Here is a 115,161-nt window from a genome sequence, read left to right on the forward strand (position 1 = left end):
TTGATCTCTGATCGATATCATGATGAACCAGCAGTCCAAAAGAATGAAGATGAAACATGCCATTCACCTCCTGACAGAGAGGTGACGAATTGGAAGTGGCAAGAGAGATACACATTTCTCACTTGGTAAATGTGGGAATGTGTCTGACCTGTGATGTAGAGATGTATTAAGAGATCTGTTTGTTGTTTGATCCATTCAAGCAAGGGAGAATGGCAAGAGGGACAGATTACTTGAAAAAACTAGAAATAATCCGAGGGAATCACCAATTAGAAATAGGGAATCTGGGGGCTTCACTTTTTTTTTTTAGGTTTTTGCAAAGCAAATGGGGTTAAGTGGCTTGCCCAAGGCCACACAGCTAGGTGATTATTAAGATTATTAAATGTCAGACTGGGATTTGAACTCAGATATTCCTGACTCCAGGGCTGGTGCTCTATCCACTGCACCACCTAGCTGCCCCCATAGGGCTTCACTTTTCTTGACTGCTATATATCACACTTTTTTTTTGCAAGGCAATGGGGTTAAGTGACTTACCCAAAGTCACGCAGCTAAGTAATTATTAAGTGTCTAAGGCTGCATTTGAACTCAGGTCCTCATGACTCCAGGGCTAGTGCTGCATCCACTGTGCCACCTAGCTGCCCCATATGTCACAGTCTTGACCAACATATTGCTTTCCTTCAGTGAAACTCTCCCCCCCCCCCATTTTTTTTAGGTTTTTGCAAGGCAAACGGAGTTACGTGGCTTGCCCAAGGCCACACAACTAGGTAATTATTAAGTGTCTGAAACCGCATTTAAACCCAGGTACTCCTGACTCCAGGGCCGGTGCTTTATCCACTAGGCCACCTAGCCACCCCTCTCCCCCCCATTTTTTTGAAGTTTTTTTTTCCTGTTTACATGTCTCCTGCCTTGTACCTTAGACGCTGATTTTCTGAATCCAAATGCAAGACTTTACTTTTATCCATATTTCCTTCTATTAGCTTCAGCCCAATGCTCTAGCCTGTCAAAATTTTGGGTCCTGACATCTAGTGTGTTAGCTATCCCTCCCAGCTTAATATCATCTATAAATTTAATAGGCATATTATGTTTTTATCTAAGACACTGATAAAAATATTAGCAAAATCCACTGGAGACCTCCTGCTCAGTGGACATTAAACCATTTAACAGTCACTCTTTGCTCCAGTCATCTAACCATTTTTTTTAAAATTCACATCTTATTTTTCTAATTAATAGCATTTATTTTCTCTTCTGCCCCCACAATGAAAAAAACAAGCAAACCAAAACCCCTGTAATACATATGGATAGTCAAAAAACAATTCATCATCATTTGTCCTCTGGTATCAGAATTGGTCAAGTCACATAATCTCTCTAACCCTCAGTTTCCCCAATCTGCAAAATGATGGTGTTAGATGAGAAAATCTCATCCCAGACCTGATGAGTGGAAAGTTACCTGTGGAGACTCTGTTCTTTGGAGTGTGATCAGAGGAAGTGCTAACTAAGGCATTAATGTCTGTCAAGCTACAGTGTTCATGGCTCTGCTAATTAGCTCACATAGTTAAAGCTTAATTGAGCTCAGCTAATTAAAATGGTGTAGAGGCCAAAAGGGTTTGTAGGATAGCAGATTCCTAAGTAAGGAGAACTGAGGCCCGTGTATCTACAAGGTTAAACCACCTCAAGGGCGGCCTTTGACAAGGCCACAGCCTGGCTCATTCCCACATGCTGATGGAGTTAAGTCACTGGACGTGGACAGAACATTTCTGTGACTGGTCATGAAGAGACTTTGGCCAAATGGCTTTCTCCAAATTTTGACACAGTCTAACGGTGAACTAGCTCTTTACTTCAGCCTCAGTGTCCTCATCTGTAAAATGGGGAACACTAATGTGTTACCTCCTTTTGGGGATTGTTTTAAAGCATTTTGTAAACCTGAAAGCGCTGAAGAAATGTGTATTATCATTATAATGGTAATTTCTGAGGCAGTGTTGCCTGTGTATACAGAGCTGGTCATAGAGTCAGACTCCTATGAACACCACACAATGGCTGTGTTTTCCTCTTTGGGGCCTAGGGAATGCTCATAAGACTCCCAGGTGCAGACTAGGTACCAACATGCTTTGGGAGAGGGAATTCCCCTCACCAATGAAGTCACAGGCCTTAGGGAACTGGGATTATAACATAGCTTGAGGGTGGCAGTTACTTCTTTAAGTCTATTACTGAATCCTGTTTCAGATGCTCATAAACTTCAGTTTATCATTTTTATTTTTCAATTAAGCATATTAAAAAAATTAATCTATTCCCTCCCAGATCCCTTCTCCATTCCTTCCCTGTAACTAAGGCAGCTGATGGAGCAGTGGTTAGAGTACTGGGCCTGGGTTAAGAAAGGTCTGAATTCAAACCACCCAGCCTTAGATACTTTAAAATAATAATATTTCATTTTTTTTCTAATTACATATAAAGATAATTTTCACCATTTATTTTTTCTAAGATTTTGAGTTTCAATTTTTTTTAATCCCTCCTGCTCCACCCCCTCCCCAAGATGGCAAGCAGTCTCACACTCTTAGTAGCAATGTGATGGCAAGTCACTTACCCTTGGTTTGCCTCAGTTTCCTCAATTGTAAGATAGGGATAATAAGAGTACCTACCTCCCAGGATGATTGTGAGGATCAAATGACATAATGAATGTAAAGTATTTGGCCACATAAATATTTATTCTCTTCCTAGGCCAATACACGGCAGCATAGTCCCTCATTAGCTATGTCCAAGTGTCTGTCTTCCACAGGAGGTAAACTGTACATTGCACTGATCAGCATTTTTCTCTGTAATGTGATTGTCATGATCTGAATCGTTCCTGTTCTGCTCACTTCTCTCCACATTCCTTTACAAAAGACCTCCCAGTTTCCTCAGAAACTGTCTGTTTCATCATTTCTGATGGCACTAGCTTGTTCCATCCCATTCCTCTCCTTAGGCCTTCCCAAGAGGAAGGCACACCCAGTTTTTGACTGCCATTAAAAGAGCTGCTATAGAAATTTTTGTACACATACTTTCCCTCCTTTCTATGATTTCTTGGGGGTCATAGGTCTAGAAATGGTTTAGCTGGGTCAAAGTCAATGCACAATTTGGTTACTTTCTGAACAACTTAGCTGTTTGACCTTAGGCAAGTCATTGAACTCTCTAAGCTTCATTGTTTTCATCTGTAGACTGGAGAAAATAATTCCTCCTCATAGGCATAGTGTGTGGAGCAAATGAGATCATGTGTAGAAATAGTTTTACAGACCTTAACATTTTCATTAAGGGGTGGCTAGGTGGCACAGTGGATAGAGCACCAGCCCTGGAGTCAGGAGGACCTGAGTTCAAACCAGCCCCAGGCACTTCATAATGACCTAGCTGTGTGGCCTTGGGCAAGCCACTTGACCCCATAAAAACCTAAAAAAACCATTTCATTAAAATGCCAGCCTTATTGTCAGTGAACAGACTGGATATTGTGGTGGCAATGTTAGCACAATTTATACCTTTGTGAGGAGTTAAGGATAAGGATTATTCAATTCCACTCAACTCAGTACAATTGCAGAAATGTTTTGTAAGTCATCATTTTGTCTGCCTCTCCTTCTCCCAAGGAACAAAAAGGATGTGGAGAGAGGAGAGAATGCCTCTTCAGTCCCCAAGTCCCTACAGTAACTTCTTGGTAAGTATCTCAGTAAAAGTATCTACTAAGTGTTTCCTAAGTATCTCAGTAAAAGCTAATTGATTTTAATTGCTTATCAATTTTATTGAGCAGATTATCAACTGATTAATGGAAGATACTAATACTGGTGATGGATCCTCTGAGATTAGGGCTTGTGCCTGTAAGATTAGGATTCATCCTCAACTTCTTGGGTTACCCCAAACCCCTGAAGAGATGCATTTGGATTGGGATTGGGAGAGCCCCAAGAGTAGACACACACACATACACAAATTGTATAGCTGTGACCTTGGGTAACTCAATCAATAATTGTTTATTAGGCTCCCACTAATGGAAGACTAGTGTTTCCCAGGACACTGAGATACAAAGATAAATGGAAGATGTCCCTGTCTTCAAGGAACTTAAATTGTTTAGAGAGGGAGAAATGATCACTTTTCTGAAACCCCAGTTTTGCTTAACTATGAAATAGCTATAATAATAACTTATATTTCCTTCCTCACAGGGCCACTGTAAGGGAATTGCTTTGTAAGCCATAAGCCCTATAGATATTAGAGTTGGTATCTTTTCCATCGTCCACCCTGTTCCCAGGCCTATGCCTGAACAAAGCAGGAACTCAACAAAGATCTGATGATTAAAAAGGAATGACTATAACAATATGAGTTCACATTTTATTCAGACTTTCTAGGCAAAGAGCAGGGGGATCGTTCTTCCTGAGTTGATTTCATCGGCACCATCCCCTTGAGAGTGAGGCAGTATTATTTCCCTCGTAGAGTCTCAGATGCCAGACTGGCTAAGTCAAATCTGAGTGAAGATCCCTTCAACAGTCCCATCACCAACATCTACACAGTGTTTTAGGATTTACAGAGTATGAGCTGGTTAAATAGTTAAAGGCATTCTCAAGAGAAGAAACAATTATATGAAAACAATGTTCCAAATCACTGGTGATTGGAAAAATGAAAATTAAACAACTCCAAGATCTTACCCCGAGCCCTATCAGATTAGCAAAGATGGCAAACAAAGAAAAGAAATGAAAAGAAAAGGAACATAACAAGCATTGTATGGGTTGCATGAAAATAGTCACATGGATCCATCGTTATTTGGAACCATGCCCTCAGATCACTAAATTGGGCCTGTCCTTTGACCCAGCTGTTGTACAACTTAGACCAATACCCCAGAAGATAACAAGGAAAAGGGGCTGTATGGGTAAACACTTTTTGTGGTAGCAAAACACAGGAAGCAAAGGGGGTGTCCATCAGTTGGGGAATGACTGAACAAAACATAGTATATGAATTAATTACTATTGGTGTGTGAGGAATGATAAAAGACAGATTCAGAGAAACTAGGAGGTGTCAGCTGACCTGATGAAGAGAGGGGAGCAGAACCAGGAGAACAGTGAAGATAGGGAGAGATTCTCAAGGAAGACAACTGTGAAACTCATAGAATTGGGATCAGTGTGATGACTGATGCCAGTTCCAGAACACTAAGGATGAAGGGTGTCTCCTGCCTCTTGATAGAGAAGAGATGAATTAGATGTGCAGAAAGAGGCCAACACAGACTCTCCAAATTTGGAATAATTTTCCTTGGAAGCTTATCAACTGACCAGTCAGTAAGCATTGATAAAATACCTATTATTTATTCCTCTATCCATCTATCCATCCATCCATCCATTCATCCATTGATTCATTCATTCATGAAAATTTCTTAAGTACCTCCTCCCCTGACCAGGTGATTCCAAGATAGAAATAAAGCAGCCTTTGTTCTGGATGAATTTACATCCTGTCTTTTACATTGTGACTTTTCTTGCATGCAGTCTACATTTCCCAATTTGAGACAACTTCTCTATGTTTCTAGTTCATTATCGGCCTCTGAAAATACAGTTAAACCACTGGTGGATGTCTACCCTCTTCTCCCACAAAGGGGTCTTTAGCTCTTAGATTTGTACTTATGAACTCCAGGTCATTCCTGATGAAGGTCGACCTCTAAAGAGGAGGGGTTGGGCCCTTTTGTTCACAATCTGTGGTTCTTTAGACCCCAAACTCCCACCCCAGAACTTTGGGGGAATCGTTTAAATATTAGATTTGGTTCATTTCTAAGGTTTCCCCAACAAGAGGGAGTAAAAAGGTTGTCAACTTCCTCCTCTCCTTTGATCTTGGTCCCATTCTGGGCAGGAAGAACAAGATGGGATCTGCTCCACCCACCTGCTGAGCTGGGAGTCACCAACTACAACCCTTCTGGTGAAATGAAGGCCCATTAGGACTTCCATCTGCCCTGCTCCTGCCTCCTCTGCTCCCCTGGGCCTTACCTTCTGCATTCCTATTAGGCTGTCCAGACTCCTGGGCACTGCCAACTGACCTCTTGATGTAGCTTAAGGGCCCCTGAGTCCTGCCCTAACCCCCCCATACACCTTTAGGATCTGTGGGTGTGGGAGCCTCTGCATCGCCCCCCCCCCCCCAAGCTAAACTGCTTTATACCGGGCCTTTTTTCTAGTGCGAGGGGGTGGCAAGCCCTGTCCTGCTCCTTCTATTTATATTCTTCAGCACATAGTGTCTAATGCAATGTGAAACCATTCATTTCCTCATTCATTGCTGGCTATTTCTTCTTGCTTACACAGTCTCTCTCTCTCTCTCTCTCTCTCTCTCACACACACACACACACACACACACACACACACACACACACACACACACACACACACACACACTCTCTCTCACCCACCCTCCAAACACATCCATACATACATACACCCCAAACACACACACACACACATTCACATACTCTCAAGACATACACACACTCACACACATACACACTCACAATTACACACATTCACATACACACACTCAATCACACTTATTCATACTCACAGTCACATACATTCACACACTCATAATCACACACATTCTTGCTCACACACATAACTCACACTCAGTTTCACACACTCATAATCAGTCACACCCACTGATAATCACACACATTCACATGCACTAACACACACTCACAATCACACATACACACATACTCACAATCACACAAAACTCACTCACACACTTTCACACACTTACAATCAGTCACACACACTCACACACATTCACATGCACTCACACACACTCACACATACTCACATAACTCACACATGCTTGCACACACAGTCACACACTCACAATCACACACATTCACATGCACTCTTTCATACACATATACACACTCACAATCATACATACACACACACTCACATTCTCTCATACACACACATACTCACACCCCCAAACACATACTATACACATATTCTCAAGACACATACACACACTCACCATCATACTCTCATACACACTCACACAACTCTCACACATATACTCACAATCACACACACTCACACACTCATACACTCACACAGACTCACAAGTGCACATTGTCAGAGACTTAAACAAGTAGTAGCAGCCTAGTGACTGTGATTCCCTCCTTGGAGGTCGCCACTTGAACCATCCCGCCACGAGCTGGCTGAAGGAACTTTTGGCATTCTCCTCAGCCCTCAGGAGCCCCCCTGCAGGTCCTCTGCCAGGCCAGACTGGCTCTTCCTCTCTTGGTGGCCATCTTTCCAAGGTTGGAGTCATCCATCCCAGGTCTGTGGCTCAGTCGCCTATGCTCAGAGAAAGAAGCACAAAGCAGGAAAAGGGAGCCAGGCTTGGGAGGCCCAGGCTCAGCTCTCCTGGCCAAACACCAGTTCTAACTATTTTGAGGCCCAATTGAGGACTAAGGCCCTTCCATTACCAGTCACCAAGAAATGAGAGAGAGAGAAAGAGGAAGAGAAGAGAATAAGATTAAGAGAGAAGAGAGATCGAGAAAAGAGAGTTTTAGAGAGAAAAGAGAAAGTTTCTCTGATAGAGTGAATAGAGATGGAGAGAGAAGAAAGAGATTGAGAGAAAAAAGTGAGGAGAAAGACTGACAGATTAAGAGAGAGGGAGAGGGAGAAGGGGGGAGAGAGAGAGAATGAGAATATCTATCTGCCTCTTGAATCAGAGAAAGGAAGGACAAGTCAATGGGTGGAATTTCTCCTTTTGAAAGCTATTTAATGGCAGACTGGCTTCTTGGTCTCTGACCTCCCTCTGAAGCTCCCCCGCTGCCCCTGCAGCCATGGGGGGCCCCCAAGGACCACCTTGGTTTTACTCTCAAAGTGCTGAGTCCTTCAGAACAGAGAGCCCTAGAAGTGCCAAAGGTTCAGCAAATGTGAGGGGTCTTCAGTTTGCACCCCATTTTTCAGATGAGGAAGCTGGGCTTTGGTAAATCAGGAACCCAAGCCAACCTTTTCAAGGAGCCCTTTGCTCTTCCGGTCCCCAGGGACTCCCCCAAGCGGTGGCTGTTTGCTTTCTCCTCCACACACTCCCACAAGGGAGGGTGAAATGGGCTCCCAGTCCTGAGCTGAGTGGGTGACCCATGGCAGAGTCATGGGGGGGGGTCCCTGTTCTTCCCCCAGGAGGCATCAGCCCAAAGGCTTCTCCAGGGCTGCTCCCAGGCTGGGCTGGAATCCCGGGGCCCTGGTGGACCCCAGCAGAGCAGGCTGCGTGGTGGTATGACCCAGTTGGCACATGGCAGCCTCCTACCTCTGTCTCGGGGTGCCCGCTCCCCCGCGGAGGCCAGCTGCGGGCTGCCTGCATCTTCAAGCTGGCCTCCCAAAAGTCCTGGAGGAGGGCCCTGGGATTTGAACCCAGATCTTCTGCCAAGTGCAGAGATCCTGCGGGAGCCTTGGGAAGGGGTTCTTTCATGCTGGTTAGAGCCTGCCCCCCCCAGGGGCTCCGGGGGGGATCCTGCTGAGCCCAGGAAACAGTACACAGCAGGCGCTTAATAAGTGTTCGCCCCCAGCCCCAGCCAGCAGCGTTTCGGGGTGGGGGCCGGAGGAGACGGGGCGGCTCCAGAGGCCTGGGGCAAGGGAGCGGGGAGGGGCCAGGAGGAGCGCGCTGATGTGGGGGCCCCGCCCCGCCGCCTCACCCCGCCCCCCGGCCACTCGGGCCCCCTCCCTGCGGGGCCGCAGCAGCTCCCGGGGCGCGGCGGAGCCGAGGGGTCCCCAGGTAATGGCCGCGGGGTCTGGCGGAGGGCGGGGGGGCTGGGGTGCAGCCGCCTCTGCGGGTCCCCACTCTTGGGCTGACCCAGATGGGGGCGAGGGAGGGGAAGTTGATCTGAGCCCCCTCCCGCTTCTCCCCCCTCTCTCTCTCCTCCCCCCCTCCCCTTCTGCGGATTTCCCCTCTTCTGCTCGCTTTAGTCCCATCTAAAATGACTCAGTTTCCCACCTGTTCCTTCCCTCTTCCGGCAGCCTGCATTATCCGCTCCAAGGCCCCTCCTAGCTCCGACATTTTCTGCTCTAAGGTCTAGCAACAAACCTGGATCCCATCGTCTTCATGTATTAAGCACCTGCTGTCTACCGGGACCCAAAGAAGGGCTCAAACCAACTCCTGCCCTCCAGGAGCTCCCAGCCTCCTGGGGAAGGGACGACAACAAAGCAGCTGGGGGGGGCGGGGGGGGGGGGGGGGGCTTCCGTATATGTATGCATATGTCTATGCAAATGTATTTAGGATTTTATATTATCCCGGTGACATGTAAAAACGATTTTTTAACTTTTGTTTTTAAGACTGAATTCCAAAATCTGTCCCTCCCTCCCGACCCCCACCTCCCATTGGAAAGGCCAGCAATTTGATATAGGTTATATGTGTGTAATCCTGCAAAACACATTTCCATATTAGTCATGTTGTGAAAGAAAACAGACCAAAATACGCTCAAGAAAAATTAAGTTAAAAAAAGGCTGCTTCGATGTGTATCGGACTGGGGACAGGCTGCATTCCTCATCCTCAATCCTTCGGAGCTGGCAGATCGTCTAACAATGTCCCCGATACTTTGTATACCTTGTATCAGCTCTGTATACTTTGTATCATCTTTGTGTACTTTGTATCAGCTCCTGGGAGTCCTCCAGCTTTTTCTGAGAGCATCCTGCTCATCATTTCTTATAGCACCTTGATGAGACCCTCCCTCTCCTGGCTTCAGGCTTTCTCTCCCTCCTGGCTCCTCCAGCTTCTTTCAAGTTCCATCTTTTCTTGTTTGTTTGTTTGGTTTTTTGCAAGGCAATGGGGTTAAGTGGCTTGCCCAAGGCCACACAGCTAGGTCATTATGAAGTGTCTGAGGTTGCAATGGAACTCAGGTCCTCCTGACACTAGGGCTGGTGCTCTATCCACTGTGCCACCTAACAGTCCCCAAGTCCCATCTTTTCTGCAAGAAGCCCCCAACTGGAAAAAGTGAGACATTAATGCATTTGTTATTGGTTCATTATTATTCCATCACAATTACATAGTACAATTTGTTCAACCATTCCTCAATGGATGAACATCCCCTCAAATCCCATTTATTTGCCACCAGAAAAGAGCTGCTATATATATTTTTGAACACTGAGGTCCTTTTCCTTTCTTTAAATCTCTTTTAGGATACAGATCTAGTAGTGGTAATATGGGTGATTTTACATAGTTCCAAATTGCTTGTAAGAGAGGTTGAATCAATTCACAACTCCACCAACAGGACATTGTTGTCTCATTTCCCCCCCACATTCCCCAGGAGGGGCTTCTTGCAGAAGATGGGATTTGAAGGAAAACAGGAGGCAGAGATGAAGAGGAGAGAAAGCCTGAAGTTAGGAGGAGGGTCTTGTTCAAGTAACAGTAGGGAGGTCAGTGTGTGGGTAAAACTGGAGTCCACCTTGTAAAGGGCTTTTGTTTTTGTTTTTTGTAAAGCAATGGGGTTAAGTGACTTGTCCAAGTCACACAGCTAGGTAATTATTAAGTGTGAGGCTGGATTTGAACTCAGGTCCTCCTAGCTCCAGGGCTGGTGTTCTATCCACTGTGCCACCTAGCTGTAAAGGACTTTGATAACCTGAGTGGAGGAAGAAATGGAGTGAGTCCAGGAAGCCAGACCCCCTCCCCCCCCAAGCAGTGATTGTTATCATCCAGATATGAGGTGAGAAAGTGACTGTCTCTGTCCCTCTAAAACAGATCACCAGCCACAAGTCCCTGCAGGCCACGATGCCTACAGATGTGGAACCCTCAGTTCTTGCCAAGACCCTCCACCTTATTTTCCTTTCAACCTTCTGGGGGATGCAGATTTGGGTGACTTTCATTTCAGGTAGGTCTCAGGGGAGGGCTTTATCCAGTCCTGTGGTAGACATTTATCCAGCCCTTCATTTGGACTCAGTAGGGAAGGAGAGATTTGATTCATTAAGCATGTATTAAATTCATTGTCCCAATCTTGGAAAATCTGCCCTCGATGTCTTTCCTTCCTCACCATCTGCTCATTGCTCAGTGCCTTGCAAACCTGTTTCTGATCTGGCCTTTCAGTGGAAACCTCTCTCTCCAATGATCCAGTGAACCCTTAGGTTCTCTCTTGGAATCCCGGTTTGACTTCATCCTGGATGGACAAGGGCCTTAATAAATAAATCTCTAGATTTGGAAGGAATTTTGTTGAGTCGATCCACTTCATTTTACATCAAAGGGACTGAGGCCTAGACAGGATGACAGGATCACAGTTGCCAGGAACTTCCAGAGGCCTTGCAGTCCACTTCATTGGGTAGGTGAGGATCCAGAGGCATAAGGAAGATCCCCCCAGCCGGATTGGCGAAGCCCATGGACCCCTTTCTCAGAATCATGTTTTAGGATTTAGTATTGATAAAATACTTAGTATTACAAAGGAAACTAATTATAGTGAAATGGTTATCTAAGTAGTAAAAAAAAACACAACTAAGCAATTACAGGTCCCAACTTAAGGACCTCTGAGAATGTATCTGGGGGGCTATTTCAGCTCTGATATTGTACATTTTAAGGAGGAAGGTTGACATCCAGGCCTTTTCTCTGCTCTAATCAGACCACATGTGGAATATTTTGTTCACTTCCGGATATTCTGTTTCAAGAGGACAAACTGAAGTAAGTCCAGAGAAGGGACCATGCCTTAGGGCATTAGGGATGTTTAGCTTAGGAGAAAGTTCAGGGATGGAGCATGATGCCTGCCTGCCAGTGTGAAGGGACGACTCTTCCAAGAGGGCTTAGATTTGTTCCACCTGGACCCAGGGGTAGAACTAGGATCCAAGGGGCAGATTTAGCATCAGTGTAAGGAAGCATCTCACTGGGAAACATGAAAGGGCCATGTGGTTGCCTTAATTTATTAACATTTCTTATAAACATCTGGGATGTAATTGAGTGGTCCAACTCTCCCATCAGGACAGATTTTTCAGTGATTTGTACTGTTAGTTATCTGAGAGATTGTGACTTGCTCATTGTCCCACAGAGGCTTAAAGTCTTTTGACTTCCGATAAATGTCTTACATCTGTTTTATGAATGAGGAACTAAGGCTCAGAGGAGTTAGGTGATCTACGTAAGGTCATACAGTTTGTATGTATCAAAGGCAGACTTGCATCAAGCCACAAGATGAGACTATTCCAGGGACATCCAGTTTACTCCCAGATGTCAGTAAAAAATCCCTCTGACTGTGGCAGGCAGTGAGGTGGTCTTTCATTGAGTTTGTCCAACAGTGTCCAAGGTCTGGACTATGATCTTTGGAGGGTCAGTGAGTGGGAATTGGAGGAGTGGGAAGGAGTGAGCCATCTCTGGCTATTTTCCAGGACAGATACCCATCAGTGAAGAGCCTAGACTGGCTTAGATTCTGTCAGGTTCTTAGTTTCTGACCCACCAGACTCCTGAGAGACACAGGGTGGGCACAGGTAGGCACGATTCACAGATGGAATATATTCAAGAAATAGTCAAGAGTCAGGGAGAACCACAGGTGATAGATGGATAACAGATGGGTAATCTCAGGACCCCAGTGATTCACACAAAGTAGAAAAAACTCTCAAGCACTGGGTGCCCCCCCCCCCGGAAGGATTCTGGGAAACTACAGACAAAAGTCACATCTGAGCTTTGAAAGGTGCGAGAAGTTTGGATCCCACCAATGTGGAAATTTACCTGAGTATGCATCTTTGTTCCAAGGTTTGCTTTGTTGTTGAGTTTTATTTTTAAACTGAGGGAGAGAAAATAATTTCTTGTTAATTGAAAAAAAGATGAACATTTTTATAAATACAGAAGATTTGGATGGGGAGCAACTTTCCTTAGTCAAATTTAAGTTCCTTGAGGGCAAAGTTACTTTTTAGATGTTTTCCCAGAGCTTAACATAGCCTATGAATGAATGAATGAATGAATTCTGTTCATCCCTCCCCTTTTGAACCTAAGTACTGGACTTTCCATTTCTCCTAAGCAAATTTCTACTTGATGATGTTAAAATGAATTCATTGCCTGGCTTTCTCACCACTCTCCCCTTTTCTGTCCCTGCAGGCTTTGTGATGGGTGGAAACCTCACCCGTCACACCTTGGGCTTCATCCAGAGCCGCCTTTTCCCTTATTATTTCCACATTGGTTCTGCTTGCTCCTTCTTCAACCTGACCATCTTTGCCATGTGCCACCCCAGGGAGCTGCTCAATGATGAAGAGACCACCCAGGTAGATGCCTCTTGGACCCCTCCCCCCACTTCTGAGCTTGTGCCTTGCCCCTGCCTTGCCCAGGTTGGCCACCCCCCACCCCGAGGTCTCCGGACAGCTCAGAAGAGGTCTGCAAGCATGTAGATATTTCTCAAATACTGTGGACTGTGAGTCACCCTAAAGTAAGAATAATAGCTAGCATTCCAGGTGTGGAGTGGGCGGGAAGTCAGTGGGTTAGGGTTAGTTCAGCTTAATTCAACAATATGTTAAGCTGTCTCTGCGCGCTGGCACTGTGCTAAGTACTGGAAATCACAGAAGATTGCTCAGAGCTCACCTTGTCTGGCCCCTTCTTTTTACAGAGAGGGAAACTGAGGCTCTGGGACTTAAGTGACTTATCTAAGGACACAAAGATAGCAAACAACAGATCCAGGATTCAAATCTCAGCCCTGTGGTTCCAAGCTTATCACTCTTCTCCTTGTATCACAGTGCCTTCTTCAAAATGGCAATAATAAACCACTGCCTGGCCTTCCTCCCAGAGATGCTCTGAGTCCTGAAGGCTTGTATCAGATCAGAAAGAAAAGGCCCAAACACCCCCTACCCTTCAGAAGCTGGACATAACCAATTATGTCTACGTCGTCTCTCCCCTGAGAATGCAAGCTAACCTTTGCATTCTCAAAGGAGAGACAACATAGACATAATTGGTTATGTCCAGCATATGATGATGATCATGATGATGATGACGATGACGATGAAGGCCTCCAGGGGCAGAAGTAAGAAGGACTAAGGACCAGCTCTGAACCTTTCCTGTGGCCACTGCTTCACAAACAAATAGTGCCTTCTCTTTTTGTCTTCAGTGCTTAGCACAGTCTGGTATACAGTTGGTGCTTAATAAATATCTGTTTACAGACTGGCAAATCCATGGGTTGTTCTCACATCTGGATGCTACCTGGCCATGGGTTTCTGCATTGCTCAGCAGGGGATCCCATCCCTCTCCTCCCCTCCCCTATAGTACAGGTTGGAGAGAATTCACATTCTAGCGGGGGAAAGAGCCCTGCTAGTTATACGAGGGAGGCTTCTTGAGCCTCATTTTCCTCCTTTGTAAAATGGGACAGTAATGCTTGCACCTAAATTGGCAGCTCTTTGTAAACCTCCTTGATCCTAAAAATCTGAGGCTCCACACTTTTTGGTTCATCCCCCATGGCAGCTCATCGTTTTCTTCGTGTGTGTCATTGTGTCCGCATTGAATGCCCAGTGGTTCGGCCAGATGACCTCAGACATCATGGCTGACATGCACCTCCTGGAGCAGAGTTATGGACTGGGTCAGGACATCGGCTTCTTCTCCCGCAAGTCCTACACACGGCTGCGCGAGTCCAACTCCAAGTACAGACAGTTGTCCAGCCAGCTCTTCCGCTATCGCCTCCTCTCTTCTCTCTGCAACCTGGGCTGCCTGGCATGTAACGGCTTCAGCCTCTGCCACATGGCTACTCACCTCTCCACCTTGTGACTGGAGGGCTGCGCAGGCCAGACTCAGCCGTGATTCTCAGGAATTAGGAGAGTGGGGGGAGGGACCTGAACCAGGTGGTACAGTAGTGGCCAAGGATGAAGGAATTCAAATTCTCTCTCAGATACTAGCCTTTGTCCCTGGGCAACTAACAAATGAAGAATAAATGAATGACTGCCAAGTTTGTTCAGCGATAAAATGAGGAATTTGGTCTCTTTCCGCTCGACATCTATGATTCTCTCATCTCAGACTTTTTTTAGAGGCTGAGGTTGGATTCCAGTGCCAAGGAGGGGATCTTTGGAATTGAGGTCAGAACTTTGTTTCCTCTTTACTTTCTTTCCAGAGTTGGTTCTGATTCTGTGGGTCAGTTCATAAATGGATGAAAGAATAACTCCTTAAAAGACTAAATGAAGGAATAGGGAGATGAAGAGGTGGATGGATAGATGAATGGATGATAGATAAATGAGTGGATGAATCAATGGATGAGTAAATGGAGAGATGAGTGGATGAATGGATGGATGGATGAGTAAATGGATAGGTGGATGAGTGAATAGTTGAAAGATGGAGATGGGCAGATGGATGAATGGATGAGTGATAGGTGGGTGGGTGAATGGATAAAAGGATAGATGAGTGGGATTGAATAAATGGGATAGATGGATGAGTGCATGGATGGATAAATGGATGAGTGAGTGAGTGGTTGGGTGGATGGATGAATAAAAGGATGCATACACAATAATGATGTGTACGCCTAGTCATGATAGTTTAGTTTTCAGTGGTTAAAGGAAGCTTTTCCTCTGGATGGTACACCTCTGGAAGTCCTCTTGCTATTACCCCCACTAATGATCATACCATATTACAGACCTTAAAGACAGGGCCAACATGGCACAGTGGACTCCTCTGAACCAAATCCCTATCCAGAAACTTATTACCTAGGTGACCCTCTGCCTCAGTTTCCTCATCAATAAAAGGAGAGGGCTGGACTGTGTGACCAGCTCTCAATGTAAGACGTAGCCATGTTGTGTTGCCTTGAGTGAGGAACTCCTTCCAGGTCTGTTTTTCTTCCCTGTAAAAACAGAGTGGTCCCCTTCCAGGTTATCTCAGGCCAGGGATGTGAGCTGTCAGGACCTGGCTGGCATGGCTGCCACATCCACATAATTACAAGATAGGGTCGGGCCAACTTTTACATTTTTTCCCAACAGAGTGTCACTCGAAGGGCCCCATCCTTCTTTTGTGGGCTGCATAAATGGTATTTCTTCAGCCTTCTTGCCCTACCTACCAAGCTTACCAAAGGAAGGAAATGATCACTTATTAAGGGCCAGCCTTGTGCTAGGCCCTGGGCCACGCACTTTACCCATCCTCCAGCAACCCTCCCCATCCAGTCCCATAGCCCACAGGGTCTTGGGTCCCAGAAGATGTTTTCTGGCTAGTCTGTTAGCCACCATCCCTGTATGCTCCAGCTGGGGTGAATAACCCGAACATGACTGTTCTGTTAGGAGTTGGCAATGCCCGTTGGCTCCTTGGGCTCCCCTGGGGCTGAGGGGGATCCCTTGGATCACGAGTCCCAGTGCTGACCTCTCCCTGGAGAGCTATGACAGTGCAGAGAGCTCCAGACCTGTGGTCTGAACCCCTGAATTCAAATCTGTTGAGTTACCAGCCATCTGACCCTTGGCAAGTCACTCCATCCATTGGTCTCAGTTTCCTCATTTCTAGAAAGGGAAAAACAACAGGACCCACCTCCCGGGGTTGCTGTGAAGATCAAATGAGATAATCCTCTTCATGTTCACAAGAGGAAACTGAGGTCCAGGCAGGCTGGTTAGCCCAAGGTCACCAGATTGGCGAGGGACACCCTTGACCAGTACCTTAAGTCACAGCCCTAGCTCCACCCCCCCCATCCCCCCCCCAGGCTGGCTCCCTGAAAGGTGGGGCGGGATGATGGGGAAATCGCAGTCAGGGTTAAAATAAGGCATCGAAGTCTTTTCCAAGATGATCCTCATTCTGGCCACAGCTCAGGGTGGCTATAGGGAAAGGCCCTTATAACAGTCGAGGTGAATGGGGGCACAGGGGATTCGCTCCCCTCTGAGGCAGCGGTTGGCGTTAAGGTTCCCAGGGAAGAAGGCCCCTGGTCAGAAAAGGGGATGTAGCACGATTAGGATGTTGTCATTATTTTGTTCCTTCTGGCAACCTAACGTACTTCAGGGTTTCTGGTTTCAAGTGGGACTTGGTTCTGTTTTGTTTTCTTGGAGACGGTTACCAAGTTGGCAATAAAACAATCGGAAAAATGATAAGCATACTTCTTAAAAGTAATTTCCCAAGAGCCTCTCCAAAGGGGGGCTGCATGGACAGTAGCCTGGGCGGCCTGGAAGGCAGGAGCCATGGGGGGGGAGGCACCGGCCCCTAGTCTGGGACACCTTCCCCTCTGCCTGCTGCCCTCCCACTGCGGCCTGGGGGCAGGGAGCCCCCACCTCCACCTCTTCCATCAGCTTCCATCAGGTTGAGACATCTGTCATCTAGGACCAAGGGGAGCCTGGGCTCAGGGTGCCAGGCTGGAGGCCCGGGCTCCTGTCACTTCAGCCGATGTACTTTTCTGCCCCGGAGGAAGTTCTTGCAAAAAGGAGATTGTTTGACCAAGATCAGAAAGGCTGGAGTCCACGCTTTGACGAAGTACCTGAGAGGAAGGACAAGGGGCGGCCTCTTGGTTAGCTCCCAGCCTCCCTGGACCAGGTCTCTTCCCAAGGGGGGAAGTTCCAGGACTCCATGGAGACATGTTGGGTGCCCCCTGGCATCTCCTTGGGCCCTGACCCCTCAAAGGCATTCAGAACTGGGGGAGCCTGGGCAGGATCTCCCCATTATTCACCTGCTGGTATGTCACCTCATAGAATTCCCACCTGTCCCTCATTCCCTGGGGACCCCTGGGAAAACGGAAGACAAAAAAATTCAAGGAAATGGCTGGTAGTATTCTCACTGGGAGATAGGCAATGCCTCCTGATCCTCAGGGTCAGGTTGGCTGCCTTTGCCCTCTGACCCCGGGACCTAGGGAACAGCTTTCACTCTGAACTTTCCATTGGTCAAGGGAAGTGACTTTCTTGGGGTCCCCCCCAGTCCTCTCAGCAGTCCTGTCAGGAGGGCAGAGGGTATGGGTTTGAATCCTAACTGCCTGCAGTGAGGGTAGGGGACTGAGCCCCCTGGCCTCTCCTCCAGACCCCAGCCCAAAGTCCAAGGATCCCTGTTTTCAACTAAAGAAGCAGAGGCTGGGCCTTGGTCAGCTGAACCAGGTTCGAGCCAGGCCCCCGCAGCCACTCTCCTGCTTTGGCGGGGTGGTGGTCTGAGAGCCAAGAGCCAGGTGAGACCAACCCCCAGCTCACCCTGCCCCAGGGGGAGCAGGGGGGAAAGTAAGGCCCGACCTGTCCAAGGGGTGAAGCCTCGAAACCCCCACTTCCCCAGCGGGATGACAGCAGAAACTGGTTTTCCTCTGAAGCTTGGCTTCTGTCCCTGAGCGTGAGAGCTGCCCACCCATCCACCCACGTTAGTGGGGGGAAACCCCTGACCCCTGAGGCTCTGCAGGTAGTCTCATTATCTTGGCTGTGGGCTTACAGAGAGGGGGGAGGGGAAGGGTCCTGGACCCTTGAAGGACAGTGGTTTAAAGAGCCTAGAGGGTCTATGTGATGGAGCAGGTGAGTGTTGCGCCAGAACCCAAAGGGCACAGTCATGCCTTGGCTCCTGGTCAGCGCAAGGGCCCCCATCCAGCAGGGAGAACACGGAGGCTCAGGGACCAGGTACGAGGGAAAGTCTCGGCCCACTGTGACTCCCACTGCAGAGGCCTCCAGTGCCCACCCTTGCTCCAGAATGGCCATTCTGTATTCACTCAGGTGCGGTGCCCTCTGTGTCTCGGCATCTGGAGCAGCGTGGGGGGATTCCTAAAGCACCGCATTCTCAGTCTGGGGACTCAGGGGCTGAGGCTCATGGACCCCAAGCTGGAAGGGGCTCCCGAGGCCTCGTGTCCAGCCCCTCACCGAGCAGAACATGCGGGCAATAGTGGGTTGAGGCCCAGACATAGGAGGAAGTGACTAGGAAGCATCAGGAAAATGTCTGAACCAGAACAGACGGGGGCTGCTGGTGCCCTGCCGTGGGGGCCTGCAGACGCCTGGAGAAACCAAGGAGGGGCCGGGCCCACCGGGGGCCACAAGAGCTTCCTGACCTGGAGGACTCTGGGCACTGCTCTCGGGGCTCCACACAGTCCAGGGCCACAGCTGAACAGGTGCCCCCCGAGGCCATGCTCACTCCTGTGAACGAACCTTCCCAGTCCCCCAGGCCCTGGGCTTGACCTCGTCTGGGCTAGACCGGGGATCCCCCGCTTCCCCCCAAGGGGCTTACCTGGGATGCTGCAGGGCCTCTAGCAAGGTGCTCTGTGGGTTCACCTGGTACACCTGCTCCTGGGCTTCATCTTCAAAGTAGACCTGGGGATGGGCAGAGAAGGGAGGATGTAATGGGAAGCCCTCCCACCCAGGTGCTGAGCAGAGAGGCTGCCGAAGCCCCTGCTACAACAGCCCCTGCCCAGGGCCTCCCTTTGACCGGAGGAAACGATGAGGGCAACTGGGCGGCTCCTTGTGGAGGACCCCACGCCTCACCTCCAGACGATCCGGAAGATATTTGCGTTCCAGGTCCCAGGGGGGCAGCTCCTCAAACATAACCAGCAGGTGGTCGATGAACCTGCAGGGCCAAGGAGGGCTCTGGGTGAGCCTCGCACACTTACCCTCCCTTCTCATGGGGGTGAGGGCCAAGGGGGCCCAAATGACAGAGGCCTTTGGATGCTGAGGCTCCGGCCTCCCTGGGGGGTTCCCAGAGCAAAGGCCTGGACATAGGAGACAACATTCCAGAGTGACCCCCCCCCCCCACTTGTCCAGATCTCCAAGCTGGCCCCTGGCCGGGGTGGGGGGGAAGAGGTTACCTGGAGTCCTCGTGAAAAGCCGAAATGAAGTCTGTCTGTCCGTGCTCGGGGTACAGGAGCAGTGTGGGCCAGCTCAGCCGGCCCTGGTCATCCAGAGACACGCGGGCACCCACAGCGTTCTCAGAGCCCAGGCCGCCAGGGGGTGCCATCGGCTCCTCATCCTCATCCTCGGTGGAGGTGGCAGACATCACCTGAATATTTCTTGCCTAGTTTGCAAACAAGACCATCCCAGTAACCTTCGGGCTGGGCCAGCCCAGCCACACGCCGGCTTCTAGGGATTGTCCCTTCTGCAGGGAGTCGCCTCCACTTCCCAGCTGCAGGGGCCATTCCCCCCCAACTTCCCCCGTGGGTTCTGTCTGGAGCCTGCAGAGACCCAGGGACACTGAGGAGCTGACACTATGACTATCCCCATTTTACAGATGGGGAAACCGAGGCTGAGGAAGGTGATGCACCCCGGAGCCTCCTCCAGAGAACAGACGCTCCCAGGGGCAGGCCGTGGTCTTCTCAAGCACATGGTCACTCCCCACAAGCAGTGGAGACTTTGGGTGATTTTAGGACAGAAACCATGTCTGCTCATAAGAATGATGAAGACCAAGAAGAGCAAGACGACTGCGACCTGGGCCCTGGCTGATGCCATGCTCATGTTGAGGCAGCTCCTCTCTCTGGGCCTCAGCTTCACCCTCTGTAAAGTGAGGAAGCAGGACCAGAAGGATCCTCAGCTTCTCTCCAACTCCAAGTCTATGACCCCAGGGCCTCTGGGGGCCTCAGTTTCTTCTTCCCTAAAACGGTCCTTGCACGATGCTCCCCTCAAAGGCTCAAGGTCAGTCCAGCTCCCTTGTTTTATAGAAGAGGAAACTGAGGCTCAGAGAGGGAAGCAGGTTGCCCAAGATCACAAAGGCAATGAGTGGCAGTGATGTGTCCGAATTTGAACTCAGGTCCTCAGACTTAAATCTTGCTCTTTAGTGGGTTCCCCCCGGCTCTATCGGGCATCATTACTATTGAATGGGGCCTGAAGGTAGTCTTGCTGCTGTTCACTTATTTCAATTGAGGCTGACTCTTCGAGAACCCTTTGGGGGGTCTTCTTGACAGAGACACTGGAAGGTCTGCCATTTCCTTCTCTAGTTCATTTGACAGATGAGGAAACTGAGGCTGAGTGGAGTGACCTGGCCAGGGTCCCACAGCCACTAAGAGTCTGAGGCTGGATCTGAACTCAGGAAGATGAGTCTCCTGATTGCAGGCCGGGCCCCCAGCTGCTCTATGGTTAGTTTTACCAGCCCCCCCCCCCCCCCCCCGGGGCTGCTCTGGGTGTGTTTTTTTTTTAATTCTTACAGGTTTGTGATTTCCTTGGCTCAGGAGCCTTCCCAGTGGAGACAGCCCTGGTCTTGGCGTGTGGCCAGACCCTTGACCCCTTCCTCATGCCGCATCTTGGGCTCCACTTTCCCATGGCTGGTGGGGTGACACAGGAGCCCAGCCCTCCCCGAAGAACAGGAGGGGCCCTCCCAGATGCGGGCACTCCCCAAGCCCCAGGCACTCACCTGGACCGCATGGAGCAGCGCCTCCTTCTGGGCCTCGTCCTTCCTCTCTTTCAGTTTTGCCTTCCTGACATCACGCTGCTCAACTCGCTAAAAGGTAAACCACAAGAGCATCAGTCCCCACACTCCCCACCATCCCTCTGGGCCCCACCTTCTCCATGGCGTTAGGAACGATCAGCTGCGAGGATGGTGAGAACTCGGTCAGCAGAAGGCTGAGGGGCATCCCCTTGGGTTGGCCGCCATGGCCTCTGTGGCCCCTCCACCCACAGGTGGTCTGCAGCACATGCCCCAACCCCATGCTTCTCTACCACCCTACTGCTCTCTACTGTGTGTCACAGCCTCTCCAGCCTGAGAATTCCCACCCTCTTCTACCCTGTTGGATTGAGGGTCAAGTGAGGCGCTATTTGTAAAAGGGTCTTTGTGACTGCTGCTCTCCTCCCCTTGGACCTGGCTCTTCTAGACGGTGTGTCCCAGGAACATGCTGTGTCACCGCAGTAAGACTTCCAGACTTGGGCCTGAAGCCATAACGATAACCGTGAGCATCTGTAGCAGCCTCAGGGCCACACAGCGTCTCACAGATGCTCTCTGGGCCGACTCTCTATAGCCCAGGAGTGGTGTCACAACGCCAACAATGATGATGATGATGATGGACCACCCACCATCCAATACTATCCACAATAAGCCCTTTATAATCACTTCATCTGAGCCTCAGGCTGCCGGGGGTCAGGGCCGCTATTATCCCCATTTCACAGATGGATGCAGGGAGCATTTATAAATGGGCTGTGTCTAAAGTACAGGCAGGGTGTAGACAGGACAGTGGGGATCCCTGGAGACATTTAACCGAGGGAGGGCACCAGCACCAAAGGGGGGATTCAACCCAGGACCCTGGATTGGTTTTTGAATATTTTTCTTTTTGGGCGGCCCAACCCATCTCTGCCAGCCCCAAAGCAGGATCTGCCTGGCTGTATCAGAAGCTGGGCCGGGGACAGGCGCTGGCTACCCACGCAGCGACCAACCTTCAGCTTATCTGCCTTGGCTCTTGTTTCCAGAAGCTTCTTCTCCTTGGCGTCCAGCTTCAGGCCCTCATCACACCAGCTCATTGCCTCCGAGAAGTTCTTCAGTTCTAGATGACAGATGGCACCTGTGGGGACCCAGGGGCTTTAGAACCCACGATCCGACTAATGACAAAGGGCTTCCTCCTCAGGATCAGTAAGAGACCACAACTGAGAAGGACCCAGGAGCAATGAGTCCAGACAGGCCTGCAACCCCGGTGTGGCCCCCTGGATGGTCAGCGGGCTGTGGGGTCCACATTAGGGGTAGAACCAAGCCATCCTTAGAGGTCCCTTCAAGGTCTACCTTCCACTGTTCCTCACGACCTTCTACCTTCTATCACCTCAAGACTGGGAGATCCTAGAGGATGGGGTCCATGTCCCCATCATCTCGGAGACTTCCCACCCATTCCTGAAGACACTTCTGAGCCCACAGGTGGGGCAGTGGTTGGAGCTCCAGGCTTGAAGTCCTGAAACCTGAGCTTGGATCCTGCCTTGGACACTTCCTCCTTAAGTTTCCTCATCTGTAAAACTGGGATCATAATAGCCCCGATTTCATAGGGTTTCACAGGGTTAAGTGTATAAATGTTTGTTTTGTAAATCACAAAACTCTGAGTAAATATGATCTCTATCTATTGTAAAAAAAAATAGCTTGTCAAACCGATCTGTCCTCATTGTCTGTGAGCATATGACAGCCATGCCCCTCTTTTGTCAGAGACGCAAGGGGTCAGAGAGGAAGACCTCCCTAGCTCAGGATTCTGGTCACCAGCGTTGGATGCCCGGGGCCCTAAGAGGCCTGGGCTTCCGCTGCCAGGAGGGCAGGACCATCCAGGTTTCTGCATTTGTATCCCCAAAGCTTGGTCCACAGAATGCTTTAAATGTTTTCATTCATCCATTTGGATAGGTCTATCTGTCTGTCTGTCTATTGATCTCTGTCTCTCTGTCTATCTGCCTATCGCTATCTGTCTGTCTGTTCAGTTCTCATCCATCTCAGAGTTTAATAAATGTCTGCTGACTTGAACTGTTTGTGGAAGGCAGAAGGCACTGGGGAGATGACTCTCAGAGGCTGCTTGCCAAGGCCAGTCACTTCTCCCTCTGGGCCTCGGCTTTTTCAACTGTAAAATGGGAGCGCAGTCCCTCGAGTACTCCCCATGAGGCTGCTGAGAGGCCAGAGAAAGCAGTAGTCTAAGGCCTGATGATTGTGACCATGAGCTCCCAGCAAATACCACCTGGGTGACAGATGAAGACTCCTCTGTCATTTGTCTCTGTCCAAGGAACCAAGGTCCAGAAGACGCCGCCAGGGTGTCCAGCCTTCCCCCAATGCATCCAGGCCTTTCCTGGTCCCCCACTTTCTAGCCATCAGCTGCTGGCTCCCTGTACTGCCTTGAAAGTGAGAAAAACCCAGCCAAAACCCTCTTCTTGTCCTCTTTAACAGGCAGTCCTATCCTCACTGCTTCCAGAAACAGAGAACAGACAACACAACTGAAGCCACACACTTCAAACCACCCCTGGGGGTGGTGGAAAATGAACATCGGATGAAAAAATGAAAACTTTCAAAGAACCTTTAAGCCTATCAAAGAAAAGGTGCAACTTAAGTATAAAAATAATTAGACACATTTCTGTGCAGGAAAGTCTTAGGCTGACAAAGAGGAGGAAGCCCAGGAAAGCTCAATTGGCCTGCAAAGTGAGGTCCCTTGTCTTTTAATGAACACAAATGGCGGATGTGATAAATCTTGCCTTTTGATCAAATGATGCAAAACAACAAAGGCACATGTGGTGTTGGTGCATCTGTAATTACCTTTAGAAGATGAGTTTTCAACTTAAGCAGAAAATTCTAAGTAAGAAGGGTTGGTTTACACTTTAAGGAATCTTTTAAAAAATGCCTCTCTTGCTATTAACAGGATCAGAGATTTTGAGCCAGCAGGAATCTCGGAGGCTCTGGAGCCTGACCTTTGCCCATATGACAGAAGAGGAAACTGAGGCCCAGGGAGACTGAGGGACTTGCCCAAGGGAGCGGGTGACGTGGGCACATTTGACCTCAGATCTTTTCACTGCCTTGGCCTCCTTTCTACTGCCCCACAGGGCCTTCCTAGCCTCTAACCACGGGACTCGAAGTCTTTGTGGTCCAACCCTTCCCGCCGGGGTCTGTGGCAAGAGCTTCCGACACCCCTAAGCTCTCCAGGCCCCTACAAGGTGCCTAACTGAACATGGCAGGCAGTGAGGACAGAGTCCTCCTCCTGGAGCTTCAAGACCTGGTTTTAATCCCACCTCTGATGTTTACCACCTGGGTGACCTTGCATGAGTCATTTCTGGTGTTGGAGCTTTAGTTTCCTCCCCTGTAAAATCAAAAGCTTACACTCAAGGGTCCCTGAGCCCCCTTTCAGCTCAGTTATGAGCCTCTCAATGACTATGAATCTTACAAAACCAAGGTCCCCCTTCAGTGTCCCAGATCCCTAAAAGACTCTGTGTGTGTGTGTGTGGGGGGGGAGCAGGGGTCTCCTGCCAATGCACAGGAAGGAGGCTCACCTCTGACGATGGCTTTGAGATGGTTCGGTTTGAGCTTCCTGGCTGCAGTGACGTCATTCAGAGCTGAGCGCAGGTTGCCTAATAAATTAAAAAGAAGAGGACATCTCTCAGTCACCAGACATTCTGCTTGGATTTCTAAAGCAAACACAGCAAAGGATGAGGAGCTGGGCCCCAGAGTTCAGACAAAGCAGCTGCTTTCCGGGGTTGGGCACTGACAGCAGTGAGAAAGGCCTCAGAAATGGCTCCATCTCACTTCATTCTCACAATAACTGGGTAGGAGAGGCTATTCAGGATTGAAGGTTACAGGTAGGGGAAGTAAGGCACCAAACAGCTAAGGGCCTTGCTCAGAGAATCTGCATCACCCTAGTCAATCTCCCTCAGAAGGGACCAACACCATCACCTCTGGCACCTCGGGCAAATCACCTCCCTAGGCATCAGTTTCTCCATTTTTAAAAAGAGGCCTTTGGAGTAGATGGTCTCTTTCAGCTTTAATCAAGGATCCTTGGACTCCCAGTAAAGAGATCTGGGCCCTCCTGGGCATGGGCCAGATGGCACTGAGGCCCCTGCAAGCTGGTAGACACCTCCCTCTGATCGCTTGTGTGACCACATTAGCCCCAAGTTCCTGCTGAGGAGCAGCCGTGAGCTGCTCTCCCCACTACGACCTTCAGACACGGCTCACCCAGGTAGAACTGAGCTGCGGCACGGTTGGTCAGAAGCACGGCATTGAGAGTGGGGTCTGAGCATTTCTTCCTCAGCCCTTCTGTGTAAGATGCCACTGCTCTCTTGTAGTCTTTGTCCTTGAAGTAATCATTGCCCTCATCCTTGTAGGTCTTGGCTTGTTCTGTGAAAGGAGAACAGAGCACTTTAAAACTTCTCTTAGGTTTTTCCTTCCTATCCCATGGGTTTCTTTTTTTCCCCCTTTTCTAATTCCTCATACACAAAAATGACTAATATGTACACGTTAAACACAAATGTACCTGCACGACTTTTACCAGACGGTTTGCCTCTCAGGGGGTGGGAGTGGGAAGGGAGAATGGCAGAAAAATGTGTAACTCAGAAATATGCAAGTAGATGAATGGTGAAAAACTTTCTTAATTTGTCATTGGAAAAATAAAATTAAAGAAAAGGACAGAGGTTTGTATCCATCATCCCTCCTTAAAGGCTTTGGTGGTGACATGGACTCTCAAAGGGAACAGGCCTCAGCACCAGTTCTGGCAGGTTTCACTCACAATTTATTTATTAAGCTCCTACTGCATGCCAAAGAAAATCCCAACTTTTTTTTTTTAGGTTTTTGCAAGGCAGTGGGGCTAAGTGGCTTGTCCAAGGCCACATAGGTAGGTAATTATTAAGTGTCTGAGGCAGGATTTGAACTTAGGTACTCCTGACTCCAGGGCCAGAAGTCTATCCACTGTGCCACCTAGCTGCCCCTCAACTTTGTTTTTATTTTTATTTATTTGTTTGTTTATTTATTGGTTTTTTGCAAGGCAAATGGGGTTAAGTGGCTTGCCCAAGGCCACACAACTAGGTAATTATTAAGTGTCTGTGACTGGATTTGAACCCAGGTACTTCTGACTCCAGGGCCGGTGCTTTATCCACTGCGCCACCTAGCTGCCCCTCAACTTTGTTTTTAAATCAATTCCAGACACCCCCAACAATCAAGCAAGAAGCATTAATTAAGCGCCCACTGTGTGCCAGTCATGAGGCTAGGATGAGGAAACAAAAAGGACAAATGGCCCCAGTCCTGACCCAGATCACAGTCTTCTAGGGGGGAGGGAGGGAAGGGTATAATAGTAATCAGTCAACCAACTAACAAACGTTGATTCAGAGGCTTAATAAGACAAAGAAGGAGATGCTCTTAGCCCCCTCTCTAGGCCCACTCCTAGTAAGCCACAACTTCCTGAAGATGGGCAAAATGCTGATGCTGGTAACAGCAAGGCAGGGCGTTTGTCACCTCCATTTCTATGTGCACTTTCGGGTTATAAAACAGTTTCATCTATCACAGAATCACAGATTACAAGCTGGAAGGGCCCGTCCTCAGTCATCCGCTAGGATCATCCACTTAATCATCCAGCACGGAGGGATAAGCCGCCAAACCCATCTGCCCACAATGTCAGGAGTCCCTCTCAAACACCTTGGTAAGGCAGGTGCTATCAGTCCTATAGTTGCCTCGGCCGCAGGGCATAAAAGCCGTGTGGCCCATCCGTGACGCCCGCCCCTCTGCCAGCCACCACACAGCCTGCACCTTCGAGAGGTCTCTCGTCATCAAAAATAAGGGACTGCAGACAGGCCAAGTCGGGATTCTCTTGGGGATTGATTTCCGCTGGCGCTTCCTTCATGAACATCGGGATCTTATCCAACTCCTGGAAGACATTGAATTAGGGGGAAACACACTCAAGTTTAAAGTCAGTTTTAAAGTGCAGAGACACCGCAAAGTCAGTCTGGGTTTGTTTTGTTTGCTTTTGCAAGGCAGTGGGGTTCCGTGGCTTGCCCAAGGCCACCCGGCTCGGTCATTATGAAGTGTCTGAGGCCGCCTTTGAACTCAGGTCCTCCTGACTCCAGGGCCGGGGCGCTATCCACTGCCCCACCTGGCCGCCCTCAAGGTCAGTTCCTCTACACGGCTGCCCAAGCTGTCAGCGGGGGCGGCCGGGGTCCCGGAGGGGGCGAGGGCCCGTCAAAAGGAGCAGCTCCCAGTTCAGGGGGGCGGCCCCGGGGGGCTCCTGCCAGCCTCGCGGCCTCCCCGGGGGGCCGCCGGGAGGCCGAGCACAGCTCTTCTCCCACGGGGCACCAAGGCGCCCCCAGGCCTCGGAGGCGCCTCCCGGCCGGTCCAGTCGGGGATACATTGTTGCGCAGACTCGGCCCGGCCCGGCTTCCCTTCTTCCCCAGAGCCGGCGGGGCCCGGCCCCGGCCCCGGCCCCGGCCCCGGCCCCGGCCCCGCCTGGAGAGCGCCGTCATTTTTATGGAGTTCCTCCCCCTCCCCGTGCCTCATTTTACCCTTCCGTCCAAAGGAGCGGCCGAGAGCAGGCGGAGCGGTAAGACAGAAGGGTAAACTGAGGCCGGGCCGCACCTGCTCCCACGTGTCCTCGCGCAGGCGGCCCCGGTACGGCTGGCTGCGGAACTTGTCCAGGAAGGCGTCCATGGCGTCCTCCTCCTCCTCCGGCCCCGGCCGCGGGCCCTGGCCCGTCTCCTCGGGCCGGGGCGCCGAGCTCGGCCCCCGCGCCTCCATCAGGGCTCGGTCCGCGCGGGCCTGCCCCACTTCCGCCCTCACTCGGCCGGTCCGGCCCGGCTTCCGGCCCCGCTTCCGGCGGCGGAGGGCCCCGTGGCCTCCGCTCTTGGGTTCCGCCCGCAGAGCGGCCTGGGCTTGGGCCGGGAGGAGGAAGGCGGGAGGTGGGAGGAGGGAGGAGGGGAGAGGGAGGCGGGAGGCGGGAGGAGGGGAAGAGGGAGGAGGGGAGAGGGAGGCGGGAGGAGGGAGGAGGGGAGGAGGGGAGGAGGGAGGCGGGAGGCGGGAGGGGAGGAGGGAGGCGGGAGGAGGGGAGAGGGAGGCGGGAGGCGGGAGGAGGGAGGAGGGAGGAGGGGAGGAGGGGAGAGGGAGGCGGGAGGAGGGAGGAGGGGAGGAGGGGAGGAGGGGAGAGGGAGGCGGGAGGAGGGGAGGAGGGAGGAGGGGAGGAGGGGAGAGGGAGGGGGGAGGAGGGGAGGAGGGAGGAGGGGAGAGGGAGGCGGGAGGAGGGGAGGAGGGAGGTGGGGAGGAGGGAGGAGGGGAGGTGGGAGGCGGCCCCAGGGTGTTGGAGGCTTCAGGACTGGAAGCCGCAGAGCAAGGGCCCGGGCCTCGGTTTCCCCTGCTGTAAAAATGAGGATTTTGGACCAGAGGGCTCGTAGGGTCCCTTCTGTGGACTCCCGTGGCCAGCCAGTCCTACAGCAGGGAAACTGAGGCACGGAGCGCTGAGGGCGCCGCGTGTGGGGGGGTTCCCCACCAAGGCCCTCCGCCATCGGCCCCCCTTTCCCACGGGCTCTCACTGATTTCAACAGTTAATGCCCTTCCCTCCTTTTTTTTTTTAGGTTTTTGCAAGGCAGTGGGGTTAAGCGGCTTGCCCAAGACCACGCGGCTAGGTAATTATTAATTGTTTGAGGGCAGATTTGAACTCAGGTCCTCCTGACTCCAGGGCCGGTGCTCTGTCCGCTGCACCACCCAGCCGCCTCTTTATTTTTTAAAAGAAAGATTTTATGTACTTTGAGTTTTACACCTTCCCCCCATTCTCGCCCCCCCCCCCGTCAGTCAGTTACATTGTTTCCATGTGGAAGGCGCCAGAGATCTTTGCTGCCCCTCCCCCAATAACTCCGCTCACTCGGGTGGGGTTTAATATCTCCTTTTATGCGTCCGTATTTCTTTCCCCAGGACTTTGTAGGGCTGCGGCCGCGGCTGTGGGGGCCAGCGCATGCCCCCGGCGGTGCCAGAAGAGGCCGACGCTAACTCGCCACCCCAGCTCGGGTAGGCCGCCCTGGCGGCTGGGCCACCGCCGGGGCCTACTTTAAAGTCTTCTTCCAGAGCCTCAGCGCGTGCAAGACCCAGTTGGTCCGGTGATGGGAGACGGGGAGGTTCTCCTTGCTGGAGTTCCATCGGTGGTTGGTGGCCGGGTCACAGACCCAGGCTTCCCCCCGGGGAAGGGGCCAGGAGTTGCGCCAACAACTGGCTAAAATGTGGTCCTGGGCCTGGGCCGCAAAGATGCACACTGAAGCTTCCGAGTCGTGCCTGAGAGCCTCCAGGTCTGATGGCCAAGAGGAGAGGGAGAGAGAGAGGGGTGTTACCCAAGTCAGGCCACAGACTCCCTTCATACTTTCTAGGTCCTAAGTTGTCAGGTGGCTTCCCGGCCTTGACCTCTGACCCATTAGTCTCTTCTTGTCTCAAATGATTTTTTTGTCCTTCCTTCTTGAAGAAGACTATAACCTCGGGGAGGTGATGCCGCAACATGTGCTTGAATTGGATTTGAGTGAGCTGGGATCAGTCACCAGCCTCAGTTTCTCCTCCGGAACCATCTGGATCCAGTAGTCAGAAATCAGAACGACTGGAGATGGCCCTGGATGTCAGGCAATCATGGTGAAGTGACTTGCCCAAGGTCACACAGTTTACACAGAGCGAGTGTCTGCCGATAGATTTGAGCTCAGGCCCTCTTGCTCCAGAATTGGTGTTCTACCCACTGCACCACCTAGCTGCCCTCCTTGTCTCAGCCTACTCCCCAAATACAGTTTTTTCATTCCATTCATTAGTACTGTCAAGTAATTCCTTATCAGTATACAGCTCACACCTGTCCATTAAAGGAAAGACTAATAGAGACTATCCTGAGTACCCACGCCGAGGTTGGCAGCGAGATCACAGAATTGTTCATTTCAATGGGACCTCGGACCCAGTCTAGTCCAACCCAGATTTTAAAGAGAATCTTTACCACAAGACCTAGGACAAGTAGTCCAACCTTTTGAAGACCTCCAGAGGTACCTGTTCCACTTCTCAAAACTTTCCCTAACATCTCCCTCTCCGGGACATCTCCCCATTGCTTCTACCAAACAGTACAAATCGGAGCCCCTCCTACATGAGTGCCATTCCGTTCTCGAAACCTGAGATCATGTCTTTCATGAATTTGCCTGTCTCTAGTCTAAACATCCTTGGTTCCTTCAACCCTGAGTAAGGCAAGGGAGAGGAAAGGGAACTCTCAGGAGAATAGTGATGGTCATTGCGAGGGAAGGGGAGGTGCCTAAAGGTTTTGCTTCCATCTTTTAACAGGCAGATGGCAATTCTGGAAACTCAACCCCATGTTGCCAAAGAAAGTGGTAGACCAGATGGCTATGCTTATCGAGCCAGAAGAGGTTGTGGAGAAAGAAAGTAGGAGAAGAGAAAGAGAAGGGGAGAGAGAGAGAGAGAGAGAGAGAGAGAGAGAGAGAGAGAGAGAGAGAGAGAGAGAGAGAGAGAGAGAGAATACAGAAAGCAAGAGAGGAGAAAGAAAATGAAAGATAATGAGAGAAAGAAAATGAAAGATAATGAGAGAAAGGAAGAAGAGAATGAGAGAAGGGAGAGAATGAGAAGGTGATAAAGAGAATGAAAGAGGAAAAAAGGACAGAATGAGAGGACAGAATTGAAAGAAGAAAGAATGAAAGAAAATAGAGGAGAAAGAAAATAGCGAGAGAGAGAGAGAGACAGAGAGACAGAGAGACAGACAGAGAGAGAAGGGTAAGGGGGAAGGCATTTAACTTACCTGTCTTTACTTCATTTAGGATATCTTCAGTCAGCATGCCTTCCATGCAGGGTACCAGGGACCCTACAAGCACAATTCCAAAGGGTGACTCAGCTGACCTCTTAATCTCTCCTCTCCCTGTCCCTCAAACAAACTTCTGGATCACAGCCCACATCTCGGCTCAACATCATCCACTTCATCCCAACTCCCAACCATGGAAATGTCAAAATACAGGCAAAGGGAGAGAATCTCCAGGGTTTTAAAGATTCCCTTTCATCTGTTAACAACAACAAAAGACAATATCTTCTCTTATGCCAAATCTCCCATAGAGGTGCAAGGGCCTGAGTTTCCAGAGAGCCAGATGAGTGGCAATCAATCTCTACATGAATTTGAGTGAAGCACATTACTTCTATGGACTTCAATGTCTTCTTCTGTCAAATGGGATGATAATTACTTGTTCTATTTATGCCTCTGGAACAGCGTGAGGATCAGTGAGAAGAGAAATGTAAAACGAAAGCTCTTTGAAAACCCTTAAGCACTACTACTCCCATAGGTCTGCAACGTGGAGTCTTAAAGAGACTCCCAGAGAGATGAGAATGTAGGTGACTTTCAGGGTCACATAGCCAGGATGGGTCAGAGGTCATTTACTTGACCTAGCTCTCCCTGGCTCCCAGGTCAACTCTCTAATTAAAGATACTAAACTGGGATTATTATTTATTATTATTATTATTATCATCATGGTTTTGCCTCTGAGGAATTGGTCTGTTTGGCACTCACCCTTCCAGGGATTATAGATCTCAAGTCAGAGGGGATCTCTGAGGCCATTGATTCTAAACCCTCATGTAAAAGATGAGACCAGGGACAAATAGTAAGTGTCTGAGGTGAGATATTTCCCAGTGACCTCTGGGGGAGCTAGGGCAGGAGAAGGACTATGTCCATTTGGAGACAAATTGTAGCTTATAGGGGAGAATGGAAAGTAATGCATTTTGATCTAATACAGGGTTCTCCACCTTGATCTCCTTCTTGAGACTTGTCTCATGGTGGACCCCATTCAATCCCCAGTGCACTCACCTCCAGCCCCACCACATGGGACTCCAAGACAAGGTTAGGCTTTACCTATAAACGTGACCGCACTCCTCCGGAGGGCAGCCCGAGGGCTTTTGGTATACTCCAGGCTCTGGCTCAGGAACACTAGGGCACTGTCACGGTGGGTGTTCACCTAGGCCAAAAGCCCCCACAATGTCCCATCTGCCAACTGAGAAATGGCTCCATTGAATTCTTTGTTTTTACCCACCCCCAAACCAGATTAAAAAAAAACATTTATGACTCTCAACTCTAACATCTGGAAGAGTGTTGAGCCTAGGTTATCCTCTCTGATGTTCAATAACATCAAAGCAACAGAGACCAAGGAAGCTCTGTTATTTAGCCAGATCTCAGGCCTCTGCTCTGCAGAATAGGGACAAGCATCTCAGTATAGTGAGAAAGAGCCCAGAATATGAGAATCTGAATCTTGACTCCCTTATATATTGGAAATATAGTTAGTGAGTATGCTCTCTGACCCACCATTTCCCCATCAACACAAGGGTGTAACACCTGATCTCTTGTTTTCACAAGGTTGTTGAGACAATAAATAATGGTTTAAGTGAACTAATGGCTGTATTTTTAAAAGAACTTTAAAATGTAATAGATATGTGGATTGCCAGATTCCACCAGATTCCATTTAACTCAAAAGTCCAAGTCATTGTGGTGGACCCTTTGTTGTGAATTTGTGGGAAGACATGAATAAGAGTTTCATGGGATGGGGGTGCAATCAGCATCATTGGAGAGAGTTCCACGATTCCATTGGAATGTTGAAGGTTGTAACCTGCCTTGGGGAGGTTTGAGGTGACCTATTTCAACAATCATTCCATGCTTCACATCACACAGTGACATATTATGAGTTGATATTATGGGAAGGAACAGATGCAAGGCCTGCTCAGAACTGACTGGTGGAAGGGGACTATCTATTGCCAGATCAGTGGAGCATCTAATCAACTGAAGGACAGACAGAGAGCCTTGAAAGAAAGAATGTTAAAGTTTGGGATATCTGAACTGGGGGTATGCTCAGCCGTTATATTAGCTATCATTTACATGGCACATCAAGGTTTGCAAAGGGTTATCTCATTAGATCCTTAGGACACCCAGTGAGGCAGTTGCTATTATTAATCACTATTCTATGGCAGAGATTAGATGACTTGCTTAGGATTACATAAGGGTCTGAAGTCACAGTTGAACTCAGGTTTTCCTGACTACAAATCCAGTGCTCTCCATCTACTTCTGTATCAGAACAGAGAATGTCAGACCTGAAAGAACCTTGAAAGAGAGAATGTCAGAGGTAAGAGGAATCTTAGAACATAGTATATTATGTTATATTGTGGAGAAAGAAAGTAGGAGAAGGGAAAGAGAAGGGTAGAGAGAGAGAGAGGGAGAGAGATACATATATATATGTAACATAGCATATTACAACTGGAAGGAACCCACAGTTTTCTTCTAATTTTCCCTAGTTATAAGAAAATCAGTGTCATTTAGATTGAGATCTATCACTGAATCAACAGAACTTATCAGCTGATTGAATGAAGCAGAATCCAGCAGCATATACTATTATTCTGACCCCAAAGTCAGGAACCTGCAGACCTTGGGCCCAAGGGAGGCACTAGACTTTGTCTAGATCAGACATTTTGGGAGCACTGAAAGCTTATAGGTCTCCAGTCTGAACTGTCTCTGAGATGCTGAAACAATATAAGAAAACCACAAGAGGGGCAGCTAGGTGGCACAGTGGATAGAGCACCAGCCCTGGAGTCAGGAGGACTTAATAATTACCTAGCTGTATGGCCTTGGGCAAGCCACTTAACCCCATTGCCTCGCAAAACAAAAATCACAAGAAAGTAGTAGCAGGACCAGACCATATACAAGATTTTGCCCCAAAATAAAATCTGAAGTCATAAAATTGATTGGGAGAATAAGCAAGCAAATAAATAACCCCATCATTAAAAAAAAAAAACTATTATGGTTACAGATTATGTTCAAAAGGCAATCTAAATGAAAAGCATGACTTCAGAGCATTTATGAGCAAAATCTCAAATTAAAACACAGCTTGGTTTGTGCCCAAATAGAATTGAATTCCTGAGGGGATGAAGCAAGAATCTTAAAAAGAGGGTTTTTTTAAATTTATAAATTAATTGAAAGCATTAGGAGAAAAATTAGAAAATAAATGAGAACTATGGAAGAAAGAATTAGAAAGGGAATTGAAAACATAGTACAGGGGTGGCTAGGTGGTACAGTGGATAGAGCACCAGTCCTAGAGTCAGGAGGACCTGAGTTCAAATCTGACCTCAGACACTTATTACCTAGATGTGTGGCCTTGGGCAAATCACTTAACCCCATTGCCTTGAAAAATAAATAAACAAACAAACAAATAAATAAATAAAAGCATAGTACAACAGGCACAAAACATTGTCCAAGAAACAAACTCCCTAAATAGTGGAATGGACCAAATAGAACTCAATGACTCCATGAAACAATATGTAATGTTAAAATAAATTCAAAATACTGACAAAAAGGGAGGGAAAGAAATCCCTTTGCAAAAACAACTGACTTGGAAATAGATCAAATCAAAAAAATGCAAGAATTGTTAAACTATCTGAAAGCCATAACCAAAACAAAAGAACCTACACATCAAATTTCAAGAAATCACACAAGAAAACTGCCCAGATCTCTTAGAATCCATCATCAACTTCTAAAAGAAACTCCCAAATGAAAACTGTCAAGAATGTTCTAGTCAAAATCCAGAGTTATCAGGTCAAATAAAAAATACTGCAAGCAATCAGAAAGAAAGAATTCAAGTACTGAGGGAGCCACAGTCTGGATCACACATAATTTAGCAGCCACCACTATGAAAAAGTGGAGAGCTTGGAATATGATTTTCTAAAGGCAAAAGATGTAAACTTATAGGCCAAGAATAGTTCACCTGGCAAAAGTCATACAAGGAGAAAAAACAGAATCTTCAATGAAGTAGAGGTCTTGCAAGCATTCCTGACAAAAATACTAGAGTTGTATAGAAATTTTGAACTCCAAAAATAAATGTCAAAGGGAAACATTAAACGGTAAAAATAACTGAATTCTCATAAGGAACTAAGTAAGGATTATTTGTTTATGTATGGGGAGATTATATATGTGTCCGTTTTGAACCCTGTCATTATCAGGGGTCACAGAAAGAATTTAGAGGGTAGGCCTGGGAGTGGTTCTGTTATGTCTTGGTAATATTAAAAGAAGTATGGGTAGACTTAGGAAAAGAGGAATATGCTAAGGGGGAAGGGAAAGGAAGGTTAAAGGAAATTATTTCACATAATTGGAAATGCATGTATTTATATGTGTATATAAATATACATATATGTCTATATATTGGTACATATAGTTTTATGTGTGTGAATGTATTTGGACATGGCCAATGTGGAAATCTGTTTTGCATTTTACATATATATTGATAGATAGATATACACACATATACATATATATATATATATATTTATAACAGAAGTTGTTTCTCTTTTATTCTCAATAGAGGAATGGGGATGAAAGGATAAGTGGTAAATTTTTGCTAATTGAAAAAATTAAGATTTAATTACTTAATTTAAGTAAGACTTTTTAAAATGAGATAGTTGAATTAAAAGCTTTTCAAGGTCTTTTCTAGACTGTAGTATTTTTTATCCTCTTTTCTCGACAGGGCCTCAAGTTCCTGTTCTAGAAAATGAAAGAGCTAACCTGGCCCTTTTTGACACTTTTCCCTCTCTGCCCTCACTTAGCACAATGTTTGACCTTCTCTTATGCACTTACCATGTAATATTGAGCATTATTGTTGGACTTTTTTGTATACTGTGCCTTTTGAAGCTTTCAACAGTTGTAAATAAGACTTTTAGAATACCTTGTAATTATATATATATATATATATTAATATTTTATTGGTATTGTTGCATTACTATGAGCTATGGAATCCCATGGTTTCTGAAGAGACACTTAAAAATGCTTATTCTCTTCTTTTCCCAGAGGGCAATGGGGAGGCTCATGATACACCATGTGATCCAGTTATAACACTTAACAAAGAAGGAACTTGGCCAGATAGGGCTTTATTGGGTATTTCATTCTATAAAAGCATGGTTGTCCCTGCCTGGTTTTATTTCTTATTTCTCTTCTGTATGTACTCCTTCTTCCAATCATACTAGCCTACCTAAGATTCTTGCAGATCTAGAACCAGGCAGGACCTCAAGGTCATCCTTTATAGATGAGGCAACTGAGACTCAAAAGAGAAGTAACTTGCTCTCTGAGCCTGAAGTCCCATTTATTTCTCACCTCTGTGTCTTTGTACAGATGTTCTCTCATGTCTAGAGGAATGCATTTCCTTTTCTCCTCTGCCTCATATAATCTTTGCCTTCCTATAAGGCACAGTGCAGATGCCTGATCCCCACCTCTCATTAATAGCCCTCTTTCTCTATTGAAATTATTTTGCATCATTTTGTATATATTATTTAATTTTTTGTGTCTATATTGTTTCTTTCAAATAAAATGGAAATTTATTGAAAGTAGGGCCTTTCACCTTGATATTCCAGCACTCTGCATAGAGCTTGGCAACCTAAGAGTTAATAGGTGCTTACGGGGTTGCAGTGCACTCCTTGCCCAGGTGGGAAGCATGTGCCTAGAACTCACCAAGTACTTGCAGATCTTGGTCACGGTCTGCAGACTGATGTCCCATGGCTTGTTGCTAAACATCATTTTTGGCAGGACCCAAGCCATGTGGTAGCAGCAATAGGACAAGGTCTTCTTACATTTCTGCAGGTGTATTGGAAGGGGGGAATCAAGAGAATAATAACCCATATTTTTATGGGATACTTTACTGAAGTATCTTTTGAGGTAGCAAGGAAGGTCATGTATCTTTATCCTCCATTTTACAAATGAGAAAACAAAAGCAAAGAGAAGGCAGGTGGCTCCTCCAAAGGCATTCAACTAGTGAATGGCAAGGTCAAGACCTTGTATTCCATGGCCCTGCTGAACCCAAACTGAGACCAGATTCAGAGCAACATGAGTCAGAGTGCAATTTTTCCCATCCAGTAGCTCCATTTCATGGATAGGTTTTCCTTTAGTAGGAAGGACCACATAGAGGTGCATGTGTACAGTACTTCCGACCTGGAGATTTTCTGTGTTTTAGAGCAGGTTTGTACTGAGATACACCTTTATTCCCAGTCCCCAGCAGCTTTGCTTAAAATGGGGAACACTTTCATCTCCCCATTCCTCTCAACAGATAACCTTTCTCAGGGCCCCAGACACTGTTTAAATTGAACAATGAACACACTCACCTTCCCCACGATGGGGTTCCCCTCCTGAAGCTGCAGGATCAGGGGTACCAGGCAGTTCACCAACTGCTGCTCTGTGAGAGGCATGCAGGGGGTTCGCAGTAGCCGGACCACCTTACCAAAAAGGGTGATGGCCGTCAAACGCACCTCTTCCCTGTTCTGAAGTAGGAACCACTGAGTCATGGGGTGACTGAGTTGGGATATATGTATATGGGTTGGGGTACAAGGAAACCTTAGAATAGAGAATGTCAAAGCTCAAAAGGATTTTAGAGATTTCAAGTCACACCTATTCATTTGACTAATAAGGAAACTGAGGCCCACAAATGGATCATGACTAGTCCAAGGTCACCCAGATAGTTAGCAATAGAGCTGCAGGCTTCCTGGTCTCCATTCCAAGGTTCTTTTCAGTACTCTCTGATGCTTCTCTACAAATGTGGCTTCCCTCCCATCGTACTTCAGTATCTCACTACATCTTCCATAGCAAGCTTGTGATCCTGTCTAAGCAGACAAGACTACAGGGAATTGTGCTTGGAGATCTCTAAAGAAATGACTCAAAGGCTTCTTTCCTTTGTTTCACAAAGTTCAGAGGTGTACAGGGATAGATTTCAGTCAGATATGAAGATCAATTAATTGGAAATTGTAGCCTCCCCCAAGCTGAATGGCCTATGTTTAAAGGAAGGGAATTTCCCCAATACTGGGGATCTTTAAGAGAAGGCTGGACTACTTGCTAGTTTTCCTTGCTTTTCTTTCCTTCTTTTCTTTCCTTCCATCTTTCTTTCCTTCTTCCTTCCTTCCTTCCTTCCCTTCCATCCTCTCTCCCTCCCTCCTCCCTTCCTTCCTTCTTTTCTTCCTTCCTTCCATTCCATTCATCCATTTCATCTATCCCATCCATCTCCTCCATCCCATTCATTCATCCATCCATCCTTCCATACATTCATCTACCCATCCCATCCATCTACCCATCCCATCCATCTCCTCTCTCCCACCTTTCATCCATCTATCTATCCTTCCACCCATCCACCCATCCACCTATCCATCCATCTATTCATCCATCTATCCATCCACCCAGTCAGCCATTCATCCCCAGAGGTGGTGCGTTATCCACTGTGTCACCTAGCTGCCTCATCAATTATATTTTAGAACTGATTTTTGTTTAAGTATTCATCTTGGGGTGGCTAGGTGGTGCAGTGGATAGAGCACCGGTCCTGGAGTCAGGAGGACCCTGAGTTCAAATCCAGCCTCAGACACTTTCTAATTACCTAGCTGTGTGGCCTTGGGCAAGCCACTTAACCCCATTGCCTTGTTAAAAAAAAAAAGCATTCATCTTACATGACTTATGAGGTTACCTCCAACTTGGGAAATTTTGTAACAGTAGCCCCTAGGAAACTACCCCAGAAGAGCTTCTCAGCCAGACTCAAAATGCACTCTGTATTCACATCCACTCAAAAAAGGGTTCACAAGATCCCATTGACATATAGACCTTTTTCTCTAGTCAGTGGGGACACAATCAACTCTAAACAAAGTTATTGTCTGAATAGCATGATAAGAAATGGGGCATGCTATCCATAAATGAAGACAAGCCCTACATAAATATACACACAGTATGTGTGGTGGTGTGAGCAAGGATAGGGCTTACATATTACAGCATTTCAAGATTTCTTCAGGTAGTTAGGGATCCCCAAATACAAAGAGGGTTGGGCCTGGAGTAGGAAAACCTGAGTTCAGATGTAGCCTCAGACACTTGCTAGCTCTGTGATCCTAGGCAAGTCACTTTATCTCATCTGCCTTGTTTTCCTCAACTGTAAAATAAGACCTACTTCCTCCAGTTGTACTGAGGGTCCAATGAAATTTTGTCAGTCACTCAACACAGGTTCTGACATGCAATAGGAGCTCAATAATTGCTTGATCTCTTTCTCTTCAGGCTTCATAACCCTGAACATACACCTTATCCTCACCAAGTTATCAAAGTTAGGAACTACATATGTTAATTTTTCTGAGAAGCCACCTGAGGCTTGGAGTCATTAAGAGACTTGTTCAGAGTTTGGGAGCACACCACCTTAAAGATCAGGTCTCTCCTGACTCCTGATTTCCCCTTGCATGTGGTCCCTGGTTCTGCCATATTCTCCCTCTTCACTTTTGCTTTCCAAAATCCTTAACTTTCTTCAAGGTTCATCTCAGAGGCTGCTTCCAATGGGAAACCTTTTCTGTTGCCCCTCATATCAGAGTACTCTCACTCTCCTCCTCAAATCATAATGTCTACACAAAATTGTTTTCCATTGTATCTCCTAGCCCCAACCCCACAAGACGAATACAAGCTGTTTGTGGGTAGGGAATATGTGCTGTTTTGTCATTGCTTCAATAAATGCTTGGATTGTGTTGGGTTGTGATGTGTTGGGTTGGGTGGTGTTGTACTGAATTGATTCTGGGATCCCCAGCACAGGAGAGGAAAGGAGTTAGAGAAATAGAAGAGAAGCCTGGGGTTGAGAGATCACTTCCAGGCCCTAGCCCAGCACCCTATGGAGAGTAGACATTCATAAGAAATGTCTATTGACTTGCCCCAAACAAAGACTTTCTGCTGTGGTCTCTTGAGCCAGTTCCATGGTCCCGGGTGGCGCCCCTGACTCCACCCATCCTTCCCTTCCCCTTTTTGCCCTTACATCGTTGAAGTGAGGCTGGAGAACCTGCAGGATTTCCAGGTAAATGGTGATGTCCTTTGACTTCTTGTCCTGACACTTGAGGATGGTCTTGACGTTGCTGACTGCCTCCACTGCCAACAAGCCATCCACCCACTGTAGGCCCTTCATCATGGAGGGCAGGAGAGCCTGGATTTTGGCACTCTGTGGAGAAGGGGAGGAGTGAGCCCTTGTCTATGAGTCAGTGGACTATTCTCTCAAAATGTCCCGTTTTCCTTCTGCACATAGCTAATTCCTACCCTAACTGGGTGACCTTGGAAAGCCATGTCTTCTCTCTGGGCCTCAGTTTCCTCATTTGTAAAATGAAAGGATAAACTAGATATCTCTGAGATTACCTCCAGATCTATATCCAGCCCACCCTGTTCCTTGCCCTCCTGAATTTCTATGAAGCATACACTAGGTAGGGCTTGCCCAACCCTTAGGGTGGATGGTCTCATGGGGATCTTGTATTTGTGCCAACTCTCCAATCAAACTATGAGCTCCCTGAGGGCAGGGACCCTCCCTGACACTTGTCTGTGTCCCCAGAACCAAGCCCAAAGTCGCACACATAATTGGTCTGTGTTTTGTCTTGAGGTTGTTGCTGATGATGGAAACTTAATCTCTTTGGTCTTCAGATTCCTCCCCTGGAAAAGAGAAATTCAAGGTCTTTGTCTGGATCCAGTCCCAAGATGTAACTTGATGTATCATGAATAAGTCAAAGACCCTTAAGGGGATTGGTTCCTAGGGGAGATGGGCTACTTACTAATTTTACAAATGGAGACATTGAAATTCTGAATAGGGACAGTAACTGGACCCCCAGGTCATGAGAAGTTGGACTCAGGAACAAAAAAACTTGGGAATTCCCCTGCCCACATGTCACCCCCCTGCCCTCTGAATCGCTGATGGTGACCATCTTCCCCCTCCTCCCTCAGTTCTCTCACCTTTTCTGACCTGTGGGCCAGAATGACCAGGCCCCTGATACAGAGCACCTTCATGATAGGGTCTTCGTTGCTCAGGCCCTCAGACATTCGACCCAGGGAGTACTCCTCTGGAATCCTCTTTACCTGCTCCAGGCGAAGGAGCTAAGGAAATAATTGAACATTGCCCCTGGGGCTGGTGACAGGAAGGGAGAGGGGAGGAAAAAGGAGAGGGAAAGAGAGGGGGCAGAAGGAGAGGGGAGAGGGAAGGGGGAGGGAGAGATAGAGACACAGAGGCAAGGGGAGGAAGAGGGAAAGGAAGGAGATGGAGGGAGGGAGACAGACAGAAAGAGAGAGAGGGAGGTGGGGAAGGAAGGAGAAGCAAAAAAGGGGGAGGTGAAGAGGGGGGCAAGGGGAAGAAACAAGAAGGCCCTCTGACCATTCATTAGCATCACCAAAAAGCTGAATGATGATGAAGAAAGAAGAGGAAGAAAGGAGGAGAAGAACAAAAAGAAGATGAAAGAAAAAGAAAGAAAGAAAGAAAGAAAGAAAGAAAGAAAGAAAGAAAGAAAGAAAGAAAGAAAGAAAGAAAGAAAGAACACAACATCCCTGCAAGATAGCAAGTGTGGGTATTTTTTTAATTCTCATTTTACAGATGAAAAGACTGAGAAAAATAAAGTGACTCATCCAGGCTCACCCACTAGTCAGTATTGAAACTAAGTCACTCACCCAGCATCATTAACTCAAAAAGCAGGACCCTTCTGACTGCCTCTTATATTTCTAGAAGCCCATGACCCTGAGCACAAGCCTATGTCCAGAATGGAACCATTTCCTGCTTGGCTCTTTTTTCCCTTTGGTAGAGGGCTTTGTGAGACCTTGAAAGAGCCAAGTCAGAGTTTTTCTAGAAGCAGTCAATACATATTCATTATTTATTAAAATGTTGCCTACTGTAACTAAGGTACTGCCTGAATACTAAAGAGCTGAGGAACCAATGATTTGCTTGCTTTAGTCATCAGCAAGTTTCTACTCTTACTGTTCCCTGTAAATAAGTGACTCATTTGTCCGGTGGTCAAGTGAACTCAGTTAAGGATGGGTACTTGGTAATAACCACTTGGGCAAGTCACCTAATCCTGACTGCCTCCCATCCAGGGCCAACTCCAGTCATTCTGATTTGTATCTGGCCACTGGATCCAAATGACTCCAGAGAAGAAAAGTGAGGCTGGTGACTTAGCACAGCCCCCCTCCCAGTTCAATTCATGTGCTTGTCATGGCATCACTTCCCTGATGTCATGGTCTTCTTCATGAATGGACAAACATTATCAGTTAATCATGGACTTGATCAGTGACACAGGAGAAATGCTGATTATAACTGGTGATTGATATTGGGGGCATTGGTCCTCAGAGGGAGAGATGTAACCAGTCACACTCTGGGGATCTGACTTCTTTTTCATATTCATATATATATTATTATATGTGTGGGGATTGAGAGAGTAAATACAGAGCTAATAGAGACTACGGATTTTCTGAGGTCCCTTCCCTTTCTGATAGTCAGTGGATTGAATAAACATAGATCTTGGTTATTATTGCTTCACCTATTTCTTCATTTCCAACTGCATTCCTCAAAGGTGATGTTTCTGAATAAGTGATTTAGATATGTATTCACCCCAAGGCTTAATTCTGTGGTTCATACAGGCAACTGGTTTTAAGATGAGGACACTGATGCTTCAGTAAATCAAAGTAAATCAAATCACTTTCCCAGACATTCTCATCTTATCGCTCACTTGATCTTTCCATCCCTTGTCTCTTCTGCCTTTCTGGCTAAACACCCTGAGAAAGGTCACACTAGGTACCTCCACTTTCCCTCCTCTCACAGTCTTTTTTTAAAGGTTTTTGCAAGGCAAATGGGGTTAAGTGGCTTGCCCAAGGCCACACAGCTAGGTGATTATGAAGTGTCTGAGACCAGATTTGAACCCAGGTACTCATGACTCCAGGGTTGGTACTCTATCCACTGCCCCACCTAGCTGCCCCTTTCACACTCTTTTTTTTTGGCAGGCAAGGGGGGTTAATTGATTTGCCACACAGTTAGTATCAAGTGCCTGAGACCAAATTTGAACTCAGGTCCTCCTGATTCCAGGACTGGTGCTCTGTCCACTAAGTCATCTAGCTTCTCCTCTGCCTTCTTAAGCACTTACAGCTTGGCTTCCATCCTCATTGTTCCACCCAAAAGCCTCTGTCCAAAGGGACAAAGGATCTCTCAGTTGTCAGACCCAACGGTCATTCTCCTTGGCCTCTTGACATGACACTGTTGAGCACTCTCCTCCTGGATCCTTTCTTCTGAGCCTTTCTACTCTCTCTTGGTTCTCAGCCTCCTTTGTTGGATCTTCATCCAGGTCATGCCCTTTATGAGTGTCCCATAGAATTCTGTCCTGGGCCCTCTCCTCTTCTCCCTCCATATTGCTTTATTTGGTGATCTCCTCAATTACTGTGGATTCAGTTCTCACCACCTATCCTGGTTCAGTCTCTCTGCTGATGTCCAATATCCCATCTCTGACTGCCTTTCAGACATCTCAAACTGGAAGTTTCACAGATATCTTAAACTTAGCATGTTCAAAACTGAACTCATCATCTTTCCCCCGAAATCTTCTCCCATTCCCTCTTTCTGTCAAGCTCTCAGTTCCCCAGGCTCACAACCAGGATCCCTCTCCCCTTACCCCACATAGTCAATTAGTTGCAATGGCTTGCTAATTCTTTCTCTGCAATATTTCTCTGATACTGAGACCACCCTGGTGCAAGCTCTCATCCCCTTACCTCTACTGGGGAGGGGGTCCACCTGTCCCAAGTACCTCTCCACTCCTTTCCATGGCCCACTATTTTCCTAATGCTCAAATTTGATCATGTCACATGTCCCTCTACTCAAAGAACTCCAGTGGTTCCCAATAGCCACCAGGATAAAATACAAAATGTTCTGTTTGTCATTCAAAACTTTCCATAGTCCAGTCATGCCAACCTTTACAGTCTTCTTATTCCTTAATATGAACTCTTTGATCTAGTGACACCAGCCTTGCCTATTCTCTGATACAAGAGACCACCCTGGTGCAAGCTCTGTTCACCTTACATCCACTGGGGGAGTGGTCTACTTGCCCCAAGTCTCTTCCCACTCCTTTCCATACTCTCTAATGTACTCTTTGATCTAATGACACCAGCCTCTTGCCTATTCTACCACCAAGACTCTCCAACTGAGCTCTAGGTATTCTCTCTGGCTGTCTCTCCTCCATATCTCTAAAGCTCTCCCTCCTCCACTCCAATTGCTGACCTCCCTAGCTTCCTTTAAGTCCCAATTAAAATCCCACTTTTAGGCCACCTACCCCAACCCCTCTTCATTTTGGTAACTTCCCTCTGTTAATTTTTTCCTAGTAATCTTGCATATAGATTGCTTTGTATATACTTGTTTTATTGATGTCTTCCCTATTAGATTGCAAGCTCCTTGAGGGCAGAAACCATCTGTTGCCTCTTTTTTTTGTTTCCAGCCCTTGGCATAGCACTGACTTAAAACTGCTTAATGGCTGATCAGTGGCATGCCTGTGGAAGGATCATGGCAAGAATTGTTCTCTCCATTTTTGAAAGACGGAAAATGAGACCCAGATAGGGAAGGTTGACCAAAGTCACACAACCAGTTCGAAATAGAGTCCAAACTAGAATCCAGGTCTCATGAATTGAGCATCAGGTAACTAAATGGCACCATAGTGGATAGGTAGATGTATCAATGATAGAGGAATGAGAGATGGTAGAGGGATATATGAATAGATAGATGGATGGTTAGACGGGTAGATGATGGGTGGATAAATACTTTCAAAGAAACAGAAGTACATGGATAGATGGTAGATGGACAAATAAAGAGATGATAGAGAAATTGTTATAGAAATAGATATAAACACATATCAGAATTCAGACTAGTGGACACACTATGGGGATGGAGCTCCATTGGCTGGGCCCCTTTTTACATGGAAAACTCATAGGACTCTATTAGAGCAAAGAATTATATTTATCATGATATAAACTCTATATGAAACATATTTTGCATATTAGGAAGCTCAGCACATATAAAACTCAAACCATATGACTATAACTATCAATAAACTATATTTCTTATGTATGTATGTACACACACACATACTGGGTGCTGGGAGGAGAGTCAAAGAGGATCTGAGTTCAAATTTGATCACAGCTATTTGCTAGCTGTGAGACCTTGGGCAGATCATTTAACAGCTGTCTGCCTTGGTTTCCCTAAATTATGAAATAAGGATAGTAATAACACCTACTTCTTGTTGTGATGGGGATAAAATAAGGTACCACAGTGCTTGGCATATCACAGGTGTTTATTAAATGCTTGGTCCCTCTCTTTCCTCTCATTTTTTTAATTTAAGGCAATGGAGTTAAGTGACTTGCCCAAGGTCACACAACTAGGTAATTATTAAATGTCTGAGTCCGGATTTGAACTCAGATACTCCTGACTCCAGAGACAGTGCTCTATCCACTGACCCACCTAGCTGCCCCCTCCTCTCATTTTGCTTAAAAAAGGAAGGAAGGAATAAGAAAAAGGATAGAAGGAAGAGAGGGGAGCAAGGAAGGAAAAAGTAGGGAAGGAAGGGGGGAGAGGGGAGAGGAGGGAGGAAGGACTTTGGGCAAATCACGTTCTTTTCTGGGCCTCTGTCCTCTATAAAATGGACTGGATGACCCAAATAGCATTTTATAATCTCTTGAGGATTTTATAAACCTTAAAGCCCTATATAAACTCAGTTATTAAGTCTTATGACTTCCTTAAAATGTAGCAATTATTAAGTACCTACTATGTATTTATTCCAAAGTTTAGATAAGATACAGTCCCTGCCTCCACGGAACTCATGGTCTGAAGAGGAGGAAAGTATATAGTACAGTTTGGACATTACCATTATGTGACAAGTGATAAGAATGTGTCAGTGGAGAGTGACCCCAAACAAACCACAAAAATAATCACATGTCTCCCAAGTATCAAAGACGGGAGTTGGAAGGTGCCAAAAAAGGAATCTGAGAAATATGAGGGAGGAAATGTTTTCATCTACATTTTTAGGGAATTTCCAGGTAAGGAAACTCCCTCTACCAATGTCAGTCAGCATCTCCTGTATAACCAATAGACTTGCCTAGCCCAGTGGGAGGTACTGATTTGCTACTTGGTTAATCACATGGCTAGTGGCTATCAGTGGCAGAATTTGAACCTGATTTCTTGGCTTCAAGGCTGTCTTTCTCTCGCTCCACTAAGTGAGGCTGACTCTCATACAGATGTGGGTGTATAAGTAGGTGGGTAGATGGGTGGATGGATGGATGGATTAGTAGCTGGATAGGTGGGCAGGCAGATTGCTAGCTAGCTAGCTACATGAAAGATGATAGATGGATGGATGGATGAATGGATGAATGAATGAGGGGAGGAGAGATAAATAGAGGAATATATGAGATATATATATATATACATCATATATAATATGACATATGGAGGAATATAAGATAGATGGAGGAAGGTATGGATGGATAGGTAGATGGATGGAAAGATAGATAATGGATAGATGAGAGAATAAGAGGAGAGAAATAGAGGGATATATGATAGATAGGTGGAAGAATGTATAGATGGATAAATAGATGATGAATAGATGGATGGACAGATGGATGTGGAAGGGAAGGGAGATAGAGGAATATATGGATAGAAGGATGGATGGATGGATGGATAAGGAGCTGGATAGGTGGGTAAGCAGATAGCTAGCTAGCTAACTACATGAAAGATGATGGATGGATGGATGAATGGATTAGGGGAGGACAGCTAAATAGAGGAATATATGATATATAATATATATATTATATCATATATAATATGACATAGAGGAATATAAGATAGATGGAGGAATGTATGGATGGATAGGTAGATGGATGGAAAGATAGCTAGATGAGAGAAAAAGGGGAGAGAAATAGAGGGATATGTGGATAGAAAGGTGGTGGAATGTATAGATGAGTAAATAGATGATGAATAGATGAATAGACAGATGGATGTGGAAGGAAAGGGAGATAGGGGAATATATGGATAGAAGGCTGTATGGATGGATGGATAGGCAGATGGATGGATGAATAGATATATAAATGGATGAGCAGCTATAGGTAGATAGATATTGAGATGTGTTAATGATTGATAGATGTATGGATAGATGGATAGGTAGATGGATGTATCAATGATAGAGGAATGATCTAACCCTCATACGGTTATATGAATACAGATGGATAGTTACATGGATGATGGGTGGAAAGATACACAGAAACAAAGGCAGGTGGATAGATGGTAGATGGATGAATGGATAGACAGATAAAGAGATTATAGAGAGATTAATGCAGAAATAAATAAAGATATTCACATATCAGAATTCTGGTTAGTGGGCACACTATGGGTAGGTAGCTCCATTGCTGGGTCCTGTTTTACATAGAAAGTTCACAGAACTCTATATGGAGCAAGAATAATTACATTTATCACTATAAACTCTATATGACACATATATGTATATTTTGAGGAAGCTCACACATATAACACTCAACTGTGTGACTATAACTATCAATAAACTCTATATTTCACATGTGTGTAGAGAAGCACCCACTCACACATACACAATACACACATACACACACACACACACACACACACCCAAAGGGGAGACAATGTGGAAAAATTATTCTCTGGCCAGTCTGATTTTGGGGCCCAAGAGACCTGAATTCAAGTCCTGCCTATATATAGACTTGCTGCATGACCCTGGACAAGTCACTTCATTTCTTAGGGCTCCAGGAAGTGACTTCTGTCAGATTCAGAAAAGGGCTGGATCTGCACTTGGGAAGGACAGCTTCTCCCTGGAGAATTCCTGACTCCATTGACATCAGAGGTTCAGCCCTGTCCCTGGATACAGCTATAGCTCTATTTAAAGCCTCATTCAGATTGCTATTCTCAGAGGTCAGCCTTCCCCAGTGCTCTGGGTGGGGAGGCCTTCAAGGTCCACCCTGAACGTATAGCCCCATCATGGGGTGGTTTCAGTCCTACATTGGACTGTGAATTCCTTGAGGACAGGGTCTGGTCGTCTGCCTTTCTTTGAATCTTTTGCACTTAACTCAGTGCTTTGTATATAGTAGGTGCTTAATAAATACCTGGTGACTGGCTCATGGCCCAGGCCCGGGTTTACCTCCACAAAGAAGGCAGTGGCAGTGATCTTGTGTTTCTCATCCCCTCTTTCCAGGAGTGGAATCAGCAGATAAAGCACCCGACAGAGTTCTTGACAGGAATAATGCACCATGGCCCTGGAGGGTTAAAGTGGAGAACATAGAACCAGGGATCTGCCTCAGTGGGTGGGAAGGGTTGAAATTAGGTCAGGCCCTTCATCATTAACAGATGATTTCCTGATTTGTAAAATGGGGGTGGACTCAATGATCATTATTCTTCTATCTCAAAGTCTGAATATGCCACAATTTTATGACCCAGTGGTTCTCCATCCATCATCTTTCACCAATCAACCAAGGGTCTAGATACAACTCAAATGCCCACTGTCATATGAATATGGACCTTCAGATGTGATTTGATTCTCCAACTTCCATCACTGAGAATCTCAGAGGTAGAATGGACTCTGGGGTTCCATAGAAGAATCACCCTGGGCTCTCTTCTACTCCTGGGGTGGGAAAAGGAGTCAGAGGTCCTGGCTTGGCCATTTACTACATCGGTGGCCCTTATAGAATCCTTTGACTTCACTGGGGCTCATCTGGAAAATGAGTGGAGCTCCAACCTCTACAATCTCTTCCAGGATATGAACCCATGATTCTACATTAATGCTCCTGACAAAAAAAGCCAGACATTGGCTTGTGTCTTACATTCCTTAGGAAGCGTTAATGAAGTCTTTTTTAAACATGTTTTTTGAATTATTTATTTATTTATTGAGGTGTTAAATGGGGTTAAATGACTTGCCTAAGGTCACACAGCTAGGTAATCATTGTCTGCGGTCACATTTGAACTCAGTCCTCCTGACTCCAGGGCGGGGCTCTATCCACTGTGCCACCTAGCTGCCCCTAATGAAGTCTTTAAGTGAAGGGATGAAGGGAATTGGTGGATGTTTCTGCTCATCATTTGGGTTGGATCAGACCCTTTCTTTGCATCCTTAGGGGGATGGGGGAAGAGTCTATAATTCTGACTCAGTAGTACAGCCTAGAGTCAAGCACATACCCTACCTCTCAGCCCAGGGCACGATCCCCTGAACCACTCTGCAGTTGATCCTTTAAGGAGTGTCTTTTTTGGGGGGGTTGGGGGAGTGTCTCAATGTCCACATTCACACAAGGCAAGGTCCTAGGCACTCAGGATGCACAAGAACATGATTTCTGTCTTGTAGAATAATTCTGCCAACCCAGCTACTCCATACCACCTTGGGATAGTTCTCATTGTGATTACAAAGACATTTTTTCTTTTCATTTACCCCAAAGTTGCCTCTTTGAAAGTCATCCCCTGCGACTAGCAATGGGGTCAAGCAGAATCAATCTAATCCTGCTTCTGTTTGAAAATCCTTCAGTCTAGCAGCAAGATTTCATGAGCCCTCTTCTCCATTGCCAGGGACTGAGGTGAGTGAGCAATGGAGAACAAAAAACAGAGCAAATAACATCCTCATAGAACTTATATATTCAGATACTAAAGACAGTTTGCATGTCTTCCTCAGGCTAAATATTCCTTCTTTCTTTCAACTATCTCTGGTGGCACAGGCCTCAGTCCTCTACTGACCCTGGGTGGCCACCTGTAGAAAGAAGGCCACTGGCTCCTGGCTTATGATCTGTAGTATGGACAGTGGGGTAGTGGTTGAGGTCTAGGAGTCAACAGATCTGAGATATATGACCTCTCATAGACTGCTTCACCTCACTGAAACTCAGTTTCCTCCTGTTTAAACAAGGGATAAAAATACTTAGGAAAATACAAGGACTATTGTTAAGGAAGAGCCTTGTGTGCTGGAAAATGCTATAGGAAGGTTCAATTCAGAGTCTGAGCTCTCCCTCCCAGTCCTTTAGGGCCCCCACCTGGGCCAAAGAGGGGCTTACCTGGCCAGCAGAGACACGCCCCGGTGGTGATGCTCAGCCTGGCCCATGAGCTCCCAGCCTCCTTGGCTCTCCAGCAGGGTAGCTTCATAAGAACAACCCATTTTCAACAAGAGGGTCTTGACCACTTTCACCACCCACCTGGTGGGATATCAGAAAGTTGGCATCAAACCTATCCTATACCCTGTCCTGAGGAAGTTGGGGCTGTCTATCCCCCCAAAATACCCTCATTCCCACCCAATCACCTTGACCATGGTCCTGGGACGCAGCATGCCAGTGAAGGGCACTGCAGGTCCCTTCATCTACCTGCAACTTAGTACACATGCTGTGTTAGGTACTATAAGTCTCCATTAGGGGGTGTTAGTGCATTAAAAACAAGGTTTTGAAAAAAAAGTTAGCCTTGGAAACTCAAGAATAAACAGAAGCAAAATTAATTATCCTTTTGAGACCTTCCTTTATCTACCTTCTAACATCCTTTTGTTGGACCATCTATACTTAATGGAGAAGAACACTGAGATCTGTCTTTACAGAGAGGCTGTGCCCTAAAGTCCTTGGGCTGGTGGCAAAGCAATGCCCTTTAGGCTAGCCCACACCCAGTTTTCTGGCTCCTGTATCACCTGAGATGAAACACTGGATGGTAGAATACTGGACTTGGAATTAGAAAGATCCGAGTCCAGATCTTACATCTGGAGTTACCTAGATGCTTGCTCATGAGCAAAGCATTTCCCCTTTCCTAAGTCTCAGGGTTGGACTTCATAGCAACCAAGGTTCCTTATAGTTTATATCTATAGTAAGCTTCCCTATTTGACTTTGGTCTCCAGAGAATTGAGTTTGAGTCCCGCCACAAACTAGCTGTGTGACCTAAAGCTAATCACTTCCCCTTTTCTGAGAATATTTTCTTATCTGTAAAATGAAAAGTTTATCAGTGGAGGCTCATGAGCTATCTATCTATCTATCTATCTATCTATCTATCTATATATATATGTTTGGGGTATTTTTGCAAGGCAATGGGGTTAAGTGACTTGCCCAAGGCTAGGTAATTATTAAGTGTCTGAAGCAGGATTTGAACTCAGGTACTCCTGACTCCAGCGCTGCTGCTCCATACACTGCGCCACCTAGCTGCCCCAAGCTATATACATCAAGACTAACCCTAGTACCCAATTTAGCAGTATCTTCTTAAGACCTAACCAGTGTGCATATTAATGGGATGTTACACTTATATTATATACTTAACCAGGACTATTGTGGAAAAAATATTTTGTAAAACTGGCATATGCTTTTAAAAATGTGAATGACTTAAACTGAAGCTTCTAGAGAAAAATGAATCATAAATAGCTGTGCTCTAGATTAAAAAGCTCGTCAAATTTCAGGGCTAGATGGGACCTTGGAGAACATCTAGTTCAACCACCCATCATTGGAGGAACCCTGCTTCCCCTTGCCAATTCCCTTCAGGTACTTTAACTAAAATGAATGGGGACAGAATTTCCAGGAAATTATCTTATATTAACCATGCTAACTGACCACTCATACAACTCCCCTCCTACCACTGCTATCCATACACTGCTAAGAAAAGGTGGTGACTCAGGATGGAAAAGTGGATAGAGCACCAGCCCTGGAGTCAGGAGGACCTGAGTTCAAATCCAGCCTCAGACATTTAATAATTACCTAGCCGTGTGGCCTTGGGCAAGTCACTTAACCCCATTGCCTAGCAAAAACCTAAAAAAAAGGTGGTGACTGATTCTGACTTAAGGGTGAGAGGCAGCTAAGTTAAATGGGAATAATTGTTAAAAGCTGACATTAAAGAAGTCTTAAGTATTTTATATAGCAACCTCATAGGTTCGATTCTCTGCTTACTACCTATGCAAGAGTGGGTAAATCCCTTCTCTCTGGACTATAACTTTCTTATCCAAAATAATCTTAGGTAGTCTCTAAGATATTTTCCCATTCTAAATCTTGTGATCAGTTCTTGTCTCCACCCTCCTGTCCCAATAACTTGGCTTTACCCTAAGGAATACTTGTTTTCTAAACTTATGTTCATGGTAAGGTAGTGAAGAATGAGCAGATTCACTAACTGTGCCTCTGTTTACCCTTGAATTGCCAAATCTAATGGATGATTTGTTGGAACTCAGGGTTAGTAACAGGAGTAGCAATTACCGAACAGGGACAAAGATGGAGCTTTGGCCATCCCTGAAGTTTCGGTTGTTACCAGGTAAGTTCAGGCCAATATGGTAATGGACCTGGACCAACAGGGCAAGGAGCAACTGGGGATAGATGCGTCTCACTCGGCTCACACAGCTGTTCACAGAGAGGAGCTCGCACAGACCACTGGCTGCCTAGAGTAGGGAGGGGGAGAGAGGAGATGGGAAGAAATGGGAAGGTCAAGGTTATCTTTCATAGCTCACTAAGATTCCTCTGCAGTCAGGCATGGGCCACTCTTCCCTCTCTGGGTAGATAGCTCCCCTCCCTCACTCCCCTTGTGAATCACCTGTCCTTCTTTGGAGGGAGACCAGGGGACTGAACAAAAGCTTAATGGCTTCAGTCTTTCTTTACCAGGTCAAAGTGTGGGCCCTTAATCAAGGTGAAAAAGGAGAGTGAAAAAGTTGTCATGAAGCTACATTAAAAAAACCAACCAAGATCTTAATAACTGGTCCCATCGTTTCTTGGCAAATAGAGGCCCTCTGGGGAGGGTCCACCTATCCACAATATTTATCTGAGGAAAGCAAGGATGAGCCCAACCTCCAGAGACTCTGGATTTGTCTCTCATTTAAGGGCCTAGAAGAAGAGGAAAGTCACAAGGTTCTGAATTTTCTACTCTCTTTGTCCAAAAACTAAGCACACTGGGGGCAGTTAGGTGGCATAGTGGATAGAAGCACCAGCCCTGGAGTCAGGGGGACCTGAGTTCAAATGTGACATCAGACACAATAATTACCTAGCTGTGTTTGGGCAAGTCACTTAACCCCACTGCCTTGCAAAAGTGAGAGAGAGAGAGAGAGAGAGAGAGCATGAGAGCACACTGGACTGAATATGCATGAAAGCAACACTGGTTGATACGATTCCAATGAATTGCTCAAGGCTGTTAGACAAGTCAGGTGGAGTAAATGAAGGAAAAGTCCATAGATAGGTTTGAGCACATTTCATTCAGTAGGGAAATGGGAGGGAAAGGTCAGAATTTAGGGAGGGTGGCATAAGAGAGAGATTAGCTCTAAGCAAAGCAACCTAACTAATGATGCACAAAAATATTTAAAAGTTCGTTAGAGGTGAGAAAGAATGGGAAGCTGATGGAGAATGGCTGAACAAGTTAGGACATAAACGTGCTATTCGTGTGCCATAAGAAATGCAGAGGAAGGATGGTTTCAGAGAAACTTGGAAAGATTTGCATAACTGATGAAGAATGAAGGGTAAAGAACCAGAAGAACAATTTATACAATGTCAAGAAGTATGGCCAATGCAGTTTTAAAAGACTTAGGACCTCTCGTCAATGCAATGACCAACCAAGATTTCACAGGATAAATGATGGAAAAACTCCCCACCTCCTAAGAGAGAGAGAGGGGAAGAACTTACAGTGCAGAATGAGACAAATATTGGGTTTTTAGGTTTTTGCAAGGCAAATGGGGCTACGTAGCTTGCCCAAGGCCACACAGCTAGGTCATTATTAAGTGTCTGAGGCCGGATTTGAACCCAGGTAACTCCTGACTCCAGAGCCACTGCTCTATCCACTGCACCACCTAGGCACCCCAAGACAAATATTTTTATTTTGACATGGTCAATGTGGAAATGTCTTGACTATCTGCTCTTTGTAGTGGAGTTTTCTTTAGTTCTCAAGTTGGAGGGGTGGGAGAGGGTGAGAAGGCAGATTTTTGCTGAATGAAAAAAAAATTAAAAATATAATTTTAAAAAAATGAACAAGTCATAAATGAACTCACAAAGAAACAAACCCCAGGACCAGATGGATTTCCAAGCAAATTCTACTAAACATTTAAAGGTTTAATTCCAATTCTACATGGAATGAAGCTGCTGGGAGAAATATCAACAATTTGAGATATGCAGAAGATATCACTTTGAGGCAGAAAGTGAAGGAATTAAGTCTCTTGATGAAGGTGAAAGAGGAGATTTGGCATAAAGTTTTACATTAAAAAAACTCAGATCTTGGCAACTGGTCCCATCACTTCCTGGAAAATAGAGGGAGAAGAAATGGAAGCAGTGTCAGATTTTATATTCTTGGGCTCAAAGATCAGTGCAGATGGAATTTGTATCATGAAATTGAAAGACTCCTGCTACTCGAAAAAAAAAAAAACTATGGCAAGTATGGACAGCATACTAAAAAACAGAGACATCACCTTGCTGTCAAAGGGGATCAAAGCCATCTTTGGTTTTTCCAGGAGTAAGGTAACTGCTGTGAAAACTGGATTATAAGGATAATGAGTGCCACAGAATCGAGAGTTTTAAATTGTGCTTCTGGAAAAGACTTTTGAAGAGTTCCTTGGACATCAAGGAGGTCAAATTAGCCAATTTGTAAAAAAAAAAAAAATACCAAATACTGAAGTTGAAGCCTTAATACTTTGGCCATATAATGAAAATATTTTGGCCACATCGTTGGAAAAGAAAATGATAATGGGAAAGATTGAAGGCAAAAGAAAAAAGGGCAACAAAGGATGAAATGGATAGATAGTGTCTTGGAAGCAATGGGAGACAGTGGAGGAGAGAAGGTTCTGGTGTGTTATGGTCCAGGGGGTCACAAAGAATCAGACACAACTGAATTCAACAATAACAAAACAACAGTCATTTGAGGGAAGAAAAACCTGTTTGAGAAAGAAAATCAGAGACCAATATCCCTAATGAATATTGATGAAAATATTTAAATAAGTATTAGCAAGGAGACTACAGCAACGTATCACAAGGATTATACACTTTAACTAGGTAGAATTATACCAGTTTGATATTAGGAAAATTATAAACTTAACTGATCATATTAATAATAAAACAATGAAAATTATATTTATAGATGCAGAAAAAGATTTTGACAAGATCCAACACCCATTTTTTATTAAAAAAAAGGAGAAAGCATAGAAATAAATGAATATTTCCTTAAAAATGATAAAGAACATCTATCTAAAAGAGTATCTGTCTAAAACCAAGAACTAAAATTATCGGCAATGGAAATAAGCTAAAGGTCCTTCCAATAAGATCAGGACAAAGTAAAGGATGTCCATTATTATTATTATTATTATTACTCTTCAGAATAATCCCAGAAACAGTCTCTTTAGATATAAGAAAAAAAAGAAAAATGAAGAAAAAAAAGCATAGAAAAAGAGGCAGCAAAAGTATCCTTTTTTGTGGATGGCAAGATGATTTACTTAGAGAAATCAATCAAAAAAATTAGGTGAACCAATTTCACTAAAATTTCAGGATATAAAATAAACTTCCACAAATCATCAGCATTTCTGCCAGTGTGAAGCAATAGAAAGAGAAATTCCAATTAAAAATTATTACAGATAATACAAAATACCTGGAAGTTTACCTTTGTGAACACCATTATAAAACACTCCTTATTCAAATACAGAACTGAATAATTGAAGAAATATTAATTGCTCTGGATAGGCCAAGTCAACATAATAAAAATTATAATACTTTCTGAATTTATTTACTTACTCATGGCTATACCAATCAAATTACTGAAAGTTTACATTATAGAACTAGACAAAATAACAGAATTCATCTGGAAGAACAGAAGGTCAGGAATTATAAAAGAATTATGAAACAAATTAGGCAGGAAGGGAGCTTAGCAGTATCAGATCCTAAACTACACTATAAATTATTATGTCAAAACAATTTGGCACTACAGAGGAAATAAAGAGGTTGATCAGTGGAATGGATTAGGTGCACGATATATAGAAGTAAATGAGTATAGTAACCTAATGTTTGATAAGCCCAAAGATCTCAGCTATTGGACAAGAACTCACTACTTAACAAAAATCATTTGGAACACTGGAAAGCAAAAGGCTAGCAGAAACTAGGTATAGACCAACACTTCATACCATATACCAAGACAATCTATAAAAGGTATATATTTAGATATAAAGGCTGACATCATAAATAAATTAGAGGCTCATGGAAGAAATTACCACTCTGTTTAACACCAAACCAAAAAGATAGAGAAGTCCACAAAAGGTAAAAATGGACTATTTTGATTACATAAAATGCAAAGGTTTTTTTTTTTTAATAAACAAAATCAATACCCCTAAAGTCAGAAGAGGAGCAGGAAATGGTGGGAAGGGGGCATTTTTGATATAAATCTCATTTCATATATAATATATAAACTTGTATCTACATATATTCATATATCTATGGAACTGATTCAAATTTTTAAGAACAGGAGCTGTTCCCTAGTTGAAAAGTAATCAAATGATATGAATAGATAATCTTCAGAGGAAGAGATCCAAGCTATTAAGAGCCATATGAAAGAACATGCTCTAAATCAATGAATAACTAGAGAAATGCAAATTAAAATAACTCTGAGGTACCACTTCACATGAATCAGATTGGCAACACTGACAAAAAAGGAGTGATATCTACTGGAAGGACTGTGAGAAAATAGGTACATTTATATAGTATTACTAGGCATAAATTCCTATGATAAGTCATAGCTAGCTAACATTTATATAGCACTTTTGAAAAAATTTTCAAAGCACTTTAGAAATATTATCTCATTTGATCCTCAAACAACCTTCAAAGGCATCTGCCATTTTTCAAGTTAAAAAACAATAGATAATGATTTGCCCAAGATCACATAGCTAAAAAATATCTAAGGTAGCTTTTGAACTCAGGATATGCCAAAGTTCTGGGTGGGGAGGGGAGAGATAAATCTGGCCAAATTTTGGAAGAGGGAACCTGAGGAAACTTGCTACCGATAGAATCAGCTACGGTTAGAGATGTAGGGAGAATAGATACAGGCTGTGGAAGGGAGAGTGACAAGTTCAAACTTCATTCAAATCTTTGAAAAAATGATTGTCCATGACAGAGTATAAGACTGAGTCCTGGGTCCCTGTACTAGAGACTACATCATGAAATGCTTTTGATTTGAAGCAGTTGTCATCTCTGTCTGAGCCCCCACACTGATGGGGGCTCAGGGGATAAGTTTTTTAAGTGAGTAAAGACTTATAAAGGACCTTGAACCCTCTGTGACTTTGTCTGAGGCTTTGACCCATCATATCTACGTAGCAGTATTTAGTTTCTTGGAGTCAGAGGGACAGGTGCTAATTACTATCCAATACCTGTATGACTTTGAGCGAATGTTTTGATCCTATCTTGATCTCAGTTTTCTTGTCAAATGAGGAGTTTGAATTAGAAGGCTCCTAAAATGTCCACCAGGTGGTAAAAAATGGATGTAGTGATGATGGAATTAACCAATTAACAAGTAAAATGTTAAAAAAAAAACAAAAGGAAATAATGAACAAAAGAATATCGGAATGAATTAAAAATGAATGAAACAATGGATTGTAAATTTACATGATGTTAGCACTAGAAAAGATCTTAGAATGGAGTTCCTAAACAAAGAATATTAGAACTGGAAGGGCTCTTAGAGAGCGTGTAGTTTGCAGTGGTCAATGTGGCTTGCCCAAGGTCACATGGAATTAGTGATAGCTAGGACTAGAAAACAGGTCTTCTGACTTCAAGTAAATGAAAGAAGAGATGAAGCAGTTGAGGAATGAGTACACAGAGTTCTTACCGCCAAGGGTACAATGGAGGCCCGGCCCTTCTTGGTGATGGGCTTCTCTTTCAGACTGGTCAGGAGCAGCTCCAGAAGGTCTCGGATATCACAGCTGGGTTTCCGAAGAATTAGCTGCCTCCACATCTCTGCCCCATTGCTATGAGGTACAAAATCAAATCATGGAGGGGATGTAAACCCATCCATTTGCCAATGGATTCCAGGTGGATGGGAATGAAATGGGATAAAAAGAGAAGTGGAACTCATTGGAGATCCTGGGTAGATCTAGTCCAGTATAAATTGGAATGGACTCCTTTGGCAGTCAGGTAGTAAGTGAGCTCCCCATCACTGAAGGTGTTCAAGAAGCATCTGGGTAGTTATTTCTCAGAAAGAGGATACATACATAAGACGGGGAGTTGGATCAAGTGCATCCTCATGTCTCTTCAAACTCTAAAATTCCAAAAGTGTGGTTCTAGGACCCATGCTTTGTCAGTAATCTTCCCAAAAATTGTTTAAACACAGTCTACTCTCATTTTTAGCCAGTCTCATTCCTGGCTGGTTACGACCATTACACTGGGGAAGGCGGGGGGTAAAACTGGCACTGACTTGGTCCTTGCCATTAAAGATATGAATATTTCATGAGTTATTATCAAGGATCATGTCATCATAATTCACATCTACATGGTACTATTTAGCTCCTTGAAATTGGAGGGACAGGTTCTAATAGCTAGTTCTGCCACTCAGTATCTGCATGACTCTAAGCAAATGATTTAATCCCATCTGGGCCTCAGTTTTCCTGTCAAATGAGGAGGTTGAATTAGATGACTCTCAAAGTCTCCACCAGATGCAAATCCTATGATGTGATGCACTTCTCATGACAATATTTGAGAGTCAGAGCTTATTTCTTATTTGACAAGTGAGGCAAGTGAGGCTGAGGAGGTAGAAAGTTCTTTTAGATAAAGAGGCTCTGTCCCAACAGTTTTGACTGGTACCTGTCCAGTGGAAGGGGGCACATGAGCAGAGCGATGACCACCTCAGTCATGAAGGAACTGGCCAGGAGAGAGATGGGCAAGAGGGCAACTTCTCGGGCTCGTGGCTCGTGGATGGCACTTAAATGGACATAGATGCCATTCATGATGTCTGGTATCTGGAGGAAAATGGGATGTAGAAGTAGACAAGAGGGGGGGAAATAGAAGAGAGAGAGGAGAAAGGAAAAGAAGAGAAAGGAGAAAATGTAGAAGAGGAAAGGAAAAGAGAGGAGAGGAGATAAAACAGAGAATTAGAAAAGAAAAGAAGGCAAAGAGAATAAAAGACAGGAAGAAAATAGATGAGGAGACAAGAGAAGAGAAAGGGGGGAAATGGAAGAAAGAAGAGAGAAGGCAGAAAAAACAGAAAAGAGGAAGAGAAATGTATGGAGGAGATGAGAGGAAAAGTAAAGAAGGGTAGAAGTATAGATGACAGAGGAGGATAGGAGAGGAGGAAGAAGAGGCAAGAAGGGAGAAGAGACAGAGGAGAGAATGGGTAGAAAGGGAAGAGAGGGTAGAAATGAGGAAGGAAGAAGAGAAATCAAGTGGAAGAAAGGAGAGCAATTAAGTGAGAAGAGCAATGGAAATGGACAGAGGGGATGAGAGAAGGAAGGAAGAGAAAGACAGAAGGGAAGAGAGCAAAAAGAAGAGAAAAAGGGAAAATGAGAGAAACAGAAGGGAAGAGAGAGGAGAGAAGGGAGGACAGTAGAGACAAAAAAGAAGCAGGTGAGGCATAAAAGATAAGGGGATATGGGTGAAGGGGAATGAAGAAAGAGGGATGGGAAGAACACATGGGGAGAAATGAGAGGCAAGGGAGACACAGAAAAGAAGTGGAGAGAGAAAAGGAAAGGAAGAGGAGATTGGGAGGAGGCAAGGGGAGAAACCAAGGAAGAGGGGAAAGGATAGACAATGAAGGTCAAGTAGAGAAGAAAAAGAAAGAAGAAAAGAGAAAGTAAGAGAGAGAGAGAGAGAGAGAGAGAGAGAGAGAGAGAGAGAGAGAGAGAGAAGAAGGAGGAGGAGGAGGAGAATAATGACAGGGAAAAGGAGGAACATGGGAAAGAGAATGATCAGTAAGGACAGAAGAGAAAGGGAAGAAATCAGAACAAAGAGTGAGAGTGAGAGAGGAGAAAAGCAGAGGCAAGAGGAGTAAAGGTTTCTGCTTAGTCTCCTTCTCCAGGTACAGAATCTCAGCCCCAGCCTGAGAGTGATGACTCTCCTCCATGGTCCACCCCAGTGTGGCTGTTGCTCAAGGGGAAAGAGCAAAGGGAAGAGAGGGCCCCCCCTGGGGCTCTGCTGTCTTCCAAATGTGTAGTCAACCTTCTCATCTCCCCTTTGGATACCCAAGATAGCTATGTAGGGCTCAAATCACCCAAAGATGGGATGAAGGGAGGGAAGGGGGAAGTTGGGGTTCCCTGCACTTGGGACGGCCTCCCTGCCTCTAATACTTTCTCTAGCAGCCTTCTTACCACCTCCAATACCCTGTGTCTATACCACTCCAGAACTGAGCTTAGGGTAACTTCAGAAGCTAATTGCATCATTTCTGCTGTCTCCTTTGCAGGGGTCTCCTGGCCATCCCTTAGGCCTTCCAAGGTTGCCAGGAGCAGATCTTTCAATTCTTGAGATCCAAGATAGTCTCCAAATTCCTGAAAAGCACAGACCCATATCCAGAAGGTTAGCCTTAATTTCACTTGATTCAGGTGGAAAGAATAAGACCCAAGAGTGCATGTTGGAAAGAGGCAGGTTGCCCACCACAATATTTGTCATACTTTAGGAACCAAAAAGAGAGAGAAATTCAGGGCAGGAGCAGCCATGTAGATGAATGGAGGGATGTCTAAAAACTACTAGCTGAGTGACATACTCCTGTGATGAAACTGGGACACAAAGGGAAGAAAATCAGAAACAGATGCCTGAGGATGGTTGGGGACAGACTATTGAAGGTCCATGTGAGCAACCAAGGAGTTCAGTACTTTCTTGCCAAGCGCATGGAGACCAGGAACATGGAATATAGTTAAGTGATTTGTTTCCCTTAACTCTGAGACCAAGTATACTTAATGATATCCTTCCTCCTAACCTTTGGAAACATTTGCATCCAGGGTATCAAAGAAGGACAGAATGGGAGAGTAGCTGAACACTCAATCAGGGAGAGTAGCTGAACACTCCACCCTATCAAGAGTGGCCAAACATGATGCTCCTTATCTTACTATCCTACTTAGCATTAATGTTTATGCATTTTTATATATAACTTCATCTACCCATGGTAAGTGATTGAATTTTTTTTTTTTTTGGATAATGGAGAGGGGAATTAAGACCGATAGTTCTTTTTAAATGTTTATCACAAAAAAATGTTTATCACATTTTTCAATGAACAAAAATCTATTTTTTCTCCTCCCCCTCTCCTCTATCTTACCCTCACTTTCTCTCTTGCTCTTCCCCTCCCAATGAAAAAGTGAGAAAAACAAAATTCTTGTAACAAGTATGTTTTGTTGGGAGTTATTTTCAAAACTTAATCTATTTTCCTGGACTTTAAATATAAGATCCGAGGGTTGAGTGGGTTCAGTTAATAATGAGCTAGCTGCTATGGAGTTGGGAGGCAGGTAGTTGGTTTTGCATGGTTCAGATGAAAGAATGGGAAAGAGTGAGCTTCAAGTGGCTTGTACTCCAAACAATTGCTTTAAGACATAACCCTTAGTGTTAGCAGTATCCTCAGTAGGACCCAGACTGTCCTTTATAGAATTATTCAAAAGTAGATCTCCCTGTCATTGGGAAGGGTCCAGCAGTGCCTAGATGATCATCCCCAACTGACTCCTAGGTTACCTCTTGACCCTACCCCTATTTAGAGATTTTTCACCTACCTCCACTTTCCAGTTTCTTTTTATGTCCCCATTAGAATGTAAGTTTCTTGAAGGCAAGGACTATTATTCATTTTGTTGTATCTATATTCTCACAGTTTAGCACAGTGATTGCCATACAATAAATGCTTCTTAGATGCTCTATCTATTGCTAGGAGTGTTGCATAGGGAGTTCTTGCTTAAAGTCGCTTTTGAAGTCCATTGTTATAGGGGACAGGCCACCATCAAGGAGTTTTTACTGAGCCCCTATGTGCTTGAAGAAGGTAGTTGAGCTGCGACTTGAAAGGAGCTGGGGAAGCCAAGTGTGGAGGGGGAATATTCCCTGAATGGGCAAGGAATCTTCATTTTTGCTTCTGCAATCCTCTAGGAGGGTAATCTAGCCTGAATACAACCAACCCCCCTGTCTCTCTCATCCCACCCATTAAAAGGTATGCCCCTAAGGCATAGCTGAGAGTCCCCAGCCCTTCAATATTGTGGAGAGGTCTTATTGTGTATGTGGAGATCAATAATTCAGAAAGATTGGTTATACCTGGAGAATAATCTTAGGGAGGGATACTGAATCAGGGAGGAAGCAAAGACACATATTCCTTAGATATCAGTATTCTGGAGGCAAAGTCCTTGTTGCCCATACTAAGTCTCTGGATCAATAGAATGTAATCCCCTTGAGGACAGGTGCTTTTCCATTGAATAGTACACAGCAAACATTTAATAAGCGCTGTTGAAAAATTGCTCAATCAACCAAATCCCCCCTCCCCCTTGCCTGTAGTTACCGCGATTACTCTCAAGATGTTTTGGCAAGGGCTGATGGGGTTGTAGGGGCCTAAAAATCGCTTGTTACTCTCGTACAGCTCAAGATGGTTGGTCTCTTCCTTATCTAAGTATCCTGGAAGAAAAAGGAGAGATAATGCTTTCCCCCCAAAATGGAAGCCCAACCCATCCCAGCTCAGCTGGTCTACCTTCATAGAAACCTGATCCCCTTATAAAAACCCAGGTTACGATTTGGGGTGCAGAAGCCTTGGAATCAGAGTCATCCCTGCTGCCATCTTTCCTAGAAACCTTCAAGATGCTGTCCGACAGTTTAGAGTTGAGAAGGATCTTAAAGATTATCTCTCTCATTCAGAACCCTCATTTTACAGATGATGAAACTGAGACAGAGTTGCTAGGGAGTGGCAGAATTGCACTGTTAGTTATTGCATTCCTTTAGTGGAAGCATTGGACTAAACCAGCCTTTGAGAACCTTATCCACTTCTAGCTCCAATATTCTATTGTCTTAATTCTATTCTAAAGTTCTGTCCAACCCTAGCATTCTAAATTTTCTCTTGATGTGTTCTCTTCCCTTCCATCTCTGACCCTTGATGTGCTAGCATTCTGTGTTCCAGTATCCATAAGGTTCAACAATTTAAAGTTCAAGGAACCTAATGCTATTTGTGGATAAAGGGGGATAAAGGTGGTTCCCTTGCTCTCTCTCCCTCCATGTCACTGGTCCCATCACATACTCTTCTGTAGCTCCAGGATGGTATAAAGGACTATGATGCCATCCAGGGCTTCATGGCCAATGTTTTCATCTGGGTCACAGACTCGAAGAATCAACCTTCCGAGCAGAAGACCAAACTTGGGGAAGCCAAAAGTTGCCTGTTAAAAAGGATCACAGACCAGAGTTAGGTCTCAGGTACCAAGAGGTTCAATCTGCCCATTTCACAAATGAAGAAATTGAGGATGAGAGAGATTCAGTGACTTGTTCAGGATTACATGTAAGCTCACAAGAGTCAGAAGCATGATATGAAACCAGGACTGCCTGACCTTGTTGCCTCTCTCACTTAATTAGCAAACACTTATTGGTCCTGTCCCTGCCCCTTGAAGGATGGGCTAGGCTTGTCTCTGCACATTGAAGAATGGGCTAGTCCTTGCTCTGAGGGATCTGAACACAACAGTTCATCAAGAATTTCCCCCCTTCCAACTCATCCTTGGCATGTCTGACATAGATCTGGCTATGTTGTTGTTCTCAAAATCCTGCAATGTTTGTCCATTGCCTATAGAAAGGTCAAACTTTCTAACACTTGGGGCCCATCACAATGTACTACCACCTGCCTTGTATCAAACAACCTCCAATGTTCTACACTAGGACAAGCACTGGGTGATGTAGTGGACAGAGTCCTGGACCTGGAATCAGTTAGATGTGCAATCCAAATGTGACCTCAGCCACTTACCAGCTGTGTGGCCCTGGGCAAGTCATTTTAACTTGTGTTTGCCTCACTTCATCATTTGTAAAATGGGAAGAATAGTAGCATCTACATTACAGGGTTGTTTCGAGGATCAATGAGATAATATTTGTTAACAGTGCCTAGCCATATTGGGGACGTAATATGTGCAAGGAGCCACTAGATGGTGCTGTGGTAGATAGAGCGCTGACCTGGAGTTCAAGTCCAGCCTCAGACACTTACTAGCTGTGTGACCCTGGACAAATCACTTAACCCTGTTTACCTCAGTTTCCTCACCTGTAAAAAGAACTAGAGAAAGAAATGGCAAACCCCTCAAGTACCTTTGTTAAGAATATTCCAAATGATCTCAAGAAGAGTCGGACATGACTGAAATGACTGAACAAAAGCCAAATAAATGCTTGTTCCATTCATCCAGTCAGGCAGTCAAATTGACCAATCTCCCCTAAGCTTTCTCAGCTCTAGTCTTTGCTCATATCCTAGGGATGGAATTCTTCCTTCCCTTTCTTGTTATATTTAATTTTAGCCTTTAAAGTCTAACTGAGGTACCATCTTTTCCAGGAAGCTGCTTCTCATTCCCCACTTTGGAATGAAGAATGATCTTCTCCTGCGACCTCACCTAATGCTTCCCTACTCCTCTAACTAGGTCTTATATTCCTTTTTGTATGTGTCTCCTCTCCTTCCATAGAACTGTATGCTCCATGAGAACAGGGACAAAAATACACATCTTCCTATCATGGCTAATGGTGTGCTGCTCAATATACTGCCAACCTTTTTTAAACAAGTGGATGGTGAACTGCTTAGAGTGAAGACATATTTGGACACAAAAACAGATATAGACACCTGTACAGGTATGTGTGCAGGGAGACAGTGTGAGACCTCAGGAGGCCTCAAGTCTATTTCTGGTTAATGCCCCTCTATGAGGCTCAGTTTCTCCTCTATCACAAATCAGGATTAGATTAGATAATCTCATCAGTCACTTCTAGCTCTCACCTCCCAAATCCACACACATTCACACACATCCAGCTGACATACTCAGACATGTGTGGATACTAATGGAGACACACAGACCATCCTGTGAGACTGGCACCCTCAAAATAGTTCCCTCAGTTGTGCTTGAAGGTCACCGTTCCCTTAGGTTCCAAAGGGAAGCTTGAGACCTGTTCTACAAAGTTGGTAAAGAAAGGTTGAGTCTGGAGCGTGCAGTTTAGCAGGAAGACATTGCTGTTCACCGCTCTGGCTCTCTCATGCGCCTTTGCAGATGTCATCCAGGATCCCAGGGACTGTGGAGAGAAGAACGTGTCAAGAGTCCCAGCCTTGGGTGGCCCCTGCCCCCAGCTCTGCCCTGACTCGGTGTGTGACCTAGGCCAGCTTCCTCGCTCTGGCTTTTGTGTTTTCCATGGGGTGGGTGACCCTATAAGTCCTTCCTAGCTCTGAGGTGCTATTAGTCTCTGTTTCTGTAGCTTCTGGGCATGGACTTTCGCAACTAGTGGCCAAGGGTTGTAAGGGGCTGAAGGGGTTAGAATGGAGAATGTTAAAGCAAGAAGAAATCCTCAAATGCAGAGTGTTAATGAATAGAACACTAAAGCTAGAGAGTTCCTTAGAATGAAGAATGCATAAAATGTACATTAGAGCAGAAAATGTTAGAGCTGGAAGGAAACTTGGGATTCAGAATGAGAGAGTTAGAAAAACCTTAGAGCATAGAATATATAAAATGTACATTAGAACAGAACAGAGATGGGAGGGAACTTAGAACACTGAATGTCAGAACAGAGGGAACTAGAGCATAGACTATCAAGGATGGGAAGAAAGTTAAAACATAAGATGTCAGAGTGGGGAAGGAACTGAGAACATGGAACTCAGAACTGAGAGGGAACCAAGGACATCACCTATCAGAGCTGAGAAGGAAACCAGAACAGAGATTGTCATAACTGGGAAGGATCTTGTAATACTTAATGTGAGAGCTTGTAGGGATCTTAGATCATGCAATGTCAAAGTTTGGAGAGGTCTTTAGGACACAGAATGTTAGAGCTGCATTAGAACATAGAACACAGAATATTAGTGCTCTGAAAGACCTTAGAGCAAAGGATGTGTACAATTATACTAGAACACAGAGAACAGAATGTTAGTTAGAGTTAAAAGGATCTTAGAATATAGAATGCATTGATCCAGACAATGTCTGAGCTAGAGATAGGAAGAAAAAAAGTAAATTGGGATAGAGAAAGTAGGAAAAAATTGGGAAGAGGGAATGAGGTTGAAGAGGGTGAAGGGATGAGGGAGACACCAATGGTAGAAAGAAAGATTTAGATAATGGAGATGATGAGAAGCAAAGAGGGAATAACTTGAGAATGAAGGGGCTTGAGAATAGGAAAATGAGGGTGGAGAAGAAGAGCAAATATGATAAGACCATGACCTATCCTGCCCCCTAGTGGCAAAGTGTGACCTTGACAAACTTCTTCCATTCTCTGGATCTTAGCTGCCTCATTTGTAAAATGGGGACATTTCTACCTAATCTGTCTGTTTTACAAAGCTACTATGGAGAATGAATAGAGTTTTAAAAAAAAAACCTTTGTTAAGTTATTAAACCCACCATCTTGGACAGAAGTTGCTAGGGGACAAAGAACTGGACCCAGAATTGAAAAGAAGTTGGATTCAAGGATCATAGATCTCCTATTGGTAGAGTCCTTCCTTGGTCTCCATTCTGGGAATGGACCTAAACTTTTCATGAACCATTTGCCTCTTAGATGTGCTTCTGAGTCTACTGACTTCTCCCTTCCCCTTTTATGCATGATCTTCTCCAAACTCTTTGAGTGCCGGGAACCATTTTTCTTTTCACTTGATTTTGTACCTATGATGCTTACTACAGTGTCAGACAATAAGGAGGTGTTTAATAAATGCTTAGTGCCTTCTTCACCGGCCTAGAGCTCAAAGGAGGGTCAGAAATCATCTAGTTCCTCCTCCTCATTTTACAGTTGCAGAAATTTTATCGGAGAGATTGAGTCATTTGTCCAAGGTCACACAAGTAGTAAGTGACTGAGACTGTATTTGAATCCAGCCTCTGTACTATCCCTTCAATAGATTCTAAATTATTCCCTAAACACCAAAGTCCATCTTTGGGGAATCAATATTCCCTCAGTGATACTGTATGGTTTAAATGATCAAACACTGCCATCTTAGAAGAACCATAGGGGCATAGATTGGAAGTCAAGGGAGTCAACACCCTTATTTGACTTGTCAAAGGTACTGCATATAGTGAGTAGAAGACTATGTAGTTGAACATAGGGCCTTCTGATTCCAAATCCATGACCTTCCCACAGTGAGATTGGGTAAAAAGGACAATGATGGGCATAGGAATGGGGATGGAAATAGGAATGGAGGATGGAGTAACAGAGATAGATAAGGAGGAAGGAGAGAAGGGAGAGATGAAAGAAAGGGATAAGGAGCTGAGGATGGAAAAGAAAGGGTAGGGAAGAAGTTGGAGGGACAGGAAGAAGAAAGGGTCATTTCTAATGACCTCAAGATGTTGTGATTTTGCTCATGTCTCTAGTCCCAACCCTACCTTCTAAATCTCATGCCCAGACCCATCTCCATTAGTACTTCACTCTGGTCCTTCCATTATCTCTAATTCATCCTATATCAGGGCCAGAACCTTCTCGAACCCCCATGCTGACCTCCAAAAGGCTAGATAGTCCGTCTGGGGAAGGATCTTCTAAGAAGAGAGAGTTCAGCAATGTCTGAAGGGCATCCAGTGTCCGAGAATACAACATCTGAGGGAGGAGAGGAAAAGAGAAGGGAGGCAATTAGGAGTTCTGAAGAGTATGAGAGGACCTCTCACAAACGATGGGCTGTTTTGGGGTTGGGGATCGAGGAGTTGCCTTTTAGACCTTTCTGTGAGCCAAGAGGAAGAGAATCATAGAACTTCACAGGTGAAATGCCTCCTAAAGTTAGTCAGTCAAAAATTATTTATCAAGCATCTATTATGTTAAAGTCAGTCAATAAATATTAAGCACAATACTGTATTAAGCACTACTACATGGAAAGACAAAATAAACAAGCAAACAACAACACAAACAAAAACCCAGACCCTAACCTCAAGGAGCTCACAGTGTAAAAGGGGAGAAAACAAGCCAACAACTATGTGTCAACAAGTCATATGGAGGATAAATTATAGAAAAGCATTAGTATTAAGGGAGAATTAGGAAAGATTTCTTAGATTAAATTTACGTGAGACTAGAGAAGCCAGGAGGAAGAGATGAGGAAGAAGATCACCCCAGAGATTCTACCAGGAGGGAGGTACAGCCTGAGAAAATGCCCAGAGAGAGGCTAGAGATGGAACAGTATGAAAGCCAGTGTCACTGGATCAGTGGGCATAAATGGGAAAGGGTGTTAAGGGACTGCTGATAAAAAAGGTAGGAGGAAATCAGGTCATAGAGGGTTTTTGAAGCCACAGAAGATTTTTCTCTCTGATCCTAAAGACAATAAGAAACCATAGTTTACTGACTATGGAGTGACTTGCCCATCTGAGGGCACTTTGACATGATAACTTTGCTGAATGGAAGATGGAATGGAGTGGAGTGGGGAAGAGACTTGAGTCTGCAGGTTATTGCAATAGTCCAGGCACAAGGTGATGAAATCTTGCATCAGGGTGCCAGTATGAGAGGAGAAGAGACAGGATGTGACACCTGACTGAATGTGCGTGGGATTTAGAGGGAGAAATGGAGTATGACTACTTCTTTCAAGCTTAGGTGCCAGTTAACAGTATTAGGGAAATCTGGAAGCAGGAAAAGTTTTAGGGGAAAACTTTAGAGTTCAGTTTTGGGCATCTTGAATTTAAGTTATTTATGGAACATTCAGCTGAGTAATAATATCCAGTTACATAAGTAAACATTAATGATGTGAGTTCTTTGAGACCAGAGATGGTGTTTATGCTTCTTTTGGTAGCCCTAGCTCTTAGTACACTGGCTTAGCATACTTTGTCTGGATCATCCTAGTAAAGGCTTACTGATTATTGGATCAGTCCCCAAATATCTATTAAGCATGCAATTAAGTATAAGGCACTACCCTAAGAGTTAGGGATTAAAAAGGGGGGGGAGGAACAAAAATATCAGCAAAAGGAATGTCCTCAGAGAGTTTATATTCTAATGGAGAAGACAACACATAAAGGAAAGCTAAAATGTGGGGAAGGTAGCCAGTGTGGGCACATGATGGAGAAATGCAGAAGAGTTCAATTTGATGGAATGCTAGAGAGATAACTGGCCTGAGTACCCTTCTTCAAGGATGGTAGTAGAAAAAACCTTCCACCATCCAATCCAAGGAAGGGATCTAGGGCCAGAGGGTACTTCTGAGGTGTGAGTTCCAGAACTGATTGACTTTCCAGGTTATCTGGCTAGCTGCAGAAAAGATTGTAGATTGGTCAGCCCCTTTCCAGATTCATACTAATGCACTGGATCCTCTTCTTATGTTGAATGAACAAAGGAAGAAGGGAGATGAATGATGTATCCAGCATTCCCATTGATTTTCTGAAAGCAGGCCAATCAGTCATAGTATAAAAACAATTAAAGTCATCAATAACTGACCAGATATCGATAGCTTAACCATCCAGTTAATGACTTTGGGGAAGAGGGGGTGGGAACAATCTCTTCTGCCTTCAAGGTCAATAGTTCTCTCATCTTTTAATGCAAAATTCCTCCTAAGGGCCCTGCTTCTACCATTAGAACTTCATTTCTTTGGCTACTATCAGGAGAGGGGAATTTGGATGGCTAGTTGTAGAAGAGATGAGGGAAAGATGCCTAGGAAGAGGGAGAGGGGCACTAAGAGGAAATAGAAAGCTGCCAAAGGCCACTCTCCCATCTTCACATGACCTCTTTCTGGGCCCTATCAGATTATTCACTATCAAGTGGATGGGGGAAGGAAGGAAGGAAGGGAGAGGAAAATGTGGAATTCAAAAATCTTTAAAAAATTAATGTTGAAAACTATCTTTGCATGTAGTTGGAAAAATAAATAAATTCATACAAAATATTAAACTCTCAGGTGTCTCTTTAGTACAATCACTTACAGTGAATTTGATGACCTTCAAAAAAATCTGCCCAAATTAATGCAACAGAAAATAGAGGATTTAAATAATCCTATTTTAGGAAAAGAAATTGAAAAAAGTCATAAAGGAATTCCCAAAGAGGGGAAAAAACTCCATTAGACCAGCTGGATTTATAAGCATATGTTACTAAACATTTGAAAAACAATTCCAATTTCATAGAAACTACTTGCTAAATAAATAGGTAATGTTTGGGTCCTACTGAATTCCTTCTATAACACAAGTATGATTTCAACATCTAAACTAGAAAGAGTTAAACTAATATACCTAATAAATATTGATGCAAAAATTTTTAATAAAATATCAGCAAGGAATCCACAATACAACTACGATCAGACTGGATTTACACCAGGAATGTCAGATTGGTTCTCTATTAAGAAAACTATTAATATATACTTTATCATATTAACAAAAAAGCAACAAAATCATATTATTCTATCAAGAGATGAAAAAGCTTTTGATAAGATGTGATACCTATTCCTGTTTAAAATAATTAAAAAGCAAGAAAAAATGATGCTTTAAAAATGTTAATGTATCTATCTAAAATCAAGAACCAACATTATCTTTAACGGGAATATGCTACAAGTCCTGCCAATAAGATGAGTAGCAAATCAAGGATGTCCGTTTTCAACACTACTATTCAATATACCTCCTAGAAATGCTAATTATAGCAATCAGACGAGGAAAAATAAATTGAAGGAATAAGTATAAACAAAGAGAAAACAAAATAATCCCTTTTGTATATTATATGATAGCTTCCTTAAGAGAACTTTAGAGAGTCAACCAAAGAACTAATTAAAATAATTATTTCAGTAAAGTTGTAGGATATGAAATAAAACAAGACAAATCATTAATATTTCTTTATATTATCAACAAAACCAGTAGGAACACATAGAAAGGACAAATAATGTTTAAATGGCAGAGACACTATAAAGCACTTTGGATCACCTAGCTGGTACAGTGGATAAAGCTCTGCATCTAGAGTCAGGAAGATCTGAGTTCAAATGTGACCTCAAACACATACTAAACTGTGTGATTCTGGGAAAATCATTTAACCCTATTTGCCTCAGTTTCTCATTTCTCAAATGAGCTGAAGAAGGAAATGGCAAACTACTGTTTCTTTGCCAAGAAAACTCCCATTGGGGTCACAAAGAGTTGGACATGATTAAAAATACTAAACAATATAACATTTGGAGATGAAACAAACCAGAACCAAGACCAAAACCAGAACCTCAAATTTAGAAACCAACAAGGATTTGTTGGGTTTGCCAGCAAGAAGACTCCACCTGCATCAGTAGAGACTCCCCAAAGGAACAAAGCACAAAGTTTATATAATTTAGGAAGGAGGTAAATTGGGTTTGGACTACCTCAAGATTGGACAGAAAGTTTCTTCTTCAGATTAGTTATCTCCTATAACTCCTACCCCAATAGTTAGGACTATCCTTGCTTTAGCAGTCAAGAAGGTCACAGACACATTAGTTGTTCATCACTTTTTTTTTTTTTTAGGTTTTTTGCAAGGCCATGGGGTTAAGTGGCTTGCCCAAGGCCATACAGCTAGGTAATATTAAGTGTCTGAGGTCAGATTTGAACTCAGGTACTCCTGACTCCAGGGCCAGTGCTCTATCCACTTGTGCCACCTAGGCGCCCCAACACATTAGTTGTTGCAATACAAACAGTCAAGGGCAAGAAGAAGGAACTGCAGACAAAATGGAATTGCTTTGGTTTTATTGGCTACTAACAATTCTCTTCCTTGAAACAACTGATAGTCTCACAATTTTGTTTTTTATTAATTCCCAAATCAGGATCAGTCCAAGCAGAAATAAGTAGCTTATTGATAACAGGTCTATAACACATGCAAAACTAAAATAACAATAGGATGATTAATGAAATCTAATATAAAGGTATTAAGTTTCTTCAGGTTTAGTAAGCCCTTCCTATTCATCTTTCAAGCATATGTGGAAGGATCCAGGGCAGATTTGTGTAGGTATTTCCTTGACCAAACTCAAGTTTCTGGTCACTTGTAGAGAATCTCTAGGTAATGCAACTAAAGTCTGCTAATAATAGTGATAAGCTTTAGTATAATTTAGTAAAAACCCAATAAAATATAATCAGATTGACCTTCCAGTAATTAGTTCATATGGTCAAAACCATTTTAGATCTTATGGAAATGACCTTATAACTAAGAGAGTTCTAGAAAGAACATCAAAATAGGCAACACAATAAAGACACCTCGTACTTGTATTCTTTTATAACAATTCAGAGGAGCTGGGGTATTGCATCAAGATTCATTACATACATATATAGGTATATTATATATATATGTATATATATATGTATATATATATATATGTATATGTTACAGCTTTACCTTCTATGGTTAAAGAGATTTGTTATGAATAGAAAAAGGAAGGGCATGATTATAACACCAAGGCTGTTCCTCTAGGTTTAAGCCTAAAGGAACAGAATGATTTAGCATAAGCATAGTAGGATAAAACATTCTTAGTTCTATGTGATTTCAGGTAAGAGTCATATTTAATTTTTTAGAACATCCAATCATATAGCAAAGTTATGCATTCTTCACAGGGTATCAAAACCAAGGTCAGGAGTAACTGGGTGAAAAACATTCCTGTTCAAACAAAAATAGCACAATAGAAAAACTGAGTCAGTAGGCTTCTGTCCTCACTAATGCAAAGTTAACTTTTCCAGACTCAGACATCCACCTGTAGCAGTTCTTGGATCATAATCTGTTTAAGTGATTCATGACATTTCTCTCAAATGGTGAATTACTAACTTAATGATCATTCAATTATACCTGAACAGAAAACTCAGAATATCAAATTACATCCTCAAGAGATTTTGCCTCAAATAGTAAATTTCATTAATCAAAGTTTAGGGCTAGATATAGTTACTATTTCTCTCATGTTGTTGCAATAAAAATTAACGATAAAAAGTTTGCCAGACTTTACAAAAACAATTCATTCAACATCCTTTTTTCATTTTTTCCCTCTTCTCAAGTTTAAATTCATCCTGATATAAAAATCTATCAAGAAAAATAATTATAGGGGGCAGCTAGGTGGCACAGTGGATAGAGCACTGGCCCTGGACTCAAGAGGCCCTGAGTTCAAATTTGACCTCAGACACTTAATAATGACCTAGCTGTGTGACCTTGGGCAAGTCACTTAACTCCATTGCCTGGCAAAAAATAAAGCAAAACAAACAAAGAAAAATAATTATATCTAAATGCAAGAAATCAAGAAAATAATTACATTCTGGATTTCTGGATAGTGAATATTTATAGCTCACTCAAAAAAAAAAAAAAGCAATGACTGATAACTGCAAACCTCCAGACTAAAAGATATCTATTTTTTGAGGTATTGCATATTAAACCCTTAATACAATCTTTAAGACTAGATTCTATTGAGACTAAGTTGACACAAGAAGTAATTTTATTCTATACCATTCCAGTTATAATTTCATAATTTTCATAATCACAAATCATATACATCATATGTACACTATAAATAAACTTTTAAGTCCCCCCCCATCTAGGCAAGAAATGTTTGTGATGGAAGAGGTGACCCCATTTTCACAGTAAACCAATTCATTATTTTAGAATTTCACAACTTTTCCAGGTCAGATAAACTTTCATGATCTTGCTACTTTCAGTTAGTCTACTGCCAGAGATTTAAAGTGACAGGGTTTTTTTGCAAGACAATGGGGTTAAGTGACATGCCCAAGGTCACACAGCTAGGTCATTATTAAGTGTCTGAGGCTGGATTTGAACTCAGGTACTCCTGACTCCAGGGTGGGTCCTGGATCCACTGCACCACCTAGCTGCCCCTAAAGTGACAGTTTGTAACCTCCACTCCCTATTTTAGGGTCCAGCAGAATTTTATATTCTTCAGATTGAGTAAACTATAATCTTCTAATGGTCCTTAGAAACATAAACTATCTCCAAATAATTTCATGTTGCAAATATAGTTTTCATATAATGAAGAATAATCACATAATATTTTTCATATCCTAGTCTCAGTAAGTTCATAAGCCTCCTTGAACCTCTCTTTTTAAAACTCCAACCTTTATTTTCAAACTCTTGATTCACATTCAGTAGAAACAGATTCTGATTTTCTTTCCCATTCTCTTCTCATCCTTATTTGCATAAACTTTCTCTTTTTCTTTCTTTCTTCCCCCAGTGAACTTTGAGTAGAGCCATTCAAAACAGACCTTTTTCTTTCTGACATTTCTACTTTCTTAATTCCCTTTATCTTTTATTTCCCTAATCATATCCCAGACTATCTACAGAACTTTTCCTTTACAATTTAACAAGTTTTTATTACGCATAACAATTAACTTCAATTCCATTACCTTTTTGGGTTCTTAAGAATTTACAAATACATGGTCTATTCAAAAATCTTTAGCTGACTTTGCTGCTAGTTTACTTAAACAATTATATTGTTATATTACCTGTAGAAGAAAATATAATGATAACATAAAACATTCCCCCAAATTAAATTTTATTTTACTTTTTCAAGTTGCTCTCAATATTAAACAAGCTTCTATCTTTTTATAGTCAAGAAAAGAGTTAATAATAAGCTGTTCTTAAGGACCAAATAAATTTACATTGCAGACGGAAAACCCATTTTTTTTCACTTTGGAAATTCACTGATAATACTTTAAAATTAGCTTCAGTTCCTTTTTCTTTTTAGTCAATGAAATAATCTTCCTCCTTTGCACTAAAACAATGAATCTGTCACTTTCCAAGGGAAGAGTGATAAAAGTTATGTTATTTTCATGTAATTTTCACAGAAATTTACTTTTATTTTTTCTTGAAATAAATAATACAAAATGGTAGCCCAAAACTGAGATATTTTCGAATTTTAAAAACATTCAAACAAAATTTTGAAATTCACAGTAGAGAACTTAGATTTCAGTCATAAATTTAGTGCCTATTTAGTTTAGGATGCCACAAGTTTCTTCGCTTTATTTATTTTTCCAATTAAATACAAAGATAGTTTTCAACATTTATTCTTTTGCAAGTTTTTGAGTTCCACATTTTTCTTTCACTCTTCTTTTTCCTCTCTCCTCTCCATGGCAACAAACAATCTGATATAGATTGGACATATACAATCATGTTTAATATATTTCCATATTAGGCATGTTGTGAAAGAAGTATTAGAAATAAGGAGGATGCCATAAATTTCTACAGACTGAGGGAAAAGATTCCTTTCCCTATAATCCCTATATCTCATCTGCCTCCCCATCTCTGCCTGAGTTAGAAATGCAAATAACTAAACTACCAAGCATTCAAACTTTACTACAGAGAGCACAGTTACAATGGGCTGGTCATGTTGTTTGAATGCCAAATGTATGCTTGCCAAGAAGACTATTTTATGGACAACTCACATAGGGCAAATGTTCATGAGGACATAAGAAGAAATAATTCAGGGAGACTCTGAAGGTCTCTCTTAAGAACTTTGGAATTAATCATACAGAATGGGAGACACTATCAGAGGAGATACTATCAGAGGACCATCCAGTATGGGATGCTCTCATCAGAGAGGGCTCTGTGTTACATAAGCAAAGTAGAATTGAAGTAGCTCAAAGGAAACATGAGATGAGCAAGTCTAGAGTAACCACCCCAAGTAGACTATTTGTGCCTGACATATGATAGAACATTCCAAGCTCATATTGTTCTGATTAGCCACAGTTGGATACACTCTAGTTAGTCTCAAACATAGTGATGTCATTTTAGTCTTCTTCACTAACAAAGGACCAGAACCAACCATCCTTGAGATCACAGACCTGGAGCTGAAAGATCTTCTCGTCTATCTCCTTTAACTGCTTCAATGATGGAAAAGAAGCATTGAGAAATTAGGTTCTGTACCTCAGATCACACAGGTCATAAGCAAAAGACTCAGGTGTTGAAGCCACGTCCCTTCACCTCCAGAACTAGTATTAACTCCACTCACTCTGGATCCTTCCTAAGAGTCTTTCCTATAAGCATCCCTTCTAAAATATAGTACCTACAACTGGTAGGCACCTTTTTCCTTGGTAAAATAAAGGAATGGTGTCAAATTCAAATTTCAGGTCACATTGATATATTACAAATTCACATTGTTGGAATTGTGCTGTATTTTTATTTATTTTGTTAAAACATTTCCAATTACATTTGAATCTAGTTCAGTAGCACCAGAAAACATTGGCCACATTGTCTGTTGTCCCTGGTTGAACATATCTGGACTAAAGTATTTAGGGATCCTCTAACCCCTGAAATTCTGATTGTATTACTAATTACTAATTACTGACTCTATTACTATTACTAATTAAGCAAGGTTTCTCAGGAGATGGACATTCACAGAGCAATGTCAATATTTTAGCATGTTCTCAAGAGTACCTTGGGTAAAGTTTGGTGTCCTCTACCATCTTGAGAGAGAGGGAAAATGCCCATTCTTCTCAGGGAGCTGAAAGAAGATGGAAGGTATGAAGCAGCTGGGGAGCCAAGTCTTACCTGTTTAAAGTCTGCATTGGCTCTATCCTGCTCCTGCATGGTCTGTACTGAGGGTAAGGAGAACACACTCTTCACACAGTTGGCCACCAGATTGTTTTTCTCCCATTTTTCCAGTTGGATGTGTCTAGGGAGGAATAAAACAGGGAGGGACTACTGCAGCAGCCTCCTCATTGATCTCCAACTGCCTTTGTAATTGTCCTAAAACATGGATCAGATTATGTCTCCTCCCTTAAATTCCAATAGCTCTCTAATACCTACAAGGTCAACTATGGCACTTAAAGTTCTTTATAACCTGGAGACTTCCTACCTTTCTAATCCTATTACCCAGGATCTCCTGTTTACTAGACAGACACTTTAACTACCATAAGCCATGATGTCTCTTTTGGGGGCAGCTCAACAGCACCATGGGTAGAGTGCTGGTCCTGAAGTCAGGAGGATCTGAGTTCAGATTCAACCTCAGACATTTATTAGCTGTGTGACCTAAGGTGAGTCACTTAACCCTGATTGCCTCACATTCAGGGCCATCTCCAATCACTGGACCCAGATGATTCTGGAGGAAAAAGTAAGGCTAGCAACTTAGCACAGCACCCCCTCACACAAATCCAAATCACTTACTCAATATGGCACCACCTCCATGATGTCAAGGCCTATTACACCTCAGTGCCCTGCCCCCAACACAGCCCACGCTGACATTTTCCTCAAGCATAACCCTCTTCTTCCTCCATGCCCTTAGCTGGATCTCTGTGCTCCCCATTTTTGTCTTTGCATTCCAATCCTGGCACTACACTTAGTTGGTGTTTAACATGTGTTTGCTGATTGATATGAACTACAGGTCCACTCTACTGTGAGTCAAATCTTTTGCAATATTTTTGTTTAGGCTTTCAATCTCTCTTTGGCTCCATTGAGGTTTTCTTGGCAAAGATTCTAGAGTGGCTTTCCATTCCTTCTCCAGCTCATTTTACAAATGAAGAAACTGAGGCAAACAGGGTAAAGGGAGTTGCCCAGGGTCACATAGCTAGTAAGTATCTGAGGTCAAATTTGAACTCAAGAAGAAGAATCTTCCTGATTACAAGCCCAGCACTCTATCTTCTATTAATAGGAATTTAATATATATTTACTAATTGATATAAGATTTTGGTTCATTCTCCAGGGGAGCCAGATTATCTTGCCATGTAGGCTATGCCTAAGACTCTCCTGAGACTTTGGCCCTGTTGTTCTCAGTTGGATCCCAGATCTTTTTAAGCCACTTTCAATAAATGTCTTGAATATATTGAGTTATTAACATGCCATGTCCCACAGACCCATCTATGGCCTATCCTTGTGTCCCTTGTGCTTAGCACTGTGTTTGGTGTCATAAGAAAAAACTGATAAATGTTTGTGAATTGACTGATGGACAAATTCAATATTAACCTACTTTGAGCAAGGCAAGCTGGGTGCTGAGTTTAGTATGACTTGCCTTCAAAAAGCTTATAATTCAATGGAGAGAAGTATACAATACAGTAAAGACAATATATTAGCTACAGTGAGATCAGAACAAAGGAGGGATCCAAGGTGGCCTAGGAAAATTGGAAAGGAGATCCATTACCTCCAGCCTGGGGTCAGATTAGAACTTGAAGGAGCCTTGGTCCAAGGGCCAAATTGTGATGGGAAAGAAATGCCCTGTTTTTGCAGCTAGAGAATCTGGGTTCAAATTCCACCTCTGACATTTGTTCTCTGTATGACCTGACAAATCACTTCCCTTTTCTGTTCTTGAGTTTCCTCATCTCCAAAATGAAGAGACTGGACTTATTGACCTCTGGCTTGGTGTCTGCCATACTTAATAAAGGCTTATTCCCTTCTCTTCTTTGGACCTTAGTTTCTTCAATAAAATGAGGTGTTGGATCAGGCAATCAGGGTCTCTTTCAGTAGTAGTAGCAGCAATAATAATTTTAAGTAGTAATAATAATAATATTAATTCTATGGTCCTTTCAGTTTATATGAAGATGATGAGGGCTCTACCAGCTACCACACAGGGAGTAAAATAATCTACACCCCAAATCCAATGTTCTTCCCACTGTACCAAATGCTGGACCTTCTTGACCCTGATTGCCCCTCCAGCTTTGCCATCTTACTATATAAATAACTAGTGAGCTCCATGAAGGTAAAAATCAAATCTTAGCTAAACCATCTTTCTCAGGGGAAAATTAATACCAGTTTGATTGATTTTCCAAGGATATGCCAGGAGAAGCAAGTTCTGGGAGAAAGTTGTATTCTACCAAGCTGGTAAGACTTCAGGTAGGATCCTGGTCACTGACTGGGGCTCTTATCTTTGAACAAGTCAACTAAGTATGCAGACATTCATCACCTACAGTAACTTAGATACTGGGCAATGACTTCTTTGGCCATGGAAACTCATCAAATAGAAATAATACAAAATGGCAGCCTTTGGGCCCATTTAACCCCTTTGGATTTCTTTGCTGATGGTAACAAAACAGTGGCAAAGGAATTAGAGCATGCTAAGAATCCCAATTTTTAGACCATTAGTTGCTGGTCCTCCCAATGTGAGATATTTATTTATTGACCAATAAGTGAGCACACTGTTGAAGGCAATCCATTGTATCTTCCTTGATCTCTTGATATAAATAGAATATGAAAGATATAATATGAAAGTTGCAGCTCATTGGAAGGAAGACACATAGGTATTCCCTGGAGAAATAAAGGCTTTGGCGGGTTGTTCTTTGGTTCCTAGATCATTTCAAGCTAAAAGACCCTCATGCCAATAGTCATGGTATATGCACCAACATCTATGGTATATTGGGTTAGGAGGTGGAAAAATTCTCCAGAAACCTGAATCATAACCTCCAAATTAAATCGGTGTCTACTTTAATAAGCAATGTTATTGTCTGTTGGTTGTTTTTCAGTTGTGTCCAACTCATGATCCCATGGTGTTTTCTTGTCAGAGAGACTGGAGTAGTTTGCCATTTCCTTCTCCAGTTCTTTTTACATATGAGGAAACTGAAGCAAACAGAGTGAAATAACTCTCTCTGGGTCAAGCAGTTAGGAAGTAAATGAGGCCAGATTTGAACCCATGAAAATAAGTCTCCTTGATCCCCAAACCCAGGAGCTCTATGCATTCTGCTGCCTCCAGTTGCCTTCAGTGCAAGGGTAGAGGAGAAATAATAAGAGATATCATAGAGCTTTAAGACTTTCAAAGCAATTTATAAATATTATCTCATTTGACCCTTACAACCCTGGGAAATAGGTGCTGCTATAAGCCCATTTTATTGATGAGGAAACTGAGTCTGAGAGGTTAAATGATTTGTCATTTAGGAAGTTTTTTAGAGGTGCAACTTGAACTAGTCAGAGCAGAAGTGAATTTTTGTCTCTAGGGAATTCCAGAAAAATTTCTCTACCTTCAAGAAGATCCTTCATCTTGGTCCCAATCTATCTTTACAACCTCATCTCATTCTAGTCTCTCCCACAAACCCTTAGACAAATGCTTTTGAAGGCTCCTACAAGGCTGATCTCTGAGTGCAGTAGGGACAGAAGGAAGCCTACACATTTAATTCTAGATTGGGAATCTCATGAAGAGGGGTGTCCATGGAGGAAAGAAGAGCAGACTAGGGAGACAGGAGGTAATAGAATTCTCCATCCTCTAGACATCCCCTGCTTGTCTGGCTTTAGGTCTTTGTTCACTCTCCCCTCCCTGAAGGCATTCCTGCTGCCTCTTCTTAGCCTATGAGATGCTGGCTTCTCCTCTAAAAACCACCTGCAATGTTCACCTCCCCCCACCCCCAAAAAAGCCTGCTGGGATACTCTCCCCTATCAGTTGTAGACTTCCTGCTCAGCCTTAGTTATGAGCCCACTCTGGACCAGTGTGCATTAGAGCTATTTGTGCTTATGCCCCAGACTGGAAGTTTCATGTGGGCAGAGGATATGTCTTTTTTTTTTAGGTTTTTGCTAAGCAATGGGGCTAAGTGACTTGCCCAAGGTCACACAGCTAGGTAATTATTAAGTGTCTAAGGCCGGATTTGAACTCAGGTCCTCCTGTCTCCAGGGCCAGTGCTCTATCCACTGTTCCACCTAGCCACCCCTAGGATACGTCTTTTGGTAACTTTGTATAGCCACCAGGGTTTAGTCCAGTGCATTCCCCAACTTTGAGACAGAAGCCAGTGGAGAAAAACTATCCATAGATGCAGATTGGCACCCTTGTCCCTTCAAGTCTTAAGAGAGCTCTGTGGGGAAATCGAGAAGCCATGATCTGTCCAAGATCACAGTCAGCAAATATCAAAGGTGAGACTTGAACCCAGATATTGCACCCTTTACCAGGGTGCCTCTCTGCCCTGTCCAGAGTAGCTTAATAATTGTTTGTTGAATTGAATTATTGAAGGGAGTATAGAGATTTGTGGCAGATTTGGAATGGGCCAATTTGGGGCCAAAATACTTGGTTTCTTTTCCTTCTGTGTACAAAGAATGTTTTAACCAAATTAGAATGCACATGTCTCCAGAAGGTTCTTAGGAATGGTGCAATGCATTGGTAAAAGGAATGGGGAAATTTTTGAGTGGACATGCAGAGCAGTGTAGACTTCTGATTCTCAGGGCTAATTACCTTCTTCACAATAGGAGGCATGAAAGGGGACACTAGGAGAGAGACATCAGGCAAGGATGGGGATGGTTCTGCTCTTAGCAGGAGAAGAACTGGGTCAAAAAAGAAGGGGGTGCCCCAGCTATGAGATCCAATGGGAACAAGGAAATGGGTTGGGGCAGGGGAAGCAGGAAGAAGCCTAGGAGGGGAGATCTGTATACCTCAGTTGGGCCAGGGTTACCAGTGCCTCCTGCAGGGTGGGATTGGAGAGTGTATCCGTGGGCTCCTCTTGGATCTGCTTCTGAAGGAGGGAAAAATGGAGCCAATGAGTCCTCCTTCACTCCAATGTTCCTATCTCATTCATATGGGGCCCACACAGAATTACAGAGAATTGGAGCTAGAAAAGACCCAGAAGGTAGCCTGTCCAACCTCTATCTAGGGCAGAAATTCCCACTACTATATCCAACAAGAAGCCATCCAAACTCTGTTTGAATACCTCCAGGGATAGGGAAATCACTACCTTAGGAGATAACCCATTCCAATGAAGGACAACACAAATGCTTCTAATACGATCTCTGAGAGACATGTAGTAGGGTCAAAATGAAGCCTACATATTTAATTCTAGATTGGAAATCTCATGAAGAGGGATGTCCATGGAGGAAAGAACAGAAAGCTAGGGAGTCAGAAGATAATAGAATCTTAGATTCAGGGATGGAAGGGTCTTTGGAGGCCATGGAGCCCAAGTCCTCCCTTTTTTATAGAGAAGGACAATGATGGAGGTTTTCTGTTCAAGAACCATTAATGGTTCCCTATTACTTGTCAGAGAATGATTTTCTAGATTTATTGATCTAATAAGAAGCTTCCTGTTCCAGGCAAGGTTAAACAAAATCAAGTGATCAGCAATAGTGGCAGAGTAGGATTTGAATCCAGGTCTTTCTGGTTGTTGGTTTTTTTTTTTTGCAAGGCAATGTGGTTAAGTGACTTGCCTAAGGTTAAACAGCTAATCCAGGTCTTTCTGATATCAAAGCTAGCTCTCTATCTGCTAGATAGATTGCCTACCAAGCCAAGTTAAATTCAGACAGGCATTGCAGGATCCTTGTAATCTGAGATCTGATCCACCCTGGGAAGGGGAGGGTCTCTGCCTAGAAAAGAATTAGCAGTTCAGCGGAAGGAACTTGGAATGTATAGTCTGGAAGACTAAAGAGTCAGGGGAATGAACTTGAGAGCTGTCTTCAGGTATCTGAGAGACTGTGACAAGATGGTGGGACTAGCTTTGGCCTGTTTAGTTCCAAAGGAAGAACCAGGAGAACTTGGTGTGAGAACAAAATTCCTACCAACGAGAGCTCTCTGAAAGGGGACTCAGGCTACCAGGGGATTAGTCCCCAGCCTTGAGGATCTTCAAGCAGAAGCCAAAGGAGTGACCATTGTTTGGTCCCAATGTAGTGGTTGTTATGGGGGATGAGGGACTGGACTGAATGGTCCTTGTTGCCATCCCTTCCTACTCTAAACACTCTCATTCTAGATCTTCTCTAGGCTCAAGTCACATGTTCTTCTCCCAGGCAAGCAAAAATGACTACCATTTACCATCTACCATCTTTAAAATTATCTCATTAATCTTCATCTCAAGTAAGTGACTAAGTGTTGACAGTATCCCCATTTCACAGACTCCCTTCCTTGGCTCCTCACTGGCTTTTCCCTTTTTGTCTTCCCTTAGTAAAATACAAGCTCTAGAGGCCAGGGTCTGTCTTCTTCCTGCTTGTGTATTTGTCTTCCTCACGCTTAGTCCAGAGCCTGGCACATGGTAGGAAGCCTTTGTTGATTCCTCTTAATTCTAAAGATTTCATTGTTGATCATTTCCAATTTAGCCTTAACATGACTAGATGTATTTATTCCTTCATTTGACTACAGACTCCTTGAGAACTGGTTTTTGGTCTTTCTTTGCCTGAACACATAGTAGGTGCTTCATAAGTGTCTACAGCTCTAGTTCTCCTGCAGAAGAAGCCCTCCCCCATTTCAGGGTCCAGACATGCTAAATCACTTGTGGACATACTAAGCATCAGAAGAAAGATTCAAAATCAGGTCTTCTTTGCCTCCAAAACCAATGATCTTCCACTATTCTCTGAACCTTCAAAATCCAATATGGTAGAATCTCAAAGGCAAACTCCCTCCACCAGTCAAGTCAGCACCTTCTCTGAAATTTATGGCAATTCATGGTGCTTTTGGTAGAATGATGAAAAAGTAAGTGACTTGCCCTACTTAAAAGATCATCTTGGGGCAGTTAGAACACTGGTCCTGGAATCAAGAGGACCTGAGTTCAAATGTGAGCTCAGGAATTTGATACCTAATAGCAGTGTGTCCTTGGGCAAGTCACCTAACCCCATTACCTCGCAAAAATAAAGAGAGAGAGGGGCGGCTAGGTGGCATAGTGGATAAAGCACTGGCCCTGGAGTCAGGAGTACCTGGGTTCAAATCCGGTCTCAGACATTTAATAATGACCTAGCTGTGTGGCCTTGGGCAAGCCACTTAACCCTGTTTGCCTTGCAAAAACCTAAAAAAAAAAACAAAAAAAAAAGAGAGAGAGATATCATCTCATTTTGACCCCCTTCCTTTTTAGAGGAGGAAACTAAGGTCCAGTCATGCCTTCTGATTCTCAGAACCTTGAAAAGCTGTAATGGAATCCTGGAAAAGAATCACCCTGGGTTCTCCAGTTTTGACATCCAGGACAAGGCATTTCCACTTTGAACCTCAGTTCCCTCATCTTATAGAGGAGGACAATAGAGATATCTCCCACTTTGAGGGGTGATAGTGAAAAAATCACTTTGTAAATCCAAAAACTCTACACAGATGTCAGGGATCATTGGTACAGTTCAGACAAGGAAAATGAAAAAGGCAAATGACTTAGCCAAGGTTACATGACTGGTAAATTACTGGCAATCATGTCTGCTAAATCTCCTGTACCATCCTGGGAAAGATCCCAAGACTCCAGGCCATTACTATCCCCTAAGTGAAAAGGGAATCTCATCTCATTTCCAGTATCTTAAGATTACAAACTTGGAAGAAATACCCTCCATCCCCTTATCTTTATGGTTCGCATTTCCAAGATCATGTCCATCTCTGAAAATCTATATTCTAAGTACTTTTCCAGGTCTAACATTCTAGGTTCTAAGGGTCTTCCCAGCTTTGCCATTCTGGATTGTAATGTCTCTCCCATCACTGACTCCCATCATTTCCATTCTTGTTCTCAGCTCTGACATTCCCTGATCCAAGGCTCTCCCAGAATGTTCCTCTACCCACACACTGTAGGTCAGTCAGGTAAATCAGTTTATTGATGGTGTTCCCTCCCCAGGGTCCCCTCTCCTGCCCAGGCCCCACAGACCAGCACAAGGCGCCCGCACCATCATCTTCTTTATCAGCTGCCTCTTGTCTTCATCTGGTTCCAGCTGCTCTTGGTTTCTCTCAATGATGATCTTATTCTCTTCCTCCCAGAGGGTAAAAGGGAAAAGGGCACAGGATGAGCCCCAGCTTCCCATGGGCTCAAAGATCTGGCACACATAAAACAAAATGCGTCTCTCTTCTCTTCAAGCTGCTAGCCAAAGTTTGTACTTTAAGGGCAGCTGGGCCTTCCATCTGATTCAGGGAAGGAACCATCATGTTACAATCTAATGACATGGGGCAGCTAGGTGGAGCAGTGGATAAAGCACCAGCCCTGGAGTCAGGAGTACCTGGGTTCAAATCTGGTCTCAGACACTTAATAATTACCTAGCTGTGTGACCTTGGGCAAGCCACTTAACCCCATTTGCCTTGCAAAAATCTAAAAAAAAAAATCTAATGACTAATTTATGACTGAGAATTGAGAAGTACCAGAGTAGTCATTTACTCCATTTTAGAGATGAGGAAACTGAGGCTCAGTTACACCCTCCACAGAGGACTTGCTCCAGGTCACCCAAGCAAAGAAAAAAGTTGGGATTCTGTTCAAGTCCTGACTGTTGGAAGGAGGATCCAGGATCCAAGGAGGATGATTTGGAAAGGGAATGGAATCTACATCTCAGGTAGATCATTTATTAGATAATGAAGCTGGGAGGTGGTGTTTCCCAAGGCCAATACCCAGACTAGGACCCCATTTTAAGGGACCCATATCATCAGTGTTCAGAAATAGTGGGTGGGGGAGGGAGAGGAGTGGGGGAAGAACTCAAAAAGACTCAAGCTGGGCCTCATCCAAAATGGGCCATGAAGGGCAACTAGGTGGTGCAGTGGATAGAGCACGGGCCCTGGAGTCAGGAGGACCTGAGTTCAAATTTGGCCTCAGACACTTAATAATTGCCTAGCTGTGTGACCTTAGGCAAGTCACTTAAAAGCCCTATTGTCTTAAATAAATAAAATTTTCAAAAAAGCTAGGCCATGAGTCTGAAAAAGAATGAAAAGGACCAGTTCCACCTGCTTTTCCTTTCTGTAGGACTTCTAAAGGTTTCAGGCTTTGTTGAGGGTTCCTCACAATTGGAAGAGAGACAGAGAATAGACAAGAGCTAGAGAGAAAGATAAAAGAAGGGTTGGAAGGGCTGACGCTAACCCAGAATGAAAAGGGATAGTGCTCTTCTACTTCCATTCAAAATATGTCTCCTACTCTGTCCATCAAAAATCCTCATTTTCAAGCACTACTTAGAACCTTCCGAAGACATGTGCATTCCAACTGAATTAAGGCATTTTGTTGCCTATGAGTTGTTTTATATTAGTTGCCACAGTAGTAGAGAAAATCACACAAATAAGGCATGGCCCTGGGAGCATGAGACACAGGATACCTCCCTCCCTCAGCCTTTCCAAATTCTGCCTCATCTTCATGATGTGGGAAAGCTTTCCCTGACCATTCTCGTCCACAACCAACCTCACCTCTCCCTACTTGTCCCTTGACCTGGAGCTTAGACTTAGTTTGCCCATCTCTACACTGAAGGCACCGAATCAGAGAAAAGAATGCTTAGACCTCAGGTCAATCACTAATTCACTAGGTAATTTTAATTTGGGGTTCACAGGAAATGATCCCCAAGGATGTTTTAGGGTTACTAGGGATTGTCTTGTCTCTGCAGACTGGTGGCTTCTCCGGGTCTGGGATAAGGTACTTCCTTAACCCGGGCCTTATTAGTTTCTTTGTCTTTCAAATGGGAAGATAAGAGTAGGTGTGTTTTTAGCACTTCCCTACACCTAATTTTCTGTGTTCTGAGGTCTCTCCAAGCTCAACCTTTCTGTTTCTAATATTCTGTGTTCTGTATTCTAAGGTCCTTTCCATCTCTGGTGTTCTATATTCCAGGTTCCTTCTAGCTCTGACATCCTGTGTTCTAACATTCTGTTTTCTAAAGTCTTTCCCAACTCTATGTTCTAAGTTCTAAGGTCTCTGCCAGCCCTCAGATTCTGTGTTTTGTATTCTAAGGTCCTTTCCATCTCTAGTGTTCTATGTTCCAAAGTTTCTTCCAGCTCTGACATCCTGTATTCCAACAACTAAGGCCTTCCCCAACTATGTGTTCTAAGTTCTAAGGTCTCCGCCATCTCTCACGTTCTGGATTCTAGCATTCTGTGCTCACTATTCAATGGTCCTTTCTCAACTCTGATGTTCCGTGTTCCAAGGTCTCTTCTAGCTCTCACAGTTTGAATTCTAGGCTTCCTCTTCGTTCTATTATTCAAACATTTTGATTATTCCATATCTCACACAGCTCCTGCCAAAGGATCTTCAGTAAATACAATATAGGAGTATAGCAAAAATATGAATAGACAAAGGAAGGAGGGTATTAGTCACTTGGGGGAAAAGTTGCTCCAAATCTTGGGGTCTTCTATAAGGCCAGATCAGACTTCTAGACTCCATAAAGAAGAACCCCTACAAAGACATGTGGACAGGGTACACTGGATCATTGAGCAGGGAGGATTCCTGTTTCTAGAGTCTCCCAGAGGGGCACAGAGAGATGGAGAACAGTGGGCCAGGAACCTTCACTTTAGAGAAAGCTTCTGACCAGCCAGATCCAAAGGTAGTCATTTCTCAATGGATAGCAACCTGAAGGCAGGTCTCTAGTGGAGGGACCAGGGACCAGGGACCTGGTCTGGCCCTAGTGCTGGTCAACACTTTTATCAATGACTCAGATGAAGGTAGAGATGGAGCACTTATCTTACTTCCGTTACTTTTCTGCTATTCTCCCTTAACTCGTCCTTCTTGCAAAGGCTTGAAGAGTTATTATCATCATAGATCTCTGGACGTCGATGGTTCAAAACATGGAAAAGAAGGAAATGAATTAGGTTCTTCCCATCACTCTCTAAGAGGGAAAGACATGTCTGGGTGGTAGGGATTGGGGGAGGGGGAGGATGATACAGACTGTTCATAAAATCCCTTGCCTCTGCCAGACGCAGTAGTTGGGGCCTGAAGGCCTCTGAACATTCCTAGACTTGGGAAATCCTGTGGAGGTGCCTTATTAATGGAGCTTCATTCTAAATCTCTAAGTGAGTGTTGTGAAGGCAGAGTATCACAGACTCAAAATGTCAGAACTGGGAGGGGTCTTAGAACAGAAAAGTGTAGAATGTTAGACTTGCTGGGAGGGCTCTTAGAATGTCCTTTGAATTTTGACTGTTGTAATATAAAATGCAGAATATTAGGGCTGGAAAGTCAAACTTCCTCATTTTAGAGGTGAAAAAAAATACAGATAAAAAAGTCCAGATAAATATCTTACCCAAAATCATACAATGAATTATCATGTGATTACCTTCCTATATGTTAATATCTCATTCCCTTCACCATATTATAAACTTGTCTGGGACCATGATTTCTTTTAGGTCCTGCCATCATGGAATGACTCTAAATCTTTCTTCTAGAAAACAATTTTTTTCTGTTTATAAGACATACACATATATTTTGGCCTAATGTTGGGTTTGTCACTGCCACTTCTGAAAAAAACCTTAACAAGGGGGAAAAAAAAAGAGAAGTGAAAATGATTGAAATTTTAAACTCAGTTGGGTTAGAGATTATTACTGGGAGTGGAGAGGTTGCTCTCTTCTTGAAGTTAGAGTAGAAAATGACAGATTGGAGGGGGAAAAAAGCTTGTGGTTTTGTGGGGTTGGCACAGACACATGATTACATGGTTGATCTTTTTATCTCTATTTTTTTTCCAGTTTAGTGTAGTGAGAGAATCCCTGATCTTAGGGGTTCTTAAGGAGGAACAGGATGTTAGTAATAGTTCTACCATGTGTAACTAGGTAAGCCACTACTACTCTTCTCATCAGAGAAATTTCCTTATTCCTCAGTTTCCTCATTCACTTCCCAGGATTGACAAAAATTAAGTACTTTTGAAAATCTTAACATTCTACAGAAAGTGGACTGTTATTTCTTTTTAACTTTGGTAGTTCTTCTCTAGTATAGCTAAACAAGAGAGCTAAGACAGACAGACATATTCTTTACCTGGGAAGGGAATATAAAGAAACGATCCCAGCTACAGTGGGGTTAAATGCTTAGTAAAAATCCAAGCAAATAAAATCAAGGTACCAGTGATAATGATGTGAACCTGGTGTGGAATATTCTTATGACCTGACGCCAGGGTAAGACCCTCTAGTGTCCTGAGTGGGAAGCCTTATCCCTACAGCTGTGACCTCTCTCTCTCTACTCAAGGATTAAATCCTAAAGTTTGTGTATCACATGGACAAATCACTTCCCCTCAGTGGGCCTTTAAAGCCAAAGTATGAGGACACCAAGAGAAAGCAGATAACTGTTTACTGAAGAGCAGTTTTTCATGTGACTGCCTGCTATTCATTAATCCCCATACCTCATCAGAAATCATTCATTATCCCTCTGGGCTATAAGAAAGGTTCAGGATGTTCTGGATGCTGATGAGTAAAGGTTTGGTGAAAACAAAGTTCATCGATCAATGAACAGATATGTATGAAAATAGAGAGTGTATGTACGGTGTGAAACTTGGAAGTTTGGTCAGTCCTCAAGTTGGAAAGCTAGATGGCACAGTGCATAAAACCTGGAATCCCGAAGACCTGGGTTCAAATCTGACCTCAGACTTACTAGCTATATGTCCTTGAGCAAGTTACTTAACCCAGTTTGCCTCATTTTTTTTCATTTATATAATGAACTCGAAAAGGAAATGGCAAACTGTTCCAGTATCTTTGCCAAGAAAATCCCAAATGGGGTCATGAAGAGTCAGACATAACTGAAACAACAACAAAAATAGCTAGTTTGGGGCTTGAGTCTGGGTTTACAGAAACATGAAAGGCGTAGCCACCCAGTGATTGGCTCATTCTGCTGATAATTTAAAACACTCTCTTGACCACAGGCAGCTCTGGCTTCCAGAGTCCTTCCATGAAGGGATGTAAGCATTTGGGGAAGCAACCTAATCTTTGGAGTGAGGACTATAATGACAAACTGAGGCATTTGTAGATATCTAATTATTACAGTTTCTGAGCCCCTAGAGGTCTCAGCAGGAGGAAAAAAGAATGTTCAGGAATAAGCCAACAGACTCAGAGTTTGAAGTATGCATAATCTTTGGCAAGGGGAAAATATTGATGAGGGCAAATTATATTGGGGGAAGGAGGGTTGAATTATGTCAACTATATTCTTTCTGTTCTGTTATTGACACGTTTGTGTCTTCCAAGCTCTTCCATTAAGCAGCCAATCTCTCCATCTGTCCACAAGGATTGTATGATTGTCCTTTGCTTTGTCAATGGGATCCCAGTAATTGTTAGCAAAGAAAATGGGGGTAATATAGCCCAACTTAGTTTCAGTGACCCATGATGGCTCACCAGAAATACTTCTCTATTAAGAAAAGATTCTTAAGCCCTTTTTCATGAGCTATTCTAGAATTTTGCCAATAAGACAATCCAAGTTCACCATCCACAGTGGATAGCTGCCTTCTTCCCCATTTTGATAATCTTCAGCTGGTCAGCCCCTCTGCAGACCCAGTCTGTACCCCTTAAGTTCTTCAAGCATCATCTGCAATCATTTAGAACCCCAGACAGGGTGGATCTAGAGGATTGGACCATGAAGACCTGGGTCCAAATCCCAGCTCTGCCACTTGGTAGCTATGTGACCCTGGACAAGGCAGTTCTCACCTAAGACTCAGTTTCCTCATTTGTAAAATAGAGATTATAGAACCAATCAAACAGGATATTGTGAGGATCAAATGCCTGCAGAGTGCTTTGGAAACCTCAAAGTACTTTGTAAATGATTGCTATTATTATTCTAGACCTGTAGGACTTTCTCTCTGTCTCTCTCTTCATCCCCTCCCTCCCCCACCTTCCCTCTCTTCTTTCTCTGTCTCTCTCTGTCTCTCTCTGTCTCTCTCCTTTCTCTCCATCTCTCTCTACCTCCCCTCTTTCCTCTCTCCACCTCTTCCTCTCCTTTTGTCCTCTCTCACTAGAACAAGTTTTCCCCTAATATTTAAAAGATTAAAGGATTCATAAAGTTGCTTCTCAGTATCCTATTCTTTGTCAATCAGGTCAAAGCTTTCAGGGCAGCAGGTAGTGGAGGTGGGGGTAGGGTAGGGTGAGGTGAACATAGTACCATTTCATGGATGAGGATATTGAGGCCTGGGTGGAGGGGGGGAGTAGCTTGCCCAAGACCTCCAAGACAATGGTAGAACCAGGACTTGAACCTAAATCCCTTAGCTCTCAGTCTAGATCTCTTCATCATGGGTTCAGGGCAGAGAATCTTGGATGGGCCTGGTATGTCAGAGGAGCTGAGTTCAAGACCTAACCTTGTCACTAAACTCCATGATCTAGGTCAATTCCCCTCATTTCTCTGGATCTTGAATTACCCACATATAAAATTAGATGGATACAAAGTCTTACGGCATTAATAGAGATCTTAGTGCAAAGCCCTGTGTTTCCTTACCATCAGATAAGGTCTGATAGATGCTGATGTCTTCAGAGGTGAATTGTAGAACTTGGGGTATCATGGAGATGCCATTTTCCATTTTCCTCTTGACTTCTCCTGTCCTGCTGTTAACCCTGATGGGAAGTCTGAAGTTCTCTAAATCATTTTGACTCATCGTCAGGGTCACGCAGGAAGCATCTGTTAGGATGCAGCCCACATCGGTCTTCTGGTCCTGACTATTGTCGACCACTAGGGACATGGAAGTGATTGGTGCAAGGGCCATGAGTGAGTTGGGTCTGTTGACACTAGAGTCTAAAAGAATTTTTTCATCCAAATTAGAATTAAGGGCTGCATTGGAATTGCCCATTGCCATGTTCATGGTCTTCCTGGAGCCTGGGCTTGAAGCTGGGGATGGGGCACTGCTGGAACTGGACCTAGAGTTGTTGCCTAGGCCCATCCCCAGGGACCTCCTGGAGGCAGGACCAGGAGTTGTGTTGGAGAAGGACCAGAGGGCTAAGTTGGAGTTTGGCCTTGAGATGTTTTCCAGGCCCACATTCCTTAGGAAGTTTGGATTAGGGGTGGAGTCAGAGTTCAGCAGATGAGTGCTGGTGGAGTCAATCAGGGAGCTGTTATCAAAATTCAAACTCAGGGCCTTGCCAGAGGTCAGGCTTGAACTGGGACTCAGCTTAACCAACTGGGCCCCAACCAAGCTGCTCTTAGGGTTGCTGTTGGAATTCAGGTCCAAGGTCCTGTGCTTGCTAGGACTCTGATCCACAAGGATTGTTGAAGAAAGAATTGGTACGAGGGGCCCGTGGGAGCTGGAACGGGGGCTGTCGACCCCTTCGCCTGGGAGGAAGGTCAGGCTGAAGGCTGGGGAGATCATGGTATTGGAACTAGGGCTGGAAATCTGATTGGAGTCAGGATCACTGAAGCCTGAGATGAGAACCTTGTTATGGGCTGGGACAAGGAGGAGACTGCAGTCAGGACTGCAGCTACGGCTTGACTCCATGCTGTCGGTCTTGCTGTCCCCGTAGATCTGGGTCTTGGTGTCCCCAGAGATCTGGGTCTTGGTGGAGGGCAGAGCAACGGCAGGGTCCAAGCTCTGCTGAAAGCTGATTTCAGAGCTCAGATTCTCAGAGTCATTCCCCATAGGAATTGGAGCCAGGTCTACATTTGAGGTCAGCATGGGCAAGCTATCCACATTGGGAGGCAGGGTCTCACTTGTGCTGGGACTTGGGGATTTGCCTAGGACTGGGAAGAGGTCCATGACTGGATTGGGGGTCATGTTGGACCTGTTACTGAAGTCTGTGCTCGTGTCTGGTCTCAGGTCCATGCCTGATGCCTGGGGCTCTAGAAACTACTGTCCCCTTCTTCCCTCCAAAAGCCAACTGTCCAGCAATCTCCAGCTTCCCTGAAAAAAGGGAAAAGTTAAAGACCATGGGCATCCTGCCCTTCAACACCAAAGAGGAAGAGGAGATGGAGGAGGGGCACCTTGGAACAGAGAGGCGGTGGGCTACAGATACAGAATGAGGCATACCTCACCAGCTATCCCTGATAGGTATTTATTAATTGAACTTTGTTTCAAAGAAGGGTTCTACTGAGGTGATGGGTGGTGGTAGAGTGTTGAAGAGTTGTTGGGAAGTTACAGCAAAGGAGGGGAAAGAGCTTCAAAGATACATTCATTAAAAAAAAAAAGATTGGGGAGGTACCTCACAAATGGTGACCATATTTCCAACCAGCTCATAGATGAAGAATGGGGTGAGTAAAATTGAATAATATTTGAACTAGCCCTTCTCCATATGTTTCAACCCTGGGTGAAGGGGAGGCCCCCTCAAGCCCATGTGCTCTTTGGCCAATAAGGGAGCACAGGAAAGGATTGTAGGTTACAAGGCAGAGAAATGCTAATGAGCTCCAGAAAGCACTCTGTGAATGGTCACACCATTAGTTTCCACTTAGTTTTTCCATTCAAAGAGCAGCTTGTGACACTCACCAGTGTGTCTACATGCTTTCAGGAAACCTGGGTCTAAGCCAAAACTGTTCCAGTCAGATCAGACACCCCTCCTCCTTTCAGCGCCCAGAGGGGATGCCCTGAGCCACCTTACCTGCACACATGTTGTCCTCAAACTGGAGCAGCCCCTGAGGATAAAAAAGGAAAGAGCATCAGGAAGAGAGTTCCCTGAGCTCATCATGGCAAATGGACGAGGAGCATTTCATTCCAAGAGGGCAGCTGATTCTCAGATCTCCTTTCCCTCACTGACTTCAACCTTATTGACTAGCCCCACTATACTTCTCTGCTCAGCTTTTTCTTGATAGTAACCCATATATTGCAACAGATTTCCTCATTCATTCCAACTCAACAGATTTCCTCATTCATTCCAACTCCCTTCTCCCTTATCTTCCACACAGCTTATAAATAAGTTCAAGCATCCCCTAATCTTAAGCAACTTTGCCTAAACTTGACAATTTCCCAGAGATATTTCTTCTTCCTTCCTTCCTTCCTTCCTTCCTTCCTTCCTTCCTTCCTTCCTCCCCTCCATTCCCCTCCTTCCTTCCTTCCTTCCTTCCTTCCTTCCTTCCTTTCTTGTTTCTTTCCCTTTGCTCCTTTCCTTCCTTCTTTCTTTTCCTCCCTCCCTCCCTCCCTCCCTTCCTTCCTTCTTTAACCAAACTTCTAGATACAAAACTTTCGAGCTCCATTTTCTTTCCTTTCTGACATCAAGCTTAATTTGAATTCTTGACCAGCCTCCCCCATTGTTGCTGGTTCTGCCCTCTCAAGCCACAAAAGCAAACTGAATGAATCCCTTCTCTACATTACAGCCAATACTCATGTTCCGCGTGTTTTCTTTTCCAGATTCTTTCAATCAAATCTGATATGATATGAACTTAACTGCTTCACTCCCATCCAGCTGCCCTGCTCCTTCCACCTTCCACCTTGTCTCTGTCTTTTTGAGTCAAAGTGTCCAGAAAGGACCCAATCTTCCTCATTTGCACCAGAGCATAGGACAATGGGGCCATCACCTCCCTATGCTGGGAAGCCTTGTCTCCTTAGCTTGGCTGGCCACCACATCACTCACATGGAGCTTGTAGTCCACTACAATCCTTAGATCTTTTTCAGAACTAATTGTCTAATTATACTTCACTATCTTTTACCTATGAAGTTGAATTTTTTTTTGTACCTGAGCATAAAAATCTCCATTGAAATTCATCTTTGATTCAGCCTAATACTGAGGCCTGAATTTTTTCAAATCCTGACTGGGTCATCCTGTATGTTTGTGATAACTTTGAGTTTTGGATCATTTGTAAATTTAATAAGTAGACAATCTAGGCTTTTATTTAAGTCATTGAGAAAAATTTTAAAACAGCAAAGAGCTAAGTATAGATCCCTGTAGTCCTACCCTAGAGACTTTTAGTTACAATGACATTGAGCCATGAACAGTCATCCAACCAATTCTAAATCTCTCTAAAACTGTTCTTGTCTTCCATATTTCCCCATGTTTTCTGGAAGAATAATATGAGATACTTTATCCAAAGCTTTCTAAAATGTAGGGAAATTTTAAGTAAACAGCATTCTCTTCATCTACAATTATAGTAATTCTGCCAAAAAAGACACTAAGCATGGCTTATTTTCTTGATGAAGCCAGGCTGACTCTTAGGAATCACTCCCTTTATTCTCTAGATTTTCTCCAACCATCTCTTGAATGGTATGTTCATGAATTTCCCCAGAAATCAAAGTCCTATAATTTGCAGACCCTAGTTCCTTTCCTTTATTGAGAATTTGGACACCATTTGTTCTTCTCCAGTCCTTTTTTTTTTTTAGGTTCTTGCAAGACAATGGGGTTAAGTGGCTTGCCCAAGGCCACACAGCTAGGTCATTATTAAGTGTCTGAGTTCGGATTTGAACTCAGGTCCTCCTGGCTCCAGGGCCGGCGCTCTATCCACTGTGCCACCTAGCTGCCCCCTTCCCCAGTCTTGTAGCCCCTCTTCTGTCTATCAGGAACTTTCAGGTATCGAAGACAGTGGCTCAGACATCCTATCACTTGGATCATTTAGGACCCTTCAGAAGGTATAGCTCATCTGGGCCAGGTAATGAAAGCTAATCAAAGGCAGTTAGGTGGTCTCACACTTATTAGCTGTGTGACCTTCGGTAAGTCACTTAACCCTCTCTAAACCTCAGTTTCTTCATCCACAAAATGGACATGATACTAGCACCTACCTCCCAGGATTGTTGTGAGGATCAAATGAGATAATAAAAGAAAAAGCTTTGAAAACCTTGAAGTGTGGTAGAGATAAAAGCAATTATTCTTGAGCATCTCTCATCCTTCCTGGACTAGTTTCCTCTAAAGTATTATAATCCATGAGGTCCTACCTTATCTCTCCTCTTCATGCTTTGAAACCCACTTTCCAAAAATCTAGAATTCATGTCACTGTGCCCAGATTTCCTTTTTTTCTTTCACAAACTCGAGAATGAAATGGTCACTTCCCTCACCCCACCCTAGGGCCCCATCATTCCTCCACTACCTTGCACCCAGCTGCTAGTTCCTCCTTCCTATTATGAAATCAGAAGAAAATTCACCTCAATGTCCATCTTTGGACAATTCAAGATCCTCAGAAACACAGTGGCTCTGATTTGTGCAGAGACAGAGCCCCAGAATCCATCTGAGTGAGAGAACATCTCCTGTTTCTGAGTTTTTGTACAGGCTGTGTCCTATCCACCACCCTCCAGTTCTTCATCCCTCAGACTCTTTAATTTCCTTTGAAGCTTTCACTATTTTTTTTACTTAAGGCCTTCCCCCATCATCCCATATGTGAGGTCTTCCTTCTCAAATGATGAGTATTGACTGATAATGTACTCATGTTGTCTTCATGGAACAGAAGTGTCTTGAAACCAAGAATGTTTTGTTTTTAGTTTTTATATCTTCAGCACCTTAGTGCTTAGTATACCGTAGGTGCTTTATAAATGCTTGCTGATGGATTGATGAGGGCTTAAGATTGCTTTTCATTGATTGATTGATTGACTCATTGACCAACAGAAGGTAGAAAGGAAAAGAACAGAAGAAAAAGAGCACAAAAAGGAGAGGGGAAGACAATGAGAGAAGGAGAAGTGCAAGGGATACAAGAGGAATATAGATCCTGAGTGATTGGTCAGGCCCTACTTCTCTTCCAGAAATCATGAGACTTGGGATAAATCACTTCCCTTACCGGGGCTTATAAAATGGGACTAATAACCTTCCTTTTCCCAGTATAGCTATGAGGATCAAATTAGATAAGGGATAGGAAATCCCTCCTGGATCAATGTCTTGTGATGGCAGAGGAATTCTTGTAGGTATTTCTATGAAACCATGAACTATTCTGGATGGACCCAAGAGGGACAGGTCATAGTAGAGAGTCCTGACAAAAGGTGATCTACTCCAATATCTTTGCCAAGAATACCATGGACAGGGGCAGCTAGGTGGCATAGTGGCTAGAGCACCGGCCCTGGAGTCAGGAGGACCTGAATTCAAATCCAGCCTCAGACACTTAATAATTACTAGCTGTGTGACCTTGGGCACTTGCCCCCATTGCCTTGTTAAAAAAAAAAAGAATACCATGGACAGTAATAAAATGATAAATTAAATGACACTGCAAGATGAGTCTCTCAGGTCAGAAGGTGCCCAAAATGATAATGGGGAAGAACAGAGGATGGGCTACAAGTAGCTCTCGTACTAATGAAGTGGCTGAACCAAAGCTGAAAAGAAGCTCAGCTGCAGTGATGAATGGAAAGGCCTATGCTCAATATTGCAAAGGATTCTGGAATATCAGCTCTATAAACTAAGGTAAGCGGAATGTGATCAAACAGGAGATGGAAAGATTAAAACATTGATGTCTTGGGGGTCAGTGAACTTAAAAGAATAGAAATGGATGTATTCAACTCAGGCAGTCCCTACATATATTACCATGGGCAAGAATCCCTTAGAAGGTATGGACTAGCCCTCATAGTCAATAAAAGGGTGAGAAATGCAGTACTGGATATAATTTTAAAATGTCAGAATAATATTTGTTTGAATTCAAAGTAAACCACTTAACATCACAGTAATATAAGTCTATGTTTCATCCATTGATGTTGAAGATACCAAAGTTGATCAATTCAATGGAGACCTAGTACATTTAGAAATAACACTCAAAAAAGATGTTATATTCATCATAGGAGACGGGAAGGCTAAAGTAGGAAATCAAAAGATAATTGAAATAACAGGCAAGTTTGACTTTGTAGTACCAGATGAAGCAGGGCAGAGACTAAGAGAGTTTCATCAAGATACCTCACTAGTTGTAGAAAACACTCTTTTCAACAACCCTACACAGGGGCATCACCAGCTGATCACTATCAAAATCAGACTGATTATACACTTTGCTTCCAAAGATGGCAAAATTCTATGCAGTCAGAGCTGACTATGGCTCAGATCATGAGCTTCTTATTGAAAAATTCATACTTAAATTAAAGAATATAGGAAAAATCCATCAGATCATCTAGAGTTTGAGCTATATAACCTCCTTTATGAATATAAAGTGAAGATGATGAATAGATTTAGGGAAATAAATCTGGTAGATAGAATGCCTGGAGCAATATTGTAAAGGAGGCTGAGCAAAAAACATTCCTTAGAAAAGAAGAGCAAGGAAGCAAAATGGCTATCTGATGAAACTTTACAAAAGCCAAGGAAAGAAGGAAAGTGAAAGGAAAAGGGAAACTGGAAAGATCTACCCAACTGAATATAGAATTCCAGAGAATAGCAAGGGGAGATAAGAATTATGCAAAGAAATATCGTTGTTGTTTAGTCATTTGATTATGTCTGACTCTTTGTGACCCCATGGACCTTAACCTCTTCCACTGCTTCTTGATGTCTGTCCAAGTTCAGGTTCATTGGTTCCGTGACTATCTAGCTATCTCATCTTCTGCCATCTCTTTTTTCTTTTGCCTTCAATCTTTCCCAACATCAGGGTTTTTTCCCCAGTGAATCCTGTCTTCTCATTATGTGGTCAAAGTAATTAGACTTCAAATTCAGTATTTGACCTTCCAATGAATAGTCTAAGTCAATTTCTTTAAGTGTTGGCTGATTTTACCTCCTTGCAGTCCAAGAGACTCTCAAAGTCTTCTCCAACACCACAATTCAAAAATGACTATTTTGCAGTGCTCAGCTTTCCTTATAGTTTCACAGTTATACATTACTAATGGAAAAAACAAAGTTTTGACTACAGGAACTTTTGTCAGCAAGGTGATATCTTTGCTTTTTAGTGTACAGTCCAGATTTTCCTTAGCTTTCCTTCCAAGGAGCATGCATCTTTAATTTCATGACTGTAGCTGCCATCTGCACTGATCTTTGAGCCCAAGAATATAAAATCTGACACTGTTTCCATTGATTCTCACTCTATTTGCCAGAAAGCGATGGGACTAGCACCCAAGATCTTTGGGATTTTTATGGTAAACTTCAAGCCAACTTTTACATTCTCCTCTTTCATTCTCATCAAGAGACTTCTGAAGTCTTCTTCACTTCCTGCCTTTAGAGAGATATCACCTGTATATTTGATGTTGATATACAATATACAAGTTTGTTGTACTTCCCTTCCAATCTTAAACCAATTAATCATTTCATGTTTGGTTTCATGTTAGTTTCTTGGCCTGTATATGGGTTCTTCAGGAAATAAGTGAGATGATCTGGCGTTTTGAAGACTTACCACATTTTGTTGTGATCCACACAGTCAAAATCCTAGTGTATTCTCAATGAAATCATCAATGAAACAGAAGTTGATGTTTTCCTGAAACTCCTAGCTTTCTCCATAATCCAGCAAATGTTGGCAATTTGGTTTCTAATTCCTCTTCTTCATCAAAAACTAGTCTGCTCTTCTGGAAATTCTTAGTTCCTATATTGCTGAATCTCAGCCTTCAGAATCTTAAGTATATTTTTTTCTGATGTGTGAAATGAATGCAATTGTCCAATAATTTTGCACTTTCTTCAGCATTGCTCATTTCCTACCATGTTTGTCTTTTATCATGCCCATTTTCACATGAAATTTTCCCTTGATATCTCTAATTTTTTAAATTATTTTTTATTCATTTAAGGCAATGGGATTAAGTGACTTGCCCAAGGTCACACAGCTAGGTAATTATTAAGTGTCTGAGGCTGGATTTTACCTCAGATCCTCTGGACTCCAGGGCTGGTGCTCTATCCACTGCACCACCTAGATGCCCCAATCTCTAATTTTCTTGAAGAGATCTCTTTCACATTCTATTATTTTCTTCTATACAAAATAATTGGGAAAGACAGGAGATCTCTTCAAGAAAATTAGAGATATCAAGGAAACATTTCATGAAAAAAAATGGGCATGATAAAAGACCCAGGAAAGATACTTCCTGAGAAACTCAGAGACGAGGCAATAAAACAAATTGGGTTGACCCAGGCTATGGTAAAATCATTGACAAAAGACCTGGTAGGGACTTAATAGAAGCAGAAGAGATTAAGAAGGGGATGGTGAGAATACTCAGAAGAACTATACAAGAAAGTTCTTAATATCATCAATAACTTGATAGTATAGTTACTAAACTAGAGTCAAACATCCTAGAGAATGAATTCAAGAGGACCTTAGGAAGGATTGTTAACAATGAGGCTAATGGAGATGACAAAATTCCAATTGATCCTTTTAAAATCCTTAAAGATGATGCTAAAGTACTGCATTCACTAAGTCAGCAAATTTGGAAAATTCAACAGTGGCCACTAGCTTGGAAAAGGTCCAAAGGAAGGATGTTCAAATTTTCAAACAATTGTACTTGCTTCACCTGCCAGCAGAGTTATACTTAAGATTCTGCAAACCGAGTTTCAGAAATATGAGAACCAAGAATTACCAGAAGAGCAGCCAGATTTTCAAAGAAGCAGAGGAGCAAGAGGCCAAATTGCCAACATTTGGTGGATTATGAAGAAAGCAAGGGGTTTCAGAAAAATATCTACTATGTTTCATTGACTTCACTAAGAACTTTGGCTAGGTGGATCACAACAAAATGTGACAAATCCCCAAAGAGATGGGAGTACCAGATCATCTTATTTGTCTCCTGTGGAACCTGTATGTGAGTCAAGAAGCAATAAAACATGGAACTGAACATGGAACAACTGATTGGTTTAAGATTGGAAAAGGAGTACGACAAGGCTATATTTTATCATCTTATTTAACTACTATGCAGCACACATCACATGAAATGCCACATTAGGTGGATCAAAAGTCAGAATTAAGGTTGCTCAGAGAAATATCAACAATCTCAGATATGTAGACAATCCCACTCTGTTGGTAGTAAGTGAGGAGGAATTCAAAAACCTCTTGATGAGGGTGGAAAAGGATAGTGTAAAAACTGGTTTTGAGTTTAGCATTAAATAAACTAAGATCTTGACTTCCTGGAAAATAGAGGGAGAAGAAATGGAAGTGATGTCAGATTTTATATTCCTAGGATCAAAGATCACTGCAGATGGTGACTCTTGCCATGAAATTAAAAGACACTTTCTCCTTGGAAGGGAATCTATGGCCAGTCTGGAGAGCATATTAAAAAGCAGAAATATCACCTTGCTGACAAAGGTCCCTATAGTCAAAGCTATGGTTTTTCTTGGAGCAATGTATAACAGTGAGAGTTGGACTATAGGGAATCCTGAACACTGCAGAATCGATGCTTTTTGGTTGGGGTGCTAGAGAAGACTTTTGAGACTTGCATAGCAGGGAGGTCAGATAAGTCAAAACCTAAAGAAATTAATTCAGGCCATTCACTAGCAGATCAGATACTGAAGCTAAAGTTTAAATATATTGACCGCATAATGAGAAGATAGAACTCACTGGAAAAAACTGTAATGTTGGGAAAGCCTGAAGGCAAAAGAGGAAAGGGACAGCTGAGGATGAGATGGATAGTTTCCTGCAAACAAGGAACATGAACTTGGACAGACTTTGAGAGCTAGTGGAGGAGAGTAGGGACAGTTGTGCTGTGATTCATGGGGTCACAAAGAATTGGACATCACTGAATAATTAAACAGCAACAACAGAAACCTATTAAAATCTCTAGAGACCTTGTGATATAGGTCAATAGGGCAACAAACTTGAAGTCGCTCCAAATACTTTAGCTTTGTGCTTCATGGCCAATTTGTTCTAACAGAACCTCCATTTCTTCCCCATAAAATGGAGATCTTCATCCTTTCATTCCTAACCTCATTGAGTTGTAATCCCAAAGAGATCATCAAAAGGGGAGCTTTTCTTCTGTAACTTTTAAGTTCTGTTTTGGTTTTGGTTTGTTTTTAAGGGGGTGGTAGTCAGACATCTTAGAGCAGGAGTTCTACTGCTGGCTCAGGAACAAAGGGCTGGGCTGGTCTTTAGAGAACCAGTGTGTATAATGGGAAGTATACTGGGCCTGAATCTCAGCTACTACTACTACTTCTACTACTACTACCACTACCACTACTACTACTGCTACTACTACTGCTACTGTTACTACTACTACTGCTGCTGCTGCTGCTGCTGCTGTTACTACACCTACCACAACCACTACTACTACTATTACTCCTCCTCCTCCTCCTCCTCCTACTACTACTACTGCTGCTGCTGCTGCTGCTGCTACTATACCTATCACAACTACTACTACCACGACCATTACAGCTACTACTACTACTACTACTACTACTACTACTACTACTACTACTATTATCACTAATGATGATGATAACTAGCAGTTATAAAGCACTTTACAACTATTATCACATTTGATCCTTAACAGTAACCCAGGGTGGAAAGTGCCATTTTACAGATGAAGATGCTGAGGCAAACTGAGTTTAAGAGACTTGCCCAGGCTCACACAGCTGGTGAAGCTGATTTTGATGTCAAATCTTCCTAGTTCTTACTGGGCTCTATCACTTGGATCACCTAGCAGTTGTACTTTCCTTTCCCCAGTTCAAATGCAATAGGAATTGACCTAGATCTCTGTGTAAACTTGGGGCAAAGTCCTTTTCCTATTTGGACCTGTCACCTCCTCCAGAATAGGAGGGATTTGGCCTAGATGATCTCAAAAGGGACTCCCATCCCATGATTTATTCTCACCCTCAGGGTGCTATCTCTGGTGATACTACCCAAGCAACTCAGAGACAAGGTAATCATACAAGTTGTGCTGTCCTGGTCCATGGAAGAATCATTGACAGAGCCCTTGGCCTTGACCTGGCAGAGCTGTCTGGCATTAACCCTTTGAGCACAGGGATGGGGGTCTGGGATGGAGAGTAAGTAGTTCATGGGACAGTAAGATGATTTCTTTTGCAAAACCCAATGCAACCAAAATTATAAAGAAAGCAGAAAACTGGGGAGGGGGGAATTTTGTTTAAAAAATAAAAACAGGGGCAGCTAGGTGGTACAGTGAATAGAGCACCAACTCTGGAGTCAGGAGGACCTGAGTTCAAATGCCACCTCAGACACTTAATAATTACCTAGCTGTGTGGCCTTGGGCAAGTCACTTAACCCCATTGCCTTGCCAAAAAAAAAGTAAAAAAAATAAAAACCACATTTCTCAAATATATAAAGAACTGAGTCAAATTTATGAAAATACAAGTCAGTCTCCAACTGATAAATGGTCAAAGGATATGAACTGACCATTTTCAGATGATGTCATATTAACAAATGCCCTAAATCATTGATTAGAGAAATACAAATGAATACAACTCTGAGGAATACTCTCACACCTCTCAGATTGGCTAATAAAACAAAAAAGGGGAATGATTGATGCAGGAGAGGATATGGGAAAACAGGAACACTAATTCATTGTTGGTGACCAAAGGACAATTATTCAACCTAGTATTGGGATCCTAAATCTGTATCCCAAAGAGATCATAAAAAAGGGAAAAGAAACCCTATGTATAAAAATATTCATAGCAGCTTTTTTTGTGGTGGCAAAGAATTGTAAATCCAAGGATGACCATTGATTGGAGAATGGCTGAACAAGCCTGGGAGATATGATTGTGATGGACTATTATTGTGCTAAAAGAAGTAACAAGTGGGATGATTTTAGAAAAATCTGGAAAGATTTACATAAACTTGATGCAAAGAGAAGTAAGCAAAGCCAGGAGAACATTGTAATATTGTTCAATTAACTTAGCTATTCTCAACAATGCAATGATCCAAGACAATCCCAAAGGACTAATGATGATGCGATCTGCTTCTGGAGAAAATTGATATTATTTGAATACAGACTGAAGCATACTATTTTTCACTTCATGTTTTTTCTTTTATTCAAGTCTTCTGGTACAAAATGACCACTATGGAAATGTTTTACATGATTGTATGTGGAAGACTTTAAATAAAAATGTTAAAAAATTGATGATTGTGATGTACCTAAGCTTACAGAAATCTATTCCAGGGCTACAAGGGGCTTAAAAGGCATTTATTCTCTACCTTGCCCCAAGTTCTAGAGTTCTCTCTACAATATTCCTGCCAGGGAATCATCAATTTTCTACTTGCACACCTCAAGGGATGGAGAGCTCACTACCTCTGTATCATGAAGGGTTTTAGAGCTATGAGGTCCTAAGAGCCAACCCTCTTCATTTTACAAAGCATGAAAAGAAGAGAAATGAAGTGACTTCCTAGGTAATGCCTGTCAGAGGCAAGATTTGAAACCACATCCCCCAGACTTCTCTGCATCATTCCATGGTGGCCCTTCTCTGTTAGCAAACGCTTCCTCCCACCCCACTAAAATCAGCCTCCCTAGAACTTCTGGTTCTTAGGGCCCAATCCTCCCTTCTTAAACTGGCCTATTTTGTTGGCTTCACTAGAATGGGGGAATGATTCTTCACTTCCAGTTTCCCAGGCATGGAAAGAGGAACAAACTCTAAATGCTGATAAAAGGGGCAGCTAGGTGGTGTTATAAGTGGATAGAACACCAACCTTGGAATCAGGAAGAACTGAATTCAAATCCAGCTTCAGATACTGACAAGCTATGTGACCCTGGGCAAGTCACTTCACCCTGATTGCATCCAAAGAATACCTACCACTAATTACCCACCACTGAGTGTTGTCTCATACTCATATACATCCTCCTCCCTTCTCCACCCCTTCCCCGTCTCTGCTTGAGGGCTGATGACCAAGGCTGAATACAGAACTTTTTCCAGAGAGGGATTTTATCTTTGAGACAGAAAGGCCTGTATCCAAATTCAGACTCTGCTACTTCCTATCAATGTAACTTTGGACAAGTCACTTCTTCTTCTATAAAATGATGGGTTTGAACCAGAAAATCTATAATCCTAAAGCTATGAGCCAAAGATATGAATTTCTAATGGGGGAAACTCAGAAAGTTGGAGGTTAACATTTTTTTGTTCCTTGTGGGTAGCTGTAGGAAGGTGTTCTAGATTTAGAAATCACTTCCAATTGGGACCAGGTCTGAGATGGCCCAGGGGTGCCAGCAGAGTGTGGGGAAGTCCTCAGGAGATCACGAAGGTTCATCTAGGGTAACAACCCCCTAACCTCTAGTCTATCCCCAAGCCCATCCCCTCCCCAGAGACTCACCTAAGACTCCCTCCAGCCGGAGACTGCTTCAGCTGAAAGTCTTTGTGATGTCACTAGGAACTGGCATCTTAGAGGTCAGCCAGACAATGGGCTGGGGAGGGCATCCCCTGACCAAGATGTGTGTGGGGGATGGGGAAGGCAGAGCAGGGAATATGGTGAAGGATCTGAGGACTCTCAAGTCCTCCCTGCTCATTTGTAAAAGAGTAGGACTGGTCTCTCAAATCTGATCCCTTATTCCTCTTGGGTGACATATTCATCACTTTGAACCTTCATTAGTCATCATCTGATTCTCTCCAATGGGCTTATCTTTTTTTTGATTGGTGATTTGGATGGGAGATTTAGGAAACTCCCAGGGAGAAAAATCCCTCCATCAATTAATAAAATTGATATTCTTTTTTTTTTTATTTTTGCAAGGCAAATGGGGTTAAGTGGCTTGCCCAAGGCCACATAGCTAGGTAATTATTAAGTGTCTGAGACCGGGTTTGAACCCAGGTACTCCTGACTCCAGGGCCAGTGCTTTATCCACTGCGTCACCTAGCCACCCCAAAATTGATATTCTTGGCTGCATGGAACACAGAAAGCTAAAAGAAAAAAAATATCAGCTTTTTGTCATTGAATGAAAATATTAGGAAGTAGGTTCATTTTCTGTAGGTTCCCAGAATACCTCAGGACAACTGCTATAGCAGAAGAGAAATAAGACCAACAGGTACTCTCTGCTTCCAAATGGCTTAGATATTCTCAGCCCAGTCTATAGTTTGGGTTTTGTATGTTGAGCTTGGACATTATGAGTATTTTGGTCATGGTATCCCAATGGTGGCATCAAGGGGTTGGAGAATCAACTTTTTCCTGAAATTCTCTTGATATCCTTTCCAAGGTGGATTGTTAGAAGGTACAGTGGATTGTTTTGGACTTGGAGTTGGAAAAACCTGGTTTTAAAATCCTGATTAGACAATAATTCTGTGACCCTAGGCCAGTCATGTAACCTCTCTCAGCCTAAGTTTTCTCATCTCTAAAATGAAAAAACTATCAGCCCTACCTCAAAAGACTATTGTGAGGCTTAACTGAGATATATGTAAATCACGTTGAAAATCTGATGTGCTATTATAACTGTCAGGTTTTTATGAATCTCTCTTATCTCCAGATACTGAAGAACACAGTTTGGTTTGGGATAATGGTATAGTTTTAGCAATTTCCTGGTTAAATTCCCCAGGATATGTTGAGGCCCATATTTGTGAGTGGGAGGAGGTTTGTCTTCTGTCACTCCATGAAAGACAGTTTAGGATGGATAAATAATTAAATGAACCTCAAAGAAGTAGAAGTTAATTAGTGATGGAGGTAAGGGGAGAACATAGAAGTGGCCATGGGGAGCAAAGACTATCCTAAATCCTCCACAATGACCGATATTCTTTGAGGTTCACCGGGTCAGGTCTTGCTAAGTATTCAATAGATGTTCCATTCTTACAGTTGGCAGCATCATTGTCACTGGGTTCCCAGCATCTCCTTGCAGAGTCAGTATTGATCACTAAGCACATCTCTCAGAGATGACCAGTCTAATTGACAGTATAGCCCTCTCCTTCCACCCTCCCCCAAATAAAGTGACTAAGGAATTTTATTGTAGCACTAGGTGTAAGTACTTGGATCTACAAATTGTTTTCTGGATTCATAGGAATGTCACCCTAGAGGGTGACAAGAATATTCCTTGCTCCCCATGGCCACTTCCATGTTCTCCCCTTCCTTCCATCGCTAATTAACCTCTACTTCTTTGAGGTTCATGCAATTCACATCTATCACCCAATCAAAATTCTAGTAGCCGTGGTCTGCAGACCTCCAGATCTTCTTCGTTGAGTTTGGCACACGGCTCACAATTCTCCTCTCTTTCTCCGGTCCTCATGCTAGGAGACTTCAACATACATAATGACTCTCTCTCAAAGTAACCACTCAATTCCTCAACCTACTCCCCTTCAATGACTTACTCCTCCATGACACCGCAAAGATGGTCATATTCTTGCTCTTGCCAACATCACAAATATACCATCTCCATGTTCAAGAATCTCGAAATTCCATTATCTGACCATAATCTATTGTATTTTCACCTCTCCCTTTGCCTTCCCTTACCAAACCCTACTCTTCATTCATACCATGATCTCTAATCCCTTAACACCTCAGTTCTCTCCCAGGCCAATTTCTCTGCACTAACAACTCTCTCCTCTCTTATCCATCTTGCCCCCTTCAAGTCTACACCATCCTCTTATGTTCCTGCTGCCCTAATTATGTTGCTGATCTTGCCCTTCCAAGCCTCAGCCTTGGACCCCTCCTATTATCTTTAGCTTTGCTCCTATTCACATGTGGGGAAAAAAATCACACAATCATTTTGACATGCTCCATTACAAATTTTTATTATACAACCTCAACTAGGCCCTCACTACTGCTCATCAGTTTTTCTATAACTCCTTTATATACGCAATTTCCCACTCTCCACAGGATTCTTTCAAATCTTTGCATCCCTCCTCTAACCTACTCTGCTCCTCTCCCACTTTGCCTCGACTCAGAACCATTAAATCAAGGTCATTTATCATGAGCTCCCTCTTCTCCCCACTCACCCCCATTCCTGTGCTTTCCACCACTATCTTCTCCTTCATCTATGTCTCACATAAAGAGTTGACCCTACTCTTTACAAGGTCAACTCCTCTACCTGGTCAAATGATTCCACTCCCATTTTCTCACTTATTTCAACGTCTTGCTGTCTATCAGTTCCTTCCCCACTGCCTACAAACATGTCCATGTCTCCCCCCATCCTGAAAAACTATTTTACCCTCCTACTCCTATTAATTACTGTCCTATATTGCCTCTACCATTTGAAGTTTTAAGTCTAGGAAAGAGTCATTAACAACCAGTGCCTTTGCATTCTCCTCTTAATTCCTTACATTTTGGCTTCTGACCATTTCATTCTATCAAAACATCTCTCTCCAAAGTTACCAGCTTTCTCATAGTGACCAGCAGCATCTCCACAACCTTTGACCCTGTCCATCACTTTCTTCTCCTTCATACTCTCTTCTCTCTAGGTTCCCAGGAAATCCCCTCTATCTTCTGGTTCTCCTCCAACCTTTCTGACCACTCCTCCTCTGCCTTCTTTGCTATATCCTCCTCCAGATCATTTTCTCTAACCATAGGTGTCCCTCAGGAATCTGTCCTGAACCCTCATCTTTTCTTCCTCTCCACTGTTTCACTGGGTAATCTCATCAGCTCCTGAGTGCTGAGACAACTATTGGTATTAACACTATAGTATTAAAGTGACAGGTCAGAAATCAAGAAGACCTGAGGTCAAAATCTTGCCACAGATACTTACTAGCTGGTGACCCTGGGCAAGTCACTTAACCTTTGTTTGCTTCAGTTTATTCTCTATAAAATTTACAACCTAGACCTGTTGTAAAAATCAAATGAGGTAATATCTGGTAAAAAAAAAAAAAAGCACACAGAACAGCATCTGGAACATAGCAGAAACTATTTAAATGCCTATTTGCTTCCTCTTCACTTTCCTTTGATTTAATGATCATCTCAATACTTTTCAACTCTATCTATCCTGCACTGACCTCTCTACTGACCTCCAATCTTGCCTCTCTTTTTGCCTTTCAGATATCTCCAATCGGATGTCAGTAGACATCTTAAACTCAATATATCCAAAACCAATCCTATTAATCTAAACCCTCTTTTATTTTTAATAGCATTTTCCCAATTATATATAAATATACTTTTTAGCATTCATTTTTACAAGATTTTGAGTACCAAATTTTTCTTCCTTCCTCCTCTTCCTAAAGTGATAAGCAATTTGATATAGGTTCTATGTAAAACACATTTGCATATTAGTTACAGTTGTGGAAGAAAAGACAGACCAAAAGGAAAAAGCCATGAAAAAAAATAAAATGAATGTAGTATTACTTGATCTGAATTCAGAGTCCATCCATTCCTTGTCTAGAGGTGGATAGCATTTTCCTTCATGGGTCCTTTGGAATTATCTTAGATCATTGTTTTGTTGAGCAGAGCTAAGTCATTCCTTGCTGATCATCATTAATGTTGCTGATGGTGAACACCAATTTTCCTGTAAATCTTTTTCTCTTTCACACTTCCTAGAGGGGGCACCACCATCCTCCTTGACCCCCAGACTCTTTCTAAATCCCACCTTCTATAGGAAGCCTTTCCCGGCTCCTTTTCATTCTAGTGCTTCCTCCATTCATTATCTCCTATTTAACACACACACACACACACACACACATTCTTATCTCTTTTTGACTCTTTTTGTATCTCCAGCACCAAGATCAATAGAAATTTAATATATCTTGTCAGCTGACTGACTATAAATATATATATGTAGTCTCTATTAGATTGTAAGTTCCTTGAGGGAAGGGAACTGTTGACTTTTTATCTCCTATGATATAGTACCTGGATATATTAGGTGGATTAAGGTGGATATTCCTTCAGGGAAGATCCCAATGTCTCCATGACTGTCCCTTCTGGGCAGACTTTATCCAGGAGTAGAGTGATCTGATCTTTAATAAAGCCATGGACTTACATGAAGGATTATAATTAGGTCTGCATGATGAATGATCCCCAATATCAAAGGATTCACCAACATTCTTGAGTGCCAATATAGTATTAGGCTGGGAATCTAATCCTCCAAAGGGTCTCCAAATAGACAAGAGGTATAAAAGAGGGAGTCACAAGGATGTGACCCCAAATTCAATTCCTTTCTGAGGGAAAATCCAAATTATGTAGTGATTTGTATAAATATTGTGTGGAGACCTTGAGGATGACATTTTTTATCAAAGGGACACTTCAGATCTTTGAGAGGATTGCTCAATTTCCCAAGTCTAAAGTCATCCCACTCTCTTCCTCCCTTTGCATCCTAAGTGTGGTTTATTGCCCCACCTGCAGGTCCAGTACAAGACACTGGGGAGGTGGGGAGGGGGGCTGCCCACCCAGCTACCTAGGCCAGAGACACTCTTGGGAGGAGGCATCAAGAGTGCTGAATGTGTAGGGCTGAACTCAGAATCATTCAGCTTGTCCAGCTCAAGGGTCCTGGAGCACCAAGGTAGTGGAGAGATAAGACCCATGCACTTGGAATTGGTAAGACCTGGGTTCAAATCTTGTTTTAGACATAACTAGCTGATTTACACTTAGCTGACGCTCAGTATCCTCACATAAGAGCAGATATACATTAGCAGAGTCTCACTTGAGAGTTCTCTCTACAAAATCAATTCTAGAACCAGACCCTCTCTCCATCACACAGCATATAGTGGGAGCTAACTAATAAATGCTTGCTGAATGAATGGATCAATGGCTATTATCTGCTAAGAGGTGTATCTGGAAGATGTTGTTGTCGCTAAAGAACTGTTCTTCGGGGGCAGCTAGGTGGTGTAGTGGATAAAGCACCGGCCTTGGAGTCAGGAGTACCTGGGTTCAAATCCGGTCTCAGACACTTAATAATTACCTAGCTGTGTGGCCTTGGGCAAGCCACTTAACCCCATTTGCCTTGCAAAAAAAAAAAAACCCTAAAAAAACCCTCAAGAATTGTTCTTCTATTTGGATTTGGCTCAGTGTCTTCCATGGCAGATGAGGATCCTTGATGAACATAGGAGCCATAGGAGATAGACCCTTGGGCTTAGAATCAGGAAGATCTGAGTTCAAATCTGACCAAATTCAGTGACTATGTGACATGGGAACAAAAACAGCATCTAGAGCCCCAGAATCAAATGAGAAAATAAAAGTCCTTAATGCAGTTTGGGTCCCCCCTCTCCCAAAAGGCTATTCTGGTTGATGTCTCACCTCTTATGAAGAACCCTAGGACTAGGAGGTGGCTAGGTGGCGCAGTGGATAAAGCACTGGCCTTGGAGTCAGGAGTACCTGGGTTCAAATCCGGTCTCAGACACTTAATAATGACCTAGCTGTGCAGCCTTGGGCAAGTCACTTAACTCCAAAATACTTAAAACAAAAAGAATAATAGGATTGCTATAACAAAGTCATGTCTGGTTGCTTTTATCAAGGCATGATTATCATCATAATGACTATATGAGATAGTGTTGGCACAGTGGATAGAGAGAGGGTCTTGGAGTCAGGAAGACCTGAGGTTGTCTTACCCCTGACTCATCCTGGCTAGGTGATCCTTGGCAAGTGTCTTACCATCTCTGTGTCGCAGGTAATTCTCCAAGACCTGGCTTGCAGAGAAGATGCCAACCTGCATTGATGGATGGAAATTCTCCAACACCAAAGCAACCACAGACCTTAATATGAATCATGGGAGACTCTTTGTAAAGTGGTAAAAGGGGACATAAAGTGTTTTTTTTAAGATTTTATTTATTTTGAGTTTTACAATTTTTCCTCTAATCTTACTTCCCTCCCCCCACCCCCCACAGAAGGCAATTTGCTAGTCTTTACATTGTTTTCCATGGTATACATTGATCCAAATTAAGTGTGATGGGAGAGAAATGGTACCTTTAAGAAACATAAAGTAAAAAAGATAGCAAGAGCAGACAGTAAGATATCAAGGGTTTTTTTTCCCCTAAATTAAAGGGAATAGTCCTTGGTCTTTGTTCAAACTCCACAATTCTTTTTCTGGATACAGATGGTATTCTCCATCACAGACAGCCACAAATTGTCCCTGATTGTTGCACTGATAGAATGAGTCCATCAAGGTTGATCATCACCCCCATGTTGCTGTTAGGGTGTATAATGTTTTTCTGGTTCTGCTCATCTCACTCAGCATCAGTCCATGCAAATCCCTCCAAGCTTCCCTGAATTCCCATCCCTCCTGGTTTCTAATAGAACAATAGTGTTCCATGACATCCATATACCACAGTTTGCCAAGCCATTCCCCAATTAAAGGACATTTACTTGATTTTCAATTCTTTGCCACCACAAACAGGGCTGCTATGAATATTTTTGTACAAGTGATGTTTTTACCCTTTTTCATCATCTCATAAAGTGTTTTTTTAATTTTTTAATTTTTTTTAATTATATGTAAAGATAGTATTCAATATTCATTTATGGATGTTTTCTCCCTCCCACTCTTTTTCCCCGCCCTAAGATAACAAGCAGCCTGACATAGTTTATACATGCACAATCATGTTACACACATTTCCATATTAGTCATGCTTTGATAGAACAATCAGAACAAAAGGGAAAAACCAGAAGAAAGAAAAGTCAAAATAATTTTAAAAAGTGAACATATTATGCTTTGATCTGCATTCAGGCTCCTTAGTTCTCTCTCTAGATGTGGAGGGTATTTTCTATCACAAGTCTTTTAGAATTGTCTTTGATCACTGTATGGATGAGAAGAGCTAAGTCTCTCATAGCTGATCATCATACAACATTGTTGTTAATGTGTCCAATAGTCTCCTGGTTCGGCTCACTTCACACAGCGTCCTGTAAGTTTAAGTATTTTTTAAATAATCCCCAATGCAGCCACCTTGTGTTCTCTATACGTTTCCATAAGGAAATTTGTGACTAGGAAGAGATGACTTGATGTAGAATACGCTTACGAGGAAAGATGATCCATTCCCTTCTCCTCCCCGTTTTTGTTTGATGGGTCAAGTTTCCCATTTATTCAGCATCTCTCCTTCTGTCAGATGCCAGGATAACTGCTTCCTCCAGAACTAACCAGCTGTGTGACCTCAGACAAATTGCTTGATCTCCCCGAGCCTCAGAATATCTGAGCCATCTTTTTATAATTTTTTTAATTTAATTTTTCCCAATTACATGTAAAGATAATTGTCAACCCTGATTATTGTAAGCTTTGGAGTTCCACATTTTTCCCTTCCTCTCTTCCCTCCTCCCTCTCCAAGACAGCAAGTGATCTGATATGAGTTATCATGTACAATCAGGTTAAATATATTTCCATATTATGCTCATGTTGTGAAAAAAAGAATCAGACTCAGAAGGAAAGAAAAAAGCAAAAACAAATGTCAAAAAAGTAAAAACAGTATGCTTTGCTTTGCATTCAGATACCATGATTTTTTTTTTGGTCTGAAGGTGAATTGCATTTCCATCTCAGGTCTTTTGGAATTGTCTTGGGTCACTGTAGTGGTGAGAGGAGCTAAGACTATCATAGCTGATCATCACACAATGGTCTCTGTACAATGTGCTCCTGGTTCTGGGAGCCATCTTTAAAGGGATGATTAGTTGACCTTAGAGATCTCTTCTTTTTTTTAAAGATTTTATTTGAGTCTTGAGTTTTACAATTTTTCTCCCAATCTTACTTCCCTCCCCCATCCCCCCATGGAAAGCAATCTGTCAGTCTTTTTTTTGTTTCCATGTTTCCATGTACATTGATCCAAATTGAGTGTGATGAGAGAGAAATCACATCCTTAAGGAAGAAACATAAAGTATAAGAGAGAGCAAGATCAGACAATAACATATCAGTTTTTTTCTAAATGAAAGGGAATATAGTCCTTGAACTTTGTTCAAACTTCATGGCTGGGCAGCTAGGTGGTGTAGTGGATAAAGCACTGGCCTTGGAGTCAGGAGGACCTGGGTTCAAATCCGGTCTCAGACACTTAATAATTACCTAGCTGTGTGGCCTTGGGCAAGCCACTTAACCCCATTTGCCTTGTAAAAACCTAAAAACAAACAAACAAACAAAAATCAAACTCCATGGCTCCTTATCTATATACAGAAGGTATTCTCCATTTCAGACAGCCCAAAATTGTCCCTGATTGTTGCACTGATGGAATGAGCAAGTCCATCAAGGTTGATCCTCACCCCCATGTTGCTGTTAGGATATACAGTGTTTTTCTGGTTCTGCTCATTACACTCAGCATCAGTTCATGCAAATCCCTCCAGACTTCCTTGAATTCCTGCCCCTCCCGGTTTCTAATAAAACAATAGTGTTCCATGACATACATATACCACAGTTTGCTAAGCCATTCCCTAATTGAAGGACATTTACTTGATTTCCAATTCTTTGCCACCACAAACAGAGCTACTATGAATATTTTTGTACAAGTGATGTTTTTACCCTTTTTCATCATGAGATCTCTTCTAACTCAAATCCTACAAACCTATGATTTTCTACCTTAAAATCTCCTCTGCCTATTGGACCATACCTAACCTAAGTCCAGTATTCCAATAAAGGGAATTCTTGTTCAGAAATAGGGTGGACTACCACCTTTACCAGACTGCTTGCCACTAAGGGAGGGAAGGGAGGGTGGGTAGGAAAATGTATAGCATGTGAGTTTGCAATTGGATAAATATTGAAAAATAAAATAAAATAAAATAACAACGAAATGGGGGTAGATTAAAGACTTCTATACTCCCCACTCCAAAGTTCCAACTTCTATGATTCCTCATGTTCCAAATTCCTTCATCTCCTTGTTTCCACCTATGTGAAATGGGGAGGGCTGTAGGTTTTAGAGCTGGGCTAAACCTCAGATACTGTCTAGTCCAACCTCTTCCTTTTGTAAAGAGACAAGCTTGGGTAGAATCTCGATCCTGGGCTTGTTCTCTGTGTGAGGGAAGTAATCACAACCCTGCTAGCTCTGGATTTGTTTGGGTGAGGGGAATTGTATATACTCTACAGGACTCATACAAATATATCTAATGAGGCTCTAACCTCATGATCCCCGAGGGTGCCTGGCTACACCTCCCCCTCCCCAGTGTTCTAGGGGCACCTTGAGAGGTTGGAAGTGTCTCTACTTTAATATTAACTCCAATTCCAACACTCCCCCAAATGCAGTTTATGGAGATTCCATTTAACCTAATAGCATGTATTAGCTTTCACAAAGACTTAGCAAGAACAGAAGTGCCAACATTTCTCCCCAATCTTTGGAGACATCCTTTGCCCCTTACTACCTTGATCCCCACGAGGGTGAGCTGAGTGGGCCCAGACTTAGCAATGTTTCTGCATAGGTCAAGTCCATGGCCAAGGGTAGGTTAGCCATTGGGGGAGTCTACATCTTAGCTATGATGGGCTTGAGCCTCAAGGTCTCAGTATTGGACTTATGAACTCTAGTCCTTGATCTCCTGGCAACTCACTCCCAAATCATTTCCATGTGGGATGTTGCATCCTATAGAGCCTGTTGATGCACACAGAATAATTTGTGTGATTCTAATAAGAGAAGACAACACACTTAGGTGGTGGTGGTCAAGGAAGGCTATCTTTGCTTGTTTTGGGGTTTTTTGAAAGGCAATGGGGTTAGGTGACTTGCCCAAGGTCACACAGCTAGGTAATTATTAAGTGTCTGAGGTTGGATTTGAACTTGGGTCCTCTTGACTCCAGAGCTGGTGCTCTACTGCAACACTTAGCTGCCCCAAGGAAGGCTATTTTCTTTTTCTTTTTTTCTTTTTTAGGTTTTTTTGCAAGGCAGATGGGGTTTAAGTGGCTTGCCCAAGGCCACACAGCTAGGTCATTATTAAGTGTCTGAGACTGGATTTGAACCCAGGTACTCCTGACTCCAGGGCCGGTGCTTTATGGAAGGCTATTTTCATCTGGAAAGTTATGAGCATGCTGAGAGGAGTCAAAGTGCTGAGTAGATTCAAAGTTTTTCCAGGAGCCCTGGTAGTATTATAAGGCTTAAACTGGAAAGCCTGGGGTGGGGGAAGGGGAGGAGGGGTAGGAGAGGGAGGAAAGGAGAGGGAAGAAGAAAGAAGATAGCTTAGATGGGAAGTGAAGCTTGGCCAGAGCTTGCTTATATTTGGTGGGATGAGATGAGACCCTTCAAAGAGGGCAGCTGCAGGGAGTTCCCAGGCAGAAAGAGTTTATAAATATAAAGAAATTTGCACACAGTACCTGAGACATCTTGATAAATCCTTCCTTCC

At 43.5% G+C, this 115,161-nt stretch overlaps 3 protein-coding genes and 1 long non-coding RNA gene across 6 annotated transcripts; 2 read left to right on the forward strand and 2 right to left on the reverse strand.

The window, feature by feature from the left end:
• Positions 1-8,673: 8,673 nt before the first annotated feature.
• Positions 8,674-16,958, forward strand: LOC141512428 (transmembrane protein 205-like). The gene is made up of 4 exons (XM_074221352.1): positions 8,674-8,730; positions 10,690-10,819; positions 13,015-13,178; positions 14,362-16,958. Exons 2-4 carry the CDS (start codon positions 10,720-10,722, stop codon positions 14,659-14,661), a joined length of 564 nt encoding a protein of 187 aa, XP_074077453.1. The 5' UTR covers positions 8,674-8,730; positions 10,690-10,719; the 3' UTR covers positions 14,662-16,958.
• On the reverse strand, positions 16,934-28,044 carry TTC4 (tetratricopeptide repeat domain 4). Of its 2 annotated transcripts, none has more exons than XM_074221350.1 (10): positions 27,775-28,044; positions 26,953-27,070; positions 25,390-25,551; positions 24,711-24,788; positions 22,152-22,276; positions 21,139-21,225; positions 19,604-19,809; positions 19,284-19,365; positions 19,030-19,112; positions 16,934-17,323 (listed from the first exon to the last, which is right to left on the reverse strand). In XM_074221350.1, the coding sequence occupies exons 1-10, from the start codon at positions 27,931-27,933 to the stop codon at positions 17,221-17,223; spliced, it is 1,203 nt and encodes a 400-aa protein (XP_074077451.1). In that variant the 5' UTR covers positions 27,934-28,044; the 3' UTR covers positions 16,934-17,220. The 2 variants fall into 2 exon arrangements, with proteins under 2 accessions (XP_074077451.1, XP_074077452.1); XM_074221351.1 differs by lacking the exon at positions 27,775-28,044 and adding an exon at positions 27,702-27,773.
• Positions 28,045-28,502: 458 nt separating this feature from the next.
• On the forward strand, positions 28,503-32,494 carry LOC141512430 (uncharacterized). Of its 2 annotated transcripts, XR_012475495.1 has the most exons (4): positions 28,503-28,814; positions 29,101-30,191; positions 30,481-30,579; positions 30,969-32,494. It is a non-coding gene; the product is annotated as an uncharacterized LOC141512430 (long non-coding RNA). The 2 variants fall into 2 exon arrangements; XR_012475494.1 differs by having other exon boundaries at positions 29,101-30,579.
• On the reverse strand, positions 29,062-104,428 carry MROH7 (maestro heat like repeat family member 7). Its single transcript, XM_074221353.1, has 25 exons — positions 104,356-104,428; positions 92,925-92,958; positions 90,841-92,233; positions 87,132-87,208; positions 84,377-84,460; positions 81,203-81,282; positions 76,418-76,541; positions 67,490-67,585; positions 64,979-65,101; positions 63,099-63,234; positions 62,373-62,485; positions 60,220-60,396; positions 58,721-58,875; positions 57,750-57,888; positions 52,178-52,356; positions 50,027-50,164; positions 48,142-48,256; positions 40,925-41,065; positions 40,550-40,627; positions 39,969-40,148; positions 37,315-37,470; positions 36,668-36,790; positions 32,045-32,147; positions 30,950-31,012; positions 29,062-29,470 (listed from the first exon to the last, which is right to left on the reverse strand). The coding sequence occupies exons 3-25, from the start codon at positions 92,153-92,155 to the stop codon at positions 29,229-29,231; spliced, it is 4,137 nt and encodes a 1,378-aa protein (XP_074077454.1). The 5' UTR covers positions 92,156-92,233; positions 92,925-92,958; positions 104,356-104,428; the 3' UTR covers positions 29,062-29,228.
• Positions 104,429-115,161: the final 10,733 nt, after the last annotated feature.

Source organism: Macrotis lagotis, chromosome 2 (assembly GCF_037893015.1).
Source record: "Macrotis lagotis isolate mMagLag1 chromosome 2, bilby.v1.9.chrom.fasta, whole genome shotgun sequence".
NCBI classification, from domain to species: domain Eukaryota; kingdom Metazoa; phylum Chordata; class Mammalia; order Peramelemorphia; family Peramelidae; genus Macrotis; species Macrotis lagotis.

Bases quoted from the DNA above. Each gene is read 5' to 3' on its own strand.
- MROH7 (XM_074221353.1), bottom strand. From the start codon at position 92,155: ATGGACCTGAGACCAGACACGAGCACAGACTTCAGTAACAGGTCCAAC. The intron at 58,876-60,219 runs GTAAGAAGGCTG...ATTTTCCTCCAG, and splicing joins GACACAGGGTATTGGAGGTG to ATACCAGACATCATGAATGG. The intron at 50,165-52,177 runs GTAATTGCTACT...ATATCCCACCAG, and splicing joins TCCATCTTTGTCCCTGTTCG to GTGGGTGGTGAAAGTGGTCA.
- LOC141512428 (XM_074221352.1), top strand. From the start codon at position 10,720: ATGCCTACAGATGTGGAACCCTCAGTTCTTGCCAAGACCCTCCACCTT. The intron at 10,820-13,014 runs GTAGGTCTCAGG...CTGTCCCTGCAG, and splicing joins TTGGGTGACTTTCATTTCAG to GCTTTGTGATGGGTGGAAAC. The intron at 13,179-14,361 runs GTAGATGCCTCT...CCCCCATGGCAG, and splicing joins ATGATGAAGAGACCACCCAG to CTCATCGTTTTCTTCGTGTG.
- TTC4 (XM_074221350.1), bottom strand. From the start codon at position 27,933: ATGGAGGCGCGGGGGCCGAGCTCGGCGCCCCGGCCCGAGGAGACGGGC. The intron at 22,277-24,710 runs GTGAGCCTCCTT...GGGTCCCCACAG, and splicing joins TCTCAAAGCCATCGTCAGAG to GTGCCATCTGTCATCTAGAA. The intron at 17,324-19,029 runs GTAAGCCCCTTG...CCTTCCTCTCAG, and splicing joins GAGGCCCTGCAGCATCCCAG to GTACTTCGTCAAAGCGTGGA.